Here is a 144179-nt window from a genome sequence, read left to right as displayed (position 1 = left end):
CTGACATTAAGCCACACCAGCTTCCTCAGGCTTCGCAGACCAGTGGGGCACCGCCACAACAAAGCTTCAATCAGCCCCTTAACTTCTCTCCAGATCGTCAGCTTTGTGGAAGACGTCCGCAACAGAACTTCAAACAGGATCCCTCACCTCCTGCGCACCAGCCCGTTTACAGGATGTCTTATGGAGCTAGCCATGATGATTCTGCATCCACTGGAGACCTCATCAAATACCTTGCTCGCAACCACCTGGTGACGTCAGGCCTCACCACATATGATGACCAACCAATGAACTATTGGGCCTGGAAGTCATCGTTTCTAAATGCTATCGCCAATCTAGACATGTCCGCCGCAGAAGAACTCGACCTCCTCACCAGGTATCTGGGGAAAGAGTCGGCAGAACAAGTTAGGCGCATAAAAACAGTCAACATCAGAAATCCAGCCACTGGACTGTACATGGCATGGGGGCGCCTCGACGAAATATACGGCTCACCAGAGGCCGTCGAACAAGCTCTGTTCAACAAACTAGAAAACTTTCCAAAGGTTACAACAAAGGATCCACAGAGACTCAGGGAGTTAGCCGATCTCTTGTCAGAGCTACAAGCCGCCAAGGAAGACGGCTACCTCGCAGGCTTGTCGTACTTGGATACCTCCAGAGGAATTAGGCCTATCATTGAGAAACTCCCATACAACATACAAGAAAAGTGGCTTTACTTCGGTACAAGATACAAACAAGAACATTCTGTTAGTTTCCCACCTTTCTCCGTGTTGGTAAACTTCATTTCCTCAGAAGCAAGAGCTCGCACTGACCCAAGCTTCAACCTCTTCATGCAAGTTCCTGCAGAGAGGAAGAACAAGTGGGAAAGGCCCGCAAAGACATCCGTCTATGTTCACAAGACGCAGGTCTCAGGAGCTGCTAAAGCTGATTCTAAAGAAAGCACAGAACGAATCGATCCAAACAAACATTGCCCTCTGCATAAAAAGCCCCATCCTCTGAGGAAGTGCAGAGGCTTCCGTGAGAAGAGCATAAATGATCGCAAACAGCTTTTGAAAGAACATTACATCTGCTTTCGCTGTTGTTCCTCCACAGAGCATCTTGCAAAGAACTGCACCGCAGAGATAAAATGTACAGAGTGCGAGAGCACCGCTCATGTGATGGCACTTCACCCCTATCCACCTACCTGGAAATCTAAGTCGTCCCCTTCCACTTCAGAGGATGGCGGGGAGGAGGACAAAGCGGATAACCAGGAGGTCAAGTCGACGTGCACTCAAGTATGTGGTGAAGGATTGAGCGCCAGAGCATGTGCTAAGATCTGCCTCGTCAGTGTGTTCCCTAACGGACGCAGGGAAGAGTCCAAGAGAATGTACGCCATACTGGATGAGCAGAGCAATCGCTCCCTGGCACGGTCAGAGTTCTTTGAGGTCTTCAAGATCTCCGGGGGCTCTTACTCATATACACTCAAGACCTGTGCGGGACGTACAGAGACAGCGGGGAGGAGAGCCAGCGGTTACACTGTGGAGCCAGTGGAAAAGAAAGTAAGCATTCCTCTGCCTATACTCCTCGAGTGCAACCAAATCCCTAATGCTCGCACTGAGATCCCTACGCCAGACGCAGCTTACCATCACGCCCATCTGAAGCACATCGCCGACAAGATTCCGCCTCTGGATCCGGACGCCAAAATACTCCTCCTACTGGGCAGAGACATCTTACGGGTCCACAAGGTCCGAGAGCAGATAAGTGGCCCAGGAGATGCACCGTTTGCTCAAAGGCTTGACCTAGGATGGGTCGTCGTCGGTGACGTGTGTCTTGGAGGTGCTCATAGACCACTCGAGGTGAGAAGTTACAAAACAGCCATCCTAGAGAACGGTCGTGCGAGTCATCTTGAGCCATGCAACAACCACATCATAGTGAAAGAGGTATTTGGTCAAGCACCTAAACATCAACATTATCCAGCACCAACTTTCATCTGCAGCTCAACGACGCTCATTGGAGACTGCTTGGGGCAGACCGTCTTCGCTCGTACTCCAGACGACCACAGACTCGCCTCATCCATGGAAGATTTGGAGTTTCTGAGGATAATGGAAGCTGGGTGCTATCAGGACAGCTCCAAAAGCTGGGTTGCACCATTACCCTTCCGGTCGCCGAGACAGCGGCTGCCTAACAACAGGAAACAGGCGTTCGACCGTCTCGTCTCACTCCAGCGTTCATTGGAAAAACGACCACAGATGAAAGCTGACTTCCTAGAATTCATGGAGAAGATGCTCAAAAAGGCACACGCAGAAGTTGCACCGCCATTACAGCCTGAACAAGAGTGTTGGTATCTGCCCCTGTTCGGTGTGTATCATCCGAGGAAGCCGGATAAGATCCGTGTAGTCTTCGACAGCAGCGCTTCATGTGAGGGAGTATCGCTCAACGACGTTTTGCTCACCGGCCCTGACCTTAATAATACCCTGCTAGGTGTCCTTATGAGGTTCAGGAAGGAGCAGGTGGCGATCACTGCTGACATCGAACACATGTTCCACTGCTTTGTCGTGAAGGAGGAACATCGTGATTTTCTCCGCTTCCTGTGGTATAGGAACAACGACCCTACCTCTGACATCGTGGACTACAGGATGCGGGTCCACCTTTTCGGGAACAGTCCCTCTCCTGCCGTTGCAGTGTACGGTTTGCGACGGGCAGCTAAGGAAGCCGAGGCTGACTATGGCAGTGACGCAAGAAGATTTGTTGATCGTGAGTTTTACGTTGACGACGCTTTAAAGTCCTTCAGCACAGAGGAAGAAGCCATCAGCGTTCTTGGGCGAGCGCAGAAGATGCTTGCAGCTTCTAACCTCAGGCTACACAAAATTGCTTCAAATCGACCTGCAGTCATCAAAGCATTCCCGTCCGAAGATCGATCTAAGGACGTCAACAGCCTAGATCTCTTCGTCGATGATTTGCCCATCCAACGCAGCCTTGGATTGTCCTGGGACATGCGTACAGACACCTTCATGTTTCAGATTGAGGACGACCACAAGCCGTTCACCCGCAGAGGGGTACTCTCAACTGTGAATAGCCTCTACGACCCGTTAGGGTTCCTCGCACCCATCACGGTTCATGGGAGACTGATACTCAGGGAACTTACCACGCAAGCAGAGGACTGGGACTCACCTCTTCCCAAGGACATGGAGATCGAGTGGACTCGATGGAAACAGTCACTCCAAGATCTAGAGGGTCTCCACATACCACGTCCTTATACGTCTTTCTCCACCTCAGGTGCTCTGAGAAGAGAACTCTGTGTCTTTGCAGACGCATCAGTTAAAGCAATAGCAGCTGTGGCCTACATCAAGGTGACAAGCCACCAAGAGCAGACTGAGATTGGCTTTGTCTTCGGGAAGACAAAGTTGGCCCCTCAGCCTGGTTTGACTATCCCGAGACTCGAGCTCTGTGCGGCAGTACTCGCCGTTGAGATCGCCGAGATGGTAGTCACAGAGATGGACACAGTATTTGACAACATCACCTACTACACAGATAGTAAGGTAGTATTGGGGTACATCCATAACCAGTCAAGAAGATTCTATGTCTACGTACACAACAGGATCCAGCGAATCCATCAATCACCTTGTTCTGGTCAGTGGAAGTACGTTCCAACGCACCTCAACCCAGCTGACATCGGGTCAAGAACCGTGACACCAGCTTTGCTTAGCAGCACAACTTAGCTCAAAGGACCAGCCTTTCTCCATGATGCATCTTTGCATTCATCTGAGCTTCAAGAGGCTTACAATCTAATTGACCCTGACACCGACACGGAAGTGCGTCCTCAGGTGGTGACAAGTCTCACTCAGGTTACCAGAGACGTTTTACACCCACAACGCTTTGAGCGTTTCTCTAAGTTCAGCACTCTCCTCACAGCCGTAGCGCACCTCATCCACATAGCTCGTTCCTTTGCCCACTCTACCCAAAAGGGGTGTCAGGGGTGGCACATCTGTCGTCCTACAGAGGAAGGGTTGCTAAGGGCCAAAGTGTGCATTGTGAAGAGCGTCCAGAATGAGTGCTACACAGAGGAGCTTAAGTGCATCAACTTGGGAGCCAACCTTCCATCCTCAAGCAGCCTGTGGAAATTGCACCCCACCACGGACCAAGATCAACTCCTGAGAGTAGGAGGCCGGATTGGACAGTCAGGTCTGAGCGTGAACGAGACTCACCCCATCATCGTTCCTGGCCGACATTATCTCGCAACCCTGCTTGTGTCACACTATCACGAAGCAGTGAAACACCAAGGGAGACATCTAACCGAAGGTGCCATTCGAGCTGCAGGGTTCTGGCTCGTGGGAGCTAAACGCTGCATCAGCAGTCTGCTTCACAGATGTATCACTTGTAGAAAGCTGAGGGGAAAGACCGAACATCAGCAGATGGCAGCCCTGCCAGCAGAACGGCTACAAGTAGCACCTCCTTTCACCTATGTAGGTGTCGACGTCTTTGGACCATGGGACATCGTCTCACGCCGCACAAGAGGAGGAGTCTCCAACTCTAAACGATGGGCTGTGATGTTCTCATGCATGTGTTCAAGGGCAGTTCACATCGAGGTAATTGAGACAATGAGTTCCGGCAGTTTCATCAACGCCTTAAGGAGGTTCTTTGCAGTCAGGGGCCCCGCAAAGCAGATCCGCTCTGACTGCGGAACTAACTTCATTGGCGCCTCCCATGAGCTGGAGATGGACAAGGCCAATCCAGGCTTCAACAGTGTGGAGAAGTACCTGGATACACAGAGCTGCACCTGGGTATTTAACCCGCCCCACGCGTCCCATATGGGCGGCGCGTGGGAACGAATGATTGGCATCGCCCGCCGCATTTTGGACTGCATGCTGCTTGAGCAAAGGAAGTCTCACCTGACACATGAGGTTCTGACTACTCTCATGGCCGAAGTAGCTGCAATCATGAATGCTAGACCGCTCATCCCTGTGTCATCGGATCCGGAATCGCCTCTCATCCTCACCCCAGCAATGCTCCTGACCCTTAAGACAGGGGCTGCACCACCTCCTCCGCCAGGCAGCTTTGAGGAAGCGGACCTCGTCAGAGAGGAGCGGAAGCGGGTTCAGGGCCTAGCAGACATGTTTTGGAACAAGTGGAAACACGAATACCTCAAGACATTACAGCTTCGGCACAAGTGGCAAGGAAAACGGCCAAGCCTCCAGGAAGGAGACATCGTCCTCCTGAAAGACAATCAGGCAAAGAGAAATCAATGGCCTATGAGCATCATCACAAAAACCTTTCCAGGGGAAGATGGATTGGTTCGGAAAGTTGAAGTAGAAGTCGTCAAGGATGGAACCAGGAAGACTTTCTCCCGACCCGTTACAGAAGTGGTTCTTCTTTTTTCTCCAAAGACTGATTCTGTTAAGTAATGTGGGTTCTCTAAAGACCCCAAGCGGGGAGTGTCATGCCGCCTGAAAATATAGTTAATATTATGTTTTAAGGTGTTAGTTTATCTCAGCTGTACAGTTTATTTGTGTACTCTGTAACCATAGCACCCACTAGTGCATTCTGGGAAACACAGGAAGTAGGAAGCAGTCAGGCAGTGATCAGCTACATGCGATCTCGCAGTAGTCTCCAGCTTTCTTTCCTCGCCTTTCTTTTCTCCCTTCGGCTCAGGCAACGTCTGTGAGTATTTTATTGTGTAACATTGAGTTATAAGTTACAGTATTTATTGTTGTTCATCATTAAGGCAGCTAAGATGATAATTAGCATGAGCAAGCCTAGTTAGCTTTATTAGCCCCATTGTGTTAATATATGCTAGGCTTAGTTAGCTCTAGCTTGCTACGCTGTTGTTAGCATGGGAATTTAATTGTATTTTGTATACTGTGTTGCAGTTTCACAATATGCCAAGTAAAACTTCATGGAAATGAACCATCGGTCTCCTGGAGTTTCTTCGGTGTGTTTAAGCTGAGTGGAACCTAGTCCATGACATTCATGTTAATGATACTTATAAGGTCCTGGTCATAGCTTTCGGTCTCCCAAGTCTGAATAAAATGGTGCAGCATTATTAATAACTTAAATCATATTCCAGATTTGTATTTTTTGTAATATTTATCATTCTATCTATCATTCTATATATATGCTAGCATAACATTTACATTATAATGGCAGACAATCACATTCAAACTTCTTGCAGTGGAAATGTCCCAAGAAAAGTGACCCTTCAAAAATTACTTTATTCATTCGTTTTATCTACTGATGGTGTCAATAGGCCTGCATCCCAGATGGATGGGCATTGTCCATAGATCCGTACCCCATCTGGATGGATGTTATCCATAGATCTGCACCCCAGTTGGGTGGATGTTACCCATAGATCTGCACCACAGCTGGATGAATGCTGTCCATGATGCTGCTGCTGCAAGAAACCTCAAAGCCCACAACATAACTGACCATTCCATTGCATTTGTACTCCACCCCCCCCCCCTTCCCCAAAATCTGTGCTGTTTGGTGTTCTGTGCACGCCTTACAGCATCTGCCTGTTCACGCTCCAAGCTGGAGCAAAAACAACAGGCCGTGCTTCCTCTTGCCTCATGCAGATCCCGGCGTTTAACTGATTAACATTTAATGAAATGGCGCCGCTGTGACCTGGGTTCTGAATCTCTGGCTCAGAGGCCCTGGGCCGTTTTGGGCGACCGAGCCTCATCGAGAAACACCCCCCCCCCACCCCCCCCTCCCCTCTCTGTTACTGTGAGTCTGGCAGTACTCCATTTCTGTTCTGCGCTTGTGGTTTCCCTTGGCCCCGTTCTCTCTCTCTCGTTCGCTTGCTCCCTCTCTCCAGTCCTCTGTGTCCCTCACTCCTCTCACTCCTCCTTCCGTCTCTTGCCCCCTCTCTCTTACTCCTCCCTCTTTCTCTCACTCTCTCTCCCCATCTATTCCTCTGCCTGCCTATCTGTCTCTCTCGGTCTCCTCTTTTTCTCCCTCGCTCTTGCGTTCACATCACATCACCTAGCCCTCTCCTCCTTATCTAAAATGAGTTGCCCGTCTCTCTGCAAAACACAGTTTACCATCTCTCCTCTTCATATAATTAAAAAAGTGCCTTCCGGCCTGATTGAAGTGGGACCCTCACCATGTTTTAATTCCACATGGCAGTGGGGAGCAACCCTGGGTTGCATCGGTAATTTACCCACAATTCTGTGCATTCATATCTCAGTCCTAAATGAAGTTAGACACGACTGTACGCGGCTACATGCTGTATGCAACACAGATGAATGTTTGTGAAATGCACACAGCAAATACACAACAGCACTCTTTTGCTGTTACATGTTCCTGCAAAAGCAGGCCACGCTAAATTATACATTAAACATAATTATGTATTAATATAGTTGCCGTGTAATTATCAGAACTGTCAGTCATTTTGCGAAGGCACACACATATCCATCGCATTTTGTGTGAGTTGGAGTGCAAGAAATGGGGCTCTCATCTGTTTGCTTACCGACACCTCCGCAACATTACTTTGTTTCCCGTTTCCAAGGAAACCGGGCAGAAATAAGATGTGCCAGGGCTTTGATGTTGATGTAACCAACCAAAGTAGAGGAGCTTAACATCAGCGAACCCCCTGGAGAGAAGACAGACCGCATTCGATCATATTCTGAACATGTAGGAATGCAGCACTCCTTAATAAAGGCCCGCACTCTGCTCCAGGAGCGGCGGCTGCCATGTGGCGCGGTTGCTGCGGCAACGACGTGCCAGCATCTTTGGGAACCGCCGGCGACCGGGTCGTTCCGGCCCCGGCGTCACTCCCTCTGCCCTGCTTCACCCGCATGTCAAGCCGGAGGGAGGGGAAAAAGGCATGGCTTTTTGTTCAAAGCAAGTGACGCATCTTTAAACAGCGTGTCTGGTGTGAGACCAGGAAAATGAACACTGGCCCGCTGCTGGAGTCAGAATTCATGTGGCAAATTGATTACAGGCGCTGACTCACCAGGTCTTCCTCAAGCAGCTGACAAGAATGAACAAAACAACTGGAATTTTTAAAATATCTTTGAGTCTTTTATCCCCCTTTGATTGTATACATTACATTGATTTCCAAATAGAAAACATTGATAATAAAATTAGACCATCACACCATGTGTGGGCCTGTTTTTCTCTCTTAATTGTTCAGGGCCAATGAATAGTGGAAACACTGTGTTATTGGTTTGGAATACTGTTTCTTTAGCACACGTGAGGTAATGGAGTGAAACTGTGAACTGGCCTCATATTTGCATAAACAGCTGGGTGACAAAACTATTTTAATGTGCGTATGTGCACTGACAAATGGGGCAAATGTGATTTTATGTGAGTGAGTAGCTTGACATTTTTGTAAGCTGAAATCATTTTGTTTGTCAGAGGTTGAACACTTGCATAAGATGCAGCGACCCTCAAACCGTCCTGAGATCACATACAAGATTCTCACTCATTCACACATGCTGCTGTTTCCAAAACCCTAGCCAGGCCTCAGCATGCCTGGACTTGCAATTATTTACCTTTTGGCTGCCTGAATCTCCAAAAAAAAAAATCGTAAGGTCTGAAGGTGAAAGGGCATGTCTGTGGATGAATAGGGAGGTATAGGGAGGATCAGTCTGTGGCGTTCTGATTGGCCGACACACATTAGCCTTATTGGTGACATGCTCCCTGGTTTTCATAATGACAACACCACCTTCATACGATAGAACCAATGGCACAAAAGTCCACCAAGGGCAATTCAGCGAAAAACATATCATATCCATTCTCCTTTAATAAGTGCAACTAATTGTGGCTTGAGAAGTATTTAAGAAGTATTTGAGAATAAAACCCAGGGAAAGTATTTGGTTGGATGGACCAGGTGAATGCCAACTCCCCCTACCTTCACAAGGTGTACTTATAAATTTTGCGTTCAACCAAGATTTATCTGGTCTTTTTTTTGTAGGACCACACAAAATGCCTATAAAGCATTGCTAAGAAGTTATACAGAGGGTAGCTGGAGATTCTCTTTCTTTCCAGCTGCCAAAGGCCACCTTCACCACAACAGTGTGAGAGTGTTTGATGCGTCACTGAAGTCAGTGCTGGTGACTACACCTGGCACCATCTGTGTGATGCGCCTCAGTTGTTCTAATGGGGATGTCCCGTTTAGGGGCTTTCGCCTGTTCCGCTGGATTGCCTAAGCAGTTCGCTGGCCTGTACGTATCCTATAGGCTGATCACAGAACAGAGAACACTGAAAAATGCCACTCCCTTATTGCTGGGTGAATGCACTCTCTGTCCCGTTCCGCTGCATTAAATACCAAGACAGCTAATCCTTCCTCTTGCATCTCTTTTGTTCTCTAATAACAAGATGCAAACTGTGCTCAGGCCCGTTTCTCGCGCAGATGTCTCTGTTCTGTCGTCAACAGGCGGCAGGCTGGCGAAATGCTGACAGCAGCAACCCCTGCCACCAGCGTGGATAAATGGGTAATACTGTCAAATTTCACGTTAAGGTTCAAATTGTCGCCCGCTGCCGCTAACGGAATGTTTCCTCACAACGAATCAGCTGCTTGACATGAACTCTTTGCCCGCTGACTGGTCACGGCGGGCCTGTCCCTGCCATTGGCCCAGAATGGCTCCTTCAGAAGAAGGTAATTTCCCATGAGCCCCTCTGCTTGTAACGCTGTCTATTGCATTATTACTACAATATATAATATCTAATAATAATATGGTTATCTTGTAATACTATGCTATACTAATACTTTATCTTCTATACATAATTTTCCCTGCTCTGGAAATTTCTATCTTTCCTGCTTAAGAATCTTAGGAAGTGTCTCTCTTATTTTAATCCTAAGAGCGCTGCACATTGACAATATGGGTCATGAAAACAAAGGGCATGTAAACTTCCCTTCACTTCACAAAGTCACTACAAGCAAAAAGTAGCTGATTGCATCTGTTTTAGCTGCACACTGAAATCATGTTTCTACATCTCAATGGACAGGCTTTGCACCATGCCTGCACCCTGACTGCTTCAGGACATGTCTTTGAAGTGCCCCTTCGAAGAAACTCTGCGATTTTGGATCACGTAAATCACACTGAAGGCGAAATAAACGACTACAGATTTTGGGTTCCGCTGATTTCCTAGCAGCAGGTCCAATCTGAAGTGAGCCTGGGTGCTAAATATACCGCCTGACGATGGCAGGTATATTTATTCCCCAAAGGAAAATTACTTGGAGTCATAAACAATCAGCTTAGAGCCAATATAACAAGCCCTGGGTATGACTTAGCCATCAGCTAAGCCATTAGCTCATGGCTCAGCCATTAGCAGGATCCAGACATCGGTAAGCACACCCAGACCCAGACATCGGTTAAGCTCAGCTAGATCTGCGGCAGGCAAACAGTTAAAGAAGGTAAAGCAAATTAAATTTCTTTGAGCTCTAAGCGGTGGGTTTCTCCCACAGAGCACGGCTCCAGGCCTCTCCACACCGTGCACACCCTTCCTTCACTTTCATTGAGCTGGCAGGTGCCCTAACGTGCCTTCAGAAGCAATCTTCCCCCTTTCCCCTGGTCTGGCAGCTAACCGTATGGAAGGCAGCTGAACAGAGAGGGGAGATGGGAAGACGCATGACTTTGTAGCCACTGCTCGATAGGAAAGACACTTTGTGCGCGCCAGTGGTGAAACGCTGAATGAGGAATACATGTTATATATGTGTCAAAATGTGGTATATGCACGTTTTCCATATGTGGTAAAAAATTAAAAGTCTTAAATATAAGAAATTAATTTTTTTATTACTTCAAAATATATGCAAATGACTTTTCAATATACAGAACTACAAAAATCCAACATATAATAAAGTATTCTTTTATTATTAATTATTGGACCTTTCAAATTTTCTTTTGCATGTTTTGTAGTACACATTTCATACCCCTGTCATTTTCCAGTGTATATTTGATATCATGCAAGGTGTCCAACTGTAATTACATTATTGGCATTGAGCAGACTTACAGTGTTATCCATTTATACAGCTGGGTATTTTACTGAGGCAATTCAGGGTTAGGCACCTTGCCCAAGGGTACAGCAGCAGTGCGCCAGTGGGGAATTGAACCAGCAACCTTTCAGTCACGAGTCCTGCTCCTTAACCACTATGCTACACTGCTACCAGAAAGATAGTATCTTATATATCTAATATAATAGAGTATATACTGACATGTAACTCTGATTGGGCTCTGCCACGATTGGTTTCAGCCTAACCATGCACAGATGACTCCACAATTAGTGATTGGTTTCCCATGCCCTTAAGGAGATTCTGTGATTGGTGATTGTCTTAGTGTCCCATCTTTGCAGATCCCTTACAGGCAGCATGATGCTTGATTTAGCAACGGCAATAACAATGGAGTACCCCATTTAGGAGAGATAAGAGAGCTTTATTGCCATTGTTCAGAACAATGAAATTACAGAAATTTACTTGTTAATTCAAATGAAAAAACAAATTTACCGTAAACAATCCTAAAATAAAATGAATAAATAGCCCAATAGACTCAGTTTGTAAAATAAAAAAAATCCTTCAATCCCACACAGCAAAATGTAAAATCAAAATGTCAAATCAGAAATCAATCCACAAAGCAAGACTACAGCAGACCTCACCTGTATTTCACTGTCTGAGCTCATCACTTATCTTCCTCCAGAGGTTCTCACTCATTCATTGCCATAAAAATAAACATATTTTCTCATATATATAAGAATGCATAGTATATCAGGAAGTGAAAGTGACATCCTTAAAAGACACGACCACATTTCAATGCAGTTCATGTTAAATTTCACCATGTCCTTTTTTAAATTATAATTCAATATGTTTTATAGCAAATGAAATTAATGATAAAAAATTGGGCTATGTATTAAACAGAGAATGTCTTTAATTCAAAATTCCAAATTTAAAGGTGAAAACACACTGTATCTCAATTGAACAAAATTCACAGTTTCTATTATGTTAAGATAAAAGCCTTTCAAAATCAAATCCTCAAGCTAAAGCATTAGATGTGAATCAATAGCAGTTTTAAGAGTGTGTTCCTTTTTCATGTTATACAACTTTATATAAGTTTCTGATTTTTTCGTCATTTGGTATGACTGATTAAAATGTACTGCTTTTGGCTTTTTGATTGCGTTTATCCCTTTGGCTGGATCAAACCGCAAACAGTGCCTCACTTACACTGGGGTGGTGTACTATTTATTTAACCTATTTATTTAACATTGTCATGAAGGGGGAGAGTTTCAGATTCTATAGCCGCGGGTTTGAGTCGGTCATTCTGTGGCCTCGGTGACGCCTGTGTCAAAAGGACCCAGGCGCTCGAGGCACACCAGCCCACTAACCCTTGCGCCCGTCCCCCAACCGCCCCCCATCCCCCCCCAGCCCACGGGCGTGAAGCTGTGATTTGTTCGATTTGCATGGAAATCGGCCATCGCCGCCGGTCTCTGTTCCCGTCAAACGCGCCGTGACTCATTATTAATGAAAACAGAGCGACTTAACAAATGAAGTGGAAAGCGGGGGCTGGAGTGCGCCGTCCCGGGCCCCGGCCGCCATGCATTTTTAAGAGTCTCACCCTTATGAAAAATTCATGGGCTCTGTCGTGGTGCGGCGGGCGGGCGGAGCGGCCCTCTGCCCGAGTAATCCCCTCCTCTGTATTCATGAAAGGGGGGGGGAGAATGGGAATGCACCGGCACCAAGACTGGAGTGGGAGTCTGGGTCCCACCACAAGAGAATGAACAACCGCCGGTATGAAACTGCACGCTCCAGCTGCTGAAACGGTTTGTGTGGAATGGACTTGTTTGTCAAACAAATCCCCTGCTACCCTGCCGTGGGATATCTCTGTTTGCTGTCAGAAAACACCCCGTCGTTGGCCATCGTTGTGATCTGTGACCAATGATAGGGGTGGTGGTGAATCCTGAATCTGAGAGCCATAGGACGAACACACACACACACACACACACACACAAACACACACACATCCTAACCTTGTGTCTCCCAGACAAAAACTCCCAAGCACCATCTACGGAGCTCCATGGTTACAGAAACTATTGATCTGTAACAGGAAACCTGTTCCACACAATGAACTTGTAAAAGATAAAAGAGAATGTAAAATCTTCCCCCCGCTAAAAGTTCCTCTCTATAATTCCCTCTACCTGCTCTGTGACAATATGGAGTGGTATACATCTGAGTTTAGTGAAGTGCTTCCCCCAAATCCAAATCCATTTTAGGGCATCCTCAAACCTCCAAAGTGTGATGTCAACAGGAAGTGGAGCAGAGCAAAAGTGGATCCAGCCGGAAGACGCTGCCACGACCTTGGTCCGCAAGCGAGAGGCGCAGGAGAGGGTCTCCGTTGAATTCTGAACGTGTTACTAATTGGTCTCCCATTAGGTTGGAGATTAATGTGCTTCCTTGTCATTTGCATAAGTCAATTAAAAGTAACAAGAGCAGCATAATGAGCCACATGAGTTGTGTTAGTCGTAACTGTGCTAATGAGTAAGACAAAAAGAGAGAGTAATGACATGTGCATTACTGAGAACCACGATTACCCCATGTACTGTAATACATTCATCCCCTCGAAATGAAACACTAAGTCATCGGGGATTCTCTACATTCACCTCTCAGATGGAGAGTAATTATATTGACATTTACCATGAAAACAGTACAGACACAGCCGAGGGAGTGCTATTGATTAAAGTGGCGTTGTAATCATTTCTCGTTTGTCAACACTGTGTTTATGGTATAACGCATTTAGGTTGTTTAAAGGCTTCTGATGTAACAAAGGGCTCTCAGCACTGTGACTTGCAAAATCTCACTGTTCTACTAAGGTAAAACAGGAACAAATACTGTATGACTGTATGTTTCTCTGCTGGGATTTGGAAGACCCTGTATTTTCACATTTGAGAGAAGATTCTATGCTGTTTGTGCTTTAAGAATGTGAATGGCTTTGAGATGAAGAACCTCACATGTTCTATATCTGGGAACAGTATGGAGTTGGTGCCAGGGGAAGGGAATATCCCTGCCTGTTCTTTCATGGTTCCAACAGTATAAAGATGTTGGATATAAGAATAATGTGAGGAAATATGACTAACAGCTGCACAGTCGTTTTGGTTTATGTGCACCCTATGACAGCACTTCCTTTGTGGCTGTACGTCTCACAACAGCAATAATGATTCAGTATTTACATGTTTCCTTGTGTAACCCTATTGAAAACATGTTTGAAAGCATGTTTTTTAAGTCCCTCTGGATAAGAGCACCTGCCAAATAAACAAACATGAAGATAAAGAACAACTGATGCTAGCAACTGATGTCATGAATCTGCAACAATTTTTGCACTTTGTCATATATCTCCTACATAAGACAGTGAGGCTGCTTTGGACAAAGAGGTGAAAACAGCGGAGATAAACTAAACACGTTGCTGAAGTTTGCCATCAGCTCGGCAAGCACCCCCCCCGTGCCTCACACGGCCAATGGGAATGCAGTCCGACAGGCCAATTGGCTGCTTGTGATTTATGAATGTGTGTTTAGCCGCTCCCAGGGCGGGCGATGTCGATGAGCAGCGCGATACAGAGAAGCCCCTGTGCACGGGGGGGGGGGGGGGGGGGGGGGGGGGCGCTCCGGTCTCCCGCTTCAGAGCTGATCTCGTTTACAGAAAGGTCACCCCCCGCTGGCGCTGCTGCCCGCACTGGGAAACGAGAGCGCGACCCCCCCCCACCACCCGGTGAGTCTGACATGGAACACGTGGGTGGCAGACTCTGGTACGTAGTTTATTTACAGGGGGGGGGACAGAGAAGTGACAGATGCTTGATCTTTTGACAGGAGAGGTTCTGAGCCTCGGAGCTCAGAATCACACACACACACACACACACACACACCACAGGCACTTCTATGCTTCTCTGTCAGTCAGACTTGCACTGCTGCAGTTCTGGAAAGAGGCCCAAACTCACACACCTGTACCTGCAAAACAGCACTGACATCCCTAGGAGACCAGAGGAAATAGAAGAAGGGTTTTATCTGTGTTGGGGGGTTGGGGGGGGTGGAGCAGGGGGGGTCGGAGTGTGAATGGGGTTGTGGAGGTGTAAACTGAGAGTCAGGGAAGCACAGACTCCGTGTACAGAACAACAAATAAAAACAAAAGCAATCGAGGAAAGACGCAAACACAGCTACTGAATAACAGACACAATATCTCTCTTGAAATAAAAAAGCCACAACACAATTGTTGTTTATATACGAAACACACAGAATATTGAAATTTCTCTACGTCTACACTAGATCACGTTTCCTCTCTGTTTCACTTTCAAAAGGGATTTTCAATGGCCTTAGCCCTTAACATATCACCATCTGAACTTGTAGTTATGCTATAGCATTACTATGCAGCCTAATTTTTGCGTACTGTTGAAGGAGATAAAAACATAATAACCCAGGCTTTTTCTGGGCAAGTCTACTTCTTGCATCTCTGTGTCCCTGGTGTCCTTCTGATGTCTTATTTTTCACTTGTGGATCAAAGAAGGCCCTTGTAGGGACCAAAGGAAAGTTCTATTTTGGCTGTTATCTGCAGCCTTGATCTGCCCGAGCGATTTTCTTTGGACAGCCGCAGTTGTCCAACAGCAGTTTAGGAAAGAGACGACGTGCGGCGGCTGTGCTGATAAAGCTGTTGGTAAACTGCTACACCACTGTACTGTGTGCCTCAGCGCAGGGGCCCTAGGAATGCCTCTAATCACAGACAACCATTACCCAATAAACTGTGTGGATCTGATTATTCTACCCGATTATCAGGTTCGGTGCCACAGACGAAAATGCGACGAAACGGCCTGTTCAGAGAGGGGCGGAACTGGAAGAGCTGTGTGCCTGTAATGTAGCATGACCATCCTCACCCGCCCACATGGCTGGGTCACAGGTGAAGGGTCACCTGGAAGAGAATCAATTAATAATTAATTGTAAAAAACGAAAACACAAGTTTTTAGCCTTCTGTTTACTTTGTCTTTACTTTAGGGTACTCGAAACACACAATTACACACACTTTGTCCTTAACGTAGCATAACTTTTTTTTTTTTTTTGGTGTTTTTGCATTCTCTCCATTTTTTTGGTGCAGTTTGGTAATGTGTTTGCACAGCTAAATATTTTAGGCCTTCATTTAATATTAGCGCAACCCTCTTGAACATTGACTACCCAGTGTTTTCCCCTATTTTCAGTTCCTTTCAGGAGTGAGTGAGAACAGGAAATAGAAGGTGTTTTAAAACATCTGTTTAATTTAACCAGAAGGCGCATTGTCCTTAACTTTCAAAAATCTTTTTTCCTGTTTTTTTTTTTCCATTTTGTCTTTTTGGTTTTCTTCAGTTTGGACATCCACAGAAAATGGCAAAAGGGATTGCAGGGGTATTGTGGGACTGTGGGGGGAAGAGTAAAGGCAATTAGCAGCTACACGGCCGCCCCACTCTGCTGCTAGCAGGCTCCCTGGCCTTTGCTCCTGTGATTGGGACTCTGGGATCGTCTGGCGCTGCCTTTAATTTCCTGCATCAGCGGGGGGGACTGCCTCGTCCCGGGTTCCTCCGCCCGGCCGCTCGCTGAACGGGGAAAAACAGGTCGATATCTTCCTGCCCACCTGCTGTGGTCTGGCCCCTCCCAACTTGAAAGCAGGCCTCTGAACACGGGTACAAATCTGTCTCTACTCTGAACTTCATTTCCAGGTCATATGACAATGCACCTGAAGCCATCTCTTCTAAAATCTAGTTGCTTTGAAAAAACGGAGTAATATGCAGGCACTGCTCTTCAATCTTTTCTGTTTATATCATTAATACATCTAATACATACATTCAGTACATTCAACACTGAATCATTTTTCAGTCACTGCTGTGTCGAATGAGAAATAAAAATGATCAACACTCGCTTCACTTCATAACTGAACAGACCAAGTGTGAAGGAGTTAGATTGGAATTGAGGCTGGGTAATATTGCACAAATGTTATTCAGTATAATTTTATGTCACTTTGTGTTATTGTTGGACATGCCAAAACAAAAAAACACAACTGTTTAATGGCACATATTTACAAGCCTTGATTCTGATTGAGAATGTATCTTCTAGTAACAATAAAAAGGTGTCTGCCTGCATGTGGAACTAAACTGTGTTCCAAAGAGGGCTCTTTCAGTTGGACTCATCACTGTTACTGTGTTCAATCATTCTTGTTGTTTAAGGTTTGGACCGATTCTAAAGCTGGTTATTTTTAACCGCCGCGCTGTCCAGATGGCATTCTGATGCCATGCTTTTGTTGATCATGGATCATTGCCCTTTTTAGAAGCTAGGAATCACGCCATGGCAATGAACGATCGAGCCTCTGAAACCATCATTGCACATGAGTGAAGGGGACGAGGGCACAGAGGGCTCTATTGTTCTCTTGCTGTGTGTATTTTTCACAAATTCCAGTAACCGCCAAATCTGCGGCCTAACGTTGTGCAAAGCGCCCGAAATTACATTGCATCACACTCCAGTCCTTAAGCAGACACTCTTCATCAGAACAACTTACTTATGGTAGATTTCAATTGTATTGATATGAGGCAATTGTGGGTTAAGTATCTTGTCCAAGGGTACAACAGGAGTGCCCCACTGGGAATCAAACCTGCAACCTTTCAGTTTAAAGCTCTGCTCCTCACTGCTACACCACACTGCTGCTACAGAAATGTGTAACACCAGGACAAAATACACTGTTGCGATAGTGAATCTTGCCCTGATTATTGTCTTGACTTCTCATTTGAATCATGTAAAAAATGCACTTGCGTAGTCTGACGTGTAATAACCTATTCGTAGACGGTGTTATAATGCAGCTGTAGATCGGTGTCAGTGGCAAACAGCCCACACGTCAATAATGGTGGCCGCGATGCCTCAGTCCTGTCAGAACACTGTGTGCATATAGCTCAGTGAGTAATTACTCATCTAGTCTGCATAATCGGCATCTCTAATTGCATAAATGAAAGACTGCCTGGCAGGCGGCCTTTTCCACATACATTTGCCTTTTTTTCACATTGCTTTCTTTCATCTTAAACATTTATATAGCTGAAAAATAACCAAAGCAGTTCAGCATAAGTGCCTTGTTGTTACCAAGGAAACAAAAGCAGTTCCTCACCTGGGACTCAAACCTGAAACCAGGTTACAAGTTGTTGCTACCGCAGTTGAAAAACAAATATGAACATAAAAAGATGAAAAATACACCTCAATATTAAAGAAGAACGGGAAGCATACACACTACGTGGATAGTTATAGAGCAGATAACACACATCTAAAAAAGACTCCTCTTCTGAATAAAATGGTTTGTCCTAGCCTCACACTTTTGCTGTGCTGCACCCACCCATTTCTGTGCTCCTGGGTTCTGTCACCACGTCTGTCAGTTTCACTGTCTCCGCGTGTCAGAGACAGAGAGGGTGTCACTGGGTTGCACAGAGTCCGTCATGTTCTGACAGACGGGCGAACGCAGAGTGACGGGGGGGTAATGGGCAGTGATCACAAAAATGACGACTTGCATGATAGTTTCCCTTTCTGAGTCCACAAATTGAATTCCGACACACAAAAAACCCACTGCTCTGAAAGCTGTAGGACACTGGGCTTTTATTCAGTAGCAAGAAACACCAGCTCTTTCAATAATCCTGGACAGGGATCCATTTCCCAAGAGCATATTCTATGTTCCATAGAATAAGTTCCTTAAATTCCATGTCATGACAATATTCTGTTAACAAGAAAAGTTCTAATACTATTACAACACACACACACACACACACACACATATTATATATATATATATATATATATATATATATATATATATAGTAGCATGTATGGCCTCTGAGCTTAGCTTCAGTGCGGACATGGAAGAAAGAGTCAGGGACAGGGGATTACCGTCAGCAGAGGATTACCTATCTATATATATGGCCTATCTCTATACATAGAGATAGATAGATAGATAGATAGATAGAGAGAGAGAGAGAGAGAGAGAGAGAGAGAGAGAGAGCAAGAGCGAGAGAGAGAGAATCAAATACAAAACATTCAAACAGTAAGTAAACAGGTAATAAGATCTTTTCTTTATTACTGACCACTATTTTATGACCGTGATGAAGTGTTCCCCAAGCTTTATTTCCCTTTGATGATGGTAGACAGATGGGAGACAGATTTCACAAAGAGCCGTTCATCAAGACTTTACACTCTTGGTCTTGTTACTCACTTATAGGAGCAGAGTACTAGCAAAATGTATATTGTGTGTGGACTGTCTCACCTGCACATTCACACTCTTTCACTCACTCACTCATTCACTCACTCACTCATTCACTTACTTCCTACTCATAACTATGTGTTGTGAAGTGTTATACTTTGTTTACTGTGTTTTATTCAAGGGCTTTTTGTTCTTGCCCTTCTCAGCAGAATGAAAAAATTAATTGGTGAAAAGCTTCCGAGTGTAATTTGTGATGTTGCTGACTTGAATTAGGTTTTAGAATGGAGGTGCAGCCTTAATGGAGGCAGCGCATGGTTAAATACATTACAGCCCATACAATTTCTAAAAACAAATGAAATCTGAAGAGGACAGGGAAATAAATCTCTCTTCTTGCGGTGCCTTTTTCCTCTGAACAGGATATCTGCATGAGCCAAAGCAATAAGTGGCAGTTGCTGAGGCAACAATTTCAGCGAGACAATTCAAGGATATTCTATTCTGTGAAACAACGACCAACTTTGAACAAGTTTGGGAATTATGAGCGCAAACTTTGCAATTTCCATATAAAAAAAATTCAGGCAGCTCCCTTCACCTGGAAATTTTACCAAGACCATCACATGAGGTAATCGTCACAGTAGCTACTCTTTATTTCAAATTGCAAATGTCATAATGTAAAGTGGAGGCAGGCTATTAACATGAATGGTTACACCTCAACAAACAGACAGAGAATGGACTAGAAAGTGATGGTGAGACACACACACAATAGATACATATGAAAACACACACGCAGATAAACAAAGGCACATGTAACCTTCCCTACTCAAAGTTAAGCATGAGCATGCATTGTGGTTACGTGAATAGAGGCCTAGAAGCTAGATAAAAGAGTTGCTTCAGAAACAATACCTCTCTGTGTCCTACATGGCATGACAGACTTGCATTGTCTTTCTTACCAAGGACATCAAATCTGACAGTGCGTGTCTTTATGTAACAAATCACTTTTAGCTTGCTGACCCAGTGTAACAAATTCAGGCAGACACTCGTCTGAGGAGAAGCGCGTCTCTCCCGGACACATTTCTCTCCACACCTCGTCTTGCTCCTGTCACACCGATCCCGGGCCTGTGGTTCCGCTCTCCGGTCTCTCTCTCCAGGAACGTGGCGCGTGTCAACCCCTCCATCTCCCGATGCCCGCCGCTGCGGTGGCACTTTGCCTCCGACATCCCGCTTCCGCTGCGACTCTTGCTCCTCGTCCCTCCTCTCCCTCCGTTTTGCTCCCGTGTGGGAGGAGGCGTAAGGTGATTCCGCTCGACGTGGACCTGCTCCTCCGCCCGACAGCCTGAGGCGAGCCTCTCCTTCTGCTCGTTCTCAGCCCGCGTCTCTGTCCAGACCCGGGGCAGGCCCGTCTGATCAGCTTAGCGTAGCCCCTGCCCTGCTTCCCTTTTATTCCCTCTCGTACACGTGCCTGAACAGAAGCCTGAACCTGTCTTTCAACCCGACCTCAGGGTTCATCTCTGCTGTTTCCTATAAAACTGACCTGACTATAACCAAAGTGGTCATTTTTACTGCTTACTGCAGCCCTAACCCTGGTCCTAGTAAGGTGATCATCTCTACTGTTTCCTGTAAAGTAAACCCAACCCTGACGCTAGTGAGGTGATCATTTTTACTGCTTCCTGTAAGATAAACTTAAACCTCATCCTGCCGTGGTGATCATTTTTACTGCTTCCTGTAACACAACCCTAACTCTAACCCTACTGAGGTGATCATTTCTACTGCTTCTTGGAAGGTTAACCTAATACAAACCCTAGCCCTAACACTACCAATACGATCACCTCTGTAGAGGCTGCTCTTATGAACAGCGTCCGAGGACAGGATACAGTCTAACCGCACAGAGACAGGCACTTATCTGCTAGTAAGTTGTGAACTCCAGAAGGTGTTACCTTTTTTATGGAATCTTTCTCAGCCACTTCTGCAACGGGAGAACATATGATGCTGTGAAAAGTGTCAAATTGTGCAACATCTGCTTGAATTTGTCGCTTGAGAATATCTGTGTTGCAGTCAAATTGGATTATATCCCTCTGATGCACCACAACTCAGCCTCACCAACTCAATGACTAAGTCACCTGACTGGCTCACTCACACATAGTCACTCATTCACTTTTACTTTGTTTTTTACCTTCTCTAATCACTAATCCTCGCTCACTCATTCACCTACCCTACCTCACTCACCCCTGCTCATTCAATGACACGCTCACAGTCATGTATTCACCTTTGATCATTCAATCAATCCCTCTCACTCAGCCTCGCTAGTTTACCCATGTATTAACTCACACTCATTCCCCTTCACAAATTCACTCACCTTCGGGTTTGCACAGAAGACATTAGGAAAGAATGCACGCCTTCGCATTGCATGGCTTGTGATGAGCAAGCACTTTTGCAGTCCTCATGTTTCCTCAAGCAATTTCTCCTGTGACTGTCTCTGATGTCATCCATCCTCCAACTGAATTTCACTGTCCCATGTGAAATAAACAGATATGAAGTAGTGGATTGCAATATAGTTTACCCAGTAATTGTGTTTATTTACATTTACATTTACATTTACAACATAATTGTGTATGTTTTTTCTTGCTCATGTGCTCTGTCTTAATGTCTGCCCACCATGCAGTCTGTACTTTTCCCACATCTGTTCTCCACTCACACACATCTTTTCTCATTTCTCAAGGTTGCTGACATCACAGCAGGCAAGTGTAACATGCACTTCATTATTTATGACCAGCGAACCTGCTGAACATTGGCTGGCCGCTAAGAACATCTGTTATTTCCAGTCAAAGTATCAGTGCCGGATCACCTCAAACAGATCTGCTCTAAGGCTATTGGAGCTTCCCTCGGAAGAGATCAAGGCCAGATCGGTTCATGGCGTCCCTCACTTGCTGAGTACATTCAGGGTTTTGCCGGGTCTTAAGTTTCAAATGCCCCAAATGTTCTGGTTTAAAATACCCCAAAGGCAGCAGAACAAAACACATGCAAATACATGCATGGAGGAGTAATTGTGTCAAAACAGCATGTTTACGTAATTCACAGGTTTTCCCAGAATCCCCTACCCTACTTCAAACATAGCTTACAACCTACAACTAACATGCCCCCACCACAACCACCACCACCTACCTCCACAAAAAAAGGCCATAATCGTTGCTGTTTTAACAGAAGTACAGTTATGTACTATAGTACAGCAACATATAGCTGCATATAACAGTAGCAAACACACACAGAATTGAAGTTATTCTTACCTCATCTATTTTATTATCACTTCATCAATAATAAGTGTTAGGTTACTTCAAAGCCAGAGAGCCAAACATAACACTTTCACTTCTGTGACTTAAGTTTTACCTTTCAAAGACAATCATCCTCGTGTTTGTGCTTTGTGATCTGTTTCCTATTGTTCAAAAAGTGCAAAGTGTTCCCAGGCATGTAATATTATAAACATGTCATTAGGCTTTCAAGTCAGAGTGGCTGAAAGGCTGTTGTTATCATTCAGTTCTTGTCTGTGGTTATTGCTTTCTGTTGATTATTCTCTCCCCCCTTTCCATTTCTTCTTTCTTCTTTTCTATTTTTTTCCTTGTGTAAGCATTGCCCAGTTTCACTCAGATTTTGCGTGCTTATTGGTTGTTAGTAATGAGTCCTAGGTCGTTCCCAGTGTCCATGCCTTCTCCTAAGTCACCGTAAATAGATCCAGAATCAACAGTAAAAAAGTATAAAATATTCATGCAGAAACTTAGCATTAATCCAAACTCACAGATCTGAACCCATGATGATTACGTTTAGAGAAAAATGGGAATGGGAGAGAAATAATTTTAGTATTTGCATCACCTGGCTACCCCCAGACACCAGCTTTTTTCCTTAAAATCTGTTTTTCTCAACATTATAATCAGTGACGCATTTGTTAAGTGGTTTACCATAATGGTATGAACAGGGCCTGAAAATAAGGTGACAAATAACCTCCCTCTTTATCTTTCACTGAATGAAGACAGTAGAGGTGAGTGAAGAGCTAACTGAAGAGCTCCACTCTGTCTGTGCCTCTGACAACACAATGCAGCTCAGAGAGGGAAGGAGAGAGAGAGGCGTCATAGATGGATAAAGAGCCTCTCTAAGAATTCCTTACGGTTCATTCCAAAATACAATGGGGGAAAAAGATCTAATGGATCCGTTCCGAATGTGTTAACATCCTATTGTGGTGAGACGCCCAGTTATAGTAAGCTTATTCGCAAATGGAGAGAAAGACTGCATAGAGATGTTATAATTCAGCAGCAAGCTCTGATAAAAGTTGTGGATTAGTCTCACACACAGAAAAATCACTTAATTAAGCAACAACACATCAATGAGTACTGCAGAAGCAACAAAGAATGTATTCTTAATAAAGCAGGTGCAATAATGATACTCTGAAGATGACCCCAGGTAAGAACACCATGGTGCATGTTTGATGGATGGGTCTGAATGCCATGTTCATCCAGATAGCCATGCCTTTTTCCCTGTTAATTGACTTCTGATTAGCTGGTGACCATCTGTCAGTCATTTAATAATTAAACTGTCAGTGGTTACTGTACAGGCCACATTCCTCTTTCATGTAAAATAAAGACCAAAATTGAAAATACAGACAAACCTGGCATTTGGCTAACATTCGGGTGCTCCAACAAGTAGGAAAACACTCTACAAACTCTAACCAGCAGCAAAGCAGTGGATTTCCACGATTTCCTTGCGGTCATCATTTCACATCTAATTGTGATGGATTTGCATCATGCCTTCACTAAAAGATAATCACTACCAGATCACAAGCAATACAAACTGTGTTTCAGCTGTTGCTATAATGAATTCTTGTGCCCAGCTAGACAGACACCATGCCAAATTGTCTCACAATTGCAACCTCATAACGTCTTGCTTGATCCTTTCCCTACATGCTTCTTTATAAGTGTTCTTGCTCATTTATCGAGCAATGTCTTTGCCATTGTACACTGTGAAATGGAAACTTCCCCATAGCTCTGAGGCCTGCTGTTATGAAACCCATGCTAAAGAAAAATAATGCCAACTGTTCTCTTCTTAGCAATTTTAAACCCATGTCAGACTTCCCTTTTTTTAAGAAAAATTCCAAAGAAAGTGTTTTATGACAACTTAATGACTTTCTCAGCAAAAGCATTCTTGATGAGTTCCAGTCAGGTTTCAGGTCTAATCACAGCACTGAAACTGCTTTAGTTTTGGTTTTCAATTATCTGCAAGTGACTGTTGATGCTAATGGGGTATCTGTCCCAGTTTCTGCCAGATCTGCGTACTGTACACCATAAAAATTTGATAGATCCTCTCAAAAATTGGGTTGGGCTTTCTGGAACAGTGCTAAAATGGTTTGATTCTTATCTGACAGGAGGAAAATTCTTAGTTAAGCAAACATTACCTGTAGGGGTCCTTAAGGACTGATGCTTGCCCCTTGCTCTTTTCATAGTATATACGTCCCTTCAACAAAGTCATTATCAAACACTATGATAATTATTATAGCTCTGCCGATGCAATGTAACTGCATATCTCTGTATTTTCTGGTGGCAAAAAACAATTGTCTCACGAGAAAATGTCGGAGTTACAAAAAATTGGATGTCACACTTTTCTCAAATTGAATCAAGATAAGGTTATCACGATTGGGTCAAAGTCCGAAACAGGAAAAAAAAAAAAATCCTGACAATCAAAGACCTTTAGTCTTTAACAGTAAACAAGAAGTTAACCATCTTTGGGTAATTTTAGATTCTGACACATGAACAGAATGGAACCAGACTGGCCTTCTTCCATTTGAGAGACATTGCCAAAGCAAAGTACTCCTCTCATACTGATGATGAACGGTTAATGCATGTCTTTGTCACAAGAGGATTATACCACTGTAATGTTCTCTTCTCAAGTTCCTACGCACCCTTCTCAAAAACAAAAACACACAGAAAAGCTGCAGCTTGTGAAAAAATGCAGTATAATATTAACACAAACTAAGCGGAGAGATCACATCAGCCCAGTCCTTGAATCTTCAGTTTCAGAACTGGTTTCAACATGCCTTTGTTTTTAAAGCATTGAATGGTTTAGCACAGGAATACATTAAGGAGCTTGTAAAGGAAGGCCAGCACGAATGAGCTCTGAGATCTACTGAAGTGCCTCTTCTTTGTTTTCTTCTTAGTACAAGGTAAAATGGAAAAGTAGCAGAGTGGCTTCCGTTTGTGTGTATGTTTGTAACACTCTACCAATATGGGTCAGGGGAACACCATCACTAGCAAATTTTAAAACTCACTGCATAATTTGGCTTTTTGGTACAGTTATTAAGGGTTATTTTGTCTTTATTTTGTCCTTTACTTTATATTTTCCATTGTTTTCCTACTATTATTTGTTTTTTATGACATCCTGTATTATGATCCTGTTTTAAAGGTTTATTCTGCGGTTGAATCAGTGCTTTTCAAGTAATTCGAACTAATAAAAATGTCTATGAACTGTGCCATGTAAATAAAATGTATTGATATAAAGGTTGCCTATTTTCAGTTATTATTATGATTGTGAGTACATTCTGCTGTCAAGAAACATGCCTTTTTGTAATGATGAGACTCATAGATACCACACTGCAAATACAGACAAAAATTAATGTCCAAAATGGCCTCTTCAGTATCAAAAGCAGTGAAAAGAGCCATCTTCCCTCCCCCAACCCCTGCTGTCTGTGTTTTGAGGTCTTCCGCTGACAGGGACGGGTACTGGGACTCGAGCATGCCTGGCAGGCAGAGCAACAGACTGCCCGCACAGCAGGGCCCCCTCCGAGGCCCTCCCCTGGGGCACCACCTGATTGGCCAACTGGCCCTACGGTGAGAGGGTGGAGTCTCTACTCTCTCACACAGCCACCTGGCACTTATCCTCGCACCACCATGGCATGGGAGTTTTACCCCCAATTCAATACCTGGGAAAATGTAAAAAGTCAGCTCTACACTTTGACAACCTTGTTAACTCCACATTCCACATACATTGTAAATAGTGTAATGTAACATTATTATTAAAATATTATTAAAGATTATTAAAATGATCTTTCAAGATTATAATCCTACAGAATAATGTTGACAATTATTAAAATTGTGTTACGTGAATGATTACATGCCACCACATCCTGTTTAATGCATGCACGTGCCCCAGAGCCTGGAGCACACTGTGGGGAAACAGAGCTTTATGATGTCAGAGTCGTTCGATATTACGCACGTTTTCCCGCTGATTTGCCACACGACGGGACAGCGTGCCGCAGACCTCACTTGGGTCTGTGTGTGATGTCCTCTCCCCGAGCCCCCGGGTCCAGGGCGCTCCCCGCTGTTTCCCCCACGCTGCACGCGGCGAGAGGGCTCTGCGTGGGATCCCTCCAAACAGAACCAGGCTCTCCGGAGCTGGCCCAGATTCCCATTATTAAGGCTGTTAGTGCTGCTGGAGATAACAGCAGACAGGCACATAGATAGATACAGAAGCAGATTTATACCCACGAGTAGGGATGCTGTCAATCAGTCGATCATTCAAACTGCATTTGTTAGAGCAAATTTTTACAATCGAGATCACCACAAAGCACTGTAAGTGCACTGTAAGTGCAGTGTTGTGTATTTTCCACCTGGAATAATAAAAAAAAAAAAAACAGAAAACCCAGAACCAATACTTTCAAATACTTTGGAATGTGCAGGACAACAATTAAGACAAAAGCACAAACACAAAAATGTTGCAAACACAAAAAAGAAATAGGGAAAGATAAAAGTGTAGCTTATTGATGTTAATGGTAATTTATTTGTATTTAACATTTTGTCTGAGAGGAGTTGTTACCCAGTGTACCTTCTACTATTTGAAGACAGAGTTCAGTTTGTTTTTGATTATTTCAGCTGATTTGTTTTTCCGCTTCATGCTTATCTCTCCCCTAAGCATCGAGGTGGGCAGTCAACCTTACTCTCCAACATGACCCGGGGCTGTTTATTTCCATATAAATAATGTAAAATAAACCTGACCTCACTGTGATGTCATTATCCATGCCATGTTACATATTACAGAGGCATGGCATGAAATATTGCATAACTTTCCCAAGTATCTTCACATTTTAAAAAATAAGTACTGAAAAATATATGTGTGATTATTTTCTTAACTAACATCAGGTCTGGGGGTGGAGAGAATAAAGAAGGCTTCTGTTCTAAATAAAGAATAAAATAGTCATACTGTCATATAAAAAGTATTACGCTTTTGGAACGCTGTGGATAATCAGCCACCTCATTATAACAATAGCTGTCACAGTCAGTATCAGCCTCAGTGCCAAAGTTTATCAGTGGTAGATTGTGTTTTCTGGACTGGATTTGCACACCTCATTTTAGTTTGCTTGCACTGTCTTTGTAAGCAGCCTTTCTTTGAAACCCTCCACCAAGGGTTATACTTTAAAGGAGGAAAATTATTTTCAGAACTACTGTGTGCCTACATATGACTACTATTTTAATACTACTTACTTAAATTGCATCTTTATTATCTATTATCCGATTATCATCTTATTACTAACCATTTCGAAAAGTATGCTTTGCTTGACATCATAAATGATGGTGCATTTGTTCAACAGTAGACAAAGGTATTATCCAGACCTTAAAATAAACTGTGAATGACATTGATCATTTACTGAACAAATACCTTATTTAATTATATGATAAAATGTCATATGTTATATAATTTTACCAAATAAAATTCTAGAATTATATATAATTCTTACATAAATGATCTAAAAGATGTATCTTCACCTCCTGAGATAACTCCACATTGCTCCATAACCCGAGTTGCATTGTTAAAATGAAGACATGCATCTCCTTATGCTTATGCTTATTTGTACAGGCCTTTGTGGTAGAAATAAACAGGGCAACTCTTACTTCTGTTTTGGGAGGGAAATCTGTGGGCACGTGTTAAGCGTTTGCATCACTCAGCAAGTTTGGTTGTTTAATCACTGCCGCGGTAGCAGTGATTTCTTTTTTTCTTAGACCACTGTGCTAGTTAATCAGGTAGTTAACTAGTCACTGATGACCACATAGCTTGCTACAGAGTAGCCAGCTGGCAAGAGCAGCTGACCAGCTGATATCGTTGCCAGCGTCGATGTAGGGGAAAATTCCACAGCTCTTTCGAAAATTCACCAGCTGAAATTACTAGACCATCCAACACAGGTGCTCACAGTCCCCATGCAAAACGCTTTCTTGTTTATTCTTGTTTATGTCCTTCATGTGCACTTCATGGCCTGTGTTGCCCAACATTTGGGTTCTCAGACACCAGTCCCTTGATAGACACCAAATTGTTTCTGAGGTGGTAACTCCCCACTTCCTTGATTGGATGCTGACATCAGCAGCCATGGGAAAACCCTGAGATTCCCACTCATCACCAAGCCTCTGCCATAGACTGGGCTGCCCACAATCATCCATCGTAAAAAGGACAGCAGAAACTGTGTTGTATGCCTGGCAATGGTGATGATTCCACGTTATACTCACATTCACATTTTTGTCATTTAGCAGATGTTTTTATCCAGAGAAACTTACAAAGTGACCTTATAAAGTGCACCAACTGAAGCGTTAACAAGTGCGGGTAAATTACATTTTTAAGAGATTACAAATCAAACATTATATCATTTTCACATTTATTGAAGGTAGTTACTTCTAGAGGCGCATTCAGTGTCACTTCTTGTCAATTCTTACACAAGTTCAATAGTTGTTGAGATGAAAGGTACAAAAATGTTCAGTAAATGGAAAAATGAAAAACAGCACTTGCTTTTATTTCTTATTCAAATTTGAGAACAAAGTTCATTGCGGTTGCATTCAATCCTGGCAAAAGACAAAACACAGAATGTGAGTCATCATGGGAAATAAACGCAGCAGCATTTGTGTGTCAGCATTTCTGCCATGACTCTTATCAAGAGGAAACCCAGGCGTGTATGACAGCTCTCTTAATAGGAAAATACAAAATATTATTGCCATGACCCTTATCAGGAAAAAACCATTTGAAAGGCACATCGCCAGGCAAGTGAAGTGAAACTCCCCGGCTCACGTGACAAAATCAATCTTGGGATCTCATCTTTCAACCATGTGTGCAAATAAATCCTGTCCTAAACAAATTCCATCCTATGTATATATGCGTATATATGGTATGCAATTTATCAACATAAGGTTCCTACCTTCATACATTATTCAGACTGTACTGTACTCAGTAACATATCCTTCTGCCCGGATGGTGGTATGGCAGGGAGCTTGAACAACTCAGTTTAGATGCAAGGACGCTTTCTACAGGGTTTTTTGAAAATCAATACATTTTTATGAATTCAACAATCTGTCCCATTAATTTCACATCACACTGTCCAAGAATATGCACCCGTAACATAGTAAATGCCTTACTCTCATCCATCATGCTGTAATTCAATTTTTGCAAATAGCATAATAAATGATGAGCCATTCCATGTTTCGAGTTATTGTGTTCGTTTAAATCAATGGTTTTGTCCTGTGTGGCCTATTGCTCCTAACGACGCGATTACTTATAATGTACAGCGTTGTAATGATTATATTCCATGATCCAAGTCTCTGATTTGTCCAAGCTTCTGAACTGCATTGGTTATTTTCTCCCAAGCAAGCATTTTTTCATCATTTTATCCTACATTTTCTTATGTGACAAAATATAATTTATCTAGCTCTCCATCTAGTTGTGAGTATGCGTGCTTTCACAGGATTGTCTTTTAAAATAATTTTCAAAAAGAGAAAAGAAATGCACTATAGACATATGGGCTTTTACAGGCACCATTTTATTTGTTTCACAGTGTATTGGGTTACTTTACAAAGAACTACACAGATATACAAATATGTGGGAATAAAAGACAATTAAACAGCTACATTAAACAACCAATTAAACATTAAACAACACAATGGAAGTCTGAATATGGCTTTTAACAAAAAATACGCAAAAGAACAGACTTCTGTCTTATCACTTTCACAATTCAGATTTTTCATTTTGTATGATTTGCAGTGTGACAGCATTACATTATTGTCATTTACCAGATGCTGTTATCCAGAGTGATTTACATAGGTTATAATTTCATCTACTTACACAGTTGGATACTTACTGAAACAACTGTGGTTAAAGTACCTTGACCAAGCGTCAAACTGCAGTGCCCCAGCAGGGGACTGCACCAGCAACCTTTCGGTTATGAGCCCTGCTCCTTACCCAACATACATAATGTAGGCATACAACATACACCACGGTAGAATTCACATGAATGAGAGTAAGGAGGGGGTTCTGTCAGAAACTGTCTACAATTCCTCTAAGGGGTGGGAGCAGTGCCCCTTGCTCTCTCATAAATATGCATTCTCATGGGCTGAGATCCTACAGCTATGTGGAACCAGTATGTCCAAGTACAGTACATGGTTTTCAGTGACCACTGCAACATGGAATCACATGTTACATTGTTATTTCCACAGTCTTACTATGGAGGCAAATATCACTCAAACATCTTTCATGTAACTGCACAATCCCCTAGTGTTAATAACATTATAGTCAGGTTTGACTGGTAGATCTGAACTCTTACACTAGTAGAATACTAATGGTGCAGAGCACTTGCAGCACATATAAAGAAACAATACATGTATATATGCAGTACAAACTGTGTGTAATAGAATCACATTTTTTTTTTGCTGTCTTCACAAGGGAATCAACACTAGGCCACCATGAATCAATACTGTACTGGAAGCAAAATGAACATTTCAACCAGAATACCCAGCTGCAGATGACAAACCTTGAAAAATCAGGGCACTATGAGAAAACACCTAAAGTTTCAAATTTGCATTACTTTAGAGCAGATGTATGTAAGTATCACACATGAGGCAGAGGTCATTGCTACATGCTAATGACCATGGCTGCAAGGGCGCATCATCTCTAGTTACTTGTCAAACCGCTATTGTACTGTTATGGCCAGCCTGATAGAGTGAGCTTTACTGTAGTCTTGTCAAAGTGAGTTATATCTACAGTATTGCCAAGGCTTTAATCCTTGGGATTCACACATTAAAGGACAATGTTTCTAGTGGGAAAAAGCGCAAAAAAAGTGTTTTAAACCAAAACCCTGGGAAAGTGTTTTGAACAAAATACCAAGGTGCAGCTCGCAGCTCAAAATGGAAAATGTTTTATGATTATTCATCTTTTTTGCATCAATGTAATTCTTAAAGCTTCATAATAAAATTTTTTTTTTTTATCAGCTTTGTATTAAAACAGATATGATACTAGTCAACTAATAGGATGTTCTGCACTTTTGAATGAACAGTGAAATCTTAAGGGTCCCTTGTGAAGAAATAGTTCTTTAATAGCTCCTTGGCTTTTTTCTGTAGACCAGAAACTAATGCTACTTAACTATTCATATATCAACTTGTTGGCACCTACAGATTGTACATAAATGTTTACAATCATAGTAACATACAAGGAGGATACCAATTTTCAATACACAAATTTTTCAAATGACTCCTGTCTGAGAAAGACATTTATTAAGCAAAATAAAAGTGTTATTTTTGTATTTTCATTAGCAGCAGAGGTAAGTGAAGTTCATTAAGGCAGCAATTGAGTGAAACTAGAACCACCATCTTATGGATGAATACAATGAGACAAATGATCCACTTCCCTCGAGATTCATTTGCTTACTCTTTGTGTTTAAAATGATTTCTATGCAAAGGTTGACCAAAAAGAGAGCCAGGACATATCAGCTTTATTTCCAGAATAAACTCCTCAAGGCCTGTTACCCCATTCTGTTGCAGCATGTTCTCAGTTTTGACTAAAGAAATTATGCAATTTTATGTTATGCAATGTAATGTTTCCATTGCTTTCCAAAAATCAGGAGGTTGGTGGCTGTGGAAATTAAACAAAAATGTTGTGAATTTAGAAGTGAATACTGGTGGGCACATCCGATTGGACAAAATATGAGGTCAAATCAGCTTCGCGCACTGGGTAAAGAAACAAGTCCAGGGAAAATGCTGACAAACAATAAATAACGGTGCTGTTCACTGTTATTATTGCTTTGTTTATGACAATTAAAAATGTCCGATAATACATCCATACAGCTTTTATCTGGACCAGGCAGAGCAATGTATTTTACCACCTCAAAAAGCCTCTGTAGGTTTGTAGCAATCCGATATAGTCACTTTCATGATTAATTCTGGAATTATTTTCAGTATCAGTAAATCATAGCTCATGTCCAAAGGAGAAACAATGCATAACTTAAAAAGACAATAACACAGAAGCTGATTACCTTAAAGCAGGTAATAAAAATCACATTACAGTAAATGCATTAAAATAAAAAATAATGTGGCAGTGTTCATTTTCCATAGCATTCATTTTTTAAATTCAGAAACTGTGACTGCGACTGCTATGACAGTACATGAGTTACAGCACATCAACTTTTTCCTGTTTCACACTTTCACAAAGTTTGATAATCACTTCTACCACTTTCCATCTTTTATTTATCAGTCATTTATCTGTACATTTTAAATTATATCAAACATCAATTGTTAGGTTGAATTTTCATTAACTTTAAAAAAGTTAAAAACTTCAAAATGTAAAGCCTTAAATCTGTATGAGGCATTTGGTATCACACAATCAAACAAGGCTAAAACTGTATGAGCTTCCTCTGAAATGCTTGTTAATGTCACAGATGAAGCAGGAAAAAAGGAGGGACACTGAAACATTTGAATTCTCACTTCATCACTTATTTCCATATTCCAAACTTGAGACGGTAGGCTATAAATACAAGAGGCACTGTCTGAATGCCGTCAACATGAATCTCCAAAAAAAACGGACTTACTTGTTAGATTAACAGCTTGCATCTCTCCGCTCTTAACTTTGAGGCAGTGCATGTCATGATGCCTCTTTAACTTAGCAGTTGACAATCCAATCACTCTTGGAACATACTGGTACATTAATGACTATAAAAGCTTTCTTCCTGATTAGTAAATTAATTAAAGGCCTCATTAGCCGCTTAACTGCATTAATGTGTTATATATCTATTTTAGACATGCCTCAGAGAACACAATAACAGACCATACAAGTTTATGTTGACAGTCAACTTGTAAGAAATTTTTTTCCCACAAACTGACATCTTAGATGTTGAGCAAAACATTGAATAAAATTTACTCTTAAATAAGCTAAATAATACCATTTATCAGAAGGTGTTGCAACTGTGGTATATTGGATTAACACATTTAAAGGTAGGTTTTATTCTGCTAGTGCATTTCGTCCTTGAATATACACAGTAACAGTAAAAGTCAAGATTTAAGTGTCTGTACAAAATAACACTTTTACTAATTATGCTAGTATATTTACGATATCTACAGTAATTCAAATAACTGCTTGTTGTACTGCACATTACTGTTAATTATTATTGCAGCAATCTCAATCATATTATCAATCATAGACTTACAAGGGTAACAAAACTTGGAGAACTTAACCTCTATTTAGCATCTCCAAGACCCCCCAAAACAGACCCTAAAACAGAGCATGCTTAAAATCCATCCGCTCTTCACAGCTCAAGGCTTCAGCATGTTTACAGTAAACTGAGACAGATTATAGTTTTACGGATTGGGTCTGTGCGTAACCATATATGGAGCTTTCAGAGGATCATCTCTGGTATCTCTCTGGGTTCACCAGGCAATATCATCATAAAACAACATTCCCAGAGAAATAAGAAAACAATAATAAAGACAAGAATAAGCTGATATGGAAACAAAAACATGACTGAACAAGTTTTATTTCCTTTCTTGAGATAACAAACCCCTAGCTGTGCCAATATTTGAATGTTTGAGTGCCATATAACTTTTATAAAATGATTGGCTGAACTCAAGACAGGAAGGTATATTGATTATATGAAACCGCTAACTAAAGTAGTATGTAACTTGTTACAATAAACTCAGTAACTTCCCTGACATTATCCATATGTCACTGCTGGATATGCCACCTAGCCAGTGAATGGGCTAGCTAATAGGCTGGCTTTTGCAAGTACAAGTACAGCAATTGGAAATTCCACTGACATGATATCGTTGGAAAAAAAATGTAAATTACATTCTAGCCAGTTTTAATTTAAGTCACGTGGTAATTTGATTTTGTGGTATGTTCTCAGGGTCACAGAAAATTTCTGATTTAGCAAAATTCTACATAAAGATATTTCTCCTAATGATCGCTGGGTACCCTTGCTTTTTCCAAAGAACGCAGGGACATTAGGAAATGTCAGGAAATTTTGAATAACAGAGGACATTTGTGGAATTACACACAGAAATGAATCATGTTCCACAATCAAAACAAAGGAACGTCTGTGCAGAAGTGGGTGGTGGCAAGCTGATGAAACTGATGGATTTCAAAATTCAGGTTCCTTCACAATTTCTCTGTTGCTGTTAGCAAACAATTCCTTTGGATGTTAATTTGATGTTTTACATAAAAGTTATATTTCGCGTCTTAGTATGAAAAGGCGCAATTGGCACTGATAATGGGGAGGAACAGTGGAAGTTCTAGAATCAACATCACCTGGAACTTTTTTTTTTTTTTTACAAATACAAGTATCCCACCCAGTACACAAGGTTGAAGAGGCCAAAAGCAGTGGGGAAGAATATTCTGGAATAGGAGTCGATCTTGGAGACGTGGACGTGCATCCGGTTCTCACGCCACGCCCCCGAGTGGCAGTCGTCGAAGCAGCAGAAGAAGCCGGCACAATCCTTGCCATCCAGGCACTCGTAGGCGCAGTTCTCCTCCTGGCGGTAGGGGGCGATGTTGCTCATCTGAAGCAGGGAGGTCTCCGTCCTAACATTGACCGTGGGGGATCTCTGTCAGGTAGGCAGGTAAAAAGTCAGGCTTGAGTTGGGGCGGGCGGGAAGGAGGGAAGGAGGAATAGGGGATGGTGGTGGGAAGAAGGTGAGAGGGGCGTATTGGAGTATAAAACTGACAAATATCAAAGGTGAAAATTTAAGAACATGTCCACACAGCTTTGTCAGTGTAAAAGCAATAGAAGGTACAATGAGAAAGCAATGCGGGTGTGATTCAGCATTCAGCTGTGGGTTTCATTGAAGCAGATGACTTCAGTCTGAGCAATTTAAAGAAAAAATTGTATTGTATTCTACAAGGCATTTGTAACCCATGAGAATTTCACTACAAAACACTGCTGGGGTTTCACTAGTTCCCTGTATATATGCATATAGGAGAGGAAGAAATTTTTTTACAAAGTCAATTTACTGGTGCCGGCTCCGTAATTTATCTGCAATGCTAAATGTGCTTTCTCAAATTAAAGGAATTTAACTTCTGTGGCAGTTGTGCAAATAAGATTATGCACCGCAGGAATCTTGCTATTTATATGCAAATCTCTCTTAATCAGTCTATTCCGGCAAACATCAGCAGGTTGCTCGGCGGAACAGAGGCCTACACCTAAACTGTGCGTTTTCACGCCTTTCTCCTTCTTTACCAGAGTAAGACACTGAAGTTTCTGTGGTCGATGCACACACCTAGTGCAATGCTTCAAACCCCGTGACGAATTTAAGGCAGTACTCATTTCTTCCAGTTCATACACAACCCGTTATAGCGGAAAATTATAAATGCCACCTTAAATGGCCTTCATTAAGATCCCTTTTATGTCAGCGATGAAGGGAAATGAAAAGCCTTAAGCTATGCAAATGTGGGACGGCGGGGGAGGGGGGGGGGGGGGGGGGGGGGCTGGTATGGTGGTAGCAACACCACAATTAGCATAGCACAACAAGAAATAATCAGAGACTAATAAGACAACTGACAGTGTGTTGATTATAGCACTGAATATGTTCATGGCCAGAATAAATACATGAACCACATTAAACTAGCTGCATTATGCCTCATCTCAGCCTGACAGCTATAAAACTATAAAAAGACACAAATATGCATGCGGACACACACTCACACAGGACACACAGATATTAAAACACATACAGACACACGCACGCGGAACTACATGTACATACGCCCACACACACAATTTATGTAGGCGCGCACACATTACATGCTAGATTTACTCCCCATGTATATAGAGTGCCTATTTTTACACCTCCTCAGATTTATGAATCATGACACCCTTCATGGCCACCGTATAACCGCGTGTCACTGCCATGTGTAGAAAAATAATAAAGTCAGTGTCCCCCAGGGCTCCATTTACAAGCCAGCAGCCATCCGATGGGCTCACCTGCGCAGTGGCGGCGTTGGCGGCGTCTGCCCCCGGCCTCCTGGGTTTCCTGTTGCTGGTGAAGTAGTGCAGCGTGCCGTACTCCATGAGCGCGGCGAAGGTGAAGATGAAGCAGACTGACACAAACAGGTCCATGGCCGTCACGTACGACACTTTCGGGAGCGACTTCCGCGATATGGTGCTGAGGGTCGTCATGGTGAGCACCGTGGTGATCCCTGGCGGTGCGGGGGGAGGGCGGGAGTGTGAATTCAGTGACACGGAACACATACGAGCAGGGGGACACTTGGGGGCCAATGAAAATGACACACCTCACATCACTATCTAACCCGTACTATTGAAACCCATTAAGAGTTAAATACAAAGTATAAATCCATACAGTTGTGCGCAAACTCACATGTAGGACAGATAACTGCCTTTTCAATTATGTGGAATTAGTCTGCCTAATGTTGAATGTTGTGTGGGTCTGAATAGAGCACGATCGGTTAGGAATGGCTTTGGGCAGGGACAGAAAAGCCATTTCTTTCACACACGTGAATTGAACAGATAAATGTGATAAAAGTGAACAGATAAATCAGATGTATGTAAATGCCAAAGTGTGTTCAAAATGTCAAAACGTGTTTTTCCTTTTAAAGGGCCAAGCTCACTGGAGCTGCAGGTCAGACTGCCCCTCCCCTCCCTCCCATCACGGTCTGGGTGCCCCAGATAAGGACAAATTCGTTTGAATGGCTAAGCGAATGTGATGAGAAGTGTTTCGATTATCTGTGACAGGCCGGGACCTACCTAGGGATGTCCTCGCTGGCACCGCGTCTTTGTTGATCCAGAAGGAGACCCAGGACAGCACCACTATCATGCTGCAAGGAATGTAGGTCTGAATGGTGAAGTAGCCCATCCGCCGACTCAGGTCGAAGAACACCGACATGACGACGTATTCTCCTGAGGGGAGACACGCTACAGGCTAGGCACGCAACTACAGCAGAACATTACGGAAAGTCTCAACACAGAGGTCATAGGGGGGTGAGGATTTACCAACCCCCATGATGGGTGGAGCTAGACTCATCGCACGGTGTCCATCAATGACTTGTATGAACCAACCACTTGTATGAACCAATGAAAAACACGGAGTGATGCAAGCCAGTGAGCTGGTGACCCAATGGCCCCACCCACATACGGGTCAGTGAAGCCTCAATGTCCCATTGGTAAAATTAAGACCCGAATTAACACCATTCGTTAGCCATCGCGTGGCTATTTTTCCCTTCTATTCCCTGCAGCCATTGTAAATAAAATGGAGGATCACTCGTACCTGATTGCGTGCGCGCCACATCGGAGGAGTTTCGCAGGCCCACAAACGCAAACTGATACAGCCTCCAGTACCGCTGATCCGCCACCTCCACCGACCTCCTCTGCCAGCGGTATAGAATCTCGTTTTTAGGATAGCCATCTACGGGGGGCCACGGGACGAGGGGGAAAAGAAAAAAAAAAACATTCAGCTCTGTGCCCCCTCAGAACCATTCAGCCATTCAGGACGCTGGCGGTCCTCGGGAAACCAAAACAAAACAAAACAACGATGACAGTGCATCAGCGACACACAAATGTCCAAGAGCACAAATAAGCGAGAGAGAGAGAGAGAGAGCGAAAAAAAATCACTGATGAGTCGTCACTCAAACCACGATGTGCCCCCGCATCCAGCACAGCCAGCCAGGAGGCAGGAGGACAACGAGCACGGAAAGGCGCACGGCGATGCACGCACTGGTGAAATATGACACAGACGTAGCGTGAATCATATCTAGCTGCAAGATGAGCTTATGATGCCAACATCATCTTTTGGGCTGTTGTATGCGATAACCCCCCCATCTCTTATGAGCATATGAGAAGAATGCATGGCGGAGATGTTGATTCATTAAAGTGGATGGAGTCCACTTTCTGCAGCGAGATGATTTCTGCAGTAAGAGGTCACATTTTGACCTCTGTCATTTTTGGTAGGGGGGTGCAGATGGGCTGGCGGGGAGGATAAGGGTAGGATGGCGAAACCGACGTGACGGCAGAACTGCGCGCAGCAGGCGGAACACCTACAGCTCGAGAACTCCAGCGGGCAGGAGTGCTCGTCCATGGGGAAGTTGTGCAGCTTAAGGTAGCATTCCGCGTTAATGGTCAACCTAGGGGTTCAGTGAAAGAGGTTCAGTTGTTCTGCCACATCGGAGCACGAAAGGTGCCTCAACCACACCAAGGGACCTGCACCAAACAATACTGATCTCTTAAAACAATCTTCTCTAACAGGTTCATGGAGTTCACAATAAAAGAGTATGTGATTACTCAGTGGAGTACAGCATAGTGGTGAGGACCAGGGCTTGTAACTCAAAGGGCGCCAGTGTGACTTGAGTAAAGCACTTAACTGTGGCTGTAATTTCTACACACGAATAATTTACAGCCACACAGAAAAGGTAGTCTATCACCTGCATGGTTAAATCAGCGAATCACGTAGAGTGACGTGCGGCCCCCACCTCAGCGTGTACATCACCCGGCCGTTGCTCCACAGCCTCAGCAGCCGATTGGGCGTGGTGATCCAGTGGGCATCGGACTTCCTGGAGTTGCGGAAGAAGGTGTCCGGGATCCAGATCTTCCCCACCATGTTGCTGTTGGGCATCAGGAGCTTCATGGTGCTGTTGAACTTCAGGCGGCTGTCGTACCATGTCTGGGCGAAGAATATGTCGATGGTGTATTCCTGGAACAAGATTCTCATTTGTTCCACTAGCAATAATAATGACAATAGTGTTGGCAGTAGCAGTAGTTAATCCTCGCCATCGTTTCTGTCACTGTCTGTGTCATTGTTATTATGTCAAAGTGACCCACAAATCATGAGATAACTATAATGAATGCAATATCAAAGACAATCGAGATCTAAGAGAAACCTCAACAGATCAAAAACATGCTTCCACCATGAATAGGTCCAGAGAGTAGTTATTACCACCATGCTGTCACATGATCAAAGCTAATGTGCTACAGTGCTAAATGACTCTGGGTAATAACATGGCCACGCTTTTCTCAATTAACAAAGTGTACAGTGGTCTAAGGATCTGACTGAGTAGTAATTCAGTCTGTCAGCAGCAGCTACCCCTCCTAAAATCCAAGATGAAGGGTAAAGCAATGATCCCCTTCAACATCTGCTTATACCATACACATCACACAAGTGCCTATTTAGCCTGTTTTAGCCTATTTCATTTATTTGTTTACTTGCCACACACCCTTATACAGGGTGACTCATATATTACTCATCTGAACACCTGGATTTTTACTGAAACAATCCAGAACAAAACAGTACTGCCAAATACAGGATTTGAACCTAAAACCACCTGCTTACAAGGGCTCTCATTCTCAATAACCTGTAACTGCCGCTGCTTTCACGGCATTCTAACGGAATGGATGCGACGATGTTCTAAAGCTTGGGAAAGTCCTTAATGTGCCGAGTGCGCGGCTCGTTCTAATAAAGAGGCCACGTGCTCACCATGTTGATGGGGTCGACTGGTCCAATGCTGTTGACGTACACCGCCGTCTCAATGACCGTCGGCTTCACTGCAAGAGATTTACCAGCAGGTGAGAAATTGGCTGCAGACAACGGATCACAAAGCTTAAATTTCATTCGGAGCTATCTGTGCATCTGTCGTAATAGTCTAGCGCTACAGACCTCCTTAAATCTAGTAGTTCTACTTCATCGGCGGTGTGAATTAGGGGCGCTCTGGTTCAAATTCTCCTGTATTCCACACTATTTAAAATAATGGATGTAGCCACCCAGCTGTGTCTCTGTTTAATATATTTACTCATGTCTTGCACTGAATGTAAGAAGCTAATGAACTTAAGCCTTCACACTTATAGCACTACACCACGATCAATAGCCATCTGGCTCTGTTTCAGTCTAGCAACTCAGCAATCAATTGCTTAAAACCACTTGGCCCTGGCTACAGTACAAAGATCAAGCTGATTTTGACTGTGAAAGCTATAGAACTGATGCAAATACCCTTTAACACACACAGGCAATCTATGAATTGACTTGACCTAGTTTTTGGATTGCATTTATATAGAGCCTTCCATGCATCTCGGAGCAACTCGTAGCAAAGGTAGGGGGTCAACTCACCTTAGCCACAACCAATGAGTGGCACCCATCTGGGTGACAGACAGCAACCATTTTGTGGCAGAACACTCACCATGCGGTTAAGAGGGAGAAAATTATTAAGCAATTCAAGTGGCGAATTGTGCCCCCATTTAGAGAGGCCAAAGACTTGAGGTCTCATGTGTCCTCTTCTTTTTTTTAAAAGCACAGCCCTCCTCACATATGGGCCGTTGGACTCAAGGGCACAAACAGATGGAAAACACAAAATGGCCGCCATAACTTGCCTCCGATGTCAGGGCGGAGTTTGTTGTCATAGCCCTGCAGCAGTTTGTTCAGGATCGAGGTGACATCGCTCTCGTAGACCTTGGGCGACAGAACCCAGGTTTTGTTTATGGGGACATCCTCATAATCTTCCTCTTCTAGTTTACTGGGCTCCAATGCCACACTTCAGGTAAACAAACAAAACATCCATAAACAAAACAAGTTCAGGTGAAAAAATCTGGTTAACAGAGTACAGCCTATGTGACCCCAGAAACACAATTTTCAGTCATCAAGATATTTCCATCATCCGCAACAACTACTGTTGTATTTTAACACTTAGGGAAAGCATAAGAAAACTTTTTGAAAAAGTTAAAGAATTAAAAAATTAAAGAAACTGATATTTTAATTTGCCTAATGCTTTACGTTGCTTAATGCCACATCTTCAGCTCATCTGCAAGGCAGCAGTGCACAGTGCAGTCATTAAGTAGCACGGCTTTGGCTGTATTCATAAATATCCAGCTGTGTGCGACAAACGCTATGTACATTTTACACTACACTAATAATAATGTAATTGTACACTATGCAAACATTACATTGATAATTATTCAAAAATTCCACAACATAATGGACAATAATGCAACAAGACTGTACTGGAAGCGTTTAAAGAGTAGTGTTTTCCCAGTGGTAACTTCTACTGATGGAAGCAGTTCAGAAACTTTGAAGAGAACATTACAAAGGAACATGATGGACAGGGGAGCAGATGAGTGAATGCAATCTTCTATTACGAAACTTTATCTAATTACCACGAGAAGAACCTCCAAGTAGCCTTAGGGGTACTCGTACCCCAGTTTGGGAACCAGTGTGCTCACTGCTACGGAAGACCCCACAGCACAAATTCCATATACACTTTTTCACCGGAAGGTTTGAGGTTGATCTTTATTTTGTTTTATAGCAGTGCAGTCTTATATAGCTTTGTGCTGCTATGCATAATGTGAACTGCTTGCGCATACTCGTACACATTATATCTGCAGCCGGTCTAATTCTTCGTTCCTGTCCCTGTCCCGATGGGAGTTTGGAGAGAGAAGGAGAACGCCTGCTGTCACCGCGGGGTCGCGACTGCTCGGGAAGCAGGAGCGGCTCCGTCTTCCCCGCGTGACTTGCGGTGGCTGTGACAGGCCGGCATTCAGACGGCGCACGCAAAGGTCACAGTGTTCCCGCGAGGGATACGTCTCGCCCGGCGCTTCGGGGCAGCCGTCTCTGGGCACGGTCACAGAGCTGCGTGGGGAACGTTAATCACCTCCTTCGGGCTAAACATCAGACTGAACCGCGCTGCCCTTACACAGATCTGCTGCGATGCACCAAGATGACCTACACTGCCCTTATACACATCTTCTGTACCGCTACTATGTAGATATACTGTGCTATGCTGAGAAGAACTACACTGTGCTTACACAGATCTAGGATATGCTGAGAGGAACAGTACTGCCCTTGCATAGATTAACTGTGCCTTCCCAGGTAGATCTACTGCACTGTGCTTACACACATTTACTGCACTGCCCTTTATGAAACTACTACATGATTTATTAGCAGTTATCCATTATTTTCTCAGGAAGTCCCATGGAGATTAATAATCTCTTTTCCATGGGAGACCTGGCCAAGAGGCATCAATAAAGGCATACACACAGAAACACCTGACACTGCACTAACAGCAACAACACTGTGCTTCCCTAAGGCAGACCCACTGCACAGAACTGCCACGCACCTACTATACTGTCCTAAGATGAACTACTCTGCACTTATGTCTATCTGCTGTACTGTGCTAGTATGGATTGACTGTTCCATATGGAGCAAATTTAGATAAATCTGATGCGCCACTCCTGGATCAGAGGCATACTACGTGAAGGTAGCATCACCGCCCAATCCAAAAAAAGGAAAGCCTTTCATAAAGTGATACATTCCATTCCACTGGGGCATGGTGTGGCACGGCCATTGACCGCACTGCTAGAGGACCGCGGGTTTGGTTCCTAGGTGAGACACCACTATGGTACACTTGAGCCAGGCAATTAACCTGCATCTATCCTCAGTCACTCTCCAACAGCCTTAATGACAATCACATGAAGCATTAGACGGCAGTATGCTTCAGCAGTCAGGGAACAGGGCTCCTAAGTGCTTAACTTACAGTTTTAATGAAGAAATACCCGCCAAATTAATGTGTATCATGGAAACGTAAACTGTGGTAGACATCCTGGATGTAGATGTCAGACAGGGAAGTGAGGACCATAACACAATTCCAGCAGACTTCTGCCAACAGATGCCACACACTGAGTGAAGGTTGTGGTTTGTAAGACACAGCCGGGATGTGAGGAGCACGTCCTCCTCTCTGTGGAAGACTCACAGCCACAGAATGATGTTAGGCTCCACCAACAGCGCGTGGTGAAGCAGTACGTGACACAAGCATGGACGTCATCAGTGCAGATGCAGGCATCACGCGATCATTAAGATGCTCCTGGTGACCCCTCATGGGGTCATCCACAGCACTACCTCTCCACGTCCCACAAGCTTTCCACAAAGCAAGCCAATGACCTCAGACATTACAAACCCAATATAAAGCAGCACACTGGAAATGTATTCATTGTTAATCTATCCAAACTCTGTGGTGAGGGAGGGCTAAAGGCTCATGTGACGTCACTGTAAGGACAGCGTGGCGATAATGGAAATGTTTACCAAATTGTTTCTCTTGTACCTGCTAAACCTTATATCCTACCTAAAAATTGTTTCCAACACAAACTCCCGTTCACTTATTTTAGCGGGAATTTCAATAACATTTACAGATATTACAATAGAGTCTCGCTGGTGTTGTTTGTTTTTCCTTGCACAAATATGTACCGTGTACTTTTCAGGGATTCACATAACCCAAATCGACTTGAGCTTGCTGTAACAAGCATACGTCTAGCATGTCGATCGTACCTTAATTGTATTTTCATTCAGACAAAAAAGGTGATAAAGCAGTAAACAGTTTGAAGTGTGAGGAGCTGATTAAAACATCATACTAGCTCATTCAGTAAATAAGACCGCAAAAAAAACAGCCATATAAACCTTGCGTTCCCTTTCACCTTTTCATATATTTATTTTCTTTATTTTACGGCTGGACATTGCCATGGAGACACTCACAGACTGGGAGCTCTCACGCCGCATAGCTACAGCTGAACAGACTGACTAAAATATCAAACAACGCTTCAGGTGAGCGAACCCACTGGGTAGTATCTCAAAATCCACGTGTCAGGTGGGCGGAGCTTTAATTCACTTAATAGCAATAAAAAAAAAATAATAATAACCATTTTCTTAACGTGAGAGGGGCGCTAACAGCATGTGCTGTTTACAGACAACATGCTAATACAGACCATCCGTTCGGAAGAACTGCATAAATTAATTCTAAGAGGCTTTAAGGAGTACCCGAACTGACCCGAAACCATTGTACTTTAGCTAACATGATTAGTAATACTTAGCAATGCGCCTGGCGGTACGAGGGAGATGTGCAATTTCCAAAGCCGTTTTTCAAACATAGGATATTACCAAATGATACATAGCCAAAGTGTCGCGCAGTATCTCTCTACATACACAGGCACGAACGTAAACACACACAATGCGTACAGACTGGTGCTGACAGAAATTTAAAGGACAATATGCAATATAGATTGCGAGGGCAAGTGACAGAATATGGTCTGGGTAGCCAGCAACCTCAAATCTTCATAATTATAATAATAGCATCATCAGTGCTGCTATGTGAATTTATTCCATACCACAAAGCTTCTCGACCTCTGATCCGCTATATCTCATTCTCGGTAGCAGGTGACTTTTTTCGTATTTTCGTCTCCAGCTCAAACTTACCAGACTCCGAGACACGCTACCATCAGCCCAATGAGAAGCACGCTCCCTCCGACACAATGCGGCAAAGACTTGGACCCAGGCGCGGAACTCCCACCGCCCATGTTCTGCCTAATTATCGGAATTATGTGTCTGAAAAACACAAAAAGAAAGACCGCATGAAATCCAATTCCTTTTTACTACTTCGCCAACTGTTTCAGCGTAATTCTGCGGGGAGCGCACCAGATCCGCGTAGCTCGAAGGGATTGACGGAAAAATCTACCAACCAGTGCATTGGAGTGTCGCATAAATTATTTTTCAGACTATTCTGCTCCAATAGGCCGGGGAAGCGCGTAAGTATCAGACAAGAATATCGCTTCATAGGTTCTTCATGCAAACTCGACGGGACAACACGTGTCCGGCGCCTGAGAGAAAACTGCACGCGTGAGCTTGTTTAGTGGGGAGTATAGACTCGTAACGAACCTTCATACTTAATAACAACAGCAAAGGATCTTACAACAGCTATTATTAAGATTACTAGTACTATTGCTACCACTACCACTTCCACTATTATTACTGCTAATGGTAACAACAACAACAACAATAATAATAATAATGTAGCGATCATCGTCATAATCCTCATAACGCTAGTAGACAAGATAAAATATATAAGGTTAGATAAGATTAAAGAAATGGCCACATAAACCACATAGAAGCCATGCTAAAACAAACATAACCCAATAAAATTCACGGAATTATATATTTACTATATATGTAGAGAGAGAGGGAGAGAGAAAGAGGGACAGAGACAGATATATAGAGATAGAGTACAATGATCAAATTTGCAAAAAGTGAGTTACATGTAATATCTTAAGGATCGCACGGGCATTATTGATGTCTTTTTCATCCTCACTAATAATATCAGACAAACTGAACAATAATACCAGGTGATTGGTATTCAGAGGCAGACAGAACTGAGCTGGAGAACATCAAATGAATACCGGGGATGAGATGTTACCATGGCGATCCACATTTGCATTCCAAACCAGCCGCGTCGGCTGGCGGACTTCTCAGAGGTAGACTACCTCGCGCAAACAGAGTCTCAGACACTTACCGTTTACTGAGCCAACTTTGTGCTTCCAGTTCAACAGATGTACACTCTCTTATGATAACAGCACGGGTGCGACACAAGATTCTAACAGAGCACAGAGGGCATTAATATTTAGTTGGTTAGAATTCTTGAATATCATTATGCGAGTAATACTACATGATGGCACAGGCCTGATAACATGGCGGAGCTCATTACCCAGAGGTTGCTGGTTCGATTCTCAGGTGGGGCAATGCTGTTTTACCCTTCAGCAAGGTAATTCATGCCAGCTATATAAGTGGATGATTTGCAAAATGTGCAAGTTGCTTTGGAATAGGGTCTCTGCCAATATGTCTGCAACACATACTTGGGTGATTGAGGGACTGAGTCTGTCTGCTCCAAATCTTCACAGAGCTAGACAAAAACACCCAGCTATACAACTGAAATATTGTTACTCGATGGAACAACTCAACCAAACTCATTATTACTTTGTCAAAGTGGAAATATTGTGTTGATGAGGGCAACACGCAGTTGAGCCTTACAACCTTGCTGCTAAGGCGAAATAAATATTGTGTATGAGTTTGTGATGTGGAGACTGAGCCTGCAAACTTCTGTCTTTGGAAGGAGGGAAACAACCGTCATTTGCCTGGAGGGCATGTGGTGCCAGATTTTATTTCAATTTTGCAGGCATGGAAACATTGTGGGAAAGCAGAAACAAGAAGAAAAAAAGCATGAACACATTCCTTTGTACTGCAAATGCCACAAAATACATCAGGATGTTAGCAGTCAAGCACTTGACGTGATAAAAAATGTAGCATCAAATGATACCAGGCATGGTTCTCAGAAATTTATAGATGAAAGGCCTTGTCCTGGAGGATAATGTTTCTTATTGAACCGGGCGGCCTGACGTAATCATGACGGAAATGATGGAAAAAAATAAATAAATAAAAAAGCTGTTTTCACTCCAGCCGAGCTTTCTGATTAGAAGGATTTCATGGACTTTTCAGGGATGGGTTTATTGCATCCCTGGTTTCCAGGCAACAGCATCAGCACCATCCGCATGCTGGACTGGGTGGATCCTGGAGTCTCTCACCCCTCCCTCCAATGTTTCCCCCTAGAGTGGGCATTTAGCCGTCCCCTCAGAGCTGAACCTCCCCCACCGGTCCCTGCTTTGCCCTCCAAAAACAGATCTAAGGCTCAAACTATTGGAAACCATGATTCTGAAATACTCTGGGGACCAGTTATACTATGATTGGCAGGTGGGGATGGGGGGAGCGGGGTTTTTGGGCATGTCAGCAGCTACTTACACCGGCACATTTGTGACTGTTCCCTCACTATGCACTGTGAACATCCAAACAATGGTGGTAATATGTGTCTGTGTCTAATCTAACATTTCTGCTTACACCAGAGTCTTATAGGACAAATTGTTCTAATTTGTAATCTCTTACACACAAGTTTATGAACACTTTTGGACATGGTGTCTGGACCAAGGGTTATCTCAGACTTAAAAGAGTGGATTTTTTTGTTGATAAAATTATGTTTTAAAAACCAAATCATTCTTCCTGTCAATGTTGCTATTGGTTCTTAAAAGGTAAATTCATATAGGTGCATCCCAACGTTCTGTCATAGACACATTTTCACATTTTCAGTTTTCTATGTGAATTACTATCTGACTGATATTGACTGGCCTGAAGGTGGCTATTTATCTGAGTGGATTTAAGCACAGTGATTCCTGATTACAAATCATTAATTCTCTCAGTATATACACACATGTCTGCAAACAATCTCATTATCAATTGAATCAGTGTGCATATTGCAGATCAACACCAATCAGCAATCATTACATCAGCAAACATTATCAATACATATCCGAAATTCAAATAGCAAAATCAACTCAAATTTGCTTGTGGCCATGACCTAACTGCACCCCCAGGTTAGTGCAGATGCTGGTCATCTATGCCACATACACAAGGTCACCCTTCCATACTCATCCTTCCTGTAGCTGTGTCTATTTTATGTATAATTTGATATACACTATTGCACAAAATGAATGCATGAGCAACAAATCAGAATTCCCAATCTTTAATCCCGCTCCAGAAATTAATCTGCATAATAGAAAGTCACAGTCTCATGAAATTAAGAAAAAACTCACTAGTGCATCTGTACAGACTTCACACATGGGACCTATCCCATGCCTATCTCCCTGAATCTGATCACACCATCCCATACTTGACTGTAACTCTGGAGGAATTGTCATGAATGATAAGGAAACACGATAAGTTAATAAAACAACAACAGCACATGTTCCTTCTTCTCTTCCTCTGTCTTTCATTCTTTCCATCCTGTGCACATCTGCCCGGTGTGTTTTCCAAAGAAATAGAGTTGGGTGAGCCCCATCCATGATAACCGCCTCACAGGAGAATGCAAATCACTGCCAGGACCATGCGCACTGTGACCTTCACCCGTGATCCATGCACATTGGAGAGCTAATTAAAGGAGTCCAAGAGCGTGCGAGTCCATGAAAACAAACAGCACATCTCCGGCAACGTTTGATTCATCTGTTTAGACAGCCTGGGTGGGGGGCGAGGGTGTTGAGGAGACAAAGACTGCAAGGTTTTGGGGGATGCGTGGGGTCCGAGGTGTCACCCCGGAACAACAGAGATGGATATGGGACTCTAGAGCGAGTGACCCGCTTCAGAGAACGTAATGGCACGTAATTGCTTTGTGAGATCTGTGTGACCTTGGGCCTCAGTGTGCTCCAACAACAGGCTAAAATTTTGAAGCCTTCACCACTGCCGTTGCTCTCTGACTGTGTTCTATCACCTATCTGGCCATTTGTTGCTTGTCATCTGATTTCCCTTTGTGAAGCACTCACAGGTTAGATCCAATCCCTCATTGGACCCAAAGAAAGATGGTGTGATATAGTTTGTGAGGAAATTAACTTGTAACCACAATGTTACCATTTCGAGTTCTGGATTGCTCTCTTGAGCAAGGTACTCAACCTAAATTATTTAAAGAGTATCCAGCTGTATACTTACGTAACTGATCCTTATGTTAGTAAGTGTTCAGCTGTATAAATGCTTATTTTGTATGCAGCTGTACATATGAAGATGCACATATTTATGTAGTTATGTATGTATGTATGTCTATCTGTACATGTGTAAGCTAAGGCAACCCCTAGATAAGGGCATGTTTCATTTTTTAAAAATTCCTCATGCACAACATCAAGAGTGGGGATGGGGTCACATGCTTTTTAAATGAAGAAGGCAAAGTCACTCCTTGCACTTAACACCTCAGTACTCTTTTTTGAGTATATAACTCTCCTCTCCTCCCGTGTTATTAAAATAATAGCTTGGATTTTTTGGAATTCTGTTTGTGTAATATACATGTGTAAAGCAGTCACACAGTGATATGCGTATCATCCAAGGTTGCATTTATGTACATAATCTACAGTATCTCAAGTCTTTTTAAAACTTTAGTTCACTGCTATGAACACCCAGCTCACTCCTGCCAATAGCCATTCTTCAGAATCCTTACAAGCTACATTCCAGAAATACAATGTTGCCTTTGATTTATGGAGCTGGACAAATGCTGTGATCAGCTTTGACTATGACATCCCACCCCCAGTGTTGCCAAGTTGCCTTCCCCAAACCGTATCTGTGGCCACTGCTTCATGAGTCACTGAACAGCACATCGGTATGGAAATCCGGCCGCGATTAATATGCTGTTTACTCCCGGGAGCCACCGGGCTATTTACAAGGCAAACACGCAGCATCGCTTAATGTACATATCATTACTATTAAACAGCTATTTGAGGAAATCCTTGCACACCCCCCTTTTGCTGATAGTGATTACTTTATGCACAGAAGGAGCACACATGATTAGTTTGATTTGAAGGGAAAATGGTGTTCAAGTCCTGACCCAGATTTCTCACGTAGAGAAGATGTGGAATATTTATTCAGACCCAGTAGCACTATGGCACATTTTGGTTAATTTTTTTCTTGTTTTTTTTTGGATAATATTATGGCCCACCACAGGGACGATCGATCATAGATTTGTGTCAATTGTCTTTTTCTTTTGCACAGTGAAACCATAAAGTCCATTGCAAGGGGGGGGGGGAGAGATTTGGTCAATGTTAATTAACTGCGCTAGCATGCAAAGTGTTAATGTGTCGACCTGCAAAATCAACAAGGCAAAACGATGGAGCGGTTGCAGTGATTAATGAGCCCAATTTTTCACAGACCCTGAATAGCGATCATCACTTACAGACTGAGGACTGAGGATCGTTCGGGGTCATAAGTCCTGTCCCATGCATTATTTTCCCTCCTAACTCCAGCAGTTGCTTTTTTTGGTAGGGTTATGGCCTCAAAGGAAAGACAGAAGTCTTCCCTCCCTTTCTCAGTGCTCATGACCCTCTAGTTCTAAACAGAGAGATGAAATGAGTCCCCAAGAGTGTATCTGATCTATACTCCATCAGATAGATGCAGACTGAGAATATTGCATCGCAGATATACATTTGGCAGGTAGTACTATCCATAGTGATAGAGAAAGCAAAGGTGAGTCATATGAGATGCATACAGAGAACACCATTTGATCATGAAGCACACAGTGGTGTAACTGGTGCCAAACCTAATACAGGCCATATATATCTATATCTATATCTATATCTATATCTATATCTATATCTATATCTATATCTATATATATACAGTATATATATATATATATATATACATACTGATGAGCCAAAACATTATGACAACCCACAGGTGAACCAAATGACATTGATCATCTCCAAACAAGGGCACATGTCAAGGTCTGGGTAGATTAGATGGTAAGCGAACAATCAGTTCTCGCAGTCAACGTGTTGGAAGACATGAGCGACTTTGACAAGGGCCAAATTGTTATGGCCAGACAATTGGGTCAGAGCATCTCTGAAACGGCAAGGCTTGTGGGGTGCTCCCGGTCAGCAGTGGTGAGTACCTACCGACAGTGGTCCGAGGAGGGACAAACCACAACCTGGCGACAGGGTGTTGGGCGCCCAAGGCTCATCAATGCGCGAGGGCAACGAAGGCTATCCTATCTGGTCCGAAACGACAGAAGGTCTACTGTGGCACAAGTCACAGAAGATTTTAATTATCGGAAGAAGATTAGTGACGGGAGGAATGTGTCACAACACACAGTGCATTGCACCCTGCTATGTATGGGGCTGCGTAGCTGTAGACCGGTCAGAGTGCCCATGATGAACCCTGTCCACCGTCGAAAGCGTCTACAATAGGCACACGAGCATCAAAACTGGACCTTGGAGCAGTGGAAGACGGTCCGATAAGTCCCATTTTCTGTTCGATCACATGGATGGCCTTTTACGTGTGCACCATTTACCTGGGGAACTGATGGCACCAGGATACACTGTGGGAAGACGACAAGCCGGTGGAGGAAGCGTGATGGTCTGGGCAATGTTCTGCTGGGAAACCCTGAGTCCGGCCATTCATGTGGACGTCAATTTGACACGTGCCACCTACCTAAACATTGTAGGTGGTAGACCAGGAACACCCCTTCATGGCAATGGTATGCCTTGATGGCAGTGGCCTCTTTCAGCAGGATGATGCGCCCTGCCACACTGCACACATTGTTAGGGAATGGTTTGAGGAACATGATGAAGTGTTCACGGTGTTGCTCTGGCCTCCAAATTCTCCAGATCTCAGTCCGATTGAGCATCTGTGGGATGTGCTGGACCGACAAGTCCGACCCACGGTGGCTCCACCTCGCAACTTGAAGGATCGGCTCCTAATGTTTTGGTGCCAGATACCACAGGACACCTTGTCCATGCCTCGGCGGGTCGGCGCTGTTTTGGCGGCACACAGAGGAACAACAGCATATTAGGCATCACAGTACATTACAGACTGGCCAGCTTTTTCCATTCATCACTTAATCCCATAACCCAACAGTCCTTAAAGGCATAACATTCAAGGAACATTTGCTTAGAACTGAGAGTATAATGACTTTACATGTAACACTGAACACAACAGATTAATTCTGAAGAACACGACTGTACTTCCCAGCCTTTTTTACAATAATGCAGAATTGATTCAATCATCAACAAAAGTTCCACTGCAATACTCCTTTGCCTCTTATGCAATATCAATAACTTCCATTTTACATAATGTCCATTTATACTGCTGGATATCAATAGCTCCTATTTTACATAAAGTCCATTTATACAGCCAGATATCAATAACTTCTATTTTACATAATATTCATTTATACAGCCAGATATCAATAGCATCTATCTTATATGATATTCCATTTATATAGAGGGTTATTGACAGAAGGAATTCAGGTTAAATGCCTTTCTGCCCTTCCCTAGATGTAAACCCTCAGCCTTCCAGTAAGAGGACTGATTCTCGACTATTTTGACACCCCAATCAAAATACATAAGGAGACCTAAAGGTAACTGTGGAAAAAGTCATGTACAATTCAGCTGTCTTTTGTCATACACATGTAAGTCTACCTTGAAATGAAAACAAACCCTTGGGAAAGTGGTTGTATATTCCAATCACGTTCCAGATTCATTTATGGCAGATTTAAGAATGCTTGGCACACCCAATCAAACCAAACGTTAGTTATACAGTGAACCATAAAAAGCATTTGTTCATTGTTCATAACTGTGTTCAAAACCTTCCATGCAGTTCCTTCAGTAATTAGTCCAATGCATTCCAAGCACAGCACTGCAGGTCACAGTTACCATCTTTCTAGTTCAAACTGGATAAAGGTTTAAAAAAAATCACATTACTTTAATGTATGAAAATGATTCAGAATGAAGGCAATAAATCCATGAGCATCATCTCTCTGAAGGACAGTGCAACCCAGAAATTGGTTTACTCCCGCAATCCCCTCTTCTCTAGAACTATCTGTGGCCATTTCAAGGCTCATGTCCTAAAGGTTGCTGGTTCTATTCCCCTGCTGTTGTACCCTTGAGCAAGATCCTCAACCGAGAGCTGCCTCAGTAAATATATCCAGCTGTACAATTGGATAAAATTGTAAACTGCATAAGTTGCTCTGGTTAAGAGTCTCTGCTAAATGACAATAATGCTATGTAACTTACTGTAATCTATGCTGCACACCACAGCTTCCAGATATCACACTGGATATGCCCCTAGCTGCTGGATACAGAGCCTGACGATCAAGATCACCGGTGCTATGCCACGTGTGGCAACCCGATTGACTAAAACACAGGCGACTGTGCGAGAGAGCCACCGCCTTGCAGCAGCCTTTCTGCATTGTTTCCCATGATCCTCCTCGGCCCTGCTTGTTTCCCATGTCTGTCTCCTGTCTCCCGTGGTGCTTGAGTGGAGCGCACCAGGAGCAACGAGCAGAGGATCAAACAACGAGCACTGTGGGGCTCGCTCTGCTGCCGTATCGCCTTTGAACCTCCCCCTGTCGGGTTTTGCCCGCTGGCAGAGAAAGGGCAAGCTGCTGGGTAGCCAACAGCAAGAAGGGCAAGCCTGCAATTGGCCAGGACATCCAAAGATAGTCCCAGGGGATTAGTTGACCAATCAGGACTTCAGAGGGCTTCTCAGTCCAGTTTGGACATAGTCCAGGCGAGGAAAACCCACTTTCTGGCTTGCGTCATGTCCTGTTTCTCATCCTTAACATCCATCATTGTAGGAAAGGAGGCCATTTTTCCTTCTTTCTTTCTTTTCCTTCTCTCTGCTGCATGTGTTCAGCTGACAGCTTCAGTGTTGATGAACATGATGAAAGGCCTTCAGATACAGTATCCTTCAGATACAGCTTGGATGTTTCGGACGGAATCCCCCCTAGGCCAACAACCCCACGCCCACACTCCTCCACAGGAGAAAGACTCTGCACAACTGACACCCCCTCAACTCCACCAACAGCCTCTCTCTAGAGTATAAACTCTAACCTCGACCATTCAGAGCACATACTTTTGCCCAAAACCCCAGGAAACAAAAGAGAATAACAGCGCTACTCTGAGAGAATATTTTCTGCTGCAAAATCAGAGCGAGCCTTCACTGTGGGACAGAAACTAATGTTCTATACATATGCAAATATATAATTTTACAATCACAATAAACAGTTGTAACCTATTTACGTTGTTCTGGATAAGAGCATCTACTAAATGACAATAAGGTAACATAAAATAATATAATAGGTAGAGAGACAGATACAAAGACAGATATAGATATAGATATTGATATAGATATGGATATAAATATGTATGCACAATCCTACCGAAGTCATGGGTCACCCCATCTGATTGCAGGAAAATCACTTCAGCTAAAGCTGTGACTTTGCATGGTTTGAAGAGAATATCATCAGAATGTTACAGAGCCCCCAGACCTCTTTGGGATTTATATATATATATATATTATTAACACAGAAATAGGGCAAGGCCAAGACAGTCCTCATCAGTAGCTGGGTTTGCTAATGCTTTAAAGCATTGATGCACTAATGCTTTGGCCTCAATGACTGCACTGAAGCCGTCATTAAGGCCAAAGACCAACACACTAATAATTTTAACAGTCATGTCTCTTGCCAGGAGCTGTGGCATGTACTGTAGATGTGCTGGCAGGTTAGGTGACTGCTTGGAGTACTCCTGGTGAGATACAGGTAAAATGTGGGTGCTAAATGGAGGGGTGAATTATGAACCCAACTCAGGCCTAAAACAATTGACTATAGCACTATGTGGTTCATCTTCCATCAGAAAAAAAAGGCAATTCTGACATATCTGTCAAAGACAGTTAGTCTTTGTGCTCCTTTGAATGTCCTTGTACTTGACATTCACATGCCAATTTTTTAAAAGCAAATGTACAAATGCCCAGTGTGAATGTCCAAGTGATGTCAAAATCAAATACACGAATTTCAAGCTCAAATGCCCAAATGTCAAATGCAAACGCCTTTGGCACAGTCACACGGGGCACAGGAAGTGCAGGAGACAGGAGGATAAAAAAATCCAGTGCGCGGAGCGGTCAGAGCCTCTGACCCAGTTTGAATCTTGAGGGACTGCTTGCTCTCCATCTGCACTTTCGGAATCAGTTGCTTGGAATTATCGCAGACTCGTTTGTCAAGCACATCTGTTCCTCAAATGTCCTCTCACAACTGAATAGTCATAATTAGGGCCAAATCCTCGGGTGCTCCGGCAAAACAGCAAACCGCGGAAACAGGTGTGCCCGCCAACAGGTTGCGACGGGATGTTATTCCATCGCCTTGCTTCGGTAATAACTCACATTTATAAATAGTGCCTCAACGCTGATGAATAAAAGCTTTATACAGACTTTAAATAGGATTGCTGGTGGGAAAGGCTTAGTGTGTGGAGAGGAGACAAGCGAATAACTTAAATGAGCGTAAGCCTGATGTGGCGGGGTGGGGTGGGGGGATGGGGGGTTACCACTGAAAAAGCTGCAGTCAAACTGGCTTTGTCACGTCTGTAGATTAGATACTGCGAACCCTGGCCCCGGCTGGTGCGTCGCAGGCTTTCATTTCCGCCACGTGCGCCCCGGAGGCCGCAGAGCCAGAGTGGCTGTTGCGCACAGCGCTCCCCGATGATGCATGCTGGGCCGCGGGGCTCGCGGCGCCAGCACCTGGCTGAGTCACCTCTCCCACTCACAGCTCCCGCTTATCACTGGAGATCGTGCGCAGAGGCTGTCAATGGCACAGGGGGTGGGAGGGGGGGGGGGGCACCCCTGGCTCCTTTAGGGCTTTGTCTGTGGGTCCCTGCTGTTCCTTAAAGCAGTGCAGAGGTGACGTGTTGGGATGGCAAATTACATTACATCACATTAAGTCATCTAACAGACACTCTTACCCAGAGCGACCTCCAAATCTCCAAATAAGTGCATCACAATGCTAAGAGTTAGCATGCTAGCATGCTAATTATCGAAAAGTACTACAAGAGGTCAGCAAGATACTGAATTAAGTGCTAAACTAGTGCAGAGTGCTTTTTTAATATAAAACAAGGATAGATAGGATGGGTAGAGAGGAAGGTAGACTAGACATAAAGCAAATGACGGAAGCATGATGGATCCCATCTTTAACACTGTGGTCTGTTAGTAATGCTTCTGGAGACGGGTGGACTGCGGACTACCCTTACTTCAGTGCTTCAGCCAGACTGTTGTGGCAAAATGGGGCCTCTTCAGTGATCCAAAACCTGCCTCCCTCCTAGCCTCATTGCCAATGCATCACTTCATGCCATTTGTCATGATGCTCCAATGAGGGCCATCAGAGATTTAACAGGGAAAGAGGGAGGACCATAAACTGCACTCCAACCAGAGCCTCAAACCATGCGGCCTGCATCCTTATGACTCAGATAAACCATTCCCAAGTGAGAGCTACCTTTAAGAGTCATTTACTTTTAACGGCAGCATGTTACTCTCCAAATGAATCACAATTGCGCAGAAAATGCGATCACGAGCCATTTAAAACAAGTTGGGCTGCATGGAAATAAATGGATTTTAGCAGCATGCAATTTTTACTGGAATGTTATTTGGTGCCTGAAATCAAATTAATTTTTAAATGGAAGAGGTACAGTGCTTGGAACTGGGCACGTCATTATTTTATAGGCTGCAGATGCAGAAGGCATAGCGGGAGACTTTAATCATTCAGCATACACACAGGGACATGCTTACTAGCATTGTAAGCAAGGGGACAGATGAGGATGTTAACAGTCAAAACCAAGAGCTGCTTTGCATAATATCATGGCCCTAGGTTCTTGCCAAATGCCTAAAAGCAGTCTTGTGGGTACCTCATGACTGGAGAAGCTGTGTTTCTGCAATGTGTCTGAGGGCTGCGCAGTTGTGGCTTGCCTGGAGGTAGCTCAGCAGGTGTGCCTGAATAGTGAGGCCTTTTGTGCCAATCTTTGCAGCGGCTCCCAGAGGCAGTAACTAGCTATGTGGGTTCAGATGTCAGAAATCCTTTTGAATCCAGTGCTCATAATTTGAGTTCTTACACTTGTTTCCAAGTGCTGTGCCTAGCTGGCCTGCATGCGATATTTTATGTGACTTCACCAACAGTACGTTATTTCTCCGGCACTTTCCACTTTTATCAGTGCCTTGCAAAACGTTACACATCACACAGCAGAGCAATCACCAGGAGCTGTCTCTTAAACACAACTCCTGGGGCTTTTCTGTCAATAGTCCCCGTTCTAGTCATGTTCTAATCAGCCATTAGATTGACACATTTTGTATAACATCAGAAAAAAGCATGTACTTGCTTCCGTAGTGCTGTCACTGGCAATTCACTTGTATTTAGTTTTCCCTGAATCTAAATCCAATTTTAGGCCACTCTGGGCTCTTCTTGTATACCTGAGTAGTAGTTTACATTGCAGTAGTTATAACAGTTAGTACTGTATCTAAATAGAGCCTGACATTTGTTTGAAGTTTAAATAAATCTATCATCTACAAAAATATTTTCCAAATTTCTTGCGCACATGCTACCTAGGTCATAGTGAGTTTTTAAGGATTCTTGTCTTCTTTAAATGTTTTTTTATGTAAATGATATCCTATGACAAATAGAACTTTTAAATCTCAGTTTGTGGAAGAGGTGAATTAATTGTTATAAGAATAAAGAGGGCAAACCTTAGGACTGCAGCTTTCGGAGTTTTTAAGATATTACAAAATTTATTTAACCACGAGAATCATAAAGTGCTGACGAGTTTCCATACTCCTTCCTCCATAAGAGCACCCTGTGGTTTAATAATTATTTGTAATATCTTCAGCCTCTGGAAGTCACAGACCTGAAGCAGGGTCGGCGCCAGAAAGCAAAGGGTGGGGGGGCAATGAGCGCTGACAGGGGGGCACCACACCACACTTTTATTGGCCTTTTTTTTGGAACAAAATCGCCTTTTTTTTTTTTTTACAAAAATAAACATCATTCAATCCTTTTGAATAACAATATGGTCATGGAAATAACAAGATAAATGACAACAACAAGAATATGGTAGCCACCAACATATAGCCTAGTGCTTAATAATAATGGCCTACATAATAGCCTACATAATAGCATTGAATTAATAGCCTAGGCTACAATTGGATTTCATATAACTCACCACTTAGTACAGCTGAAATCGTTGACTTTGACTGTAAAATCTCCTCATCACAGTATCTAGATGGAATATTTAAGCCACTCGCGATTCTCATACCATGTCGACATGAACGACCTCTTTCTAGCTCCAAAGATGCGAGAGGGGTACCTCATCAGACTGACTGACTCAAATCATCAGGATCGTGGCAGATAGCCTGCTTAGCAGAGCTAGCATGGCTAGCTGGAGCATCACGATTAGCACTACCTTGGCTTGTCTGTGTCCCAGGAGGATCAGTCGAGGAAAACTCCATTCACTTGGCTGTGAGTGAATGGATCGGATTTTAATGTTCAAGCACACCATTTTCTGATGTCCATCATGCTATTTCACCACCAGAACGATGGCCAGAGAAACGCAAGAACTGATAAGCTTGATAGCGTCGTAGTAGCCTAATATAGAATTGATTGGCTGCGCACTGCAATGAGATGTAGTAGTTGGTTTTAATTGGCCAGACAGGGTGGCATTTATAGCTTAAAACAAAAATTTGGCGTTTTAGTTTGCATCAGTGTGCAATATTTCTGTATGATTTAATTTCAATCATAGCTGTAATAATATTTAGGCTAAAAGTTTAGTTGGAGGGGGGGGGGCACATCGACCCTTGTGGGTGGGCCCGGCCCCCTATGGCCTGCCCATGACGCCGACTATGACCTGAAGTTTTGTCATGTAATACATTATGTGTGCTTCATATTTGTCATGTGGGTGGATGTAAGCTGGCATGAGTAGAGCGAGAATGTCCATTTAATTGGACCTTATGCATTGTAAGGCATTTGTAATGCATTATTGCATATTGTGTGTTATTGCATTATCAATACATTTCTAATCCATCATATGCTGACGCATTGTAGTAAAATGACGTCTTTGGAAACAGTTGTAATCTTTGCAAAATATGGGATGCATTCATTTGCTTCAAGTTCAATGCCATAATTGATATAGCCAGCACATTCCAAATGGCTATCCCCATGATATTGGATTAACAAATACAGGCCTTAAATTGAGAGTCTGTTAATGTTTTTGAAAATGCCACCATCTTCTGTTTTTCAGAAGTAGAAAATGCGCCAACATGCATTTGTAATTAATATGCACCAAGTGAAATCTAGATGTCCTTCATTGAGTATTCAATGACACACCATTAGTATTTAAATATTGTCACATGCATAAGGTGCCAAGTGATTTCCTGATAATCTCCCCACTCTTCTGCCTAAGGCAGTGTGATTTAAAATTAGCATAAACACCCTGTTTGTATCTACCGAAGCAAATACACTCCACGTCATGTATGACTGTTCCCGTTGAAAGAGGAGAAAATGCCAGTTTTATTTATATTGACTGTCTGTCTCACTTCAGATTGGTCTCTAATGCATGACAACCTTCTCAAATACCTCAAACTAGTCTTCACTTCATGGTGGTCATCTCAGACTGATTTCCACTTCAAGACTTCTACTTCTTGCCTTTCTCACTCATCTAAAACTGGTCCCCAGTCACCTTGAACAAGTATCAAAGCTGAGGTATATTGTAAATGTTGGTTTGGGGAAGATTTCACATACGCATCTTATCAAATGATGACACCATACTACTACTACTACTACTTCTACTACTACTACTAATAATAATAATAATGAAAATAACAATGATGACAGTAATAAGTAATACATCAAGCCATTAGGTGACATAATTAATAACTTTAACATTAATACATTGCTGTTATTGATAACCTTTAGTAATACAGTAATACAGTATCTGAGCACAGTTCATTGTGTGGATGAAAGCACTGTAGAATTCAAATATGCAGCTGAAAAGTAAGTTGTGTTGTGTCCATACAGGACTGAAGATACCGAGCTCCACATCTCTAATAAGACACATTGACAGTCTGTAATGTTATCAGAATAAAGCGAGCTCCATCAGTCAGTGAGCCGCTAGACTGAATGAGATATGGGGGGGGGGTCATGCTGCTGTGGGGGAGAGGGGTGTGTATGTGTGTTGGGGGAGGCGGGGGGTGGGAGGGTTCACTCTGACATGATGTTTGTGATGCGGTACCTGATAAGACAGCTCATTCTGGGTGGGACTGCCATACCATGCCCTGAAAGATCAATCACATTCAAACGGCTCTGCCATGTTAAAAAACAGATTCTAAACAGACACAGGAGGGTGAGTGAACTGCATCTTTTGACTACGGTGCAGAAATCTAGGGCTGCAACTGGGTATGCTGGTGATATTCCAGGGAAAATGAAAAGGTGGGCTATGATGACTAGCCGACTCTCCAGCTATGCATGGAGTCTGTGTTCATAAGGAAATGCAGCTGGTGTTTCTTTTCTTGTTGCCCTCCTCATTTCACTTCATTGGCTTCCTGTTATCACTCACATCAAGTTCAAAACCGTGGTGGTGGCATTCAGGACAGTGAATTGGACAGCCCCCTCATACCTACGACTGGTCATCAAAACCTATGTTCTATCGATATTGCTATACTCTTCATCTACGGGGCAACTGACTGTCCCGTCCCAATGGGGTTGTTCCTCTCAGAGATGATCCCTGTCTGTACTGGTCCCTCAGTGGTGGAACAAACTCCTTACGGAGGTCAGGACAGCGGAATCCCTGGGCATCTTCCTTGGCAGACCGAAGACCCACCTCTTTAAAATGCATCTTGGTTCCACCTCAATCCCTGCCACCTAACAGCTGCTGCCTCTAGGACTGATGTTTATTTTACGTGTAGTATTGTTATGTATTCTGGACTCTGTCTTCTCGTATACTTGGCTTCTGTTGCCTAGTCAGGTTACACATGTAAACTTGTGGTGGGGCTTGAATGGTGTCATGCTGACACTCACTGGTCTGTAAGTGTAGTTAGCCTGGTCTGACACTGTTGGTCATTAAACTGGAATGGACTCACTTAGGTTCTATGGATGTCAGCCTGGATAAGATCATCTGCTAAATGCATGTAACATAATTGCAGTGACTGGAACAGTCAATACATTGTGTATGTAAAGTAAAGTAAAAAATGTTACTCTCACCTAATATGTGTTACTTGTAGTTCACAAGTTGTGGGCAGACAGAATCCAGGCCTGATGTTTCCAATGTACCTTTAAAAACCAACCACAACTAGCTTGTTTTAATTCCCGCAACCCATACGAATGTCACATATTTTTCTATTTTGTTTTCTGTTCCAGTGGTCATATGTGGCAACATACAAAAAGAAGGGGAAAAAAAGAAGCTTGATTCAGTATGATACTTTATTAAGATCAGTTATCCAGCCGTTCGGCCCAAAGCTTCCAAACGAAAAAGAAGAGAAGAGCAAGTAACAATGCTTATAAAATAGAACCTGACCAAGCAGGGATAAGACATCAGGTGGAATCATTTTAGACACCCGCATTCCTGTTAGTAAACAATTTTCTGGGTTGCTTAAAAAAATAAACAAATAAACAAGTTTATCTGCGTAGGCGGACTCTGCTGTGGTTTTGAGACCATTTCAAAATAGAAGGCGGTTTCTGGAAAATACTGTTGGCAGCATTGATCTGGAGCCCCTCCAAACAAAATATATAACATGAATAAATGTGAATGTATTAATTTATCAAATGGACAGTGATGTGAAGCCTGAATTAATGAGAATAGCATTTCTTTAATAAAAAAAATAAAAATAAAGTCAAACTTAAATTACAGTTTTCAGTTATTTGTTGCTCGGCTGTAAATTATTCAGAAAACTATCTGAAGATCCATTTACATGAAATGATAATAATAATAATAATAATAACAATAATAATAATAATAATAGTGGAACTCCACAGCAGACAATATTACAGGATATTTTACATCTATTCAAGAAGAATTCTCCTGGAAATGCGCTTGTTTCACGAAGCGTAGTTACATTCCTGGCATGTACCATTCCAAAGAGCGACATGTACCAACCAAATATGTTTTTATTGCTTAAACAAACACTGCATAATCCCCACCAACTGCGCAATCCTTTCAGATAAGTGGAAGAAAAAGAATATGTACAGCAAGCGGAGAAATGAGTTTTTCCAAAGTGAAGCCCCTCCCCCTCCCCCCTTTTAAGAGCGAATTTGGTACTGCCTGTGATAGCGTGGTGAACACATTCCATACTCCAACAGCAAACACGCAACATCCGTACATTTTAAATTTCAATGGCAGTTTGAACTGGGAGCTAAACCAAAACATGTGGAATTCACGTTTTATCAATTTTTTTCTTTAAAATTATAATCCTTGTGATTTTTGACACCGATATCACCATGCAAAGCACTAGAGGTAATTACAACAAAATTAACAGATTTTCAGAACAAAACACCAAAAAAGATTTCCTGGTTCACATATGGAATTGTTTTTTTTTTTTCTTTTTGATTTTTTGCTCATTCACAATTTCAGAATTTTTGTTTGTTTTGTTTTGGTTAAGTAAACCGTGTGCCGAGTTGCCATGTCGAGTGCCACAACTTTAAACGTATTAAATTACTGTACGCCACGGTAACAATTCCCACTAAACTACATATTTACTTACAATAGAAATGTTCATAACAAAGAATTTCTTCCATGTTCAGTTCAACCAATAAAAAGGAATGCTCATCGTATTAACCCTTCGATTTCAAAACATTTATTACAGATACTTTATGAGTGCTTACTTTAAAGATACAGAGTACTAAAATAATTTGAACAGGGCTTTTTTCGCAAAGATTCCTTGTGATGCTAGTAAAATACTCACCTGGCAAACTGTACAAAGAAAAATACACAAAAATTTCCCTGCAATGTTAGTTTGGCTCTGTAGATGTGACAAAAGTGTGTATACTTTTTTGGACACGTCTCATGTAAGAGAAAGAAAATAAATACTGAGTGTGGGAATTACAGAAAAATATAGCAAATATCAACAAATATGACCATACATTGAATGTAATATATACACTAATGAAATTGTTTTTCCTTTTTGCATGTTTGCAATGTGAATAATAAATTGGATACAAATTCAAGGTAATAAATGCATCTCAATAAAAGGTTTAAGAAACATATGTATGCCCTATATACTGTATGTATGATTGAAAATAAGAACCTTTTAAAACATTGTCTACCTTGGTTAAATGCTGAAAACAACCACATACATAAAAATATAGGTTTGCACATTCAAGTACACTCATATACTTTACCAAAAAGTAAATATAAATATAAATCAAATATAAATACTGCTTGAAATATTAGTGTGAAATATCTTTAAGTGAAGCACTTGTAGGTGTTTTGGTCCTTTAAGAGTTCACAAACACGAACTCAAGACTATGCCTTAAAACTGTGGCCTACAAGAGATACTGTTAAAGGGCACCTAGAGCCATTATCTGAAAAATTATCAGCAGTTTGCCTTGTAATTGTCATTTAACATATGGTGTCTATCTAATTAGAGACTGAAATTATTTAAAGGTTCTCTGGAAAACATCAAGGTTTATCCAAAAATAAACCCCAGGGACAGTGTTCAGATGGACATTCCTAAGCATGCACCGAGTGAATAGCCTTTACAAGGCTAGTTTGTAAATGCTTGCTATGTCCAGTCAAGTGCTTTCCCTGGGTTTTTATTTTTCAACACAGATTCACTCAAGATATCTTTCAAGAAGCACAACTAAATAGACGAACACTGAACTCAAGAGCTAAATTAAGATGCACACCGGCATACAGTACAGGGATTTTACCTTGATCTATGACAGTATCTTACAGTCCAAAATATTGAAAAAATATCTCGGTTTTCCTTTCCTAGCTTCATCCAATGCAGGGAATCATCACATGACGATAAAATATATAAACACAAGCGTTAAAAAATTAATTGTGTCACCCAAAAATCATTACAGTACGCATGAAAATACATACATATTTACAGCCGCATATGTCATTCGAAAAGCACTGCCCAGATATAAGTTGAAGAATTCATTTTTTTAAAAAAACAAAAAAGGAAAGAGGAAAAGGTCTTGAAATAATTCCCGTGCTTGGCCGTCCTATGCCAATTCACCAAAGCACGTAGGTTAGCAGTTACTGGTTGTATTTGGCATGTCTTCAGTCCCATACTTATTTACGTTGCGCTGCATACCGGATCCCTCCTACTTCGACGGCACCATGTCCTTGATGACCGGCTCTCTGTTCAGATATGTGGCCCAGTACACCAGGTTGAAGCTTCCGAACAGGACCGGGAACATTATCCGGGACATGCGATCGATTTTGCTCACGCTATTGAAGGTCTTCTTGTTCTCCGCTGGCTTGGCCTCTGGCTTGGCCTTGTTGGGGTCGGCGGCCGTGCCACCCTTGGAGATGGTGGGCAGGACTGAGTCCTTGGTGATGTTGGGCGCGTAGTTGGCCACCGCCACAGCGTACGCGTTGTTCTTCTTCATCACGGAAGCCTTCTCTTTTTTCTGCAGAGAGGGAAAAACACACACAGACACACACAAAAAAAGACAAAAAAAAAGTTGAAACTCGGCTGGCTGGAGGTTAACTGAAGGTCAGGTCCGTCCACACACTGTGGTTCCCTCAGTGCGATCCTGCTGTAACAGCACTGAGTATGAATCTGATTGGCTGAGCACTATTAGTTTGGGACTGTCTGGCTGTGCTTTTAGGCACATTCCATTTCGCAAACATTACGCGTCCACCTACTTCTCAACTGCAAAATATGCTAGATTATTCTCACTGCAGCACTATGAAAATGGGCAAAATGAAAAATTATTTTGGCATGAAAGCCAAACAATTGAGCAAATTACAATTAAACAAACAATGGTACTGTCCCTTGAGTTTTGACACAAACTCAAGTGTTTTTTTTGACCCTTTCTGAAAAAATTAAAAAGCACTATAAACCTCAAATTACTTTTCCCTGTGATGCAGTAATAACACATTGGCCACTTAAAATGACATGAATTTCTTTTCTGAAGACATTATCTCGCTGCACCTCACTAGTAACACACCTAACACACAGAGGAGTGAGATGGAGGTAATTCAAGTAAAACAGTAAATTTGAAGTGTTATCTCCATTTTAGCTACATCTATGAACAGCTCAGAATTACTACAGCTCTGAGGAATTACTGCACTTTTTTACCTTATATTCTTATATCGATCAAGATTATGTATTGACACCTCCCCATCCAATTTCAAGTCACAGATCTGAACTTCCTGGATGTCTTCAGAACCTCAAATGCAGATGAGGGGGCACGTTCCTCTAGGCTTGTGGGATATTGGAGGACTGACATCCTCAGCTGGCGGTTACAGTTGTTACAGCCACACTCCAAACTTGCAGCTGAGGCCCACTGCCCTGCCCACTGCAGAATCCAGCAGACTAATGCCCCCATCACACAGGTGCAAAGAAAACATTCACCTTTCATTCACTTCCATCTGAAAATGGGCAAAAGGCAAGCAAACCATTTGTTTCCAGTAGTAGTAAGTAAATTCTTCCAGTTGCGTTCCTGCCTGTTTGCCCTGAGCTCAACTTTGGTGAACTTCAACCTGTGAAACTGTGTGATTCACTGAGTCAAACAGGATACAAGTGGGTGGGTGTGTTCGACCCCTTAGTTTCTCCAAATGACCAGCGCCACTGCTAAGACCCTCTTCTGTTCTTCCAACAACAGGATGATTCAGTGAACTCCGGTAGACACAGAAAACACTAGTAATTGCCTCCATTTCTGCATTCACTTTCCCTCCAAAATAAAAAGTACCATCACTGTGCCAATAAAATATGAATTTCACCCTCATTAGCGATGAAAGTTTGTATAGTAAAAATGGGCGTGACCACAGCACAAGGCAGGTTCACAAGCTCCTAGTCTGCAATGCCCCAAATGCTTGTGGTTCAGAGTCTGAAACACTGAGGTGAAGGAGTCGATGCAAGAACAGGCCAACAACATGACTCTGTAGATACACCTTGCAGGTCTTTTTATTATTGGCATTTTAGCAGATGCTCTTATCCAGAGTGACTTACATCGGTTACAGTTTTTTACATGTTATCCAGTTATACAGCTGGATATTTACTGAGGCAACTGTGGGTTAAGTACCCTGCCCAAAAGTACAGCAGCAGTGCCCCAGGGGGGAATCGAACTGGCATCCATTCAATTACGAGTCCTCACCACTATGCTACACTGCCACCCCAGTCTACTGCCCACAGAGTAATGTGACATTCAATGTGGCTTTAACTCTCACAAACTCCAGAAAATACACCTCTCCTGGCAACAGAAAGAAAATGCTGTCCTTATCAGGAGGAGTGGACAGTGACTCGCAATCTCAGGTTACAATCTCCTCTTTGTCCAATCAGGCAGGGGCTGACTGCATTTAGTTTGACAGTTCATCACTTCTGATGGTCCCGACTGCTGTGCAGCCAGTGTGATTTTGGTTTGGAGGAGCTGTGTGGACGAATGGGTGATGAGGTCACTGCCTGTCAGAGAGATCCGGTTTAGACCAGCGCAGAGGAAAGCTCTACAGGTCCTTTCAGAACCGGCGTGAATGGGACCAGCACGCCCGGGCAACCTCTTCATCATCATCTGCGCTGTAGTGCATCGACCCCCATTACCACTGGGCTGAGAGTCAACCCTTTTATATCTGTGAAGGCTGACGGGCACTGTGCAGTGAGTCATTTTTGGGTGACAACCGGCTTTACGACGGATCCTTTGAGCTGTTAGAGCACGCTACAGCACACATTGCCCTTGGCCACCTCATAAAAGCTGTAAATGCTGAACTCGCGGTTCCTGTGGCATTTGTCCCTTTTTTTCCAGCTTAATTTTACGAGTGGGGGGCAGGTGTCCCCATGCTGGGATTCATTCCTGCAGGTTTAGAGCAGACCTCACACTCAAAGAGAAGATGGAAGCAATGTGACTGAGCACTGTCCTCTGTAAATGTACAGAAATGCTGTGACGTGGTCCTACATCGCAGTTGCTTAGTAGTAGCTCTTGCATAGTGACTTACCCAGCTTTCCATTCTTACATGTTAATCCTTTATACAGCTGGATAGTTGCTGAGGCAGTCTGGGTCTGCCAATTCCAGCGGTGCCCCATGGGGGAATTGAACTGGCAATGTCTGGATTACCAGTCCTGCACCTTAGCCCCATACCAAATAGCTTCCAGTCCTACAAGGGCATGTATGTGAGGTGGAGTCTCTACAGTTTTCACCAGGCAGATCTGGGGACAGCTGGAGGCTAAAGAGAAGGCTAGTAGTATTAAATTCCATATAGTTACTGTTATTCGAAGCAAGCTTGATACTTTAGTGTACGGGAACTAGACAGTACCATTTATGATAACCCTATGACCTTAGCATGGGCAAAATACATTACAAACGGCTGGAGGGACTATTTCATTTATATGTGTATATGTGTATTTTTTTGTCACATCACAACTTTACATAGCCATCCGAATTGAATCCAGAGGTACAGAAGCAAAGCATCTACCGTGGCTCCCTTATTTAATTCATGAGGCACCTCTAGATATCAAACAATCAAAACGACAAAAGTGGTTAACGTCAGGCAAAGTTCGAGCTGACGGCCATTACTGTGCCCCTCAGTGGGAATTCAACCCGAGAAAAGAAAGTGGATTGCAGAGTCCATCTGCCCACATCTTAAATTCACAAACTGTTCCCAGTCCAGACTTTAAATATACGGGTTTAGCGAGCCCCTGCAATGAAAGGCTCTCTCTCCCCCATCAGCATTCTGGTCACTGATCGCTGCTGCTACAATAGCAGTCATAACAGTCGCTCTTTCACTGCAGGAGTCTCACAGAGCTATTCAGCGCAGGGAGAAGGCAACAAACCATTATGAAGACATGGCATGAGGAAAATATGTTCCGTTATGAGCATAATAATACAGTCTTCATAAATCATGCAGGATGGATTTATAAACATGCATAACATGACTCATGATATTTCTACTTAGTAAAGCATTTAGAAGCAATCGGGCTGCTTTGTGAAAACTGACATAGAGTGCTACAGCCTACCACACCCTACAACAATGTATATGCTGCAGAGCCTTTTTAATCATAAATCTAAACCATGTCTTACAATTAGGAGCCATCATCACCAGCCACTTGTGATCCCCTGTGTGCATACAATGAAATACCTTCAAAATAGCATCAAAACCATACCGTGAATACTGTAAAAATTCCCTCACCAGAAGCCTGGCGCTTTGATTCTTATTTTACACACCTTACTTTCTTATTAATCACACCTTCTGATACTAACCACACCCACTGCTGAGAGTAACCGCACCTCCTCCTGATAGCAACCACATCTCCTCTTCACAATAAACACACCCACTGCTAACAGTAACCACATCTCCTCTTGGTAGTAACCACGCCCACTATTGACAGGAAGCACACAGTACTTACAGTACATACTGACAGTAATGCAGAAGTTGAGAAGGTCTTATTAAGAGTCAAACCACTGCTCCAGGAGCACAACCTGCTGTGTGGCCCACGCAGAAACTAAATCTGTGTGTTCTGTGAGTTCCTCACACACAGTGATTAAAAGTCTCTCCTCCTCACCTGCAGGGTTCCATCCACAGTTTTGATATGCAGCCGGTCACCGGCAGTGGTCACATCCATTACCCAAGTGTCAAACTCTCCCGCTTTTAAACAACAGTCTTGGGGCATAATTCATATTTCAATTATTCTGAAGAGGATTGGCTGGAACGGAGCCAGTCAATACAGAAATGCAAACGCCTGGCTGCGTGAGAAAGAGTTGCAGGCTTGCAAGCTGACACTGACACCACATTGGAAGACTCAGCAGCGGTTTTTAAGGTCTGACGATAGCTATCACTGTCATACTCCAACACCCGTCCAGCCTGTGTTTGTTTATTAGCTTCTGTTTTTGTTTGGTTTGTAGACGCCCTTGTCCGGGGCAACTGACACAACTTGCACTGTAACAAATGATCCATTTATGCTAATATTTGCAGAAACAGTTTGGGGTAAGCACCTTGCTCAAGGGCACAACAGCAGTGCCTCAGCTGGAAACGGGGAACCCTCTGGTGACAAGTCACATTTCCAACAACCGCTACACCACACAAGCAAGAGCCTAGCACTGTTCTGGTCAATTTCAGAGTCTACAGGCTTTGATTCCTGCCAACTACGTAACCACCTGATTCAACTAACCACTGTCTGAATCAGGTTAGGTTAGGTAACCGCTTCTGAGAGGGTCAATAGTTTAAAACAGTCGAGCAGCTCTGTTTTATTCTAGAAAAAAAAAAAACATATGACCATAATGCTCAAATTTCACACCATCCACGGCATGGCGGTTTATGAGGGCATGATGAAGTGCTGAGGGCTTTGATTTGTCTGTGCAATTTGGCCAGGTCCAAATCCTGTCAGTCGTAATAAACACCAAGGAACATCAAGGGGCACACACCTTATGAATCACAAAGCTGTATCGATAATTCAGGAGCTGTGTCCTTACAGTATATACACAGCTCCAAGGCAACAAGTCAGTCATTTCAATTAACTGCAAATCCATACAGAGCTCATCATTCTAAATTGATTTCTCATTCAAATTAATTTCCCTAAATTGATTTCCCAAGTGTAGCACAAACTCTGACATCCAGAAAATGTAACAACTAACAGCAACAAGTAAACTTTCGCCTTGGCTAATTAAGGACCCATTGATCCGTCCCACAGTTTCCTCTCTAAAGGTAACAAGAGACCAGAACAAAAAGGTGAGCACTGTGCTTCTGTGGAGCTGGGTATTGTGTATCCTGCTCCATTTTTTCCTTTTCCTGTTTACAAAGTCATTAAGGTTACACATAAGTCTTAATTTTTTTTTTCTATAACTGTGTTGAAATACTATGTAGTAGCCACACCACTGTATAGCATTCTCTTGCCTGATGAAAGCCCTGGCTGAAAATAGGTAGGGCTGGGCTTGGTTAGCGCTTGGATGAGAGACCACCTTGGAAAACCAGGCTGGTCCTAGAAGTGGTCCCCAGTATGGGGCAGAATAAGGAAACCAGTGTAGTGATCTACTCTGCTATAGCAGACGCTGTCTTTTGAATGAGACCATAAAGCTGAGATCTTGACTTGGCTGTGATCATTGTAACACCCTGCACTGCATCTCACAAAGATTAAAGTGTTTACTGGTGTCCTGGTCATCCAATCATCCAACAGCTGAATTAGGAGATTCTTGCATCTCCACTACAGTGCGGGATTTTGCGTTGGTGCCTCTCTGCTCACTTTTCTCTACAAAGGGCTTTGAGAGGGATAAAATGCACTATATAAGAAATGTAATTCAGGTCAGTTGTAAGTTGAGAGGCTTACTGTACATGCCAGATGCTCTTTACTGATCAATAGGTAACGGGAGTGTGCTGAACAAATTCTTGTACTATAGCCGTAAACATACCACATGCAATTAGCCCTACTGCTGCAGCCATGCCAGAGACATAAGAGAGAAAATCATTGGACAAAAGGTTTATGAATGTCTAAATGGAAACCAAACAGGCAACAAAGCATTCATTCATCAGCCCAAGTAATCTGTACATAATAAAATATGTGCCCGTTGTAAGTGCTTTTGTGAGAAACTAGATCCAACACAACGGTATCCCCCAATCACAGCTCATTCAAAATCCCGCACGCTTCGCCTTGGGGGACGAAATTAGATAGCGGCTCCGAGTGCCGCGGTTAAACAAACAGTGCGACCGGCGCCAGCAATTTGCAATTCGCCAGGAGACACAGGTAAAAGCAGGCTCGCCGACCTCGTTTACAGCCCCAGCATCCGAGAGCCTCGTTTGCGTCGAGCTAAAAATACAGACGCGCTAAACGTGCCCGCGGGCGTCCCACAATGCCTCACTCTCCGCTTCCGCAGATCCGCTGCCAATTCCGCCTGTCGCTCATCACAAGACATGATCCTGATGCGTTGGTGTTGCGATTGAGAAAAAAATCTGGGATTGGAAAGAGCAACAGATTAAGTCATCACTTTTTTACATGTGGCTGGGGGTGGTTTGGGGTAAAGGGTTTTGAATATGTGATGAATGTTTTGTCTGGGGTATAGTGTTTGTCTGGCCAGCATATGCAGTGGGGTGCCTACAGATGTTTGTGGAGAACTAAGCAGGTTTAAAAGTTGCTGCTGATTAGCACCCCCTCTGGACATCAGAGGGAATCAGCATCAGGGCAGGCTACACGCCTAACATACAGGCCCATGTCAGGTGCACGTTTGAACAGAATAACCAAGATGGTCTATTCACTGGGTCCTACTCATCTTGTCAGAGCATGCATGGTTACTTATTAAGCTGATGGTATCCACTTGAGCCTAATTAGGAATGTGGTCTTACTCAATAGGAGCTGTCATTGTCTAACATCACTAAGAGTGAATCAAAAGCAATTTCTTTTTCCCCAAAGAGCAGGAGTTAGATGTGGTTTGATGTGCATTGGTGTTTCTTGATTTCAGATAGCTATACACACCTGCGTCATGCTGATTTTTGGACAATAATTTTGTCTGATTGTTCATTTTTGTCTCCTTTTTTTGCCGCAACCTAAAAGCTCATGCAAAAAGTGAATTAGATGGGCTCTACTGCCAAAGAATGAATGAGACTGCCTTTATTCATCTGAGGGTAAGTGCACTCAGGACAGGGTTCAATTTATTCCAAATTGGGCTTATAATTTGTGGCTGATGAAAGGTTTTGTCTGGGCCTTACATTTTTAATGCAATATCATAAACCAAGCAGATCCCACTGTAGATCAGAAAAAAGCAGCGTTTAATAGAAGAAGTATATCACAGTATATTCAGCCCCCTGGCCTTTGTGAGAAACAACAGATTCACCAAGACTGCATTAGGCTGATCTATTCGCCAGCGGAGTCGCACGATTCTATTACCCCATAAACCAAACGGACTCTTTCTAAGATTACGGCAAACGAGATTTAGAGGTGTTTCATATTTGGTGAGAATTATATAGAACAGGGCAGAATAGGCTGGTGAAGGTGGGTGTCATGTAATGTGTTTTTTTTTTCTCTCTTCTCCCCTGCGTTTGAATTACTTCAGACTTATCTTGCCGGAGAGATAATGCCACCTCTGCCGAGCGGCTCCCTTTCTTTTGCTCCACAGTCACAGTTCTCTTTTCCTCTTGTCGCTCTCTTTTATCTCCCGGCTTTTATCCCCGCCACGCTTTTGCGTGATACCAATTTAGCTCCGCCTCCAGCGTGCGGAGACAGGCTTACTGGGGCCCCCTGACGTCCCACGGCCGTCTCCGGCGCCTGGCGCAGGCAGTGGCGAGGGTGGCGGGGCCGCTTTTTTGGGGCGAGAGGTTCATTTATAACTTTTATTACTGCCCCCCACCCCTACCGTCAGACATGTGCCTCAGACCGGTGCTGTGAAATGTGTCACCGCAAGGACCAACAGATGGAAATCCACTACGTTCGGTTTGTTTGTTACAATTCGCGGGCAGTTTTTTTTTTTTTTATCAGCGTATATAGATTTCTGGTTCTCCCTGCATTATGAAGGTCATGCGTCCAATCAGGAGAATGAGTGTTGCTCTGTTTTTTTTTTTCCACCAAAGAAAGAAAATAAAAGTTTACATCCCCCAAAAATTTTGGCATTCTTTTGTCAGAGATATATACTGGATCAATTGGAGTGTAAAGTAATACTGTAATGTAATGTAATTTAACTAACGAGCAAGGTATCCAAGGTCAAACTAAACTCCTAACACTGCTCTTCTACTCAGACGATGAAGCAGAGAGCCCATTTTGAAGGAAGCTGAGGTGCTTAAGGTTTCACACAGAGAGGGCCTGATCAGTGCACTGTAATCCCACGGGCTGCTCAATGATTCAGTTCTGGTCCTGGCTTCCTACGAGCACTAACCCATCACAAAATCTGATGACAACCGTGATGAAACTGGCAACCATCTAACCCCTGGGAAAAAAAAAAACAAATCCCTCTCGCAGTTGCTAAGAGACAGGCAGGCGTCACCTTGTCGTTCACCACACTCTTTCCGTCCCACGCCCACCCGCGCTTAGTGAAGTAGTTGACGGTGGCAAACTCGATGAGGGCGGAGAAGACAAAGGCGTAGCAGACGGCGATGAACCAGTCCATGGCGGTGGCGTAGGCCACCTTGGGCAGGGAGTTGCGGGCGCTGATGCTCAGGGTAGTCATGGTCAACACGGTGGTCACGCCTGAAGAAGGAGAGAGACAGAAACAGGAAGAGAAAGAGAATGGTCGAGCATGAGAAGAAAAGCCATGTCTCAGCTTGGATCAGTCAGTTTTCATTTGTGCTCGAGACAAATACAAGAGGTGGGCCTAAAGGATCAGCATTCAAAACACGACTGTTGTGTTCCCCATGATGGTGAATAGCCTTTTTCCTTTAGACCCTTTCCTCCTTCTGCCAGTATCCTTGGCTGGCAATGGGGTTTAGGGGAGGTTAGGGTTACATCTGAGGTCCATGTACCTTTCCTGCCACAGAGAAGATATACAGATTTCATACATGCTTTCAACATGTGTGGGTTACTCAAATGGCATGGTCAACTCAAATGTCTGTGTATGAGAATGATCACTTCCCCACAGTATGGAAGTTTCTTGGTGCATATATATTTTGATATATTTTATATTTATTTCATATAAATATATTTTCATATATTTCCAACTCTGCCATTTTCATTAGATGCACAGGTGTAGAAGAAAATGGTGCCTGTTGCAGCAGTTTGACTACTGCCCTGCCTTTTGGGAGTAATGTGTGGATTCCCCTACAAATTCCAGGCTCTCTGGAGTGAAAGGCCTTTACGGTCCAAAGCTCTCAGCTCATGTCAGTCAAACTGTGACTCACGTCAACACTGCAGACAGTCTGAACAGCAGTGTGAGCAACAGTGTAGTGTAGGTGTAGTGGTAAGGAGCTGGGCTCATAAACCAAGGGCTGTCAGTTCAACTTTAATGTGAAACACTGCTGTTGTTCCACTGTAAGACGAGGTACCTCACCCAAATTGCCTCAGTAAATATTCAGCTGTGTGAACGGATAACATATAAAAAGCGCAAGCTATGTACGTCAAGCTGGATAAGAGCACCTACTAAGGAAATGCAACACAACGTAATATAAAGAGACGGGAGGATATAAAAATGGCTACAACTCCATGCACTGCAGAAAAGTCTTGTATTGTTACTCATGGAAAAAAGGCATCAATGTTGACTTTAATAGTCTGTGAAGTGTGTAAAAATAACACCTATTCCAGCAGACTAGTTTCCTTCTCAAGGTGTATACAAAGGTTTTACTTTCATCTTTTTAGCAGCATAAACATGCCGGCAACTACACATCTTCCACAAATGACTTATAACAAGTGACCGTCAAGCAGATGCCAAATTCAAGAGCAGCAGACAAGTGTGATACTCATTTTTTAACTTTAACAGTTGGAGCTGATGCCAGCACCCGCAGTGGTCTGCCGATAGCTTAGAGAATCACTCCTGTGCCGCTGGCCTCCACGTCATTGGCTTATTACTGTGCAGCTGTCTGCATGTAAGGATACGATCCATCCAGAGCTATATTTATCATACGTCCGATTACCATTATTACAGCTGAAGGACACTGAAAACATCCACTGATTTACAGTTGCTCTCCTCAATATACGTTCACTGTCCAACTTACTGTGCATTTGCAGCCAAATCCCGTTGTTGTCTTGTTGAATGGCATGGCTTTATTCGAGCAGGGCAACAGATACTTCCCCAAAAGCCAATCTGCTCATGAATGTGGTGGTGGTAGAGCCAAGTAGAAAACCAATCTTTACCGCACTGCAGGGAACATTATGCTGTAGGAGGTACTATCCTAGGAATAAGCCCAAACTTTCCGTGGCTCTGTGGCGCAATGGATAGCGCATTGGACTTCTAGTCAGGCACTTGAGTGGTGATTCAAAGGTTGTGGGTTCGAGTCCCACCAGAGTCGACTTTTGCGTGGCAGTGTAGCATAATGGTTAAGGAGCAGGACTTGTAAACAAAAGGTTTCCAGTTCAGTTCCCTGCTGGGACACTGCTGCTGTATCCTTGGGCAAAGTACTTAACTCATAATTGCCTCTGTAAATACCCAGCTGTATAAATGGATAAAATTATTAAAAAAAAAACTGTATCCAATGTAAGTTGCTCTGGATAAGAGTGTCTGCTAAATGCAAATAATGTAAAGTAATGACTGGTCATTAGAAAGGCTGTGGCACAAATGGTTATGAGGATGCTGAGCATGTAGGAACAAACTACCCTGTCTGGCAGAATCAAACTGGACATAAGAGCTGACCAATGACATGCTTTCTTCTCTGTCACCAAATGGTTGCTTCTGGTGACGCTGTTGCAGAATGGCAGCCTTCCCCCAGAACTCCGGAGTATCTCCCAAAGTGTCATTTTCAGCACGTCTGATCAAACAGACAAGCAGCCTTGTGGGAAAACTCTAATAGCACGTCCAACCAAAACTTTCCCTGATGTTCCCGTTACTACAAAGAAACCGTGAAGAGCAGGACACCGGCTATAAGCACATCCAAAAACAATCACTTCAGTGTGCACTCTGAATAATGGCAGCAGGAGCAGCGCACGTGAGCATGATTTCAGCCATTTTTGCAGGAATTTGCATTGTTGGAAAAGATTGTACCTGACTGTGTTTTTTTTTTTTTTTACAGAAGGGAAGAAACTTAACACCATTCACAAACAAAGACTCTGAGCTCCAGATCAGGAATGTCAGACTCAGTGAGGCCTGTGGAAGGCCACTACAGTAATTACTTTATCTCCAACAGTGGCAGCACAGTGTTCACAGCTTTCCAGCAAGATTTAAAAAAAAAAAAAGCTAATCTGCATTATTGGAGACCTGTTTCAGTTCTTTGTTATTGGGTCGCAGACACAATTCTCATTTCCATGTCCTGAAGAAAGAGATGAAAGTTTCCCCCTTCTATCTGTCAGGTAAGCGATCACTATGAATGCCATGCGAGTGTGCACATACACAACACATCCAACACACACACACTCATGCACACCTACACACACGCATGCACAAACACACGCACGCACGCACGCATGCACGCACACACACACATAATTCAACAGATGAAGCTAATTAAAAAATGTTTGCAATGCATGGAACACAATCAACTTGATATCCATTGTGAAAGACACATGAAAGACAGCTGGCCGTATACAATAGCAACATTTCTGGAAGCGGTACTCTGTATTTTCGCTATTATTTGTAGAGGCTTTATATTAAATTACTTACATTCATAACATATAATGAATAATACATTTTTTCAAATGGAATGCAATCTACCCTTTGTTCATAACAAGGCATGAATCATTCAGTCATTTGCTGAATAGCTTGGCAAGACTTCATTAGTATCCATTAATGCTTGTTCATATACCTACAGAAGGAAGAATTTGACAGCGCTGTTGTGCCAGAAAGACATTTTCTTCTGTGTGAGGTGAGTCAATTTGGGCATAATTTTTGCTATTAGATGCTTAAAAAATGTCTTATATAACACAATACTCATATATTCATTATGAGGACAGAGCTTCTCATCTTGGAGACTCACTGTGTGCGCTGGTTTTCATTTTAATTGAGCTTATTATTAATGAGATGTTCTGGTGCAATTAGTTGAAAACCCTTTTCAGCTGTGTGCATTGTGGGCATTCTGAAAGAAACATGTTGCTGAAGGTTGTCTGTGTTAACATAAAATTACAAGTAGAGGTATTTCTTCAGCCCTATTATGTTAATGTGTGTCCTTTCAACAAACTAGAGATACAGGTTAGTGGCCACAAATCACATTGATTTGGGTAATTTAGGTCATGCTCAATTAACTACTTAAGGGCCTTAAATAGTTCTTTGGGAAACTTAATTATCACTATACCAAAAAATAACAGATTATTCTTGAGATTGAGACAGCTGCCCTAATTTATTTATGGGCAGATGTCTATTGAACACTTTAACTCCTTTGCCGTATCTTTTTATTAACACAAACTCGCTTTTAACAACAAATTTCTGTCAGACAGGACACATAGCTAATTGTCAGTCAGAAAAACCCGCCTAATGCAGATGATTCACTTGACACCCCAATCAAAACTCAATTAAAAGCAGCTGGAGCACAAGCCAGTGTAACCAGTTTGAATAGCCTCTGTTCCAAGCATTACAGTCTCATGATTGTATGAGAGATGCTGGCAACTGAATGACACCTGGGAGTACAGGTGATTAAAGTTTCCATCCAATCAGTGTTATCAATTAAGTAATTAAGCCCCAAGACAAAAGACAAGAAAGCCATGGATTTTTCATTACTCATTACTTTCCACCTCTCTGTAAAACAGTCACACTCTGGACTGGAGAGAGACAGGGAATTGGTTCATTAACGCGATTCACTGAATCAGGTGGTTTAGTGCCCGGCTGGGTGAAAAAAAGCTGCAGATGTTGCGTTGCTCCAGGACCAGGGCTAAGTCCCCCTGCAGATGCTACTGCCTTCTGGCTGTAGCGTTGGCTATCCCTGCAGACATTGTGGCCCTCCAGGACAAGGGATGAGAGGCCCTGCACTTAAGTCTGTCTTTAAAGCCAGACAAAGACTAACTGCTCTTCTCTGTGCTACCTTTAGAAAGAGTTCTACACCTAGGCTCTTAAAGCTTTTCTTCAGACGTGATTTCAACTCAAACAATAAAATAGCGTCATAGTTCTCAAATTCTGAAATTCACCACCGGTCATTCTAGGCTCTGCTTAAAGGTGTGGTGTGAGGTGGAAAAGATGGGACAGCTTTGCTCTGAGGCAAGTGGAAGAAAAATCTCACTGCGTCCAGGAGCCAGACGATTTATACCCTTTGACTGGGAGTGCAGCCAAAGGCGGTTAAAGGGATGAGAAGGGGAGAAAAATCATTTCCATTCTTTAACCTCTCCATAGACTTTGACCACCATCCCTGCTAATTTGGGAACTTAATGAAAGGTTAGGAATGGGCTCCTGTTAACACTCATGAAATGGTGAACTTGGACGTCCACTCTCTGAGGGATCAATATGTAATTGTGCATGAGGCCCCAAGCTCAGCACACGCTGTTGGCGTGTTCAATCACAGAGGTCTGTGGCCACTAATGTTCGGTCAATGTTGAGTCAGCATCCCCCCCCCCCCCCCCCCGTGTTTGAGGACTAGGAAAATGATCTGAAAGAATGTGTGCGATCAGCCAGATTAAATGTATCCCTAATCACCCCATTTGCTTCCGCACATGGGTCTATTAACAGAAATTATTTGGCAACCCTTGCAAACTGGGGGAAATAAATAATATGGGCAATTAGCTAAAATCTTGCCCTGTTTGACCCCTCTCTGGGAAGGATGCTGACTAATCAGTTTGTGAAAAATCTGTGAAGGCTGCCCCCAGAATCCCTGCCTTTTTGTACTTGTCAGAATTGGGCCTGACATTACACCTCTCTTTACTGTAAACAACATCAATTTTCAACCTTTATATGCAGTAAGTACTGCATGTAAAACCACTGTGAAAGATGTACTCTATTTGTTCTTCAGAAAAGGTCACACGTGAGTCTCTGATCTGCTTCAAGAAACTTGCATAAAATGCGAAACCGCTCATATAATAAGAGTGTGCTGACAAATCCTGTCTTTTCTTGCATTACAAAACGTGTGCACATGATTGTCAAGGCCCACACAGCTCGGCATTGATTTCAACAGCTTTGCGAAACAGAAAAACGGGGACCTTCTAATATACAATTCATATTAACCGAGGTGCAGGGAATGAGGCATATTTTGTTTGGCGGCTTGAACAGTGGGGTGTCAGGCCATGCCAAAATGTGAGCCTGGGAACAAATCACTGCTGGTGTCACCAGTGCTACCTCAGAGAGTTAGGTGGTGAAAGAAGAGGATATGTTCTGACCTGAATCTAGATTCTGAAAAAAAAAAAAAGAAACGCATGCCATTGGTAGAGGGCAGGGTGTTCCAAACCCCTCCCCATGGGATGAGGGAATGGGGACCGTGATTGAGGAGACGAAAGTGTCTGGTATTATCCCCCACAGTGACAGCTATCAGCCTGCCCTGTCCCTCCTACCTGGTTCCCCCTCTAACTCCAATTACAGCAAGTATGTCTGGTCTCTGAGCACTCTTTACAGTCTAAATGCGGCGCTCGCTGCCAGTCCTGCATCTTGAGTTGCATGTGCAAATCCGTTCATGTCAACATGGACAATTTGACTGACATTTGTTTCCTTTTACGGTACAGCACTTAATTACGACTACTATTACTGAGGCTAATTTTATGATTAAGTGGGTTGCCTCTTTCTCAGCAGAGAAAAGCCTACCGTGCTTATCTGAAGTATTTACTGAATGCATACATAAATTCACAACAATATTTTGCCTGATTTCACAATGACAGTAAAATCGGTGAATATATATATAACAAGACCAACATGTTTTGATGACCTTCTTTTTTAATTTTGCTAGTTTAGATAGCAGCTGCCTAGCTGTACTGCGTTTTCTCAAACGGTTAAACCTATGAAGTCACATGAATTTATGCTTTAATACTGGAAAAGTGTGTGGACAAAACTGTAAATAATTGTTGCTCATACTGATAAATTCCAAGATGTTTGTGAAGGTATGCATACGCACTTTATGTTCAAAACCGAGCGCACACAACCATTTGATAAACGAGGCCCCACATGCATCTACCTCAAGGGTGGCGCAGAGGTGCCAGATGTAATTCCTCAGGGTCCAGGTGTACGCTCGTTAAACACAGTTCAACCAACTGAGAAACACACCTGTCTGTTTCTCAGAATATATTGCAGGAGGAGATTTTCTCAAATAAACATGATGGAAATGAATAAAATGAAACAAGGGCACACACAGAGGTGCGTCACACGGTAGCGGTTTCACTGCTCGGCTGTCTGTGGGGGCTCGCCTTCAGCGGTACCGGCTACAGGCCCTGGCTCCCATTGCTTTCTCTCTCAAGATACGTTCATCACAGACCGCATTACTGAAATCGATTCGTTTAGTTTTACCACAAATATTATAATTCTCTGGTAGCATGTGGGATAGACCTAATCTCCATTACTCATCACTAGATGAAAATGGGAAAGAAAATGAACAGCTGATGAAGATTTTTTTTTAATACTGTATGTTGTGTCACAGCTAATGCAGAGACATGAGTGGGATCTATAAAATTGACTGACGGATCAAGGAGGTCCACACGGCATGTCAGCAACAAAACATCACGTAGCTTTGGCTGGAACCTAATTACCATTTCACCCACAGAGCGTCTCAGTTTTATGACCAAGGGACTTGGTATCGATGATGACCAATCTGCAATATTATTGGCACCGCAATAAAAGGGTGTGGGTGCCGACTTCTCGTGTTTAATGACAGCATCCTCTGTTGTTACCTTCCGCTACACAGTTAGGCAAGCCGGGCCAGCACAGCGTATGCCCTGACAGCTCTGAACCAGCCATCGCGGCCGTCCCTCTCCACAGCAGTGCTTTTGTTGGAAGTTTGGGTGGGAGAGACCACCGAGGACCCACTTTGTGAGACAAAGATGTGGCTGTGGCCATGTTAGGGAACACAGCTTCCAAGTTAATGTTTAGATTGCTAAAACAGCTGACATGTGCATTTGTTCCTCTAGCCACCTGTCTTTGAAGACAACAGGACAACATATTATTTCCATATTTCCATAATCTGCATGCATCCTGTAGCTGTGACACGCTCATGTATCTTTTGACAAATGTTCTCATAAAAACAAGGCACATTTTCTGCTCTATGAGAAGAGGAAGGGGATGGCTTGGCTGTCATTGGATGAAAGAAGCATTTATAAATCAGCTTTGTGAGGAACACTCATTTACAGTTTTGTGAGTGCTTGGCCAGCTAAACACTTTCCATGGAGGTTCGCTTCATTTTCACTTGTATTAACAACCCATTTTAAGAGTCCCTTTAAAAGCTCCAGTTTAACACGTTAAATGACAACCGTAAAGTGAACTGCTGGTTATTTCTTTTGAAGACAGCCCAACAAGGCCCTTAATTTTGCGGATATGAGGAGAAAAGCCAAATCAACTTCTTTACACATTTTCACTTCCCTCTTAATTAAGGCTGCTGATGTCACATCCTTTCTCCCCCCCCCTCCCCCCACCCACCACCAGACGCCTGCCTAAAATATCCCTGTTTATTCTGGGGTGAGAATGTGAGAGGAGACAGAGACAAACCTCTTGATTGTCTTGGGTTGTGAGGACTAAAAATATACTCCGAGCAGCGGAGAAGATTCATCTTTCATCCACATGGTGATGTGTGGAGAGCCGCTGCAAGGGTGTTCAGAAAGAGGCAGTTAAATATCGTAGCAGGCCTCAGTTCAGCATGTCTAAACGAGAACAGAATGCAGATTCACTGTTTATCCCCGTAGTGATCAAAAAACAAGAACGGGCAGCTCCTGCTTGATCTGGTGTACGATGATCCACATTTACAACATTTAAGATACGTTTGATATTTACAAGTGCTGAGTAACAACGGCAGAGTTACAAAAAGTCTGAAAATGCAACAAAGATTTCTTTTCAGCTGTTTTTTTTCCTGTTAGTTTAACATTTTCTTGTGAGGAATCTGTGAGGGGGAGTTTCATTTTTAAATAGATTTATCTTTTGGGTGTGTGCATGGTCTTACTCACCCTGTATCTTAAATAAACACCTGTAATAAACGCCATAATTTTACACTATACTTCCTGTTTAAGAATAATTTTTACTCCTCATTAAAATTGTATGGATATTTCACTTAATTCTATATTTATCTAGCATTTTTAGTGAAAAATATGATCTGAATACCATATTCCAGAACATAACCTTGCTTAAAACAGTGTGGGAAAAGAGGATTCTATTCCTGTTCCAGGAACACTTTGTGTCATCTTCAATTTCCAAGCACCCATCCATTCACTGATACATCTAACGCAAGAGAAGTGTTCTTTCCCAGGCTGAAAATCAAATGCATTTTGGCTTCTCTGAATTAAATATGCATATTTCAAAGCGGAGTAAATAACTACCCAAAGCACAAAAAACATCTCAGCTGTCACAGCCCCTGGGATGTCGTTTTCCGTGATTATATTCTCAGCTGCTGCGGGATGCGTTTTGAGGACATCATCGGCGATCTCGATCTAAAACCAAACCCTCACAGCTGCAATGGCTTGCAATACTGCTGGGCACAGGACAGGAATAGGTTTGTATTGCCAATACGGTGATATCCAGTTTTCACTACCCTTGATCGGTGCGCCGCAACACCCCACGCACTCATCGCGCATAATGGAGCTCTTATGCAGAAATACTGCCATAAATAAGGACATCATTACACGGCAAACATCCGTGCCTCATCTGGGCCTAACCCAGGGACGTCAACAGCAGAAACTGCTGAGCTGTTAAACAGGGCTTCTCATTAAACTCCCATCATTTAAGAAGCTGAAATTAGCTGGCGGCGCAAATGAACCCAAAACAAATTAAGCCTGTCCAAACAAATAAACCCTACGAGTAAACAAAATGGCTACCAAAGCACTGCCGATGTGTGTGTGGTTTGTCTTTGCTGACCTGCTTCCATATTCAGTCTAACCATGGTGTGCTTGGCTATTGATGTTTAAAGAGGGTATTACATTTTTTTCTGCATTTACAAGACATTATGGGGTTGGTGATTGCTGAAATGTTCCAAAATGTGGAATATTGGGGTTCCCAGGTGGCCTAGCTTGCAAGGCACTCATGTGGAGTACAGATAGAGCTCTACAGTCATGAATCAAAACTGCCCCTGTCATCTACCAACAAAGACTGGAAGCACAGAACAGAGGAATGAATTGGGTATGATCTAGCAGGGATAAGATTATGTAGGTCTGTCAGGGTTTCCTTGTTTCACCACTCTCTGGTACCATGCAACTCACAAGGAGTTGTGAATTCCTGTCATGACATCAGTGGAATTGCACCTACCCTTCGATGAGCACCCACTTCGCCATGGTGTATATGCATACTTACATGAACACATGAATGTTACTGAGAAAGTACACTGTGGTTATACAGAATCTTGGTCACATTGACAGTTGCTCTGAAAACCTTGCAAAATGAGAGTAGTCGTATGCAGATCTGTAAAACTTCCCAGTGCAATTAGGATATCACACAAAAATAATGTTACACACATTTCCATCTGTAAAAATATCCATATGCAAGATATCAAGGTTTTTCAAATGAGGCAAACCCTCCATCCAATGCAGTTCACTGTTGTGCTAACGACCTTAGATAAGTCATTCATTGTGACTGTATATCTGTTGTCTTAACTTGCTGTCGACAGAATGAACAAAGAAATAGAAGACCATATTATGCTTTCCGTTTCCAGGAGACAGCTTCTTTTACGATAAGAGCACTGCTAAAGCAGTTAGTTGTATTCTACTGCTCTCAGCATACATTAAGTGGATGAGCAGTGTGGCTTAATTACAGTGAATATGTGTATGTCAGCAGAGACTCACATCACAGACTCTTAGACCCTTAAGATTTCTCCAGGGGACACTATTTAATGTGCTTCTGGGCTCTGCAAGGCGGGGATGTGAAATGCATTATGGGAAGGTGTTTGTAAGTGAGATGCATGGGGAAAGTTTTGTTTAATCAAGAGTCTAAAAATACTACTAATTAAATTAGTAGCCGTAATAGGTGGATTTGTGGCACGTGTCCTTGTGTGTGGTAATTGATTATTTGAAGGCTATTAAATGTCTCCTGCTGTCACCAATTACTGTGTCAAGCATTGAACCGCCCCTGATCCAATACTGGAAACACCAAGTATTTCTTTTTCAACTGGGTGAGAATTAACCCCTTCCTGCCAGGTCAGAACCAGCAAAGGGTAAGTGAAGGTTCATGAATTGGAGCTACTGGCTGGAACTGACTGACAGCAACTAAGCACTGGCAAAAAGTCTTTCTTCTTGGCTAAAAGTCCCCTGATTGGTTCAAACCCATGTGCCATTGAAGGCACTTGGTCACTTACCCAATTACATGCCTTTTGTGACCTTATTCATCAACAGTGTGAACTGCATAAATACTGCATTGATAATAGCCATATTCTGAAATGTGATTAAATAATAACCAGACTTTGATGAAATCATCAGTGGCTTATTGCAAGTGTGTATAAATGCAAGAGATGTAACGGATGTAATGGCCTTCATTCAATGTGACCAAGAGCCCACTGAGTGTTATCTTGTATTCAAAGTGAATGCAGTGCAGAGATTCTGCAATGTACTATGATCTGGGCTATTGTTCATCTGTAGCAAGATAGTTAAGATCTTGCAGCACTTGAGTCTAAACTCCTATTAACAACCTCACTTTCAAGTAGTCGCTGACGTAGGTAATTGTCTCTTGTTAATGTGCATCTTGTTGACATGCATATCTGTGAGTGCGGGGATTATTTGAATTTTCTTCTACTGTCTACTGACATTTAGAGTTGGAGAAAATTGATTGCCATGGCAACAGTTAACAAAACGACCGTAAAGGGATGGGACTCGGAGTGACAATGCCCAGAATGCCACGACTAAGCAGGACCATATCGACCTGGAGCCCCATTTGTTAAATCGAAATAACCCGCAGCCGCTGAGCGTGATAACTCATGCCAGGCATCTTAAGATAATCTAGACCTTTTCTGAGACGGCGTCGTGAAAAAGTCCCCTGGTCTCGGTACGGTGAACCTCCAGAGCTCCCTTTTCCCGGCTGAACATCATGACTGCGGCGGTGTCATTATTCACAGACGGGCCAGGTCACACAAACCTGTCTTGCTCAGGGCTTGACAAGTGCAGCTGCTACAGCCCCCACCAATGGATGCTCAGCCGATGCCATTTTTCCCATAATTCCGCTGCTTGACTTGGGTGTATCTGTTCATTTCAAGGCTTCAGCCACACATACATTCCACATATATGCAGGTTATGTTTTGTTACTTTCCATCACTGGCATCGACCTCAGAAAGGCCAGTTCTGTTGGCCATGGATTGGCTCACCTGGGCGATTGCACTGTGCCTTATCACTCAAGTCCACTGATCTGGCATTTCATCTATTTTTCCTGCATTTCTCAATTATAAAAAATTCTTTGTGCATGGCATAAATTGCATGTAGATTTCACATATTTCATATTCATAGGTACTCAAAAGGTACTCCATAGGTACAAAAAAGGTACTCCGGTGGGGTTACAGACCTAAAATAATCCAAATAATGCATTTAAATAGACTGAACTGCATTTCCTGGTCCCAATGGCCGTGACTATGACGTCCTGTCACCTGATATGATAAAACAGCACATATCATGCGGTGACAGATCATCTTTCCCATATACAACACACAAACTAAACATGCACACATGTTCCCCAAGAACAATCAAAATGTGTTCCACTGTGTTCCAGTGTTGGCAAGGGATGTGGCCACAGGGTCTTATTTAAAAAGAGCTGTAATTGCAAAGAAAACCTTATGTAAATATGCATACTTACATTAAGGTACATTTTATAAAGGATTCAGAGTAGAGCGTAGAAAACTAAATATTAAGTTACCAAATTTAATATTTAAATACTGCTTCTTTTGTCATACATGCTCATTTTTACATATATGTGTGTATGTGTTACAGATTTTGGACATTTATGTGCAATGTGCTTTTGTATGGAACAAACAGAAAATGCTTTTTTGAGAGGGCAAAATGTTGACATTTAGGTTGAAATCTGTCTGGGAAAAAAAAGCTTTAGATTTGAACCAGATCCTGTTTGCACTCTACATGCATGCTAAGGCTTAAGAGAAAGGCTTGGAGAAAGTGCGATTTGGAAGCCCACTCAAATCCATTCTGCGGAGTTCACTTAAGGTAAGGTGCACTCACATTTCAAAATGTGGCTGCAGGAGAGCCCTTCTTTCAGGCTCATTCCTTTCACTCTCACTCGGTCCCTTCCCCATGCCTTAAAAGGCACCTTGAAGGGTAGGGTTTGGTCAAAAGCACCAAGCACTTATAAATCTTCATGCGCACCTCATACGTTGATACAACCATTTCTTTTTTCAAAAACACTCAAACACTTCCTTTTTTACCCAAAACCCAATATTCACTCTGATCCACAATATGGTGCCTAGGGCCAATGGTCCTTCAGCTGAAAAGCCCTTGTTTGTGGATATTGAAGGGAGATCCGGCCGCAAAGCAATAAAGCAGAGACCCGCGAGAGCAGCATTTCGTAGGCATTCAGTGCCCGTTAGCGCCAAACACATTACTCAGCGACCCGTTTGCCACGAGCACGCATTTAATTACCACGGCGACAGGCTGGGGACGTCCCGGGGCTTTTACCCTGTCACACAAGCTCCTGTCGGGAGCGGCGACGCCAGCGTGAGCTCGGACTAATGCAGACACGCAGCCCTGCAGTGCAGGCGACTGTCTGCAGTGGGCGCTGTCCGCGCTGTGGATGGGGAGGGGGAGGGAGCGCTGACTGCTGAAGATGCACTACCAGCACTTCCAGCAACAGTGTTGTCTGAGGGGGGGGGGGGGGTTGCCTGGGGATAACGGGGAGCCGCCGGATTGACCCGCTGCCATCAGGAGCGGGGGGATGAGGATGCGTGGATCGGTGCCAGATTGGTTGAGCTTTGGGTCAGGCTCTCAGCTTTGCTGTTACTATGGAGAGCATCCTCTGTTACTCCTCAAAAGAGCTAAATCTCTCCACCCTGCTTCAGTTCTCTCTCTCATTATTTCCATCTACCTTTCTTGAGCTGCATGCTTTCTCTTTGCATCTCTTTCCCTCTTCTCCTTGTTCTTCTTTTTCTCCTCCCTCATCTTCCCTCCTCATCTTGTTCTCTTTCTCACTCCTTTCTCTTCTTATTTCTGTGCCACTTTGCTTGCTGTTGTCTGCCTGTCCCTGCTCATTCTCTCTCCAGTTCCCTCTCTTTCTCTGCCCCCTCCCATATCTCTCTCTGTTTCTGTCTGTTTCTCTCTCTCCATCTCTCCGTCCATGTTTCTTCTTGCACCTCTCATAGCCATTTTGCTCCTTGCCTATTCAGTAACTTTGCACTTTACAAGTAGCACTGGTCTCCATGCTGCGGAAACAGTCATTTTCTCAGTTTGAAATCCATGGGCTGCTAACTCATCGTCTTAATAACTGCGGACAGCACCGCCAGGTGCAAAAAACAAAAAAGGTTTACGTTCAAAAATATTCCTTTATCTATTTATACAAGAGATTAGCTTTCCTAAGGTCTTGTCACCTCATTCCCACATTCTGAAGTGTGGTAAAGAGCGTGTTGCAGAGCATTTCTCTAAGGACAAGCGCGAGAACTGGAGAATGTGTCCCATGTAGGCAAACGACTTAATGATACTGCACCCCAGCCCACGAATGAAGATGAAACGCCTAGCTTTCGGTGCTGCAGACTGCCCACAGAGGCTAACACTATACGGCGGGTTTCAGCATTTCAGTTATGAGAGGTTTTATTATGGCGATGTGTCCTTTAAGACCACTCCGCTCCAAACAAGAGCTGATCTCTCCCTGTCAGCGTCGGGAGAGGCTGCCGCAGTGCTCACAATAACTCCCCGAGCAACACCCCATTTAGCACATGTCAAATTCTCCTCCCCCCGCTCGTTGAGTAAACAGACTCAGTACGGACCTGGTGCATTAGCCTCACGTGTGTAATTGCCCCTGACTGCATCTCCAGTATTAGAAAAAATGAATTATAAATCAGGCGGCAGCCAAACGGAGCAGAGGCAGCGAATCCTGAATGGCTAATCCGTGCAGGTTTTCCTCCGCTGCTTCGGCCCCGTCTCTTGGGGTGACGCTGACCTCTCCGACACGCGCCAGCGGCGGCGTGCACCGGAGTCCTCTCCCAGTGACCCCCTTTCCGTTCGGAGCTCAGCCTGCGAGGCGGAGATAACGTCCCCCCTGCTCCGCGGCAGGGGGGAGGGATCTCCGGCTCGCGGACCCCTGACCCGGAGCCGGCGATCCAGACGACAGCGCCGTCCTGACGCCGGGTGTTGGACGTGAGGTCCCCTGAGGACGGGGGTGGGGGGGGCGCCTCTGACGAGCATTCTGCCACAGTTCCGCCGGCAGCAGCGGCTTCGTACCTCTAATCCCGAAGGAGAGCGGCGTGCCACCTCGCGCCTGGAGTGTGCTAATCTATCTCCGGCTCCCTTAGAGGGCACCTGAGGTACTCCTGGGAGAAAAAAAAAAATCCTAGGGCAAGCGCATGGTTGGATGCAGAGGTCAACAGTAGTGATACATGGACCAAGACACAGCACTCTGTGTGGTTTCAGTGGAGAAGTGTGTCCTCCCCTCACCCAGACAACCATGGGATAAAGGAACGTTTCCTCAAAAAGCCATCTTTCAGCCCTCACATTATTCCACTTCTTTTGAAGGTTTTCCATATATTTTGAAACACCTCCGTCATTTGCCCTGTTAGTTCTTCGTCAAAATGAGGGATTTTCAGCAACATAAGAATTGCACCGTTTTGATGCGAATGCAATTGTTTTCCTGCATGCGGTGCTGGTAAACAGCTCGAGAATTATTCATGATCTTGTCAACTGGCAAGTGCATCACGACTTAACAGAGTTTGAGAAGCTGAGTCAAAAAAGTTATGATAGCTGCTGTAGCAGATGAGCTGTCAGGGCTCGCTATCTAGACAGTTAGCAGCGGCAAGCACAGGGTGACCTCATACAGCAACCTGAAATGCAATGAATGTTAGGGATGCGGTGCTGCATATCCATCACTCAATCAATAGATCAATCAATCTCTTTTCCGTTAGAATGTTTTCCATTTATATTCATTCATTGGGAAGAAGCTTTTGTAAAAAGCGACTTACAAGTGAGGTACAATACAACACAAGCAAAAAACCATAGAGTGAATAATATTAGAAGCGCTGCATGACCTTGGTTTAGTGTGTTGTGTGCAATTGCCAGATGCTGACTGTTGACGTATGACGGGAGAGAGGGAGCCGTACTCACCGAAGACAGTCCTGGCCGGGACAGACTCCCTGTTTAGCCAGAAGGACACCTGAGACAGGATAACCGTCATGATGCAGGGCAGGTAAGTCTGAATCACGAAGTAGCCAATCTTCCGCTTCAGGTGGAACTGCGCTGTCATGACGGTGTATTCACCTGCAGGGTCAGAGAGAAGGGAAAAGCTGACAGGGAGCAAAGGTGACAACAGGGGGCGACGTTGAGGCAACGGGCAATATGACATTAAACACTGACATGAAACACTAACCCCTGGATTCAATCAAAACAATGAAGGTACTATTGAATTAAAAGAAAAAAATAACTTCCCAGATGAGCCCATACAAAAATGATCTATTAAGAGTATATTTTAGAGTACATTTTTAGCTCAATAAATATATTAGAAATATGTGAATTATTGCCATTTTGGTATGTTGCAATATAGTTCTGATTTGTATTAATATATTTTAATTATATTTCCAATACCTTCTTGCACTGAATATTTTTCAGTTTATTTCATTTCAGTATGGGAGTCCAGTACAACAGTGGATCTAGGGGCCATTTTATTATAACACAGTGCTGGGTTTTAGTTTACTTCATTGAGCAGCACTCTCCTTTCTCATGACTTGCGGTTTTGACTGGTTCTGGATGGGACGGAGCCGTGCCCTGGGGGCACCCACACACGTGTCTTGGACGATCCAGCGCGTCGGGGGATCAAGCCTCTCCCTTTATGGTAGAACTTCATCGATACACCGAGTCAATTACGGCGCCGGATTGTTATGAAGCCGAAATGTGCTGGGAGATGATTGGAAATCATTCAATGTAATTCATGTGAATGGCGCTGACACAAAAGCTGGGAATAAATGAATGCAAATTCGCCACCGCTAAAAGGGCCATTCTGGAGCACAAATCAGGCATCCGGCACACGGCACAAACCGCAGTAGTGACATTCCTGCCAATATAATTCTCTGCAATCATATCTATACAGTTCTCTATTGCTCACACGGGAGGCTCAGTCCCGACTCCGACACAACATCCGCGCACCACATGCATCTCACGTATTCTACGCCACTACATTAGATGCACTTTGTACTTGCGGCTTGGAGTTCGCTCTGAAGATAATGTAACGGAATGTAATCTCACCCACACGAACACGCGTGCATATTTTTAGCTAGATTGCATTCGGATTTCACCTTATGGTCGGGGAGCCTTGAGACTGACTGCTTGAGGAGCAATGGGAGGTGCTTGCAGTGCTGGGCTGTGCTCTAGCTTGGGGGTTACAGTAGAAAACATGCTGAAACATCTGAAAGAGCCAGGATATTAATAAGCCAGATGGCAATCTGCTTCCATAATGGGGGTCTGTGCTATAATTGCTCTTTCTCCAACTGTAAGTAATAAAAACAACAATAAAGATAAAGATATGTTTATTTAGCATTTCTATTCAGTTTGCAGGATGTTTGCCACACCCGTTTGTGGTCTTTTAAGGAAAAAACGGTTCATTGTTTGCATTTCAAAAGTAATATGTGACCTAATTCAGCGGTGCTTTTCCGATCAGCGCGCCCTTTTGGCCTATCTCTGACGCATGATGCCAACCCTCTCAATGGTGACTCAGTCATTTATCTTTTTATTCCGGTGCCAGTCATGTTCCGCATTCAACTGATACACTTCCCGCTCGTCAGAATGTATCCCATCTATCTCCTGCTGAGGTTTCTCAAAACCCCTGCGGCATCCATGCACCATCGGTTCAGGAGCACTGATCTAGTCAAGCTAACATAGTAAAAAAAGGCTGATTTCAAAAAGATGTTTTTGGAGATAAGTATGTTCCAGGCTGACAACGCAAGCCAATGACAATGACAGCTGGGTAACCCCACCCTCCCCGACGACAGCGTACAGCAGAAAGCAGTGCTGTTGCCCCCTGTTGACATGCCAGAGACTCATGACTTATTCATCTTCCATGCCGAGGGCAGCGACTCGGTTGGTTGGCACAGGAAAGCCCCACCTCGCGGAACAGGCTGGAAGACTTTCCGCCCGTCCCCGGCGGATTTCAGATTCCCTCCTTTGTTGTGGTGTGCACGTTCCCTGTTTCCTGTATTATCTCTCCCCCACCCGGTCAAAACCACTGCACGCGGCCTCCCTCGGTGGTGGGGTTTAACTGAGATCAGCAGCTGCACTTGGTATATCCTGCAGAGCCTTGATCTCCCCATAACTGAATTTCCATGACCGTCCTGTGCAATTCCCTCCCTCACTGCAGTCAGTGGGTGTGCATTGAGGGTGGCGGAAGCGTGGAGAGGCTGTGGGATTTTCTCTCGCGAAATCGCCGCCCCTCTCCCGCTGGCGCGAGCGTGATAAGGCGGTCACGACGTCTGGGCAGCAGCGGCAGTGGTGTCAGCGGCGCGGCGTACCGGGGTCCTGGGGAAAAGCCGCTCGACCCTGGGGTAAACCCGAATGTGCGTGATAATTGGCTGCAAACTCGCGGTTCAGACCGCGAGTTCACGCCAAACATAACAGAGCCTTTGTTGTCTTTAAAATGACCCCGTCTCGCGTTCTGTGGCGTAGAAGTTGCACCCTATACCCTGAAGGTCTCACAACTGCCACACCCTGAACCAAAGACGAAAAAAGGGACTGACTGTCTTATGGGATGGGCTGAGAGCTCTGAGCCAGCAAAACTGGAGACTGAAAAAGCGGACCCTCTTTCAGATGTGTTCCCGCTGGAGGAGGACCGGATCAGGGGTATGGTGGAGAGACTGGGTAGAATAGATTTCTCTTCAGTTTCCTCAGTCAGCGGCTCCTACCGCAGGCCCCCATGTGCCGCATGACATCAGCCGTGCACCGTGACACTGAGCACCAGCTTGCAGGCTTTCAGCAAGCTGAAAAAGCCCAAAGTCAATATTTCAAACTTTGCACTGGAACAGATGGCCTGTCGCTAAAGACGTCAGACTTCGAGCTACCACAAGCGGCCCTTAAAGTGAGGATTCCTAAGACTTTGAGCATGTTTAAATATCCCCTTATGCAAGATTCAGATGTTAGGAAGTACAAGGAGCCCTCTATGCAACATTTCCTATGCTGAGGGGCTACAAATAGCACTCTGCTCAAGTTTTTGTCAGCGCCGTTATAAATAGCCCTTTAGTCGTTCATTAGCTTTAGTCCAAGAATAAGTGACACGCCCTGTTTCACTGTGGGCTTCATGTCAATTAGCGCACATTACTGTCAAGCTATTTTTTCAATTTTATTTTCATTAAACCCTAATAAATCACAAGGAGTTGAGCATTGCCTATGTACTCTTGTGCCTGTGTGCACAGCAATGACAGCATGCCAGTTTATTAAATAAATGTGAGCTCCTTTGAAAGGAATATGATTCTATATGTAGTGGGTGTTTACCATTTATGTGGTGAAGTAACAATTAGAACCAATCTACTCTGATGCATCATCTCCCACCTCTGTTCCTACATTGTTATAACCTGCTCTATATTAAACGCAAAGCATTCTTCCTAAATCCCATAATGCCCTGGTTCCTGTGACTGTTTGTGAGTAAGGCACCACTGTGGGAAAGAGACTCTTTGATTCGCTCTTACACAGTGGCTTCAGAAAGTGGGGGTAGGTGGGGGAGTCTGCGGAGAGGGGAACGCGGTTGCCCCTGACAAATTCCTTCTTACGTCGCTAACGAAGTTGGGGGGGGGGGGGGGGGGGGAAGCGCCCTTGTTAGCGACAGCCCTCCCGCCGTGTCTCCCGGGCTGCGTAGGTGACTCTGCCTCACCCGTGCTCCAGATGCAAATGTTACATAAAACGCCGCCTGACGCCAGCGAAGCGCTCCAGTTCAAAGACACATTCTTTTCCCAGATACTCTGTTCCTCTGATTAAGCCCGGAGCAAACCACACACTACCCAATTAGGCAAGACTCGCTCCCTCACACAGCACAGCGTAGCTCTGGGAGACGATGGGGGAGGAAACAAACCCACCGACAATAGAGGATTGAACTGTGTTCTGGGGAGGGCTTGCTGTTTGATTGTAATCTGACCCTATTATTGCATGATAATACCGGCAAGTTAGCAAAATGCTAAGGTCTGAGATCAGCTGTCTACTACACGCACAAACACACACATGTATATGCACGTGTACGCATACGTATGCATATGCACACATGCTCATGTGCACCCATAGCTGCTCACATGGACACACTCTCACACACTGACACATTGTGTAAATGCCTGCAAATGCAATAAAATTCCAATGCATCTACAAGCTTTAATGTGCAAAGTTAAAAGGTATTTCTGAAAATACAAGAACAAATACTCCATCCTGTCAATCAATAACACAAAACTTCGCATAACACAAAAATGCACCAGAAGCATTTTAGGTGTGCTGTCTCAGACACTGATCTCAAAAAGATAGCCTGACATGGTAAACATGTAACCATCTGACCCTTTCACACAAATTTCATTTGGATTTATTAGCCAGTATGTTTAAAAGCAGTGCTCTGTCATTTGAAAGTAAGAGATCCTACCAAAAGTCCTGCATAAAAATAAAAATGTAAGAGCCACTACCACTGATAATAAGTAAATGTGAATATGAATGAATATGAATAAATGTGAATGTGAAAATGACAACAAACATGTTGTTCAGCATACAAAATTGCAAAAAGCAAACATTTTGAAAACAGAACATGAAAGAAAAGTAAAAACATTTTGATCAGAACATGCAGACACCAAATAAATCTATATCACATATTTTTCTTTTAGGAATTCGACATATGACATTAAAAAACTCTTGAACTCTAACAGCTTTAAAGGGTTGCCGATGCACTATGCTCATCCTAATGGAACACATTCCATTATATATGTGCTCTACAGTGGTTCTGCCTGACAGTCTTCAGTACACTCATTCCTATGACACGCACTCTCCAGAAGCACAAGCTGAGTCATAGTGCAGACTGCCCTGCTTTGAGGCCCAGGCTTTCAGTGCTTTTTAAGTGCTCCATCTGCATCACTTGTGAACTTTTGTATCACTGCACAGCACAGTAATGCAGTTGAGAAATAACATTCTCACAGCATTCTGGAGATGTGTGATGCCAGAGAGGAAAACATTCCATCGGGTTCGAAGAGCTTCCCAGTCTCCGTCGGTAAGAGTGGGTAAATTCACAAAGAGGGCTTTTCTGATTCATTCATATGCCCTTTGGACTGTGAGACTCCCCTGAGGCCTTCCTATTGTTGGGAGGCTGTGGAAAAACACTTAACCCTGTGTCTCTGTGGTAGATGGATTGTATGCCATGGCAGTTTAATTATGTTACATGTGTATCACACGCAAGAACAGAAGGGGAGGCCGGTGCGGTCAGTGTCAGGCTGCCTCAGTTTTTCAAACATTCTCAAGAAATCCAATCCATCTACTGACAAAGTCTGCTTGAGTCAGGCACGCAATCCAACAGGACTCTCACTGCCGAATAAACACTGTTGAATCAGATATCTCTGATGTCTAACTACATCATAATCCAGTCTATTGATCTTGTCGTCTGGGCTCAAACTGAGATGACTACAGGATAGAGTGTGAGCTGTCTTGTGTTTAAGCCTAACTTTTTTCCCCTTCACTTGTTGGAGTCACTGTCACCACAAATTATGCAATAAAACATACAAATCTTTACAGACGTAAAAAACTGGGAATTTCTCAAGCCTATAAATATAGCAGCCTGAGTCCTTTTTGTTTCACAGTCATCGATAAGGAGCATGAAATAGAGCAGCTTGGCTTTATTCATTATTCAGCTTAATTTGAGCTGGAATGCACCACAGCCTCACCATGCAACTTGTGCTGCTCTGCAAGTGACGTCCAGTCACCCATTTTGTTTGCCCTTTATGCTTCATAGATGCAGTTAAAATAAAATAAATAAATAAATAAATAGCAATAAAATGCAGTTTTGCACCATCAAGGCCTTGCCTCCTCTCAAACAGCATATCACATCATAGGGAACCGTACATTTAACCACACCATGGCAAATCCTGGGATTGTGCACTGCCATTTTCTCCTTCAATAATGTATTCAACCTGAATTCTAAGTTGAATGAATATTCAATGAATATCCAACTCTATGAATGAATGCCACGCACAATGTCAACTATGGAAGCGTTGATAATTTATTGATGAATGATTAGTATATAGCTTACGAATATTATCTTGAATGAAGAAAAACCTGGTACTTGGTGTTCCTCTTCACCTGGGCATATTCTTTTGTTGTCATGTGGGATAAACCCGCTTCCAGATTTTCCCATTCTCCCATTTCCAAGTATTGTCTGCTCCTGAAAACTGTTTGCTAATACTAGACATGCACTGTAGTGTGCTCCATGTTTTTTTCTGCAATTCAGTATTCTGGGTTCAATCTTTTTTTTTTTTTTTTTTGGGGGGGGTCTTTAACTTCCAGTCACAGATGTATTAAACTAATGATTCCTGCTTTGTTACCTTCACATTTGAACAACTGCCACTAATTACAAATCTCACTGCAAAGGAGCCGCACATCTCATTTGTGTGACCTTTAAAATAACATAAAATTTGGAAGCCTGACACCAGTCAGGGTTCAGCTTAGAGACTGTTGCTGAATCAAAATTTTTTCAAGTGGCATTTACTCATTGTTACGAGATGTGGCAATTACAGCTTCAGTGCTCAATGCATGACAATCCAAATCAGGTTCTTGTGAAAAGTATGTCACTTATGCAAATTAAGCTGGTTGAATGAAAATATTACAAACCTTTTTTTTTTTTTTTGCATTGGTTATATTTGCCGTTCAGGTTTTGATCTCAGGTTCCAGTTCCCTAATCCAAAACACTTACAACCAAGGATCTTCAGATATACTGAATATGATATGGATTTTGGTGTTATCATTGCTTCTTCAACACTGGCTTAAGACTGACTTCACTTTTAGTTCTACTTTAGCTCACTGTGATGGATTTATGCAGAGGCATTAGTTGAGATGCATATTTTCTCTAACAGGCAATAAGTCAATTACCCACAATGCACCCCACCCTCCAATCCCACAGCTAATGCCACCTGCGTAGACAAGCAAAATCCTGCAAGATAATCGCTGAATCCGAAAAGGTGAGACGTTAAAGCTGTTTAATGTCACACATTTTTAATAGGGGATATGGAAAGGCCAATGTCTGTAGATGTAAAAAACACATATTTTCAGATTTTCTCCCTCGGTGACCAAGGAAATTGGACGCATTTTAATATCACATCTTTAGCATCCAGTGGGATCCCTATTTGATTTATGTTTTAAATGAGGGCTGCCTTCATATGGACAGGTAGCTTGTCCTGCTTGCCTTCCTATAACAAAAAATATGTTGTATGGCTTTATGCCTGTATGTGGGACATATTTTGTATTTCAGCTCCAAAACTTTTTGGTGGAGTTACAGTTAAGTTGTTCTACTGCACTGATATACTACTACTGCAACGCTCTCCTCGCAAGTGTCCCAGCCTGCACCACCCAGCCTCTCCAGCTCATCCAGAATGCAGCTGCCCGACTGATCTTCAACCTCCCCAAATTCTCCCATGTTACTCCCCCGCTGAAATCCCTCCACTGGCTTCCTGTCGCTGCCAGGATCAGATTCAAGTCCCTGACCCTCGCCTTCTCTGCAATCAACAGGACAGCCCCTGCCTACCTCCAAGAACTCATGCAGCCCTACACACCAGCCTGACCCCTGCGCTCAGCAGCAACTGGATGCCTCGCTCCTTGCATGGTCAAGGCAGGAGGTGCTCGTTCTGCCAGACATCGGCGTTTCACCTACATCGCTCCCCAGTGGTGGAACGAACTCCCTGTCTCGCTACGGACAGCTTCTTCACCCCATTCCTTCAGACGGGGCCTGAAGATGCACCTCTTCAGACTCTACCTGGACTGACCCAGCACACAATTGCTGCCCCCCCCCCCCCCCCCCCCCCCCAATCTGTGCTGTCGTAAATTGCTGTGCTTTTTAAATTGTGCTTTTTTTTGTGCAATTGTTTCTTGTTGCCGCCTTTACCCTGACGCTCATTGCGCCGTTTGAAGTTGTTGAAGTTTGCCGTTTGAAAGTGTATCGTATTAGTTGCCCTATAGGCTGTAATTGTACAAATCTAATAGTACTGTGTCCTCAAACAGACCTTGCTCTCAGCTGAGAACTGTCTCATTGTGGAACTGTACACATCCTGTCCCCGTACTGTCGCTATACTTGCTGTATGCACTTTTGTAAGTCGCTTTGGATAAAAGCGTCTGCTAAATTAATAAATGTAAATGTAAATGTAAATATAAAAGTAAAAACAATCATGCGAGTAATAATTAATGCAAAATAAATTAATAACACATATTCTCAGTGTCTGGGGGTACAATGGTATAATGAACAGTGATTAAAATGGAGCCTCTCTGAAAAAATAATGTTAATAAATGAGCCACTCAACACCTGAGACAAAGTATCCCCATCAATAAGGGCAATCTTCTCACCTGCCCTTCATGATAGAGTCCTGAGTAAATGTTTTTTTATTAATCCAAAGCATGAGACAGCTCCAGACCCCGGTGATCCTTTTCCATTTGTGCAGCAGGGCCATCTTGTTCCCACAAGCCACCCCCCCCCCCCCCCCCCCTTCCCAGATGGAGTGATGGAATTTTCCTCCAGAATCCCCTGGGAATCTTCGCTGCGGCCTTTTCTCCAAAGTCTCTGTATTCCAGGCCCTTTGCTGGCTCATCCGATCGCCCCCGCACGTGGCATACTGAAAAATCTTGTCAGGGCCAGTGTTTCCGGTGTGCCGTTCTGGAGCCCATGGGTTCATTTCGGCCCACAGAAACGTCTTAAATGTCAAAGCGGGGAAGACCCTCTCTACAGGAGTTCTTTAGTGAAATTTGGCTAGTGGTTAAGGGCAGGATCATGCTGCAGAACACATTGTCACCTTTCAAAAATCCAAAGGTGGCGTCACCATACATGCAAGACCGGACCCCCCTAGAGCATCTGCCAGATTATATCTCTATGAGGGAGTGGAGCAGGGCAGCTATCTTGTCCTATCCCCATAGTTCAAACCTCAGTCCAGGCTTGTAGCCAATGATACCAAGTAACGCTGGGTTTCATAAGGACAGAGGCTTGAGATAAGTGAGATAACCACTGAACACTGACATCCTCCCTCACGACAAAAAAAGAACTCCTCCTCCAGTGATTTCCACTCAGTCCCATCATACTTGAGGTCTTCGGGGCTTTTTGTTGTTGTTTGTATGTTTGTTTTTACTGCCCTAGATACACGCTGGCCTTGCTTACCTGTGCTTGATTTGATGGTTTCCTTCCCGACGGTCTGTCCGAGTAGGTCATACTGGTTCAACCGCGAGCCGTCCTCAGCGACCACAACCGACTCGGAGGCATTGCGTGTCCACTCGTACGTCACTTCTGTCATCGTGTAAGCATCTGCAGAGGGGAAGAAACAGAGCGCACATGCTTGATAACCAAGGCCAATGCAGCACAAATGGGAGAACGCAAAATTATTCCTTGCTTTTTGCTGGGTGACCTACTTACATTACAATCACAGCGTGCTGGGCACAAACATGCTTCAGAATGTAAACTGTGAGTAATTTTTTTGCCCTAACAATTTCCCCATTTCTTTTCATAACAGAGGTAATTTTATTTGATTTCCATCATTTGTCAACAAGTTGCGTAACATTTGTCATCATGTCATATTATGTGTACCTTGGACAAAGATGTCTACATCCTGCAAACTAACAGACCTCTTTCCTTACTGAAAAGACCAAAATTACATTGCTTAGTTGCATAGCAGAATTAATCCTTATCTACTGTGAGTTACACAGATTACATTATCATCCTTTCACACATCACAATATTTAGTGAAGAAATTAAGGTTAAGTACCTTTCTGCAGGGTACACCTTCTAAATGACTTAACAAAACTATGTAAAGGTCAGGGAAATATTAAGTAAAAGGGTGACAGGACATTACACAATATTGTCCTGAGATCTGCATCAACAGTATTTTCATTAATGCATTATTGTAAAATGGATTGAAACATATTGTTCTATTACAGGGTTTTGGAAGAGGGATTGCTTTTACTCATGCAGTATAAGCAGAGAGACTGAACATTATTTTGATAATGCAGTATTGGCAGAAGGATTGAACAGCATTTCTACAAATGCTGTATCGGCAAAGCTGATTGAACGTTATTTTTATGGCACACTATTGGCAGAGGGATTGAAGCCTTGATTTAATCTGGGACCCAATTTCATCTGATACGGCGAAAATCTGATTCAAATGTGCACCGGCACTTTCCTCCAACAGGAAAAAAAACATCGCATTTGGCATCCCAAAAGTACCGACACCCACACAAGCAATGTTTCAAAATGTCAAAAAAAAAAAAAAAACGCTGCACAGCCTCAAATATAAATCAATGTTTCGCAATATCCTGTGAGTTGAAAATACGACACACGGGCAGCAAAGATTTATGAGGCCAATACACCTTCATCATGCACTCCGACTGAAGAGACCTCACAGTCGACAAAGGAATTGGGATTGCATCTGCGTAACAGGATGCAGCTCCCTCTGAAGCTTCGAAGGGTTTCACATTACAGAAAGTGCTCACTATTGCATATGGCATAATGGAATGTTTTTATAATGAAATAATGGTGCCCTGCCGGCTGCAACATAGGCTATAATTTAATATCCATAATGTGTGATGGCAAAATAAAGGGCTGTTAATGGCAGAGCTTGCACGGCTTTACAGCCGATGCCCACATTGAAATGGTATTAAGGAACCGCTTCCCAGCTCCTCTGCTGGGGAAGCCTCGCTGAATACATGAGCTAATTCCTGAACGAACCCCCCCATTCGGAAGGGGCGGGTGGGCGGGGGGGGATGGGGATTCCGCACACGCTCAGAGCAGCTTGCTTCCTGCCGGCCTCTCGTTCACCCCAACTTCTCCCGATAAGCTTCGAGACGGGGCCGGCCCTCAGCGCGAGCGTGTGCCTCCAGGTTCCAGGGGGGTTTGAGGCACGTCCTGCACTCTGAGACAGCCAGCTGTTTCATTGTGCTGTATGCCGACATGCAGAGGCAGGAAGCATCTTTAAACACAGCAGCTCTAAAGCTGCCCCCCTCAACCCCCTCCTCATATTTCCTTTCTCTATATGAAACAACATCACTTGCCTTCCAGCCTGCCCACCTGCCTCCTGATCTAGACAGCGGGATGGCTGGGCGGGGGGAGGGGGGGGGGGGTAGTGTTACTTCCACTTGGGTGGAGAGGATGACATTTTCCTCTCTGGGAGAGATATGAGCAGTAGACAACACACGCATGGGTCAGACATTTTCTGCTTGCTGCTGCATTTCTTTTCACAACATTTTTTTTTTTTTTTGTTTTTGTCGAAGCAAGGAAAGGAAGGAAAACGCACGGATCAAAAACATTCTGACAGAAGAGAACATGAGTATGTTCTCAACACAAAAAAACACAAAAAAACCATTCATAAGGCAGGCTTCTCTTCTAATTCCCTTAGAGGTAAAAAAAAAAAAGGGTCGAGGATCAATCAGGGGAGATACACCTGTCACAGAGTGATCGAAGCTTCATCTTAAAGGCCACCTAGGCCTGTTCTCTGCTGAGGAAATCAGTACTTCACTCAAGGTGTTGCTTAAAACACACATTCAATTATGTTTTAACAAGGTCTGCTTTGGAAAAATTCTAGGTATATGTCCGTACATGTAGCCTTAGAGAACAAAGCTTCTCCGTATCAAAGGTTTTGTTCATGATGACATAAAATACATACATATATGTAACAGCAATATTCAGAATATGAGAAGCAATTGAAAACAGTGCACATGCACTTGCTTTATCCTTTTTGCGCATATGGACAAATGGGCGTGACCATTCTAGACTGATCCCTACAGCGTACAGTCAAATCAGTGTGATTAGAAAACAGATTAGAACAGCTATTTACAAGTGACGCAACAGAGCAACATTCCTTCTAAACCCACTGCTTTTTCATATAAAAAACTTGCCATAAATACAATATGATTATTAATTTTTCAATGCAGATTCAAATAAGTTACAACATAAGCAGCATAACACAGTTCTGACTCCCAAATCGGAAACATTCTAGCCCATGTTAGCTTTGAGGAAACAGTTATTTAACATTAGAAAGGATAACAGATGCAGCAGTGAAAACTATGAGAAGATTAATGATGCTAATGGAAACACAACAAACACGTAACGTAGCACGTAGTATGCGATACATAGCATAAAATAAGTCAAGCTGGGAGGCAGTTGGAAACATGAACATAGAACGTGTGAAAGGGTTATGAAAATAAATGGATGTTGTTTTCATATATCAACAAATGCTGACCAGTGAAGACATTTGTCAGTGAGTAAACTAACTATGGCATCCAAGAAGCCATCTACTGTGACTGTGAGGGGTCTTTTTCTGGCCAAGCATTGAAATGTAAACTAGACACAAAATTGTAAAAGGACACAAAAAGGAAGAAATGACAAGTGGAGTGAACTACAGTATTTCAGGTTGGTACAGTCATAATTGTTAACCATTTTAAATCAAGCAGAAAAGGTGAAGACTTCAGTGCAGCATGCTAGTGGCATTACTAGGGTAGAAGGAAATGTCAGTTACTATTTTCTATTTCCTAATGCCATTTGACTGTGTACACATCTTAATTAACATGTGGGCAATATACATTTGGCACATAAGTGTATTTCCTGTTTAAAGGGATTTCATTTGATGTTATTCTGTTAGTAATCAACAAGACTTTGTTTATTACTACCATTCTCTGAACTCCTGTAATGCCTTCTTCCCAATGCCAATGTGATTTATATCTCTCAAAACAAAAATTCTGATGAAGAACCAGGACATGCCTGTATTTAAAAACGAACTCCAAGTAAAATATTCAGTTGGCCGAACTGAGAACACACCAACTCCAGAGGGATGATTTACGAACACCTGGGACATCCAGCCAAACCTTTCCCCTGGGTGTTCTGTTAGGACAGAACAATCTGACTTGCGTCTTAAGGGTGATCACCCTGCCCACTAACATTAACATGAGCCATCCGGAGTTCAGACGTGGTCGCCGCTCGGTAACTTCAGCGATTGTTGTTCGCCCTGCACCCAAGCGCTTTAGGCCATAGAACAGCAAACCAAGCGGCACGAACCTCCCACACCATGTTCAAGTTAGTGTGACTCAACAGCACCGAGGGGAAAATGTGTCTTTCTCCGCAACAGGAAGGGCTATGCAATTATTAACTTCTCTGTATGGTTTAATTGAGCTTTTATATTACTCATCGTTTCCTCCTCCTTTTCCTACAGGGGTACCTGTTCTCTTTCTAAGTAGCAGGTCTTATAACCCGAAGGCTACAATTTCCCGGGTGGGACACTGCTATTGTAAAATGTCATGTATTCTTATTAATAACAATAAGAAAATAGCAAAATGAAAGTCTGTCTCCTTTATTTAGCAACAATCAGCCCATCGTAAATTGAAATATAGTGTAATATATTGAGAAATATGTTGTTCAGTCCACGAATATATTTAAAATACATTTGAAATATATTAATACAAAGCAGAAACATATTGCAATATACCAAGACAGTAATAATTTACACATTTTAAATATAATGATTGATCTAAAAAATAAATTCTCTAACATATCCTCTCAAGATATTATTTTTTATGAGGGAAGCAAGTAGTTAGCTTACATGGAACAGGCTGAGACAGTTTCACTTGGCTGTCGACCACTTTGTGCCTTTCGTCTCCCATGTACTTGGGTATTTAAAACTTTTTTTTTTTTTAATAACCAATCAGTTGAGGTTCATTTAAATATTACCACCCAAGAGGGAAAATGAAAAAAAAAGCTTTGTGTAAGTAAACATAATAATGTCTCCCAGCTTGAACTCTAAAGTCCTATGAACCCACTGTGTGTCTATTCCAGTTAACACACTCCAGTTCCTCCCTGTCTGCCATCTCAGTGCACATGACACAGCCACACTGTCTAAGGGTGGAGGTACCCATGAAGCAGCATCCATTACTACTGGAAGAAGCTCGCACGGCAGGTGCCCCCACCCCCCACTCCCACTTACCTAAACTACGTCAGCACTGACATGATTGCAGTCACCCATAATGACTGTTATGAAACTTATAGGTGATTGTGCCTATGCTGGGGAGGGCTGCTAAACCCAGATCCTGTAGGGCCATACTCCAGCAGGTTTCCCAGCATTGTTTAAACCACCAAGCACCCTCAGTGCTGGGGGAGGTCAGATAAAACGGTTCAATCAAGGCAAAGATTAGTTGAATCGGGCAGTTTAGCGGGTTGCCGTAATGGAAGACTGCAGACAGAGTGACCTGTGGAACCAGGGCTAAGCGTTCCTGGCTATAGGGCTTTGCTGCGACACAGCGGCTGAGTGCGTCGAATCAATTCTTTCAATGGCGTCTGACAGTCTGTCAGGCACCTTAAAGTGGCAATCAAAGCATTTGATTGGCACATGTTCTCCCTCATCTCTTAATCCTGGATTACTGTGAGGACCGGAGGGGCGGGTGGGGAGAGCAGGGCCGAAGGGCTTTTGAGGGGGTGGTCAGTGAATTATCAGAAATTGCCGTGAGCCAAATGTCCCACACGAGGGGAGGTAATCTGTCAGATCTCCAACGATAGCATTCCATGGAGGCTATTTACAGGGGTTCTGTTTTGGCCACTCGGCTGACGAGGGAAATGTGTGTGTGTGTGTGTGTGTGTGTGTGTGTGTGTGTGTGTGTGTGTGTCAGGGGTAGGGGTACATTGGGAGAGTGAGTGGAGAGGGCAGGTGAGGGTAGGAGGGTTAAACGGTTTTTGTAGAGGCAAGCTGCGATTAGAGAGTGACTGAAATCAATGCCGCCGCCACGGCTGTAGTCTGTGCACTGAGGAACAACTACCGCGTTGACTCCAGCCATCACCATCATCATTATCGTCATCATCATTGTCAGCATCATCATCATCATCATCATCATCAATACTCACCCACTTTTTACCATCGTAAAGAGAAAATAAAAAGTGGGTGTTGACAGAGACATCAGGACATCTACTATCTTTGGGGAAGGGTGTTTTTTTTTTGTAACCTGACAGCACACAGCTGAAATGAGAAAGATACTTGGATCGAATGCATAGATCAGTGTGGAATTAATCATCATTTGAAATACATGTGATCCACTGAGTGGAAGAATACCACAAGCCTATATACCTCTATAGTGGATTTATATCAGGGGTCAAGGGCCATGCAGTGCATACAATCACAGGGAAAGTGTTAGTAATGTATGTCCACTGGGACTTTTTCCAAATGCTGCCTGCAAGCTCCAGACAAGGAATTTTTTATATTTCACTGGCGGCTGACGTAAGTAGTGCACATGGTCTTTTTGTATGAACCACATCCAAGTTCAAGACCTACAGTGAAACGACTTCATCGAGGAAAAGAGGGCAGCCTGTCAGATTCTGAAGAAATTACCCATCAATTAATAATGTGACACATTTTCTTTTTTCTTATTTTCAACACTCTGTCTGTTCTTTGGGGTTTTCAGAGGGTTGTCTGCAGGGAGGGGCAAACACAAGAAAGCCATTAATCTTGAGAGTTTGGAGACTAATAATTTGGTATTAGAAGAGTGCTTTCCAGAAGAAGTCTGGTCATTCAAGGTCTCAGGCCATTTCAGAGGAATAAATGGTCTGTAAGAATAAAAATAATGTCTCAGAACATTTTTTTGCAGTTTTGGGCAGGGGGATGACACATTTAATAAAATGTGAAAAGCACAAAGGCTGGACCAATCTAGTCTAATTGTACTAAATGGAAGCTCACAATTTGGCAGTGTAACCAACTTATGTTGGCAGCAGACACCTTCCCCCTACCCTAAACCTGTACCCCCCCCCATTCCCGGCACCTACCTATTCTTTTGTGTCACTTCTACCCACCTAATGTGAAGCATCTGTGTTTGAAAGGCGTCATATTAAAGCACAAGGTCCCAGCTCTGATCAGGATGTGCACTGTGGCGGTCACTGGGTACTTACAACTGCCGAACTTCAGCGGACAGGAGTGGGAGTCCATGGGGAAGTCCTCCAGGTGCATGGGGCACTCTGCCTGGACTGTCAACCTAAGAGAACACACACACGCATGCACACGCGCACACAGACACACACATACACACAGAGGATTCTGTGTGAGTGCATCACTTAATGCCATCCTAGAGATCTTGCCACTGGGTGTTGTACAGCCAGCAAGGCAAAGTGCGGTAGTCCTCCTTTCCATAAAAACCTCTAACACACCCAGAAAACAGAGAGGGAAGCTAAACTAATTCAATTGAGATGTGCAATTTGTTGAATCAGGCACTAAAATCCCAGACAGCAATGGAACCCTGTAGGCACTGCAGGGCCAGGAATGAATAGCACCAGTTTTGCATTTGAATGAACCTACGCGGTCTGAAACCAGCAGCAGTGAAGTGCGCACGTATGTGTTTAACCTCTATGAAAGGAGTGAATGAAGACATTCTTACTTGTCTATGCGAAGTATATATTTTAATCAGACACATCATATATATTCATCGCAATTCATCACATATTCCTTCTTACATTTCCTGCTTTCATTGTAGAATATATTGTACAAATATACATAAAATTGGAGGAAAATGATTTTGGATTGTATTTACATATTACTTATTCAAATGAGTGGCCACATTCAAGCAGTCTGCTGCTAGTGCAGAAATCTGAGGTGATGAATGACCTGTGTGTGCAGCGACGGCGATTACGACGCAGCTGGATTTGCGCTCATGTTTTTTCTCCCTTCCTCGCAGACGTCCCGTCTGCGCGGTGCCTCCGCCACGTTCGGCCGAGCGCTCGCTCGCTCGCTCGTCATCATAACGGCCCCATGATCGAGCGCAGCGGAAAGCGGCCAGGACCATCATCCCCGGCAAAACGCGCTGCAGTGCGGCTTTCTTCGCCGGAGCGTGGCGAAATGAGCGCATTCCGGGCGCAACTCCGCGAAGCAGCGCCCGATTTGTCTCCCCATTTAACAAGGTAACCGCCTCAATGTGTCACAGCGAGAGGCCGTCAGAATAGACGGAGCGGAGGCATGCCGTTTGGTACTGCTCTACTGTGCTATATTCACGCTGCATCCGTGCCCATTAGCAGTGAAGTTACAGGTAACATAACGCGGAAGCCTATGTGGCGTGTCGATATGAAATATTTCAGACGAATATCTGCCTGTAGAAACTGGCAGTGTCTCGATAGGAACACTGAAAAAAAAACGATCCTATACGCTTTGTCTCAGATTGGGACGTGCACTGCATTTGATGGATGGGTAAACAGAATTAGTTTTGAATTGAAGTTTGGTTGGCTGAGATCTTTAGATTGGAGAGAGTCTTTTATGTGATTTTTTTTTTAGCAAATTAATGACCCTGAGCTGTAATCCTGGTCGCGTCATTGACTGTGCCGTCTCGGCATTTAGCGATGTTGTCTGTCAGGCTGTTTTTCGCTGATTGCATTTGAGAATGGTCATTAGTGACTTCCGATTCAAACCAGACCCCCGAAATAACCATGGTCTATGGAGGAAAAAAACAGCCTTTTTCCCCTGTTGGAAAACAATGTTCTCAGCCAATGTGAAGGCAGCCAAAATACTGACAATAGAGCAATACTGATGAGAAATATCTGTATACAGTTTACCTCAAAAATAATTAAATAAATAAGTAAATACGCACAACCTCATGCTTTCAATAGCAATTATATCAGCAGAAGTGACACTAAATATATAAATATTATACGTAATATTATAATATTATAATATTATACATAAATATTGTAAAAGATGCCGGAGTACTTCCATAATTTACTTCAAGTTAGGTCCAAAGTATTTTCCAGGAGAAAATTACTTTTTGTCAAAAAAAAAAGGCTCTATGGACCAACGGTGCAAAACTCCATCAGCGCACCTCCAAAAATATCAAAGGTGCAAATGGGAGTTTTGAATTTATGGCTTCGGAAGTGACAAGCTGTTGGCTTGAGTGTGAAAGTCTAGACAAAAGGCCGCGGCGCAATTACAGCGATCGTGGGGGGAAAAGAAACGCTGCGAGCCACGGCAACGATAATACATTTTCCCAGCTCTGTGCAGGTGTTTCGCAGAAGCCCATTAGCCCCGATCCTGAACTCAGTGGAGCCTCCCAGGTGCTGGCGCTCACAGGCAGAGCTACCCAGTTCCTGAGATCAATCTCAGTTCTGTCCTTAAGCGGACTGACTGTGGATTATGCCTTAAAGGCAGGGGGCTGCTTCAAGTTTGTTAATTCAGTGAGGAAAACTTTGCATAATTTTGTTTACCTCAGGACCATCAAGAAGATTCCTGGCTATCCGGAAGTACACTGTTTTACAAGCCGGCTGTGTAAATGTGCATGAGTAAACCACAGCTATGCCAGCATTGTGTCAACATGATGGCATTTGATGAACACACAAGGCAAAGCTCCTGTTTGAAAACTGGCTTCGGCTTTTTAAATTACTGTTAATGTAGTAATGAATCTGAACAAATTTCAATCTGCGGCTATGACATGCTGCCAGACAGGTCTCGAAGAGGTGACCAATCACAGGTGCCCTCATATTCCAGGAGTACAATAGAGTTATCTGCACATACCCTACAAAGAACATTCAAGTCTTATAATGAGCATGTGCAACAATGGTAATGCAAAAAGTCCAGTCCATGATCAGGAGGAAAAAAAGAATTACTAAGAGCAAATTGGAAGAGTGTGAGCATGGAAGGTTGTGTTTGGACAAGCCACAACACGCTGTAGAATATAAAATTCAAAGGCCTGAATTCAGGTGTGCCTTTTGGCACTAAGGGCACACTAAACCACAGCATGGCCAGGCTGAAATGTGAAACTCCAGAATCCCCATGGCTAAAAAGCAGCTCCAACTGTACCTCATGGTGTAGAGCAGTGTCCCGTCCTCCTGGATCCTCAGCAGCTTGTTGGGCATGGTCATGTTGTGGGCCACCGATTTTTTCCCGTTGTGGAAGAAAGTGTCCGGGGTCCAGATCTTGCTGGCCATCAGGTTGTTCAGGCGCAGGATGTTCATCGGCCCGTTGAACTTTAACCTCTCGTCCTTCCAGCTCTGGCGGAAGAACACGTCTATCGTGTACTCCTGTGGAGAGAAAGGAGAGCCGGCCGCTTGGGTCACCACTTGCAAGACCAACTCATTCCTGGGGATTTTTGTGGTTCAGGTGTGGGTTTGACCCCTGGCTTAAGGGTAACTCTATGAGCAGAGCAGGGATCAAACAGGGATCAAACAGTAAAAACAGTAACAAACTGTTTAGAGCATTGTATTAATAGTTTTGAGAACATTAGATATCTGAGAACATTGGGATATTATTTCAAGGCAGAGGTGGAAAACCCCAGCTTCAGAAAGTAAAAGTCCTACCATGTATTTGTTCTGGCCATTCACTAAACAAGGTGATTTCACTAATTAGCTCCTCTACCTGGCTGAAGAGTTCTGCTAATTAAATTCAGCTGGTGTAGTGCATGAGTGGAACAAATACGTGGCAGGACTTTTACCTTCTGAAGCCGGGGTTTTCCACCTCTGTTTCAAGGCATGTGTGCAAATAATTGAGAAACCTGTGAAGTGGAAACTGTGATACTTGCATTTTTCTCCTGCTCCTGATCTTCCGTATGAAGTCGAAATGGAAATATTTACATTAAAGTAGAGAGTGATATCTCCTGTTGAAGACACCTACCTGTTGTCTGGACAGATAATGCAGCTGGTGTCTTGGGAAATCGTAAACTGCTATCATGAATGCAACAGAGAAGCTCAGCCAAGTGCAATGCAGTTTTCCGTGAGTATGCGAAACGCAAGATACTGCAGGATTTAGACATGTCTGCATGCTGTTGCGAAACTCTTTCTCTCCTGATTTCTCTTTACTCTGTCTCTCTCTCCCCCTCTGTCTCTGGCACTCCTTTGGAATTTTAAAATCTACAAACCGCAAGCAGCTGCATTTTCATTAACACTGTTACCACCTAAAAATAGTATACACATGCAATAATTTAATTTTAAAAGTGCCAATTTTAATGGTGAAGTTGCAGAGTAAAGCTCTAAATGCAGCCAATGCTACGTCATCTTTTGATTCCCTGATATAATCTCCATCTAGTGTACTTGAATCAAGTGATATTTGTTTGATGACAAATTGTTTCTTTGGTGGGTGTTCTGTCTGTAACACTAAAATTCCTCACTGCAAAAACATATACACGCACAAACACACACGCAGTGAATAAAGACAAGCATGTTCTAAAACATAAACACATCACAAAAGCCTACATTCACTCACATAGTACACAATGCGCGCACACATACAGACACACACACACACACACACACACACACACACAAACACACACACACACATACTTTCCCTCATCAGCCGAGTGGCCAAAACACAACCCCTGTAAATAGCCTCCACACACACACACACACACACACACACACAAGGAGCAGCTGAGGTGAAGCTCCTGTGGGATTCAGATGCTGTGTTCTCCCTTGCCCTCCGCTTTTTATCCCGCACCGCTCAGATCCAGGGCACGGTCCAGAGCCTAAACCACACAACTGCTGCCTCTGCCATCAGAGCCCGTCCTCCTTGCCAAATGCATGGGTTTGTCAGCGGGGCTTGACGCCAAACAGATTTACTGCATGCACTTGCCCTCTGCCAGACTCAGCATCCCAGTTGCCACATCAAGAAATGAGATTTCACACAACTTTGAGCATGGAAGGTTCTGCTGCACTGATACCTTGTAACGCCTGGGGAATGCACACACACACACACACACACACTCACACACACACACACACACAGACACACATACACACACACACACACACACACATATGCACACACACACGCACACACACGTTTACAAAGCGCATGCACACACATGCAGACACACACACACATATGTTTACAAGCGCACGCAAAAACACGTGTACACATACATGCCTTCCATCACGGCGCACCATGAAAAACCTCTGCCTGAAGTGTCAGTTACACTACAATCCTGTAGGAAGACGACTGCAAGCTGAGGAGTCCTGCAGCTTCTGTGGTGATAATTCAGCACTTCGGCTTTGGCTGGAAGCTACAGGGGGGGGTTGGGTGGCTGAGGAACAGGCTGCATGAGTGCCGCTGGATTCTCTTTCTCTCTCTCTGCGTTTATGCAGGGGGGGGGGCAGACGGTGCTGGGCGTTCTGCCGTTGCCTCGCACGCCTCCCATCTGCCGCACGTGGCCTGTGTTATGGCGATACGCCGTGCCGCAACATCTGGGAAAAGTCCCATACATCTCGGGATGCGCGCGGCGCTCATGAAACATTAACCGTCATGGCTAATTTATACAGCCCTATTTTACGAACAAGACAGAAGCCCGGTGCCATTGCCTATCTACATAAAATTCAGACAGCTTAAATGTTTCTCTCAGATTTAAAACGTGTGTTCGTACGCATTAGGAGCGATGAGTGCCCGTTGCCACATGGAGGGAGGGTTTTTTTTTTTTGGTTTTTTTTTTTGCGCCGTGTTCCTTTGTGGGTAATGTATAAACGAATGCAAGGGAAATCGAGGGAGGTTTAAGTCACCGTAAGCAATCGCTAAATAATTAAGAGGACAAAACCGACGGCAGAATACAAAACCCGCCCGTTCGGCGGCATGGGGCATGAGCGGTTCCGTTTCGCAGGGCACAAAAAAAGAGAGAGAGTGTCATACTCCTTGAAAGACGAAAAAAATGAGAGAGGGAGTGAGAGGGAGAGGGAGAGAGAAAGAGAGGGAGAGAGAGAGAGAGAGAGAGAGAGAGAGAGAAATGTCACGCAGAATAGACGTGCATGCAGATCAGCTCCTGGGAACTTGGGAAGGGAAAAAGGGAACAAGCCTGACTTTGAAAAGCACTGAAAAATATATCAAAGGGCTGGGTATTCAGGGTGCTGCAGAAACACATTATCACAAAGAGAGAGAGGGGGAGAGAGAGGGGGGAGGGGGGAAAGGGGGAGAGAGAGAGTAAAATTATTCAGGATGAATACAGGGGAGGAACCACACAAATGGAATAAATTATACATGCACCTTATCTCTCTTTTTTTCTGAGGCCGTCTGATTTGAACATTCTCTCCCCCCTTAACCTCCCAACTGGCCCCCCCCCACCCCCACCCCCACCCTAAAATACGTGAGCACAAAAAAATAAAAATAAAAAAATCAACTGGGCGCACAAGGGCTCTGGGAGCATTTGTTACACTGAGCGTGGAGTGCCATAGAGGAGCTGAGAAAAAAGGGTTTAAAAAAAGCGAGCAGGTATGGGCTCTAAGAATAGAAGAAAGCGATTGTCGGGAGACGAGAGGTCCCTTGGTCAGGATTGAAGCGGGTAGCCTTTGAAGACTAACTGACGAGGCGTTATCTGAAGGAGGCAGCGTCGCGGAGCTACACGGTGCTGTGTCTTCCTGAAATCCGCCGCCACGCTCGGAGTGGCCGAGCAGCCGCGCGGGCAGAGAGGCAGCCCTCCGCGAGACTCCGGGGGTCAAACTATGAAAAGCTCAGCGTGCAATGAAACAGGAAATATTTACTGCCGCGCGTGTCGTAGCATATCAGGGCGTCCGTGTTGCCAGTGGAAGTGTAAATGAAAGGCCTCTGAAGGTTTTTTTTTTTTTCTTTTTCAAAAGAAATGAAAATGCAGAAGGGCCTTGCTAAAGAGGTTGATTTCAGAGAATCACATTCACTGTTGCAGAGATGCAGAGGCACCCCACACAAGCCGTCATTCTCACCCCAAAAATGTACGATGAGGATTTATTTTCACTTCACTCTGACCTTCACTGTAGAAACGCTGTTAAGGTCCTTATTTTGAATGATTCCTGCTGGAGCCAGTCATTTCGCCTACATGCCCGCAAATGACCTGGGACCTGCATGATTCTTGCCACAGAATGTCGAATGGTCTGCCTCTGCCCTGTCCCTTTTGCCTTGTCATGTTCTAGCTGAGACCTTCTGAATCCCAGCAGGAGATCGCAGAGGGAGATTGTGTCGCCCGCCGCGCCCGCTTGTAATCCCTCGCTCTTGAGCGCAGGCTGCCCTCTAGGTGGCTATGAATGGCGGTCGCCTCTTTCCCTTATCTCCCCCACTGTAGCTGCTCCAGGGCTTGGCCCCAGCTCAGGGAGGGGTCTTTTTCAGGCTCAGGTGCCCTGAATTTGCCTCGCCTACTGATTGGTCGAGGGCAGGTAGCTCTCCCCCCCGCTGGCTCCGCAGCGGCTCTCTCAAACTGACCATCAAGCTTCACGCGGTTTGCTTGTGTAGCCCTGGGTGCACCGCTGGCCTCCTGTTGTATTGTGGCTGTCCATGCAAGCTAAGTGTATTTACTGATTGGGCTTGGGATTCCTGTTGTCATGCATGAGTATCCTTGAGGGTACCACGTTTAAGCCGCTAGCCATCCCACATGGCCTAGTTAGTTTCCTACCCAGCTTGATGGGTGCTGATAGAATTTGGAGCCCAGCTGCAGTGAGGAGCAGCATGGGCTAAGCAACAGTGTCCTGCATGCAAGCTTGTCTCCAGTAACTATCCATTAATGCACTGATTCTCAATCCTGCTCCTGGGGCCCCGCTGCTCCGCACGTTTTCCATCTTCCCCTGCTCTACCTACCTGACCGTGTTAATTATTTCAATCAGTAGTGTTTGGAGCAAGGATAGGCTGAAGATATGCAGGACAGTGGGGCTCCAGGAGTAGGACTGAGAAACACTGCATTAATGCTTGGGTCTTCCTTGCACCAGTCCAAAGCTAATCCACAATGTAACCCCATCAGGAGGAGCTTACAGACAGTGGCTAAGGCACACCGAAAAGGTTTAGGTAACACCAACCCCCCCCCCACTTCCTTTCGAATAGGAAGTGGTAGCTCTGCCTTCTCCAGGCCGGAACACACAGAAACATTGCAAAAGGGATCGCATTGACAGCTTAGCAGCTTGAGTGGGTAATTCGCTGGCAATGGCTATGCTTATACAGCCTTTGGCAAAACAACCTCTCTGGTGAGGAGGCATTAGAAAGCAGTTTTTGGACCTGACATCGATGCCGTGTCACTGCTCCTGGCTCACAGCGGGATCCCTGGTTGAGGTGGACCACAGCAACCGTCCCCACACAGTCTCGCTTTAAACCCTAGGAAGTGAGCAGGAGGCACACCCAGGAGGGACCTCCTCTCTCAGATAGTGGGAATCTGAATCTTGGAGCCGGGCTTCTCAAACCCAGGCAAGCTGCAGCTGTGATTGTGGCCACCAAAGATGCCGCCGTCTTTGGCTCTGACCTCCACTCCTGCAGGTGTGGAGAGCCTGTCAAACACTAGCGCTCCAACCACAGAGGCTCAGTATGGCCCAAAACACAAGGTTTCCCCTAGCTGGTGTAGATTGGTGAGCACCATGATGGTATCTGAGATTCCGGTTACCTACATAAGGGTGGATAACCAGGTAATTGCAAGTTAGTGTCTACTCCTAACATGACATGTTCGTAAGAGGGCCTACCAGTGCCGCCCATGAAGAGCTCCGCAATCTTTATTTTCTGCGTAAGTCTGCTGTTTATGAAAGAGCTCCAGAAATTCTAATGCAATTAAGTACAACAGGCCTTAGTGGCTAACCGACTGACACTAGTTAGCTTGCCTTCTTAAAAAAGAAAAACAACCAAAGGAAAAAGTTACTTTTTACTATGAAGATCATAGGCACATTTTCCCTGTAATAAAATAGAAATAGAATACAAAATGTGCAGCGATCAGGGAATTTACATTTTCTGAGCACTGTCATGAGAAACAAACATTCTGAAGTATACAACATTAATATTGGAACTGGCTGCTTTGAGCGGGAGATCGTTGAATATCGGTCCGAAAAATCTATATCAGCTCACCCCTACTACCAAGGAGAGACCAGATATACTGTTCCTCTCAGGCAGATTTGTAAAAATGCCAGATAACATCACCGGTGCCTCTTTTAGAACACTGTGACGCATGCGAAAACACACAGCATTGTTTTCTGTGTCACATTAATATGGAAACACAGTCGGGCTGCACGGCGATGTCCCCAAGTGTCCTTGTTTCTGGGAGGCGACAGAAGCATCAGAGAGGAAGTGGTGACTGCCTGCCTGCCTCCGCGGAGCAAAAAGGGTCTCGATTTCCCACCGAGCAGAAACGAGTGGCAGTGCAAAGGAGCTATTAACCTCAGTACTGAATTCTGAGAGGCAGACCAATCTCTCCAGCAGAGGTTATCACATCTCGTTTTGTCACCAAAACTGCCAAAATAAGACTTCAGGATGACTACCGAAACACACAAACACACGTGTGTACAGAGACACACACAGATACTCTCAGCTATGGCTGTGCCTTCTGTCCCTTGTTGTCTGTGCTCAGGCTTCTGCAATGAACCATCCTGAAGAAAAGGTGATTTCTGTGTTGACACTGACAGCAAAAGTTGACATAATTTTGAACGGCACAATTATAACCATTTGTTGCATGCACATACCTCGCACCTACAGTTCAATCTATCCCAAAGTAAACACCCGAACTGAAAACCCAAATACACATTTACAACTTTGACTATCTTCTATAACATCACCACAGGTTCCTACCCTCAGTGATCGTTGATATATCACTGCCATTATGACTGCCTACGTTAAATCTTACAGTACATTTCTCTCACACCTCTGCAGTCATCTCGATTGATTGGCCTGGCAAATTACAAATCTCTAATGGAACGGCAAAAAAAATATATACACATGAGCAACGAGGCGTAGTCAGCGAACGAGGGGAAAAAAAAAACAAGGCGCTGTAAATTATCGCTTTTAATCCACGGACGAGTCCGCCGCGCCGCACTCCGTGGGGAGTAGATAAGCACCTCTGTGGTGCACCAGGGGGGAAGGGGGGGGGGGGCAAGTGGAGGAGAATGTACCGGGGCGAGCGTCTCCAAAGTGGGCCGAGGCACTGATTACCCCGCCGGAGTGCAGGGGCCGCCGTATTTAATCAATCTCCGCAAAGTGCGCCGCCACTCGCGGCTTAATTGCATCCTTCAGGGAAACCGCAGCCGATGTGAGCCAAGCCGTGCATACAACCCCAACAACCCCCCCCCCCCCCCCAGCTGCCGTGAGGTAATGGAGAATGCTGGGACGACACATCTTTCATGTGGGGAAGAAGAAAGCAAAGAGGAGAAAGAAATCTAGGTCTGTAATCCGTTCCCCAAAAGAAGGGGGAGGTGTTCACCAGCTAGCCAGATTTGCCCTGCACTGTGCCTGTGTCTTACCTGTACTTTCACAAACGCAGACTCTCTTTGGCTCCCTCTGGTTTCCCCTGGTTCTGGTTCACTCTCATTCTCGCTGGTTCATTCTGTTCCCACTTTGATTCTCTCTGTTCCCACACTGGTTCTGTGTGTTCTAACTTTAATTCACTCTGATTATCTCTGGCTGTCTCTGTCCCCATTGTAATTCATTGTGATTATTTCTGGTTCTCTCTGTTTCCATTGTACTTAATTGTAATTAGCTCTGGTTCTCTCTGCTCCCATTGTAATTCACTGTGATCATCTCTGGTTCTCTGTATTCCCATTGTAATTCACTGTGATCATCTCTGGTTCTCTGTATACCCATTGTAATTCATTGTTATTATCTCTGGTTCTCTCTGTTCCCACTCTGGGTCTCTCTGATTATCTCTGGGTTTCTCTGTTCCCACTGTAATTCATTGTAATTAGCTCTGGTTCTCTCTACTTCCATCTTAATTCACTGTGATTATCTCTGGTTCTCTGTGTTCCCACTGTAATTCCCTCTGATTCTAGTTTACTAGGATTCTCTCTGGTTCACTGCTATTCTCTTTAGCTCCTGCAGTCAGCATGCAGCTGACTAGTGGTATTTTGACCACTAGACTCTGGACATGAGGGTCTTGGGCTGGACACCAGTAAGGTAACATCTGAATGGGATGCTCTACATCAAGTGCACCAGTACAACCACAGCTGTGGAAATGGGATGCTGAATACTAAATGATGTAAAAAGGGCTAAATAATGCACTATGTAACTTGAATAAAGATGTCTGGTAAATATCTAAATTATGTACTATTCCGCTGAGCATGGAGTACATCTGAAAGAAGGATCAGTTGGGAGGAATTAGCCTGGTGATGTGACCTCCTTAGCAGCATCGCCCTTAGCTTGTTGGCTCTGACTTTGAGAACAGCTAATTGGACAGTCACTGAGAAGGGTGCTGTGAAGGGACAGGCAAGTGGTATCCCTCCAAAAGGCCCCATGCCTGTCTGACAAACTCCGCCCCATCTGAAAAAAACCCCACCCCCATATGACAGACCCCACCCACCATGTAACTGCTGCCCACTTTCTGGCATGTCCTGTGCTGGAAAATTTTTAAACAGAGCTCACCATGTCTGTATCCGAAACTGGACCAAAACTGGTGACATAGATATTCGTCTTCACTTCCGTGACACGGTCTGTAAAACACAGCAACAAAACAAATATTAACATCAATAATAATGATCATCATCACCAACATCATTAACACAGAACAGACCTGAAATAAGCCATTATATTGAACCGGGGCCGGGATTTGCAACTGCAGGGATGCTGATAATGATAAACTGTGTCAGTTGTTGAGCTGAGGAAATAAATAACAATCACAGCCTTGGTTGAGCAGCCAGCTGGAAAATAAAGCCTTAATAAACCCTCCTCCTGGCTGAAATGGTTTTCTCCTAACATTAAACTTAGACGACACCGTGCTGCAATAGCAATATCTTGTCCGTAATAAAGCCTTTTAATTCACGGATGTCCATCTGCCTCTCCACGCTGTGCATTAGGGAGAGAAACACTCTCTCTCTCCAAAACTTTCTAATGGACGGCGTTCGCTAGGCTAAAAGCATGAGTGCACCTGTAGCCAGAGCGTGCTTTTTTTTTCCCCCCTTTATTTTTCTTTTATGAAACAGGTCTCTAATGAGGGTGTGCTCCCCCACAAGCCGGGCTAATCCCGCGAGCTCTCGGCGAGTTCTCTTTGTTCCCTTCCCTCCCACACGCAGTCGCTCGCGGTAAATTGACCTACATTTTTTAGCAGGCGCATCTCATCGGCACAACCGGCGTGCTCCCGGGCGGCGCGAGCAAGCCCGGTGCCCCTCACGACAAAAAAAAAAAAAGGAAAAACGCTGAAACTCGGGGCCGGATGCGCGGCACTTTCGCCCCTTCGCTTGCCAGTTATCTCTCAGAAAAAAAAAGAGGGACCGACACAAGGCTCGTTCACACCCCATTCCTCGCTTGCGGGGCCGGTTTCATTTTTGATTGGGGTGTCTCTGGTGGTATGATGGGCGGCTCTACGCTGTTAAACGACACAGGAGGACGTGGGCTGAAAATTCACAGGCAAGTGTAAAATGGGACTGAAGTTAGGAAAAAAAAAAGCTAAAAGCATTGTAGAACACAAAAAGATTCATTGCCTGCCCAATGGAAATTTCAAAGTAAAGTAAAATAATGAAATAAAATAATAAAGATTTATGCCAGTTCAGATATCACCAGTTTAGAGACTACGATGTTTGGTTTATAATTGATCTGTTCTCACTGTGGAGTAAGTGTTTGAAAAAGAACACAGTAAATGACAAAGTACTATTGCCAGAAGTAAAACAGCCCCCTTAAAAAGACGTAATGAACAAAACATCTAAGCAGTCAATCCTCCCTCACGACTTTCCATTTGGCCCCACCACACAAAGCGGAGCTTTTTTTTTCTTTTAAATTGCCTGCTGCTGTTATCAAACTGATTTCGATGGAGAGCAGTTTAAAAGGTTTGGGCAGACCTTTTCCTCCCAGCGTTTGCAAAGGGCCTGGAGATCCAGCAGGGACCACAGGACACGACTGGCAGGTGTGTATTCAGCCTTGCCTTTTTCATGGAAGTCTATCGACTGCGTTGGTGTTAACACAAAGAAATAATCAACTGAAAGGGCACAGTTGCATTTTTTGAGGTGGATGCTGTCAAGCAGAATGCCACAGAATGCAGAGAATGGACCAAAAATGGCTGAGGTATTCCTTTAGGAAAAAAAAAAGAGGCGGACATCAGAAAAACGTCAGACAAGTGCCGCAACTGTTTGGAGGGGAATCGCAGCTCCGCTTAGTGATCAATGACTACAGCAGACAGACAGTGAGGCAATCAGCCCACCCTATTCTGTTGAAGGAACCGTCTGACTTTGGCCTGGCGTTGGTAGCAATTTAGACAGGATTCGTGACTGTGTCTAGCCAAGCGAGATCTGTGATGCCGTAAAGCCTGAGCTTTTTTTATTCTTTGAGGTTGCAGTTAGTGTTGTAGCGGGAATAGGTATTTGCAAAAAGAAAAACAGACACTAAGGTGGTGTCCTATGAGAAAATCAAAACCCAGAGCATTTGTAAATAAGGCCCTATAAGGCTGATGATTTGGTATCCGCTTTGCTTGTCCAACTAACCATTTGCCTTGAGGTTCATTTTCAAATATCTACTGAATGTTTCCCCAAAACAGTTGGATATTCATACGGCAAATTAAACATAATAAACATACGATACACATAACTGATAAAAGTAGGGTGAAGGAAGCATCACATCTGAGACAACAATCCTATGTACCCGTTAAAAGAAGGAGTGGTTTTAAAGATCTCAAAAATGAATTACCATTGTTTACGTTCAGACAAGCATGCCAAATTAAAAAAAAAATCCACATAGGCATTTGCTGCATGAACACAGGGTATTATTAGAAATACATGTCGGCAAGAAAGTGAATCCATTAATAGCCATGCGAACATAAATTTGTACACACCATATGATTAATAATAGTAACAGAACAGAAATAGCCCTTGGGGATTTTGATTTTGTTGCTTCCTATTTAAGCATCCTTAGTATTTTCAAAGCCTGGGGATGTAGGCCTGTTTTTTATAGGAGGTTATTGACAATATCAAGGGACATGGTTTGTTTTTTCAGCAGCAGACGCATGTTGGCTTGAAATAGGAGAAGCTAATCTGTACCTGTAAAACTGCTAATTGTGCTAAACATGTTTTTGGGTGTGTTACATGATTAGCAAATGTGTCAGTATAAATGGCCATCACCCATCAGCACCTGATTCCATTTGAACTTTATTATGTATGATTTGGTAAAAATGCCTTTGTAACTTGGGCAGTTCTCATTAGAATGTAAAAAGTAATTGATGGCAAGATATAGATGGATAGATAAGGCCAATATCTAGTCTCCCTTTTATAATCAAGATTATTAAATGTATCCCAAAACCTCAGTTATAAATATTTATTATTTTATTCATTTAATATGAAATTTGCAAAGACAATCAACTACACTCATATCCAGACAAAGTCACATAGTTTACAATTTTCACATTAGCAATTTATCCAATCTGGGTGTGCCTTGCCAAACAGCACAACAGGGAATGGACTTAGCAGCCATTGGGTTACAGGCCCTGCTCCTTACTGCTACGCTACAGTGATGTCCTTATGCACTGCTGTGGATATAAGGAGTCAGCAAATGTAACACAGAATGGATGTGTGTGTTCAGCAACCTCAGTATGCCAGGACCAAACATCACTTTTGAGTGCGTCTTTATTTGGCTTTGTTGCCACGGCACTTTTTGTGGGTTTTGGGAATCCTGCCAGCGATGGGCCATGAGCTACCCTGTCAGCACCAGAAGTGTATTGAATTTTAAATACAACCTGTACGCTTTACCGAAGCTCTTCATAACATTGCATCCTTTAGATATGATGACAGAAAATCCTCATCTTGGACCGTATGTATCTGTCTGTACATCACAGACTATATGAAGGCATATAGTCACCTACAACCTATCCGGTGTGTGCCATTCATTTCTTGGTGGAAGTTCCGCCATCCCTCCGATCTCCCCTCTTTGCCCAAACCGTGACACACCACAGTGTTCTGCTTTAACCTAAAATGGCACGCGATGCCAACCGATCAAGCAGAGGTCCGGAGCGATTAATGGCTCACGACTGGGCCAAAACTGCTGGTGCGATCGCAAAGAAGACTTATAGCCTCAGCAGCTCATCTCGGGACCACATCCATCTACATTCTGACAGCCAATGGCAAGAAGAGAGGCTGCGTTGCACGGTAGACAAAGACTTAGGATGGCTTTCCCCTTCTTTTTGGTTAATTAGAGCCTTATATTTCCTAAAACACGGTTGGTTATTTAAAATCCTGGAAGGAAGACTTCAAAGTCAAGGCCTTCAAGAAATTGGGGCTGTCTCACAATTCAGGGCATGTCTTGGTTTTCACATTGGAGGGGCTGATCCATGTTACTGCCCAGAGCTGTACTGGGTAGGTGCTGAGAGATCAGATTTCATGTCCCACAGGCATAAGCCATATCTCCAAACATCAAGCAAGACGCCAAGCGCAAAGCTCACGCACCACATTCTGAATGACCGCACAATTTCATCTTGCAGTTAGCACATCATATGACCGTTAATTTTTCAGACATCCTTCCCCCTCTTACGCTCCCTCCAAGGGGGATAATTTTCCTTCGCGATGGCTCACACCGGCACCACCGCAAACTGCCACGCTCCCTGAGTGGAGACGTGAATATTCATGAGCAGCTCCTGGCTTGGCAGATGTGGGTCGCGGTGCATTTCAATTTCAAATCTGGACCAAACCTGTGGGGAGGCTGGGGCTGCGGGGGTGAAGGGGCCACCTGGAAATAAGGTATGCGCGAGGGTGACGCAAGCAGGGACGTTTGCCCAGCCGGGGGGGGGGGGGGGGGGGGAGGGGGGTATTGGGGGTTGAGATTCTGGACGCATTTCCACGGTGGCAGGTCCGGTGTAGATGAGCGACAAAAATACGACACCTCATCCAATATTCTCACCGCTTGTTCACCCGCAGAGCTCACGCAGAGTAACCTCAGCAGAGGCTTGTCACATCCGTCTAGTCTAATGTATGAAAAACATTCTCCCCATCACATCTAGGCCCAGACCCAAGCTAAGCACAATCTGCTTTGTCCTTAATTTCGAGTGAGGAATTGGAGCAAATGTCACCTTTTTTGTTACATTTTTCAATAATTTCTTAAGAGCCGAACTCCTTAAGGAAAAAGCACTCTGGGGCAGACTGAGATTTGTAAAAGCCACAGAAAAACTGGTGGTGTGTATTCTTTATGGGCTCGCATGATGAACGAATAGGACACCTTAAAGGGTCCTGAGAGCATGAGCGAGCCCACTGAAACACACAGTGAGGATTTTACAGGGAGCTCAGATGGCAGGGAGCCATAAATGTGCCACAGAACTGGGACAAAAGGGAGCTTCTTTCTTGTCAGAGCGCCAGAGGGCACGGCGGATGGCGGACCTTGGCGGAGCGCATTAAGCATGGAGATCCCTCCTGCCGCGAGATAGGCAGAGTCCCGCGGAGACGAAGCAGGGAAAGGACAGGGAAGGGCTCTCCCGCCTCCAACCTTCCTCAGCGTCTCTTCTCTTCTTCACTCTACGCCCTCTCCGCTTTCTCGTCGTGCATTTCCGCCATTCCTTTACATTACATTACATTCATTTAGCAGACGCTCTTATACAGAGCGACTTCCGCCACAATAGAACGTAAGTGTATCCATTCAAGTTGAATGAGCAGCAGTGTCAGACCAGGCTAACAACACCCCCAGACCAGTGAGTGTGAGCATAACATTATTCAAACCCTACCACAAGTTGACATGTGTGATCTGACAAGACAAGGGAAGCCAAGTATGCTACCATACATCAGTCACAAGAACACAGACCTGTGTTGCTCGATCTGTGCTCTCCTTTTTCCACACACTTCATCCTCTCCTCTTCCTTGCCCTGTGTCTCGGCTATTCCCCAATCTGTATTTCCCCTCTTCCTCACTCAGTGTCCTCTCCTCTTCCTCACTCTGTGTATGCACTCCCTCACACCTTGACCTTCCCCCTTCCTCAAACTGGTATTCCTCCACCTACTCAGCCTGTGTTTCTCCTCTTCCTCACTCTGCGCCTCCCCCCTCTTTCACACTCCTTTTCTTCCTCACACAGTCCGATCCCCAATCCTTCTCATTCTGCATTTCATCATTCCTTCTCTAGAATGGTGTCTCTGAAGCCTGGTCCTGTGGACACGCCATGCATGCTGATTCTCTGCTCCCATGTAACTCCAGTCTACTTCAGCGCAAGATATTTCTGCTCAGGTATGCCCCTTTAACAAATTAGTAATGCAGACAGGTACTCAACTTAATGGATTGAGATTAATTGGTTGTTCAACAGGGCCAAGATCAGGTAATTGAACAACTAATTTAGCTTTATCGAGGCAGCTGCCCTAAATTTGTTCAAGGGCCAGGTATGAACATAAATATGTTGAGGAAACACTGTTCCTTTATCTTTTTTATTTTAATACACACCTCTGACAACACATTTCTTTGACAACAAATTTATTGCGGATTCACTGTGGAGTAGACAAAGAAAGGTCAATGTTCAATCAACAGCTCAATCAGAAGAAATTATCTGAGAGCTGAGCTGGAACAAAAATCTGCATGAGTGGGGAGTCTCCAGGACCACGGTGGGTCTCAAAATAGCACTGCTGTATGGTGCAGTGCCACGCCTCGCACATTGTAAACACACAGTGCTTAAGCTGAAGCTATTCAGTGATCCTTGCCATCCACATAAAGCCATTCAGAGAGCAGACATGGCATGTAATTCAGATACCATCCCCACCCCCCCCAAACCCAGGACACAGCTGCACACATATGTACATGCACACACATATTCACACTTACACACACATACACATCTTCACACACAAACAAGTACACATACACACAAAAGGGCACAAATGCCCAGCTGCACAAGCACACATACACACACAGCTGCACACACACACGCAAAATGATGACGCAAATGCTAATTGCAGACACAAGTGCATTTCCCCATCCACAGTCTACCCCCCCCCCCCCCCGCACACACACAGACACACAGACACACACACACACGCGTGCGCGCACACACACCCACACATATATGCACAAAAACACACATTTTTTCATGCAAAAACATGCAGGCAGGCTTTCGAGCGCAAACAACCTCTCTATTTGACATGCATGTACATACCCTCCAAAAAAAAGACACAAATCCAAACACCACATATCATTCCATGGGAGAAAAGGAACTCTAATTATAGGGACTGCTTTGTTCTGCAGCCAGTATCTGCGCACCTGTCACCTCGCGCTTGGATCTTAAAACCTTTGAAACGCGCAAGGTTTCTCAAGGGGCTGCACCCCCCATGGAGAGCCACACAGGTTAAGTACAGAGAGGCAGCTAATGGGAGATAAGTAGGCACTGTGGAGCACGCACCTTCAAAGGGTCTGCTGAAACGGGTGCTTCTGGCCGAGTCTCGCGGGAATATTGACCGGCATATTCAAAAAGCAGGGGCTCTTACCTTACCCTGTGCCACTGCTTCATTGGAAACCCAGCCCTGTTACTCACTGTAAAGAGCCAAGTCTGACTAGCACTGAGAGAGAGAGAAAGAGAGAGAGAGAAGGTACTCCTCTGTTGTACAGAGCTGGGAGCCCAGTGTGGTAAGGCAGCAGTCTACTTAGCGCTGAGAGTGTGTGAGCATGCACTGGCGTTGCACAGCTCTGGGGGCCTAGTGCTGTTATTCACTCTAATGCTTGCTTAACGCTGAGAGAGAGGGAGAGACAGAGAGAGGGAGAGAGAGCAGGAAGGAGAGCGAGAGCACCGCTGTTCGACAGCGCTGGGGGCCTGGTGCTGTTACTCACTGTGATGCCTGATTATTGCTGTGAGAGGGAGTCGTTTTTTTCTTTTGCGATACTATATTGTAAATGGTCATGTGCTGAGAGAGCGAGAGTGAGCGAGAGAGCGAGAGAGAAACGTTTAACCATTGTACAATGAGTACAGAGTCCCACCACTGTTACTGTAAGGAGGCCAGTCTGATTAGAGCTGAGAAGGAGAAAATGTAAGTCGCTATTGATCAGCGCTGGGGGCCACAAGCCTGGTCCAGGAGCGCCCTGGTCCTGAAGGATCCTTTTCCTCCTCAACACTCAAATGCTCAATTGGATCAGTTCCACCTCTCCTCCCTGCTCTGGGTTCTTCCATCCTTTAAAGGCAGAGAAGTGATGTATGATCCAATCTAAATCTCAAATGCAAAGTATATATACAGTGCATATTAAATCGTTGAAAATTTTTTATGCATTTACTGATCTCAAATATACAGTATTTCAAATATAGCCATCTAGTGCCATGTATTGCCATTTTGTAAAGGAAAGCTGACTGAATTTTATCTCGTCTAAGGACCAGCATTTCGTCTCCTGTTTGAATGCCATGTGAAATGGTACCAGACACACTAGCCCTCGAGCCAATAACTGCTCTATTGAGCTTAACCTTCAGAGACGTACCTGTCAATATGGTTTCAATTAGTTTACGGCAAATGTGCAGTTAACACTATTAATTCAAAATGTATCCACTGTACCAAAGCAATGTTATTTCATTCCACTTGTCTGGATAAATGTTATGGAGCATCTTCTATATTTGGCTGCTTGGATCTTTTCATCCTCGTCGGGCAGCAGAATGAATTCACAGCAGACTGTCTCAAGCCTCTACCCTGAATGGCCGTCTCAGGAGACAGCTGAAATTCTCTCCGGTCACTTCTCACGAAATTACTCCAAACCTCTTGAAAAGCTGGAGAATTGTTATTGTCTCTCAAGTTGCCATTATAAGCCACAGTGGGCAAGAACAAGCGTGTTTACATCTGTTCATGCAGCTTGTGTTAAAAAAAAAAAAAAATCCATTTACCAAGAAGAAAAATCTGACATTGTCCAGTGTTCAAAAATAGTGCTCTGATAAGTACTAAAAACATGCTAGTTTAACAAAAAAGTATCCACATTACTATGCTTTGGCAAATATCGATATTCATGTATATAAATATTAAATATGGATAGAAATGGAATATGTGTGTACAGCTGAAAGCACACTCAGTGCATTAGCCTGGATCGATGTAGCAGGAGTGAGATTGGCTACCGCCGCCGTCGTCCGAATATACGGCCGTCAGCTGCCTCTTCGTCAAATCGCCCGCGCAAAACAAACTGACCGCACAGAAAAAGCAATCAGCAGGGCGTGTTGTGCCTTAATGTGACATTTATTTGCAACAGAGGTCTTCGTCAAGAGAGGAATTTACAACGCTGACTAGCTTTCACGCTGCAAACCATTCCTAAATTGAATCCGGGCTGGTGCAGGGCTACGGTAATCAGATGGTCTGGTGTGTCCTTGTCTGGGTGTGAACCTGGAAATCTCCACTCGGAGGAAGGAGGAAAGCCTACCTGCCTTTGTGTAACTAATGCAAGCATGCTCTCTAAAGTAGAGTGCTAATACACTCTACACTTTAGGAATAGTAAAGTACACATGCCTTCCAAAAGTAAGAGGATGGTAATGTGTCAAAGCACTATAATTAGGTGGAAGGTAATATATGTAAAACCTCCAAAATTAAGATGATAGTAATGTATGTATAGCCTCCATAATTTAGAAGACGGGAAAGAGAAGGTCATGGCATTGGTGGAATATTACCTGAGGACTTCAAAGCTTAGAAAAAAAGACGCCAAGGTTCATGCTTGGAAGCATATCCCCAATTTACCTTAGAGTTATCATTAAATATGTATGACTGACTGAAAAAAATCAATGGGTATTTTAAAATGAACCTCAGGATTAGCTGAATATACCGAATTCAGATCGACTCACTGGCTCTTACAGGGCAGTTTATAAATGTCTGATGCGTTCTCCCAAACACTGGGTGTGGTTTATAGGCGAATCAACCGAGGTGCCTCTTAAAGAGGACCGCGATGGTTGCAGAGCAGATTTAACCTGCTCATACAGAAATGTCAGGGCCAAACGCCCGCGAGTGTTTTAACACTGAACAGCAGGATATCCTCAGAGTGATCCAAACAAGCACCTCGGAGCCGCCATCCCACGATGGCTCAGCGTGCAGCAGCCGAACGCATCTGGACGCACAGCCAGGTAAGAGCTCGCAGTCTGCGCAAACAAGCTCTTTTTCTCTCCATCCAAAAATATCCCGTCTCCTTCGGCGCAGGTCAGAGGAGAGCGCCTTCGACGTGAGACTCCAGAGTCAGTGGCCTCAGGTCGGTCTCCTCAGCGCAGGTTCGTCCGAGCGCCTGAGCTTTGCGATTAAACTGCTCCAACCAGAATCCGTCTACACACTTTCACCACCAGCGTTCACCGTGCAACTGACACTATTTAACCCAGAACCAAAAGGAGAACTCCAAAAGTGTGTGTCTGGCCTCAGAATCAACACTGTAGACTTGTGAATGTTTTAAACTGCATATAATACAGAGCATCCACCAATAAAGTCCTAAAATGGAATCCAGTCCCATTCAAATTAAATAATGTACATTTGACTATTAAAACCCAACAGACACACAAAGACGTATACACATGCATACATACACACATATACATACACACACACGCAAATTCACAGCAATACATATATATATATATATATACACACACACACACACACACACACACACACACACACACACACAGACACACCTGTCTAATTCACCTTTAATAGACAGATACCCTATCTATTTACTTTTGCAAATGCATCGTGCAATACTTGTGCGGTGTTCACCATTAGGTTAGCTCAATCATGCGGGAGAACTGATGCATTCACACCACCAATATCTGAACTGCTGAAAGTGACGGCTAACCTAGGATTCCAGGCAAAGTGTGTCTCAATTCCTGTAAAATTAATGCGAGACATGAACACGCCACGCACATTGAGAAAGCCTTCACGTCGCAGTCAACCAAAGAGAACCATTCGCAACTCAATAACACAGATGCGGGATTTGCGAATTATTTCCGCTGCACGAGGCACAGATGCACCGTTTCTCACGAGAGTCGAATTGAATAAATAATGAGAGTGAGAAAGACTTCCATGCAAAGTAAAATACGCCTCGTCTGGACAAAACTGCATTATCATCGATTCATAATGTAACCGCCTAGTGTTTTGTAAATGCATTAGATGTTGAAACTGAGAGCACACTTCCTGCTGGGCCTCTCCCACCTAAAGCTGTTATTTCTGTGGTCCACTCTGCTCCATTAAGGTCTGGGTTTCTTACTGGCACTGAGTTTCTGAGAGTGGCTAGTTTGGCTCCTCTGAGGTACTGCCCACACACACACACACACGTGCGCATTCATGCACTCACATATACGCGTTCACGTTTCTTACCACAGTGCCGCCCTGGAGGAAAGAAGGGACCTCACACAATGTATTTTCAGAAAGATACTGCTTCTTGCATACAGCCCACGCAAAAAATCACATACCAGTGTTGTACCTCAATGTGAAGTCAATGCCCTGCTTTATGTATGTGATTTTTACTCATACTGTATGTCTGCAACGGAGACCTGGACAAGATAGCAGCTCATGTTTTCAAGCACGTCATTTAAAATAATAACAAAAACAATAATTTGATAAAATCAACTCCAAAAGATTCAAGGGACAGTCTTGACTCAAATCCGACAAACATATATTCTCTTCCTGTAATAGGTGGCTGTAATCTTCATTTGTAGCCATCTGCAGGGATCTACTTTTCCAAATGTTAATAGGTTTGGAGGTTGTTTCACAATCATGGGGCAAGGTTGCCAAGGGCTTTTTTTCCAAAGCTCAATTTGAGCCCTCGGTACATTAAAAAGAATCTGATTGTAAGACTGAAGATTGTGGACAGTTTCCACAACATTAGCAGAATGCGCAGACCAGTCGACCACAAACAGTTTTATAAACAAAAATACATTTTCATTAAGCACATTAAATACATTACTAGTTTCTTAAATGTGCCGTTAAAGATATATACAGCTTAACTAGAGTACACCAGGCAAAATTTCTCATACAGAAATGCCACGGTCGGTAACCCCCCCACACGCCGCATCTAAAATCCAATAGGTGCTTCAATCCAGCTAGAATGAGGCCAGTGCCAAAATCAATTTACGGATTGTTTGTTTCCCCTGACCAAGAAATCGCTCCCGGAGCTGACAGCGCAGAGCCGATTCCAGGCTAAGCAGTGCAGGAACAGAGCGGCAATAAAGCTGCCTGAAGAGGAAGCCTTCCATCACGCGGGCCGCGCTGTCCGCACGGGGCCGGGAGCGCGCCGCTGCCACCGGCGAGCGGGAGGGGAGACCGCCGCCGTCCCTCACACGCGTGCGGCCGAGGCGCTGCAGGAACGCGTTCGACCTGTCGAGAGGTCGCGGGTGGCGGGGGGAGGAGGGCTCACAGCTCCACGGCTCACAGCGTCTGGGACAGGAAGCCCTTTTTCACAGACAGGAAATGGGCCCCTGGCGACACAGCTTCTACATCGGTTTCGGTTCGCTATGAAACCCGGGTTTATGTCAGCCAGCCTTCCCTGACCGATTCCAAAGGATGGTGTCATGGGAGGCCTTAGTTGGAGATACCCTGATTCCCCCATCTGGATGGTGAACTACTGTCATGACTGAAACCCAGGACAACCACTCTCCCTTCCTGCTCCACTTAAAAAAAAAAACAAACATAAGGAAAAATGGAATGTTTTCCATTCAATGACGCAGGCATGAACCTATTGATGTAGTTCACACAAAGTTACATTTAAAACCAATCTAAACCTTTTGGAATGATTCATTTTTTTGGAATGCTCAAGAGACAAGTGCTGCCTTCATCACACCCTCATGCCCTCTTCATTTTTATCAAAGAGGTCCACCTGCACACAAATCTTCAACAAACAGAGTCAAAACAGGGGGAATTTGCTTGGATATGCTGTCACCTCAGAAGCTGTCACCTTCTACAGTCCCAGAACTCCAACAGCACGCAACGGCATCGCAGCAAAGAGTCAAGGTATTCACATGAAATGAGCAGAAAGTACTGGTGTGCCATGAATTACAAGCAAAGTACACATGGCTTGTGTCAGGGTTCACCTCGGCTCCGCTACCTGGAGGCTTTTGATTTGCTCTTGTTTGAGAGAAATCTGAAATATACTTCCCACTGGACCCCGTCCTGAAATATTGTGAAAATTAAAACTTTACATAGAGGAAGTTATGGTTGCGGTAATAGCAGCTGTAGCCACAATAGCACTAGCAGCAGTAGTGGTAACATCAGCAGTAGTAATAACAGCTCCAGTAGTACGTCTCCCCTACCTCCAAGCCCAGGCCTAAGCCGGTTATCGTAGCCATCCAGCAGTCTGTCCAGGATTCTGGTGAAGAGCGTGATGTTGTTTTTGAACGGATCTGTCGTGGGGTCGGCTGCTGCTGACCTAAAGGGAAAACACATCGAGGTGAGCATGTGCGCGCATATTCACGAGCGGTTCTTTCAGCGTCTTCACTGTGTTTTTATCTATTATTACTTATTTCTGACCCTCTTGTGCCTTGGCCTGTGGTTGGAGAAGCACTGCACTAGATGGCTCTGGAGAGTGCCATATTCAAGTAGGATAGACTTCTCAGCACAACAGCTCTGAACCTGACCTGCCTTCTGACGAGCACTTCCTGCACATGCCAGGCTGCTAACTGATAGAGCGCTGTGTGAGGGTTCAGTTCAGACAGCAAGTAATCACCATGGGGTGGGTCAATGGACTGATGAGGATTCAAACACGCCTGACAAACTAGGCCAATCTGCGCCCTCAGCCTCACCTCCTGTTTCTCTGTGTGTCATCAGTCCCCTGTCGGGAAAGAGGCGCAGTTTTTGGAGGGGGGGGGGGGGGTGGGGTCTTGGGGGCTTCCACTTCATTTGTAGTTTGTCTAGCAGATGCCTTTATTTATGACTAGGTTAACAGCCCACCAGTGCAATCATATACCTGGTCCTTTTAATGAAGCGCTCCAGGATGAGTTGGGTCACACTATTGATCTGAGCCTGCAAACCTCTCAATGCAGCAGGTCCTGCTCCACTACGCCACTCTTCCCCCTCTCCTTGTGCCTCTCTCTGACATCAAAAGGAAGCTAGGTCAAAAGAGGTAGGCCCAAGACTGAACCACAGATGGGTGATGTGTTTCTGTTGCAAAATGAAACTTTCCTGTGTCACTAGTGGTTTCTATGCCCCTAGATCAGCGTTTCCCAAACCTCTCCTGGAGGATCCCTTGTCCTGCATGGTTTAGATCTCTCCCTGCTCCAACACAGCTGATTTAAATGATCAGTTTGTTATTAAGCAGCTTCAGAAGTTCATAATGAGTTGATCATTTGAATCAGCTGTGTTGGAGTGGGGAGAGATGTAAAACATCCAGGACAAGGGGTCCTCCAGGAGGGGTTTGGGAAACGCTGCCCTAGATGGTTGTGGTTCCATAACCCAGATGGTTGTGGTTCCAAACATGACCTCAGCCAGGTGTGTGTGTGGGGGGGCATGTTCTTTTCACCTGAGGCCATGCAAGCGACAGAGAGTGGACTCTTGTGCATGCGTTCAGCTAAACCACATGGGTACTGATCAAACCTCCTCTGCCTTTGGCTTTGCTCTGTGCCAGGGTGTGATTCTGCAACCCCCCCCCCCGCCCCCCCCCCCCCCAACAACCACCATCCGCCCACGTGTGGTGTGTTTCAGGGACTCCTATTGTAGATGGTGGCATAACCGTCTTTTTAATTGCCCTGCAATTACACACTCCCTTTAATAAGGAACGCAGCTTGAGCCTAAACGGCCTCCTCTCCTCTTCCGCCACCATTCCCCACGTTCCTCTGCGGCTCCAGTGTACACGCGTTCCTCGTTCCTCCTGACTCAGACAGAACGTCAGCTCTCGCTTCTTTTTTTTTTGTTGGTGTTTACAAGCTGGCTCCGTGCGTCAGTTCACAGTCGGGCCATTGGTATTCACGATCTGGAAAGAGCTCACCGGCTGTCGACGGGAAGCCACACGTGTCCCACAGTCTCTGAAACGCTGCAGCTGGCTGCCTCTGGTTCTCCACTGTCCTTCCCTGTGGTTCCCGAAAGCCTCCATTTCAAATAAAGCCTTTACTCGTACTCATAGGCCCAATCTGAACAAATTGCCCAGCGCAAGATTTAACTGGACATTGTGCAGTGATGGTTATGTTGCCGAGTCAGCATATCACCACGTTTGCAATGCAAATAAACAAATATATATGCGGTTGCACCAATACTCCCAATACTAATATTGTTTTGTTTAAAGGTAGAGGTATGAAGGGCTAATAAGCATTAATTGAAGTCCTTGCGTGTCACTGTCAGTGTATTCCTCCTATCAGATGACAGTGAAGAGACAGCCAAGGAGGAAATTAAAAACTTTCACTCCAGTTATAGCCCTGGGTGAGATTGTTGCTATTGATTCATTAATTGGGCTAGGGTTAATAAAAATATTGTTGATATCAATATCACTGCCAAAGAATGACGTAACCTTCATGCATTCGAGTATAAGTCCATGCTGAAATATTAAATTCCACAAGTTGACAGATGACACTGGTTGTAATCTGATGGGAAACCACTAACAGATAATGCAAACACAAGCAACAAAAAATATTTTTTTGAGTTACAGTTTATGTATCTGTCTCAAACCTCTATTACGTGCTGATTCCAAGTCTTACTTAAAGTAATGCTATTATAGGCTTAAAGTCGTCGCAGCAAATCAAATTTCAAATGACTACAATCACCCAGAATGAAGGAAAATTCAACATGTGTCTTCATATAAAATCACCATACTGCTAAAATACAAAAGATGCTACACTATCACGTACACGTAAGGGTAAGGAATGATATTGCAGGCCTGCGTTTGACTTGACGACGCCCGGACAGCTTTGGAGTGTTTCTTATGAGCCTCGGTTGTCGTGACATGCACACACCTCGCTGAACTTTACTTAATCATAAAGAACCGCTCCTGTACGTCTCACTTCCTCGTTTCAGCTCCGTGAGATTGGATGCTATCTCCACCTAGAGGACTCGAGTTTAAACGTCAGCGCAGCTTGGTAACTCGACCAAGCACATCCTACGCTGATCCTCCTCGGGAAGAGGCCGTTCTGTTGTCTGTTTGCCGATTCTCCTGTCTCGTAACTAATTACAAGAGAGCTGCGCCGTTTCATGTGACAGTTTCATACACTCGGCAGTGGATAAGCTTCAGAAACAGTCGCTCAGCGCCGGCTATCTGTCGCGTACGGTGTCGTGGCGTGCGACTGAATTAGCGTGATGCCGATAATTCCAAAACAACAAAAATAATAACACTTACCTTGTCTGCCAGAGCACCGTCAAAGAAAAGCAGAGAAATAAGTAGCGAATACAGTGCGCCCGCTCCCTCATAGCTGATATTCACGCCTACACAGAAGAGAGAACAGAGACATGGAATTCAAACCGATGCATTATTAAGACATATCAGAAAAAAATGTTTCCCTTTGCAGAGTGATTTACTACATTCCAAGTAATACTGGACACTTGCTTTAGAATTGTGTTGTAAGAGATGAACTTCATTTTTCGAACACAGAAAAAGCTATTCAGAAACACATCCGTACACCTCGATACTTATGGCGCGCTCACTAAGAGCCCTTAATTAACATATATTAAAACGTATCACGTCTACGTTTGACGATAATTTCTCCTGATTTTCCACTCAATGTAGGGAATTCCAAGAGAAAACTTTAGGAAATGATCCCATTCCCTATTGATGTTTTCAGAAGATTCGTACACATGTGTATCTTCTCTTGGCATTGCCTCGCAGTTGTTGCTTGGGGAAATTCTCAAATGTGTTGAAGAATTCGGGGGTTGCATCGACTGCACCCACTACAGTCAGTGACCAGATCTTTTAGCATAAAAAGCATGAAGCTACTGTGTTTTTTGTGCGACAGGTCTACAAAAAAAGAAGCAGCTTACCTGGAAAGAGGGATTTCTTTCCTTATCCTTGTCCTGAGGAAAATGAAGAAGACGTGAAAGTTGTGCCCAAGAGCACGCTGCAGCAATAAGATTGTCTTCAGTGAGGTTTGGATAAGACCGGGGAGCGCGCGAAGAAGACGAGAGCGAGCCTGAATAAATTCCAAGCGCCAAGAAATCACTCGGATCGCCGAAGGTTTGGGTACATCCTAGAGTCTTTAACTCGGATCCTCCGTTAGATATCCAGGGGGTTTTAGGTCCTTTCCCTTGCTCACGTTCCGCTCCGAATTCTATGTCGCTCAAGCCAGGGAAACAAAACTACAAAGAAAAAAGACGGAGACCGACACCGGGTCCTAAAGCTAGCTACGTTCGGTAGTAGGCAGCAGCCTACACAGATCACTTGAGAATTCCGCTATTTGAAATCGCATGGTTTACCTATGCACTGCTGTTTAGTAGTTTAAAATATCTATGTTGCAGATTGTTGGCATGCTGTTTTGTCAGTGGCCAACATGAAAAGCCAATGTGTAAATAATCCTTACATGACGTAGAGAGAAGTGCACCCACCCGCATCCAGCGCGTGCAGCATCTGTTGTAATTCCGAGTATTTTGGCACTTGAAGATAGGCTGTTGCTTGCAAATACAACACTATTTAGGAGAAAACGCCTGAAAGCGACTGGCTTTGCACACAGCATAAAATGTCTATGTTATATTGCTCTGAAATAGTTACTCAATTTATTGGGTGCTTTCATATAGAGAAATGAAGAAGGAACCCGTCTTGTTGGTTCTGAATTTCTGTTAACGAAACACGTTGCCATGCAATGTGGCTGCTTTGGTCTATAGAGCTGGAGGGATACAAAAAAAAAGTCCGTTGACGTGTCGTTCATTTTACATTCGTGGCATTTTGTGCTGGGTTGTGGGCAGCATGTATTGTGATGTTTTTTTTTTTTTTTTTTTGCATTGTTGACGTGAATTACGCAGACGGTAATGCAAGCCGTCTCTCACAGCGAAATGAGTTGGGCATCATCATGATGCACGTTGCCTGTTGGCACGTGTCTTCTTGAAATTCGCGAGGATCAAATGTCATGCTCAAGACGGTCGAAAACACTGCATGACTGCAGACTGATGTGTAGAGATCGTGATACAGAGAGAGATACAGTAAGAAAGAGAGGGAGAGAGACAGAATGAGAAAACTGGAGATGGGGTTAAAAAAGGAAACGGAGGTGATTCATCACTCTTTTCGGCATGCATTTGATTTGCAGCGTGTTTGCAACGTTATACATGCTAGAATTTGCTTTGATACTGAAATTCACGCGGATCGTTTATTTATTTATTTATTTATTTAAAGTGCCTTCACATAAGCACAGAGAAATAAACTACGATAATATAATTTGTTCGTAATTAAAGGCAGTTGACATGAATGTCGTTCAGCTTCTTCCAACATACAATTAAAAGCTCTGCCGAATTCAAAGGCACCCATCGGCATTTTAAATGTGCATCTTATGAACTATAAACCAACGAACAGTTTTAAATGAAGATGAGGAATGATTAAGAATACGGAGGTGTGTCCGTCAGAGCATTTTCGGTTTGAGTAGCTGACACAAAACATGACGATGCACGGTATGAGCTAAAATAAAATCAAGTCGTGAGAGGGAGTGACACCAGGGGAGGGTTGGGGTGGCAGAGGGCTTTATTTTGGGTTGTCTTTGGCTGCCGTTAAATGTGGTCTATGCTACCTGTAAACTGCGCTGAGCACGTCTTAAGAAAAAGAAACTGCAGCGATTGTAGCATTTTAGCAACTGGGGAGCTGTTCTTTCAGCACCGCCAGTGGACACTCGGCCGGCGCTCACAGCAGATCATTTCCAACTGCATGCAATCACATGATTTTGAACGTTTGACTATACAAAGACGAAAGCTTCTCTTGATCTAATATGAAATAAATCACTAAACATGTAGTGTTCAGTTTTCACAGTGGTCAAATTTGTACTATCGATCTCCAGTCGTCTGGAGATGATGACACAGGTTGATGACACAGTGACAATCGTGTTCAACGTTATAAAAAAAAAAAAAAAAAAAAAACAGCGTTATTTTTCGGTGGTAATTACACCGGAGGTACATCAACAGACAGACATAAAAGTGGGCAAAAAGCGAAGCAGTGTGTTCGAAGTCACCATATTCGCAATTTGAATGGATCCCATAATGGCCCACATTCTGGCTTCACGAGATCTACGGAATCATTAAACCGAACCGCCCATGGTCACTTGCTGTTCTACATTAAAAAGAGCGGGCAGTGATTTCAAACTACAGGACAGTTACACATTTTCCACGCAAATAGCGCAGAGGGGGTAGCTGGGTTCCTGACTCTGTATACTCCCACGCCCCGCTGCACTCGCAAAACCGAAATCAGCGCCCACCCTTCATACGAAAGATTTTACGTTTGGATGATGAGTGAATAAGGTGGTCCTGGAACAGTTGTTACGGACAGAACGAGTGTCCTAGAGATGTGTGTACCATCTCCCCTTCCTTCCTACTTTGCCCAGATGTAGCATGTTGCTGTGGATGCAATGCGGCCAGCTAGACGGCCCCACGATGCTTCCAATATTGAACAGTGTGGACACCCAGGATCACCTCCTCTTCTCAGATTACATTCTCTCCAGACCCAATCCACGGAGATGGTGGCCCATTCCGGCCCAGTTCCAAACTCTTATATCATTCAAGTACATGTATCCTAGGCAACGAGCTTTTCTCTTCTCTTTTCGCAAGGAGCTTTTCTTTTTTTTCAGAGACGTCGTTTAAATATAGTGTGTTAAGGAGTTCCACTGTCTCCGTTCCCCTGCTGACAGGCAGCGTTCTTTAAACAGCGTTGTGACGTTAACATTTTTAACCGTGTTACGGAAACGCTCCAAGCCGAAAGCAAAACTCACGAAGACATTTTCAAAAGCATTCAATATAAACCAGTTTTAATGATATATTGTCTCCTATCCCATCTTATAATTAAAAAAAAAAAACAGAAAATCATAAAAGGATTAAAGGATTATAACTATCAGGGAAGAAATGCTAATTTTACATCAAAATGCTAGTTGGCTTGTCAGTCTTGTGAATCAATGCCAGAATAGGGACAATTGATTCATATGTAGCTGCAAAGGCAAATGGCAATCCGGCACAGCCTCCAACGCGGTTTGTTTGGTTTCGGGTTCTTGTCTGTGGAAACTCACATCCAGGTGTTTATAATTAAAATCATCACGCTCGATAAGTATAATTACTGTAAGGGGTTAATGAGTACAATACGACGCGTAAACATAGTTATGCTTATTACGAGAATTACCAGGACATCGTGATTCTTGCTTTCAAATGACGGCGTCGGCCGATTAGGTGTTTATCCTTCAATTGAAATGTAATTGGGTTGAGGCAATGAGAGATGTTTCTGCCACAGGATCTTGTTTAGCTGAATCTGAGTCCCGTGTGAAGTTTCCTTTGTACAGGCAATGTACATTTTGACGCTGTTGACACAATAAAGGGGGGGGGGGGGGGGGGGGGGGGGGGGGGGGGCGGGGGGGGCTGATAAAAGGTCAGTGACTGGGGGCTGGCTGGTGCACACTTGTTGACAGGAACAGCAGTTTTTCCACCAATTTGCTCACTGCTCCTGGAAGGGACAGAGGGAATAAATTCTCTGGCTTGACTTGGAATTATGTTGAAATGTTACCTGCAGACTTCATATTCAGTTTTAATATTAATATTAATTGAAATTCAATTCATTCATTGAAAAAACCTTCATAGAAAATGATTGCCATTGTCATTAACTGAATTTCAGACCACCCCTGAACTGATTGAAATGCAATGGACAATAGACCCCTAACTCTGATGAAAACATTATATATTTGCATTGCTGACACCCTTACCCAGAACAACTTGCACAACATCCACACACACTCTGGTATCTGCTGCGGTGGTTTAAGTGCCTTGTCCAATATTAGAACAGCACCCCACTATGGGATTGAGCCCCACAGCAAACCGTGGGCTACATGGCCAGATCTTTACCACTACACAACACTGAAAAACAATGAATATGCTTTGGATTTCTGGCTTGATGTGAGTTTGGTCCATCCAACAAATGATGGAAGAATGCTTAGCTCTCTTCCTCAGTAATGTGCTTTGGATGTCTGTGTTATTAGAACCACCTCCACTGGGCAGCCCCGGTCCTGAGATATTCAGTGTTTAATTTATCTTGCTATGCAGACTGGAAATTAACTCACATGGCATTCCATGGGATTCCAGCTATAGACCAACCCTCCATATGCCTCAGGAATCCACAGCTGGCTTTAACAAGAGACATAGACAGAAGCTAGCTTTGTAGCTCACTAATGTAGATGCACTAACAAGCTAGTTATAGGATGCCCTTCCCAAAATTCACTGCCTTGCTAGTTTCATTATTAGCCACAATAGCAAGTGGCTAATTATGACAGCAAGAGGTAAAGCAAGAAAATTAATGTTGGTAAATATTGACTTAATGGCTAAAATGATAACACAGGACCTTTGGCACCTTAGGCAGTCAAGGTGAGATGTTTGTACACCAAATCCACATCAGTACAACAAAATGAATCTTTTTTTTCTGAAAACTGAGGCAGAACAGCACGCACAGTCGTATCTCATTTAATATGTGCCAACATTCTGAAGTTGTTTAGTGAGGCACTTTTTCAGTCTGGCGGTGCAAAACTGCCACTTGCACAAAATACCGTCCATATGCAACAGAGGGGCACTGTTTGTCAAAGAAATATGAAATTTCCCTGATGCCCCCTTTTACTCAGAACACCAAGGGCCGGCTGAACACTTGACTACGATTTGCTGTGTATGTCACTGTATGAGAACTGTAATTTCCCCAAGTGCACAGGAGGAAGAAAAAGGAGAACTGAGCATTGTGCTGTCACATTCCACTCACACCTCCCATACGGGTAACCCTCTAGACAGAAAAAAACACAAAATATGTCCATATTGCTACGAGGTCTCCCAGGTTAGTTGTGCTGTCTTTGTTTTCTCCTGTTTTCATGAGAACAGCAGCCCTGTGGCAGTTAAGTGAGCTTGGCTGTTTAGAAAAATGCCCTGGTGGACATGCTACCGGTTCTGAAGAGGGCCACCTTCTGGCAACGCTGAGGTAGTGCACCTGCAATGTACCACAAAACAGCTTTTTCTTCTATCACACATGCAATTGTGAGAGGCATGGTGGTGGTGATGAAGGTGATGTTATCGTCACCTCAATAGCAATATAATTTGATGGTCACTGTAATTTTAAGAATAACTAATTCAAAGCATATTGAGCTCGTAGGCTGAATCTTTATGTTTATTTATATCATGGTGATGGGGATGGTGATAATTACCACCATCATCATTATCATCAACATCGTCATCGTCTACATAATCTTATCAATTTTAGCTGTAGTAATATAAATGTATGCATGTCTTAATGAAATATTCATGTATTCTCCTAAAATTCAAGAAAAGATGATACTGATTACATAACCAGTCATAATCTTTGTCGGTCTCCAGGAATTCACATCAGATTTATCTGAAGCCCTTTGAAGGCTTCCGTATTGAAGATGTTCACATATCTCATGCTGCCAAAAGAGAGGAGAGAGAGGGAGAGTAATACCTGCCTCGTATATATATAGTGCACGGCTACAGACAGAGTGAAATGAAACATGACGTTTGGATCCGGTTTGGTCTCTGAAGCGAACCTCCCAGCGCGGGCGAACGTAGGGACGAGGCTGTCTTGCGGCGCGGGGGGGAGCCAGACGCCCTGAGTGCGTCCCGCAACGTCACAGGGACGTCTTTAAGACACTTGGCAGCCTGCGTCGCGCCGAATAGGTTGCATCCCAGAAGCAACGTTTCATAAAAAGGGGGGAAGGGGGTGGCATTGGAGCTCATTCATCTCTGGGAGCACATTTTTTTAGAGAACGGACGTTATGTAAGGATTCATGAATGGGGAGAGAAGCAGTTATGTAAGAGGAGTAAATAACCTCCATTCTGCGCCGCGCGGCTCTCCCTGTACTCTCCTCTCCAGGCTTTTCCTTTTCATGCCCCCCTTCTTTCTTTCAATCTCTTTGAGTGATGTGAAGGATTAAGCATCATTCCCTTGAAAAAAAAATGTACAACACTTTCACACACTGAAAGGCACTTGACTATGCTGTTGTCAGTTACCACAACTGTGTAATTGGAGATGAACACTTTAGGCTGATGGCAAAAAAGGCATTTGAAAATTAAACCCAGGGAGACTGGCTCCTTGGATGTACATACCTAGCTCACAAGAACCGGATAGGCCGTACAGATGTCTGTGGTCGATTGGGATGAGCTGCATAACTGAAAATAAAATATGTGCATTTGGAAAAGACAGCCGTGCTTTCTCTCAGAAAGCAGCCTTTTTTCTGCACACCTTAACAGCTCTGTTCTTAATCGTTTCAGGTTGATTCGCAGGACCTGTGTCCTCCGTTTCTTTCCCAGGATGCCTTGAGTCTTTGCCTCTGCCCGTGCTTTTGCAGCTGGACTGTTTATTCAGCTGTGAGTGCCCAGCGCAGGAGCCAAAGCCGAAAAACCACAAGCAATCAATGCAGCCCACTTTAGTGCTGAAACAGAGGAAACCCAACGGAGAGTCCCGACTGGGAAGGAAACTTTGAAAGTTGTATTGATCTGATTTCTTTACAATTACCTACAGCTGCTGAGTCTGTACAAAGCACACACACACACACACACACACACACACACTCACACACACACCCATAAACACACACCCATAAGCACAAACAGCATTTCTGTGTGTGTGTATTGGTGTGTGTGATTTCATCCTCTTCGCATTGAACCTGCATCTTGTGGCCAGGCTTTTGCCATGCTTTGTGGGGGCCATTCTGCCAAACCTGTCTCCCAGGTTTTATCAACTACTCCTTTATTGTGCCAATGGCTTCAAAGCTTCAAGCCCGATTTCAATAGAAAGCACTATCCAGTGAGATCTCTCTTGCTGCTGGGCAACCCCGGGGCTTCAACAGTGGAATACCTTACCTCAAGTAGGTTTCTGTTAGGGTCATAAATTGAATACATAAACTTCACTCATAGCAACAATAGCTGGGAATTTCTGGCAATGTTCCCACAACATGACTGAGATGTGATCTGGGGTAACGGCTTCTCAGTGGCACAGAGCCAGTCATCTGCCTGTACGCTGCGCGGCGAGTCACTAATGGAGCAGCCTCGGACGAGACAAATATGATGTTTGGAGTCGGGGTTCGGCGCTCGTAAATCACGCCGGCGGCTTATTTGCTGTGCAACGATCCGCTCCTTCCTCCCCATTTACAAAACAAAACCACGGCCCCCGCCGCTTCCCCCTGCCCCTCTCTTCGACACCCTCTCCCTCACCCTGTCTCTGGAGAGTGAGTTTGCACATTTGATGGGTTTCTTGATCGCCCTGTATCCCCATGATCATTGATCTGTGTTCAACGCCGATCGATTTCTGTCCGTAAACGGAGGCCTGGTCTTGTGAAGTGAACAAAGAGTTTGCCATTCATGGATGTGGTTGGCACTGCCCTGGATCTGGGCCTCCACCAGCATGACTGGTATATCATGTCTAAAATAATTCCCACAACATTAGCACCTTCAAATTGAGCCCTCATCAGTTGCTGGTGAACAAAACGCTTTCAAATGCATTGAAAGAAAAACAACAATCTCAGGGCACAAGCTGGGAGGGGAATTAAGGGGAATAGAAAACATAATTCAAAGCAGCTTTTTTGAAAATCTTATGTTCAAAGTGTTTCCCTTGCGTGCACTATTTGGACATGCAGGAGATCCGCAGCATTTGTGGCGTCAGATATTCGTGTCAGGCAGTGCTCCCTGTTCCCAGTGCCTCTCTCTGTTCCTCTGCAATGAAATCCTACTATATGGATTTTACATATCACACAAATCAACAGCATTATTAAATTCATATTAATCACTTGTGTGTTGCATTAACACACTGTTATTATGCTGAAAATGTGATTGTTTAATGCCAGGAACAAATCTGAGTAACTCATTCCGGGGGAATCTCTACAATGTCTGCCCTGCGAATGGAGAGGATCTCGTGTATTTGTTATCACTTTATCTACTGCCAGTCTTTCTCAAATGGTTTAAGCAAATATTTACAGCATCAAACAGCTCTGACCTTAATATAATTTCTTCATGACCTGCCTAGTGGTTGTGTATGTATATTGCATAATTATCCTGAGTCTAAGGCTAATATTTGCAGCATACCCTGGGAGTGCAGACCTCACGCCAGCCAGAGGTGGCCATGCAAATCTTTACACTGCAAGAACAAAATTCATTGATATGTATTTGGTTAAACTTAGGTAGGTAGACAATTTCCCCTGTTGAAATCAAACCACATTGAATTGGGCCTATATGAAGTCAAAATGCTGCTGTGATTTAATCATTTGAAGCATTTTACAGTGTGCCGCTGATATTCTCTACAACTTCTGTAAATACTTTGCAGTGAGGATTACATGCTTGTCTATAAATTGATGCACACTCAATAGTACAGTAACTGTAACTACATACAATTATATTAAATAATGAACATCACCTTATGTTAGTCTTCACAAATCCAATGGGTTTGCAAAAGCAATAGACAAGGACACATGACAGGGATTCTGAAATATGTTACCTGTTACAGGAATTCAAAATCATTTCAAAACATAGCTACGCCATATCTTCATTTCTTGCCGTTCTATGATACTGTATTGTCTTTTTGTACACCATAGCAAACTGCCTGTGGTCAGTTACCAGGCGCCTACAGCTGTTACATGAAAAATTAAAACCCAGTGAAGGTGTTTGAGCTGCACACACCAAGTATTTAAGGATCAGCCTTTCGAGGGTTCATCCACCAAAAAACTTTTTCTGGGTGTAATTTAATCTAATTAAATTAATTTACTTTTTTTCAGGAATTTTCCAACTTGTTATTCAAGCTCTGGTAATATATTCACAGTAAACCACTACAAGTAAACCACGACAATCAAGTATAGCAAAGTAAACCACAGGTATATTATGCAGGGAACAGCTCTTTTAGGTTTAGTAATACACAGTTATCAAGGGTAGGTTGATTCTGAGGGAGGCCGTGTAACTATGAAGGCATGAAGGCCCGGTCCTGATGACGGCTGCCAAAGGCAACAGCAGACCTCAATCCACCAGTAAAGGCATCACGGCAGATGATAAAGTTACCTTCATGGGCACATACATCTCCATGGTGATTATCGCAGTGACAGGGTAATGAAAGTTCGTAGGAGAGTGACACATTCTCCATCTAGATTTACTACAGGCGGATAGGAGGTCACCTGCACCCACCCTCAGTAAATACAGGGAGGTCACAGTGCATTTCCACGGGATTTCTCCCTGCGGGTGGGAGCCTGTGACCGTGACCACCGAGAAACGCGGTATCCTGTGACCTCTGTCTCAGTCTGACTCTTAATGACTTCATTTGAGCCTGCCCCCAATGAAATAGCCACACGCTCCAGGTGTTCTGTGATCAACGATGGAGACCTATGACCAAAGGAACGTCCACAAGGCCAGCTGGCCGTTGATCAAAAGGAATCATCAGAGGAATGCAAGGAAGTGGTGTAACGTGTTTGCGGTCTGGCTACAAGACCACAATAGGACCACATTAATTCATATAACATTCATTCCCAGTGTTACAGCTTGTCTGCTTTTGAGACACATCCCTCCTTAGAACCTTCTCACAGATGAAAAAGGTGCACAGCTGAAATATGGCTAAACTTAGTGTGCTTTAGAAATGTGTAGTGCAGACACAGTCAAATCAGCAGTAAGGGTCATTCACGAAACTCAGTTGTTCCATGCAGTTACCACACCAGAGTAACTGCATGTCGGACACTGCATATTTCTATCAGCTGCTTTTACAAACTGCTGTTTTTTGTATATGCACTTTCAAGAACATCAATATGTATTGTCTGAGTGTACAGGAGCTGTATCTCATTACCATAGAAAAGGATGACTGTTTGTTAGCTCTACAGGGAGATAATGTTGATGGACTCATTTTCAGGAAGGTTTCTGAGAAGCTTGATGTTGATTTTATAAATAGAAGTGTAATGTTTTTTTTTCTCCGTTATCCTGTAGGAGTGGCTGATTTTTTAAATAGTAGGCCTACTTTCCTTTTTATGCACTTCTGAGTTAGCGCCTGTGTCTATTTTGTTGTCTATCTGACTGAAAATGAAGGTACAGCAAAAACCTGAGTTGTTGGGGGACAACAAAGCGTTGTCCTCAAGAACTAAAATGCTTCTTTTTGTTGTGCTTTTCGATCAAATTTTATTTATGCGTTAAGGAGTGCTCAAGCAGATTAACTTCTTAGTGTGGTCCCTCACCGGCACATGCAGTCTACACAAAGTACCGTAAAATAATTTGCAAGTAGCCTACCGCCAAGAACCTTCCAAAAAACACAGGGCTTTGTTATACCGCTGGGACACTTAATATGCTCTCGCGCGAGTCTTTTCCATACACGGACGCGCCTTATTTGCTTTGATGTAATGGATTTCATGCGAGAATTTTTTACGTGCTGCGAGTCTGAAGGGCAATCTCTATCATCTCTTGATTAGGAGCGATTTCATGCCGCTTAATGGAGCGCGGAACGGCGCGGAAATTCACATCCCGTTCGTCATTGAAGAAATGTGTGACCCCCGTTCCATCTCCCCGGTGTCCAATTTACTGTCACATCTATCGCGTGGCAGGTCTGAAAATGTTGACGCATACAATGACGAATGCTGAAAGATCATATCGCAATCACTGTTTTTCACAATACCCGTGCCATAAGGTGTCAGAGTATTCATTTGCCAATATCCAGAATGAAAACAAATCATTTTGTGAAAAGTGCTGACCTAGATTGCTTCATGTATGGATGGTGAATGTTATAAGGCCACAACCTTATATAAACAACTAGGGAAGCCAAATATAACAAAAGAAACAAAACGTGACAAGATAAGGATGCATGATTTGTTTTCAGAAGAGATTTCTAATAACAGATGGATATCTTGCTTAATGTGGGCGGCAATGTCCATGTAAAACATTCTCATTTTAAAATATCAAGGAATGCTTATATACCATCATTCAAGAGTCAAGTGATTATCTTCCAAGGAAAATGAAACGCACTTACAATACAAAAACACAGAAGTTAGTCATGTATGGATCCTTAGAGGACATGTAATCTTGAAATAAATTTTTGCTTTGTGTTTCTAGTACCCGTTTTAACTCATAATGGCATTAAGACAATCATTCACAATGGTCTCTCCAGGTATTCAGAACATCTTCTGCACTTGTGTGTGTTAAACAGTCATATGTCAACAGATGGAACATGAAAGTAATTTAATAGAAAATATGTTATTTATTTATTTATTTATGCATTCATTCATTCATTCATTTACTTGTTTATTTAAATAAAGGTAAGTCTCATTGAGAACATCTCTTTTCCAAGGGAGACCTGACCAAGATGGCAGCAGCACATAGAATTAGACAAAAAAAAAAAAAACCCTCAGTGTAAAACATGAAAAGGCAAAGACAATATACCAATAATAGGTGTCAAGAGACAGCATGTGAGAGAGAAAGAGAGTTAAGAGCACACAAGAGATGGAGGCAGAGAAAGATAGAAGAGAGCGGGGGACACAGAGGAAGAGAGAGCACACCCGGAGTAAGGCAGGGGGAGGGAGAAAGAGATGGGAGCAGACAACAGCTTATTCAAAGCATTGACAGTTTCCAATTGCCTCATCTCCCAGTATTGTTCAGTCGCTTTTTTATATGTGTACAGACCCCTGCTAACATGCAATGATTACATGTAGCTGACTGCTGGATCCTGACTACAAGTCCCTAC

At 43.8% G+C, this 144179-nt stretch overlaps 2 protein-coding genes and 1 non-coding gene across 4 annotated transcripts; 1 reads left to right on the top strand and 2 right to left on the bottom strand.

Moving 5' to 3' along the window:
• Positions 1-34726: 34726 nt before the first annotated feature.
• LOC118792871 (gamma-aminobutyric acid receptor subunit gamma-1-like) lies at positions 34727-39948 on the bottom strand. Its single transcript, XM_036550700.1, has 7 exons — positions 39878-39948; positions 38877-39097; positions 38449-38531; positions 37679-37816; positions 37159-37311; positions 36379-36593; positions 34727-35002 (listed from the first exon to the last, which is right to left on the bottom strand). The coding sequence occupies exons 1-7, from the start codon at positions 39878-39880 to the stop codon at positions 34727-34729; spliced, it is 1089 nt and encodes a 362-aa protein (XP_036406593.1). The 5' UTR covers positions 39881-39948.
• A 23622-nt stretch (positions 39949-63570) lies between these two features.
• LOC118792870 (gamma-aminobutyric acid receptor subunit alpha-2-like) lies at positions 63571-132879 on the bottom strand. 2 transcript variants are annotated; one of them, XM_036550698.1, is made up of 10 exons: positions 132311-132879; positions 131673-131758; positions 128665-128780; positions 115909-115976; positions 107446-107666; positions 104562-104644; positions 97812-97955; positions 88571-88723; positions 72648-72850; positions 63571-64160 (listed from the first exon to the last, which is right to left on the bottom strand). In XM_036550698.1, exons 2-10 carry the CDS (start codon positions 131741-131743, stop codon positions 63852-63854), a joined length of 1368 nt encoding a protein of 455 aa, XP_036406591.1. In that variant the 5' UTR covers positions 131744-131758; positions 132311-132879; the 3' UTR covers positions 63571-63851. The 2 variants fall into 2 exon arrangements, with proteins under 2 accessions (XP_036406591.1, XP_036406592.1); XM_036550699.1 differs by lacking the exon at positions 132311-132879 and adding an exon at positions 132126-132200.
• Positions 74510-74601, top strand: trnar-ucu. The gene is given in 2 exon segments: positions 74510-74546; positions 74566-74601. It is a non-coding gene; the product is annotated as a tRNA-Arg (tRNA).
• Positions 132880-144179: the final 11300 nt, after the last annotated feature.

The sequence above is a fragment of the Megalops cyprinoides genome, chromosome 18, assembly GCF_013368585.1.
Source record: "Megalops cyprinoides isolate fMegCyp1 chromosome 18, fMegCyp1.pri, whole genome shotgun sequence".
Lineage (NCBI taxonomy): Eukaryota > Metazoa > Chordata > Actinopteri > Elopiformes > Megalopidae > Megalops > Megalops cyprinoides.
Note: the sequence above shows the minus strand (reverse complement) of the source record. Positions and strands in the feature narration are given on the sequence as shown.

Coding starts and splice junctions, on each gene's coding strand:
- LOC118792871 (XM_036550700.1), bottom strand. Junction 37,312..37,678: donor TGTGGCGCGCACGCAATCAG/GTACGAGTGATC, acceptor GTCTCCCCTCAG/GAGAATACGTCGTCATGTCG. Junction 35,003..36,378: donor CCAACGCCGCCACTGCGCAG/GTGAGCCCATCG, acceptor CCTACCTGACAG/AGATCCCCCACGGTCAATGT.
- LOC118792870 (XM_036550698.1), bottom strand. CDS start 131,743: ATGAGGGAGCGGGCGCACTGTATTCGCTACTTATTTCTCTGCTTTTCT. Junction 107,667..115,908: donor CAGTTTCGGATACAGACATG/GTGAGCTCTGTT, acceptor TTCTCTCCACAG/GAGTACACGATAGACGTGTT. Junction 88,724..97,811: donor AACCATCAAATCAAGCACAG/GTAAGCAAGGCC, acceptor CTGACCCTGCAG/GTGAATACACCGTCATGACA.